Consider the following 135602-nt stretch of genomic DNA (forward strand, 5'->3'; position numbering starts at 1 on the left):
TGATACACTTTCATCCTCTCTCATACCCATAAGAGAATTCATCACAAGCAGTCTTTGTGGACTGACTTAACTTTATTGTAGCTGATTCTGCATGAAATGGGTGTAACTCTCTCCAAAGGTATAATGTCATTCACATATTGTTCCAGCTGAAGATTCAGCCACTGGGAGGAGGAAGATGTTACAGTAAATGTGCAGACAATTGCCTAGCTAAGTAAGGGGTCAGCTTTCAAGATACACAGTAATGTTCATAATGAACACAATCTTTTTTTTTTAATTTTAACCACAATTGTCTTCAGACAAGCTGAAAAGGGTCATTGTGAGCATTATATCTAAACTAATCAGAGCAATTTTTTCCCATTGCCTTCTTTGTATCAAACTTTTTTGCTCAATCAGTTTGCTTAATCTTTAAACATATCTCTGTCTCATAAAACCTCTACTTGGAGTGAGAATTAGAAGAGGTGATGTAACTCAATCTAGGTCTACTGAAAAAAAAAAGCTATGTAATTTGAACAAAATGGGTTTAAAAACAAACATTTTCAGCCAGGGGCGGTGGCTCACGCCTGTAATCCCAGCACTTTGGGAGGCCGAGGCGGGTGGATCATGAGGTCAGGAGTTCGAGACCAGCCTGACCAACATGGTGAAACCCCGTACCTACTAAAAATACAAAAATTAGCCAGGTGTGGTGTCACGAGCCTGTAATCCCAGATACTCAGGAGGCTGAGGCAGGAGAATCGCTTGAACCCAGGAGGCGGAGGTTGTAGTGAGCCGAGATCATGCCACTGCACTCCAGCCTGGGCAAGAGGGTGAGACTCTGTCTCAAAAAAAAAAAAAAAAAAAAAATTCCTGAAATTCTAGACACCAGAGACAACATTTTGGTTCTCTTCTCTTATAATATCTGAAAGAATGCTTTGACTCTCCAGTTCCCTGGGTTATATAGATGCCAAAATTAATTAAATTATTATTTATCATGTTATGGGGTTTTCAATTACTTTTGCTATGGAAGTAAAGTTACTAGATAGAAGTAATTTGCCATTCACAGTATCTAACCTGGGATTCAAGAATAACAATATTGTAATTGTAGTCAGCACAGTTCATGAAGTGTGTCCTCCAAAGTAGATGACATTCACAAGCTCACGCCCTCAGACGGAGAAGCCCTGTGATCAAGGCTAAGGCTCCCATCTCCTTCCCTGATGGAACCCATGTTTTTCCTCAACCTGAGAAGAATAGCAGAACACAAGTGGGTAAGTTCGTTATTGAATAGCCTTAAATGCGCTCCAATCATTTTAACAAAGGAAATCCTTCACAAATTTCAGAATGTTATTAACAAATTAGTACGTTGACTGAAATTTTCAAGCCACCACCAAAAAGACTAATTTGTAAAGTAAATTAAAATAAATAATTTAATTACTTTAAATTCTTGGGTTTTTTTAGAATGAAAATCATGTACTTTTGAAATTCTGCATCTCTCAACCAAAGTGCTTACAATTATCATTCTAGGTCATTTGGAAAGATTTTTAAACCCACTATTTTACTTCCAGGTTCACTCTCCAAAGCTACTGCATTGTCTCTATTTCACTTTTTCATTGCACATAAGACTGTCATTGTCTATCTACGAATGAATAATTGCCAAAAACCAGTTTTGTTTGTTTTTTCTGTCTTCTGAGGGGTTTTTAAAATTTATTTATTTCTGTGTATCTCCCTAAGCTCATTAGTCACAATGGGTCAGTGTGATGGTTTCCCTCTGAAACTCGGTAAGTACTGCTGTGCCTGCCCTAAAAGCCTGCAAGCCCTGTCATGCTGGTGATGGATTCCAGTCCAGGACTGCTGTTAGCAACCGAGGACTCCCCTGCTCTCTTTCTTTGCTATTTCCCTTATCTTTCCAAGAACTTCCATAAACAAAACTTAGGGTGAAACCGAAATGATAGATTTGACATGAGTAGATAAAATTAACTTTCCCCAGTGTTGCACTCCTGTAGTGAATGCACATTTTGTTCATTTCCAGAGAGAAGGAGGATTTTTCATGTTGTTGATGCTTTCTTCCCTGGTTCCCCCTGCAAGGAAGGGAGCCTTAAAGCAGAGGAAGAACAGCCGTGTTCTCCACTGGCGTCTGAACTCCTCCACTTCACCCTGTCCCGGCAGTCTTAGCAATGCCCGCCCTTGACGAAATTGTGAGGTAGAGCAATTTTATCCACAGTGAGCCAGGCCCCCCATCACACCCCCACCCCAGTTTGGTGACAGTCCCTCATGTCCTTCCAGGAATCCAATGTTCTCTTCCCCTTTTCCCCTTTACCCTCATTTTACACTCTCTCTCTCTCAATTCCAAAATAACCTTGAAAATTTCTTCACTTATTCATGTATTTACACATTCAGCTGGGATTTACCGAAAGCCTACATTGGGCCAGGCACTGTTTTATTTGCAGGATACACGGCAGTTCACAGAGAAAAATCCCAGCCCTCACAAAGTTTACATCCTAGGGAATGGCAACAGATAAGAAATAAGTTAAAACACAGTCTTTTAGGTTACAATGTACCAAGAAGAAAAATAAAGAAGAGAAAAAGAGGATGGGGAGCTCTGGGCACGGGGGGCGGGGGGAGGGTAATTACAATTTTAAAATCATTGGTCAGGGAATGTCCTTACTGAGAAGGTGACATTTGAGGGGAGAAAAGTGAAGAGTGACGGAAAAGACCTTGTACATTTCTGGAGCAGAAACTTCCAGGGAAAAGGAACCGCAAGTGCAAGGCTCCGAGGTGGGGCATGCCTGGTGAACCTGTGGCACTAGACTAAGATGTAAATAACTGACAGTGGATCAACATTCTGCCCTCCCAGTAATATGCACTCCAAGGAAGCCTTCTGCTGAAGGAATGCCGACATTAATCAGTGAATGGGAGAGGCCTTCTTTTGGGGCCTCCAGGCCTTGCTGGGGTTTCCCAGGCAGTTGCCTGTTTCATAATTGCCTCAATCCAGCATTATTATATTCTGATCACATTTTTAAACTACTGTGACTTAGTTCAAAAAAGATTGCATGAGATGTGTTCAACACCCTACTGATTCCCAAGAATAGACCATTTTGTTTCCTCTACTGCACCAAATGCTATTTTGCAACTGTCATTGTCTTTCCCTAATTCTCCTCTGCCTCATGAACAATGTTAACAATTTCCTTAAAACAGCTTGGCTCAGAGACTTTGCATCCAAAGCAGTCAGTCCGTGTATACTGACTCACAAGGAGGAACATGTGGGGAAAGCTCAGTGAGACACTGTGACTCACGGCACTGGGACTCTCACTCTTTCGGGATGTTGACGTCTGAGGCTGTGATCTCAGGGCTGCCTATTTTTGCTCCCCCAGAATGAGGGGACTGTTCATTAAGGACGTGCTGGCTTCTCTGTGCTAGACAACAGGGCTTGGAGTCTGCTGGGCTTTATTATCCTGTGAGTTCTAACTGGGAAAGTCAACATAACTTTTCCCACTCTCTTATTAGAGGCCTCCTCCACCCCCACGTTGGCCAACGCTCCTCTCTCACCACCTAAGGCGGAAGCGTCTCTTGGTCCATCTAACTGGAGAGTCCATAAGAAATTCAAGATCCTGACTCCAAATGTTGGTGCTGTCATCCATGCCTTGACTTCCATGGAATAGGACCATGGGTCTTTCTCCAGGATTGAGGGGAAGGACGATCCTCTCCCATTTCTCCATGGCCAATGTAACAAACTGTCTATTCTCAGCTGGGCCCTGAGCTCCTCCAGCTTCATTCACCCTGTCTGTCTTCCTCCTGACCACACTCAATTCCAGGAGTATCCTGGATACTTACACCTCTTTTTTTTTCTTTTCTTTTGATAAAGCTTTTTTTATGGAATGGAAAGTTACAGTTTCTAACCTAAACCTTTTCCTCTGAAACTTAAACATGTTTCTGCTTAAAGAAGCAATAGGAATATATTCCTTACAGAAACGATTTTTAGGACTTTTACATTCTTTTTCTGATACTGTCACTTTATTCTTTTTTTTGAGACGGAGTTTCACTCTTGTTGCCCAGGCTGGCGTGCACTGGCACCACCTCGGCTCACTGCAACCTTCACCTCCCAGGTTCAAGCGATTCTCCTGCCTCAGCCTCCCAAGTAGCTGGGATTACAGACATGCTCTGTCACGCTCAGCTGATTTTTTGTATTTAGTAGAGATGGGGTTTCACCACGTTGGTTGGGCTGGTCTTGAACTCCTGACCTCGGGTGATTCACCACCTAGGCCTCCCAAAGTGCTGGGATTACAGGCTTGAGCCACTGCACCTGAGCACTTTATTCTTTAGTAGGTTAAATATTCCCAGCACCTTCAGCCTTTTGTTATAGATCTTGTTTATCATCTTTGTATGTGTGATATTGTCCTCAGTGCCTAGTTCAGTTCTCTTTATAGATGTTTTACATAGATATTTCCATAAGATGTCATCAATCTGGACCTAGAAAAACATCAAAATAATAGTTGATCTTTCCTGGATACTTACACCTCTTAACTGTCATCTGGGTCACTCTACAACCCTGACTTACACCTACCAGCTGCCATCTTTATTCTGCTCTGTGCTGCAGTGTTGTTAGGGAAAACATACGTACACAAACTGACATGTGCGTGTATGTGTGCAAATGCATGTACACATACATACCACAGACCAACATTTTCTTACCAGAACCTCTGCTAATTCACCCACAGTGGATATTCCAAACACTTTTCCTTATAATACTCCTTTTTCACTTAGAATTAATCCCTTCCAGTTGTGTGGGCTTATTTCAACAAGTCTTAATTGATCATCTGATATGTGCTGGATGCTGAGGGTTGGGCTCACTGTGAATATCATATGGCCTCTGCTCCCAAAGAAGGAACAACTTTGAGAAAAAGAAATGGGTGGAACAGTAGACATGGATGAAATAACCATAAACTATAATGTGATTGCTGCTATGCAGGTTGTGTGAGTCATCTGGGATAGAGCCACAGAGTACTGAAGGAGAGGTAAGTAACTGGATATGGAGAGGATGGAAAAAGGAATAGAGGATGCCACTCAGGTCCTAAAGTGAGTGGCCAAGTTCGCAAGGCTGCCATTGACTGAGTGGGGCATATGAGAAAGCAGCAAGCTTGCACTGGAGAGAAAGTAAAGAGAGGAGATATTAATCTGTTCTCATGCTGCTAATAAAGACAAACCTGAGACTGGGTAATTTATAAAGGAAAGAGGTTTAGTAGACTCACAGTTCTACATGGCTGGGGAGGCCTCACAATCATGGCAAAAGAGAAGCAAAGGCATGTCTTACATGGAGGGAGACAAGACAGAATGACAGCCAAGCAAAAGAGGAAACCCATTATAAAACCATCAGATCTCGTGAGACTTATTCACTACCATGAGAACAGTATGGGGGACACTGCCCCCATGATTCAATTATCTGCCACCAGGTCCCTCCCACAAAACGTGGGAATTATGGGAGCTAAAATTCAAGATGAGATTTAGGTGGGGGACACAGCCAAACCATATCAGGGGGAAAGCTTTTTTGTCAATATGCTGAGTTTGATATCCCTACAAAATTATTATGGAAGTGTGAGGTTCCCATGAAATATCCAAATAGTGAGGTCCCATGATTTGAGCTTGAGAAAGAAAGCTAAGTTTACACAATGAAAGTGACCACAGAATCATACCTGCTACTAAGTAAGAAGAAAAGAAGCAAAGTTTGGAACTCAGAAGACACACACATTTTACAAGTAGCAGAGGGCAAGAAAGGGATTGAGAAAGAACAGCCAGTGAGATGGGAACAAAATAAGGTGACTATTTCTGCTGCCCAAATCTATTTCCAATGCAGTTGTCCTTTCTCATTTCAAATGACTTGCTAGGCTTTTCTAATTGGATTTTGTTCTAATGTCTCAAATTCAACATGTTTTTACCAAAAGAAAAGTTTTTACTTCTGATTCCCTGTTTGTGTCAACATGATGAAAAGAAAGCTTTTTTCACAGCTAAAGCGAAAGCCCCTGACTCTTCATCAACAGTGTCTATGCTTTGAGTCACTCTGCCCTGGCAGGTTCGACACCTGGTTCACAATTACTCATCCTTTAAGAATCACTTCAGCAAACTTCCTCCAAGAAGCCTTTTCTAATCCCATAGTCCAAAGTGTGAGGTGGGAAACCTTCATTGTTCATATACTGCATGTGTAGTTCTACCACAGCGGTTATATTATTTTATTTTATAAGTAATTATAGTTATATTATTTTATAAGCACCTATTCTTGTTTCTTTCGATACAGGAAAACATTTAATTTTGCATTTCTAGTAAAATGCAAATTAAATGTTTGTTGAACAGGGACAAGGTAAATATTGAATAAACTAGTAGAACTAAACCAAAAAACAGATTCCTCCTCGTATTTCCCCTCTCAGATTACCTGGGAGTATTTCACATTTTGTCCTGTGTCCATATGCCCTTTGCTAATCAACGTTCTATGAGTAATCCTCCTGACCATGATAACCTTTTTTTATAACAGCTACACAACTCTATGATTTGTTTATAAAGCATTTTAAAAGGATAGCAACCAGATTTAGCTCTCACCTCTGAAACATTAATTCTAATACATATACTCATGAGATTTTCACTGGAATTAAGTGGTCAGCCACTTATCAGACCTTTAGCAAAGAACTGTCCATTTTTAAAATAATATTTAATGCTAGGATGTGTTGGCAGTAAGGAGCAGTGTTAGTAGAAAAGAGATATATTAATTTTCATTGATCTTTCTGAAACCCTTTAAAGTATTTTTGGTTTTAGATCATATTAAAGGGGTGATTTTAATGAGCTAATCACTTGAAGATTATTCTTATCTGTGTATGTGTGTGAAGCAAAGTATTCTGGAAAACATAAATTCAGGTAGATATTTTGAATATATCTAGATGTTAAAGGTAATTATTATTCACACAAAATATGTTTTGAACTAATCCATTCTAAATGTCTTAAGAAAAGTACATTTACCATAATGTTCAACTAACTTGGGGGAGGAAAACATGAAAGTTAAAATTTTCACATCCTGTTAAGACTTCAATTTATTTTAAACAAATCCTTAGTCCTTTGTTGGTAATGGCTATATTTATTTTTGTGCACAGAGATGTATGAAACAGATTTACTCTAACCGCAGCATAAAGAAGTTAGGAGCCAGAGAGTTAGCTGTGAAACATCTGATTCTCAAGAAGTTCCTTCACCTCTCTGAGTCATAAGTTTTAGAATTTTTAAAGTAGAACTAATTCAGGAGTGACATTCTATGGCACTGGATGACATATTGGCACCTTCTCTCAAAGTCCTGGGGAAAATGTCTTACAGAAGGAATACTACCTTGAAACTAACTTTGATAGCCTTCAGGGGAGGTTGAATAATACAACAGAAATAAAGTTTGCATCGGCTATTTCTCATTCTGGAAGCTATGATTATCTTCATTGCTGAATAGAAACCAAAGACTTAATAATGAGGCATAAATACTTCTCCATAGGACTCAATTGCAAGGGCACAAATTTAAGGCAGGACTGACACATAGTTTCCTACAATGATTTCTGCAAGTGATTTGGTAAAGCCTCACTTCTTAAATCAGGAGTGCTCCCAGCATGATGGCAAACGAGAAGTATCCCCAAGGTGTGCTAATACCCACATCTAGCTCAAGAGAAAGGAGTGGAAATTAAGACATATTTCCTCCAGATTCAATGATGTAAAAAAGTTTACTGAGAGTATCCCATAGTACAGAGCACAGTTTGGGGCACTTCTGAGCACAGTAATGAGCTAAGTCCTCAACTAATTCAGCCACCGTCACTTAAGTAACTGCATGAGAAAATCCACTCAGCAGCTAAGCCCCAAACATATGGAGAATGTGCTTCTCTCAGCTCAAATAGGCAGTGGTCCTTGGGGAACTGAGAAGAAAGAGTGTAATGAGGAGGTGGTGACTGTACTGGATCTTGAAGATTGGCACTTGGGAGAAAAGGGTGAGAGATGCTACCAGAGGGAGAGGGGGCATTTTGGACCACAGAAGGAACTCTACTATTTGAGCCAAATTTAATGCCAAACCTCTCTTTCTAGTCTCCAAATAACCCTTTATGCTTATATAGGTGTGGAAAAAAAGTTAGATATTACATTTGAACTCAATTGAACATGGACACAAACAACGGTCACCAAGTCCCAGAACAGGTTGTGTGAGCCCCTTGAGGAATTCATCCAGCACTGTTTCGAAGAAATCTCTATTTCAATCTATACCTATACGTTAGTTATTGAAAAACAACAGACAATCGCAAAAACAAGTTGACCTTTTGTGTTATCTGAGCCCAGTCTCGAAGGGCCCTTGTGACTGGGCCTCATGCCGAACAACTGGTTACAAAAAGAGCTAGGGTCCCAGACTGCAACGAAGCTTCAAGAGACATCTTCTTGTCTGTGTACAGATGAGTGGCCGACTCTGGAGCCCAGGCTGTTGCTTCTCAGTCTGGTGATGAATCCTCCATAGTCTGAGGAGTGTGTATATGTGTGTATATGTGTGTGTGTGTGTGTGTATATATATATACACACACACACACACATATACACACATATACATATATATTTATCTTTTCCCTTCTCCCCTTCCCATTGCAATTTTCTTATTATATCATTGACTTATTGTATCATTTGTTTATTATATCTGCATTGCCATTTACGTGGGATAAAGGTTGTTTACTCCTAAAAGTACTGTGCGTGGCTTCTCCCCTCACAGGTCTCCCACACAGAACATTTTTGGCATCACGAACAGGATCTGAAAGCGAAAGCATGCCATTTTCCACCACAAGGACCGGGCTGGGAGGTCCCCATATTCCAGGATGGAAACTCCCCAACTTCTCCTCCTTGGCCATTGAGTGGTCCAATGGAACTGGCCTTTGTGAAAATTGGGAATCTAAATTAGTGCATTTTGAACCATTGGCTGTGCATGAGGTGCTGCAGGGAATCCCAGTTGGTAAAGTGGAAACTGAGGGAATTTACTGGCATGGATGGTGCTTGCTTACTGCTTATAAGTTAATGTGTCAAGACAGGAACAATAAAAATGTAAGCTGGAAAAGGAAAATGCTAATTTGATTTCCAAACTGGCCCTGGCCCAATGCCAGGCCTATGTCTTGATGGATCAGGCTCAAATCTATCAGCCTATTGCTGAAAAGGCAGCTATTCAAGTGGCCCAGTCAGGGTAAAACTGAAGAACTAGTCAGCTAGGGATCAGAACAGGTAAAAACTCAGCTCCTGTCTCAAGAATGGGAAATTAACCCCAGTAAAATTCAAGGACCTACACAAATTGTAAAATTTCTTGGCATCCTATGGAATGCAGGGAAATAGTCCATTTTACCAAAGGCTAAGCTAAAATACTAAAATGTGCAATCCCTACCACTAAAAAGGAGGCTCAGAAATTTATTGCCTTGTTTGGATTCTGGAGACATCATATTCCCCACTTGGGTGACATTTTACAACCTCTTCAGGCAGTCACTAGAAAAGGCTATGACTTTCACTGGGGAGAGGAAGAGAGCATGGCTTCTGAACAAGTTAAACAAGTGGTGCAACTGGTCCTGGATTTATGGCCCATACAAGATGGACCAGTAGAACTGCAAGTAACTGTCCTAGATCAACATGCTAATTGGAGCCTCAGCCAGGAACAAGATAGGAAGAGGGTACCTTTGGGGTTTTGGACCTGGAAACTGCCAGAGGATGGCAAAGTTTATACACCTTTCTAGAAGCAATTGTTAGCTTGCTATTGGGCTTTGCTGGAAATGGAGCACCTCTGCTTCAACCATGATATCTTTATGAGGCTTGAAATTCCTATTATGACTTGGGTCATGAGTTCCCCCAAAGCTCACCGGATAGGGCACACCCAAGAAAGTAGCATCATCAAATGGAAATGGTACATATAAGACCAGGCTAAGCCAAAACCAAAGGGGGTTTTGTATATCACTTTTACATGAGGATATACAAAACTTGCCAGCTCAGGAAACCACAAAGCAAGTCCTACAGATAGGGAAGGAAACCTCCCCCGCCCAATGGGGCAAATCCTTTAAAGAACTAAGCCCAGAGGATCAGAAACATGCTTGGTTTACTGATGGATCTACCAAATACATTGATGGGACCCGATGCTAGAAGGCCATGGCTCATAACCCTGTTAAAAAGCATAAGCATTTCTGATGAAGGAAGGGGTGGGAGCAGCCAGCTGGCTGAACTAGTAGTGGTCCTCTGAGCTATTCAGGAGGAGGCCAGAGGGATTTGCCACTTGAATACCAACTCTTGGTCAGTAGCAAATGTTCTTACCACCTGGATGCCCCAATGGCAACAAAACAAATGGTTAATTGGGAATAAAGAGGTTTGGGGTAAACAATACTGGGAAGATATCTGAATCCTGGCACACACTACCATTATCACTGTTTTCCATGTTGATGCTCATGCGTCTGTTTGCTCTTGACAGACTATTTCATCAGCAGGCAGATCAACAGGCCAAAATTTCCACCATAACTGCAAACTTGAATGTGGATGAACGGATTACAACATGTTCAAGACTTGCAATGAGAGGCTTTATAATGTATGGTGGTATAATTGATAGTGCTTACCGGGGAGAGTTAAAGGTCATTTTATACAATACCACTCCAGATTCTTTTGCTATAAAACCTCAGATGCAGGTTGCTCAATTGTTAGTGGAACCTTGTCAGCAATTAACCCCTGAGGAAATCTGCCCCAACAGAGGCTACATACAGAACTGGGGGATTCAGATCCTGGAGCCAAAATATGGGTACAGCGTGCATCAGGTCCCACCCTTAAGACTGGTGACCTTGTAGCTATAGGAGCAGAAAATGAAGCACACTACAATTTCCTAAAGATGAAAAACAATATCATGTTCCCCTCTGTTTTTGTTATCACATGGAATAACCTATCTACTAATGGTCAGCACCTGTGTCTTTGTGTCTGACGCCAAGATTAAATTCATCAACTGGGCAGCCACCGCTGCAGAGGAAGCCAACCGCAGTCAATGTTGGCTATGTGGGAATGAGCTACCTTGGAGAATCCTCCCTGCTAACATTTCTGAATGACTATGTCGCTACCAATGGGACCACAACAACAACACTTGCAATCCAACCTGGACTTTCTTTGACCAAACCAAGCCTTGGTACTCTGGGGTTTCTCCTGCCAGACAATTGTCAACACATGCTCCAAATCAACAACATTACCCCCAATGAAACACAATCTCTTTCCTACTTTTATAACACATTAGTACACTATGATTACAGTAACTCCATTGCTGTCCCCTGCAGGGCCCTCTGGGTATGCGGATCCTATGGGTGGCGATACCTGCCCCCATATTGGATGGGGAGATGCACTTGGGGGTGGCCATTAATTCCATTCACCATCCGGGATAATATTCCCCTCCCCAGTAATCTAGATGCTTACAAACATCCCTGGTTAGAATGCACCCGACTCCGTAGGGGTGGTATCCTATCACAGCATTCTCCCCTGCGGCCGATACAATCCTGCTTCAGCAACAAATTAAAATATTAAGCTCACTTCTAAGAAAAGCTCTTAATGATAGTAGCACTGGATGTATGTTGTTATCAGATGAATTTGCTCAGCTACGTACTGTTGTGTTGCAAATGGAAAGGCATTAAATATGCTTACTGCAGCCCAAGGAGGGGTTCGCACCTTACTGCATACTGGATGTTATGTGTATATCCCTGACAATTCTCACAATATTACTTTCCTTGCAAAGCCATGATGGGTGTGTTATTAATTTTGCTTTTAATTCTCCTGTGCTTACCCTGTATCTGTAATCTCTATCAACTATGCCTTCCCCATGTATCTGTAGGGGTATTTTCCTGCGATTGAGTATCAGATTGAAGCCGAATGTGGAGGAAAACTTAAATATTAAATTTGAACTCAATTGAACATGGACACAAACAATGGTCACCAAGTCCCGGAACAGGTGGTGTGAGCCCCTTGAGGAATTCATCGAGCGCTGTTTCAAATAAATCCCTATTTAAATTCCTATTTGTTAGTTATTGAAACACAACAGACAATCGCAAACACAAGTTGACCTTTTTGTGTTCCTTGAGTCCAGTCGGGAAGGGCCCTTGTGACTGGGTCTCATGTCAAACAACTTGTTACAGTAAGAGCTAGGGTCCCAGACCATGCGGAAACTTATGAGAATCCTCTGTAGTCTGGTGAGTGTAGTGTCCGACTCTGGAGCCCAGGCTGTTGCTTCCCGGTCTGGTGGTGAATCCTCCACAGTCTGGTGAGTGTACATATAAATATATCTTTTCCTTCTCCCCTTCCCATTGCAATTTGCTTATTATATCATTTGCTTATTATATCCGCGTTGCCATTTAATTGGGATAAAGGTTGTTTACCCTTAAAAGTATGGTGTGTGTGTCTTTTCTTCTTCCCTTGCGCCTTTCTCGCACAGAACAATAGGCTCGTCCATTACTTCCAGTCGTTACATTTCTTGGAAGTTTAGTAATCCGGTGCTGATTCTAGTGTTTGGATGCCCATACTAAGTTTCTGCTTTTCAAGATGTCAATTTAACACCTCACCTCGCAATCACGTTGTTCTAATTTTAACAATTATTTATTGAACCCTTAAGTTCTAGACACTGCAGAATGCTTTACCTAAGATTTTCCAATTTCGTTCTCAAAACTTCCCCGTGCGTTGGTCGCTATTAACTCCATTTGACAGATCTGGAAACTGGGGCCCAGAGAGGCTAGTCTAGGCCACTCAGCTAGTCACTCTTGGAGCGGGGCCTCTGATCTAGCTAGTGGTGTAATAGAAATTGTAAATCATTTCAAAGAATATATATATTTCCCGTAACACCCTAGAGTTTTCTCCTAGCCCAAGAATTGTCCTTTTTGACCTCTGGTGATTGTTTCTCCTTGAGCCAGATAAGCTGCAAACCTGTTGGAAGCAGTGAAGGGCCATAGGGAAGAGCAGCCTTTGCGGAGACAGCCACCTGAAATTCTGCTCCACAACCTCCGCTCCAGGAGAGCGGGCCGAACGCACCGCGGTCGCAGCTTTCCTGAGGACACGGGTCCCCATGTCACTAGCGACACCTGCGCTCCGGGCCCAAAGCACAATCACAAAGTGCGGGACCTTTGGGCGGTGCTGGGCGGCCTGGCCCCGCAGCCACTGGGCCGGTTGGTCCCGCAGGACTCTGCTCCGTGGAGCTTTTGTCCTTGGGCCGGGGCCCTGCGACCCGCGCTACCCAGGTCGAGCCCCGCCAGGAGGCTCCCTCCTCCCGCCATTCTCCAGAGAGTAGGGGGTCGGGAAGGAGAGAACGGCGGGGCGGGGCCTGCCAACCCAAGGACGTCACGGTCCCAGGTGCGAGTGCGAGCGGGCGGGAGTCCACCCCGCGCCTCCCTCCTCTGCTGAACTCCCCACCTCTGTAAAAGCGGCCCGGGCCGGCCCCCGGCTCCATTTTCTCGCGGCGGACACACCTGGAGCCGCGCCTTTGGGTTGGGCTGGGCTGGGCCGCGCAACCGCCACGGGAAGACAGCCCTCGGGGCGGGGAGGGAGAGGGTGGCCGGGCCGGGGGGAGGCCGGGGCCAGGGAGGAGCCGAGTGCGCGCTCGGGGCAGGCGGCGGCGCGGAGCGGTGCGGCGGCGGGAGGCGGAGGCGAGGGTGCGATGGCGCGGAGCCCGGGACGCGCGTACGCCCTGCTGCTTCTCCTGGTAAGTGCCGCAAGCGGGACAGGGGAGCCACTGCCGGGGAGGGCGTCGGTAGGCGAGGTCTAGAGCTCGCGACCAGACTTGCCCGCCGCCCTTGTGCGCGTTACCTGCCCGGCGCTCCTTCCTGCTGCCCGAGGGGGGAAAAGGGCCGGGCAGGCTGCGGCGAGATCCGACCTGGGGCTTCGAAAAATCCTCTTGGCTGGAGCCAGGAGAGTAAGTTGCGACCTATCGAAGTTGTGTTTTCCTTCCCGCGTCACCCAGGCCCCAGCGCCCTTTTCTGTGGTGTGTGGGTGTAGTGAGCCCTGGGGCGGGGAACACCATTGCTGGGGGTCGGAGGCTTTATTGAGAGTCTCTGGGACGAGAAACGTGGGGGCAATAGGGAACAACCTCGCGCTTCTTCCACGTTCCTTAAATTTCCCTAGGATTCCCCAGCTCCTCTAGCCGCCGACACAAGCCAGTGAACTGGGGAAACCAGGAACATACTTGTATTCTTAGAGTGCAAAAAGTTGGCTAAAAATTTTTTTTAAAGGTGTAATTTACAAAGCTTAATTTTAAGTGGGTCACCCACATATAGTTTTAACTTAAAGTTTATGAAGTTGGTGTTTCAAAAGTTTTCCAATATTAAAGATAATAAATATATGTAATAGTTTGAAGGCTTATTCATTTAAAAGGTTACAGAAAATGGAAGTGTAGCGCCCCCTCCCCCACGCCCCACCCCTCACTCCCCGGAAACGACGTTCAGTCCCTGGATTTAGAGTTCTTTTGCTCAAATTGGATTTTAAACTGTTGGTTTTCTGTTTGTTTAAGGGGTTGCACGTATGTATCTCGCTTATAGGGGTTTACTAAAGGGGTTTTAATAAAGTGACAGTTATGCTGCAAATATAGGTGTGAGTTCACCTTCCAGAGTTCACAAATATGTGTTTACAGAGATTAGATGCAAAATCATACTCAGTTTTCTTATGTAATAATTAAAAATGCAAATACATTCACTATATTCAAAGTTCTAACTTCCAAAACATGAGAGCCCTTATATCCTCGAGTTTTGGTGGGATGTGGAAGAAAATCGTGTGTGTGTGTGTGTGTGTGTGTGTCTCAAAACGGAAAAAGGCGTGACTGAATCCAGTCTAGAGATTTCCATGAACTCTCAGGTGGAAGAGCATGATAATTAGGGCGTCCAGGCCTAGCACACAGTTCATTTTCATGCTCTATTTATCCATTTCATTTTCCCCGTGTCCTTGAGGTAACTTTCAATGAAAGTTCATTTTGTTGACAAAACTTTTCTAAGACGTGATCTGGGACGTCGTTTTTAGCCTCTGGGATGGCAAAACAACTAATCCTGTCGCCTTGATGTTTCCTTGTTTAAGGAGAATTCCAAGCTAATGTAACACCTAGCTTACTTTGAGAGTTACATATTCTTTCCATATGTGAAAATAAATGACCTTTAATCTTCAAATAATATAGCAATCAGGCCAATTTGTACACTCACAGAGTAGCCGGTAAGCAAATTAGGCATATCTTTCATTTTAGCAATTTGATACTTTTACCTTATTGGGCAGTGATAAACATCTCCTTTAGAAAGCGACTATAGCCAATGGAACAGGAGCAAAATTCTTGGACTGTTCTATGTATTTTCTATAAAACTTTCTGCAGTATAAATTTGAATATGTTTATTTTTGTCCAGAGAGTAGTGGGCAATGCAGCATTTTACCCCCAGTGTGTTTGCAGTTGCAGTTTTTTGGTAAAAAAAAAAAAAAAAAAAATGGAAAGCAACTCATCTGACAGAAGTAGTTGCCAAGGAAACAGGTCCTTTATTGGAAGGAATATAAATTGTAGTCTGTTAGATCAGAGTTCAGTTGCAGATAACGGAATTTACTCTAGCTATTTAAAGCAAGAATAGGTTTATTTCGGGGCACTAAACTGACTACCTAAGTGTAGGAAGGATTGAGAAGACTGCCATTTGAGCTGTCAGTAATGACTTCAAAGACACACAGCAGAGCCACACCGCTTAGGGAGCTGCTGCCTCTCCTGTGACCAGGAACTGCACTGCCACTCCCACAGTCTGAAAAACTGCTGTGATCAGGGTGCTACTTTTGCTACCAGCTGCAGACCCATGCATGCCACATCTGCTAGGATGCATAACAACATGGATGCTTGTACCTTGCCTCTTGGTGTTCACGAATCTAGTAGCTGGACACTAGAGCCATAATAAGATGACTACAAAGAACCCAGCTCCATACGTCCATATCTGCTTGCCAGGAGGCACAGAGCTCTGTTTCACTTCCTTCTTTCAAATCTCATGTAAATACTGATTGAACCCAAACCCCATTCAGAACGAAGCCTGCAGTGGAGTCTGTGACACATGGTCTTTCGCTTTCCTCAGCAGTACAGGGAGACACACCAGAAGGTAGCTGTGTCACCCACATAGCTATCACACATTTAGGCCAGCTGTATCAAAATGGAAAAAAGAAATAATTTTCTGAATAAAATCAGAGAATATTTCCTCTTCAAGGGTTCTTTGCAATCCATCAACTCCCAAATGGTTCACAGATAGAATTCAAAGAGTTCCTAGAGATGGCAAGGAATTAATTACATATATATTTTAACTAACTTTGGACTGAAATTTAGTATTTCTTTAAATTATGGGTGTGGGGAAGACACTGCACAGTAGTGTGAGCAGTAGCTGTGACTATCACAATAGAATTCACAAATACCTTTACATCTTATGGTGATCGCAAAATACCATTTATTCTGAACATCACTAATAGACTTTCTACTAGATCTTTTACTTAATATGTTAATAAAATACATGATATTGCTGCATCACAAATTGGTATTTTAAAAATGCTGATAACTATTTCAATATAATTGGGTTCATTGATAATCCCCTGTATTTTATTTTATACATTTGAAATCATTAATCTGAGAAGGGGTTCATAGGCCTCGCCAGATTGCCAAGGAGGGCTCGTGGGTGAGAGATTTCCTGATGGTTGCTTCAATTTTGGGTTTGACTAATGAAGCTTGTGCTTTAAAATCAAACTACATTTTAAGGATTCAATGACAGCAGATCACACTGTGAGCAGATATATTTAGTAGGGTATTAGTTTGCTAGGACTGCTGTAACGAAGTGCTAAAAACTGAGTGGCTTAAAACAACAAAAATGTATGATCTCACAGTTCCAGAGGCTAGAAATCCAAAATCAAGATATGGGCAGGGCCATGCTCCTTCTGAAACCAGTTTCCCTCCTTTCCTCTTCCAAGTGCGTACTGGTTTGTTGGCTATCTTTGTCATTCCTTCTCTTGTAGGTGCATTCATTACTCCAATCCTCCATCTGCACATGGCAGTCTCTCTTTTGTCTCTTTATATCATCTTCCCTCTGTGCATGTCTGTGTCCTTGTCCAAATTTCCCCATTTTATAAGAACATCGGTTGTACTGGATTATGCCCCAAAATAATGACCTCAGCTTGGTTAAATCTGCAGAGACCCTATTTCCAAATAAGGTCACATTCTGAGGTACTGGTGGTTAGCACTTCAATATATTATCTTTTAGGGGTCATAATTTGATCCGTAACAAGTGGATTCAACTATCTATAAATTATCAATAATATCAGAGTTATGCTTAGTGTTCTAATATACAACTGAATAACACATATTAAAGAATACATTAAAGTATAAATTAGATGGTGAATATTGAAGCCATAAGAATAATCAATTATCATATCCAAGGATTTTAGAAACATGGATTTCTTACTGGTTTTTGTTTCTAAAAGTTAGTAGGTAATGGGAAAATGGCAGCTCTTAACAGAAATTTTCTTTAATTATAACTTAAGGCAAGTACTTTACAAAGAGACACGAGCATTCATTGGCCTACGTACTCTCTGATTATTAGAAATCCCCGATAAGCTAAATTAAAGTTTCCAAGGCTAATATTCTGTGGTGTGTGAGTGTAGTGAGCCCTGGGGCGGGCTCACTACAATATAAATATGTATTTATAGAAACTTCCCAATTGATCTAATTGTCAGACGAGTGTAAGCGTGAGAATTACTGGTCTATATTTTGCAAAAAAATCTATATTTATGACGTAGAAAAATTTACATGGGAAAAATTACACATTGAATAGGGATAAGTGTTTTTGAAAACTGCCAAATTATATTTAAAATTAGAAACTTTAGGCTGGGCACAGTGGCTCATGCCTGTAATCCCAGCACTTTGGGAGGCCAAGGTGGGCGGATCACCTGAGGTCAGGAGTTTGAGACCAGCCTGGCCAGCATGGTGAAACCCCGTCTCGACTAAAAATACAAAAAATTAGCTGGGTGTGGTGGCACATGCCTGTAGTCCCAGCTACTCAGGAGGCTGAGGCAGGAGAATCGCTTGAACCTGGAAGGCGGAGGTTGCAGTGAGCCGAGATTGTGCCACTGCACTCCAGCCTGGGTGACAGAGGGAGACTCTGTCAAAAAAAAGAAGGAAGGAAGGAGGGAAGAAAGGAAGGGAGGGAGGGAGGAGGGAAGAAAGGAAGGAAGGAATTTTAACTGAAAGCATAAAGGACTTTTAGATCTATTTGAGCAATTTTTAATCACAGCTTTTTTCCCTTGTCTTTCACTCTGACACAGATTTCAATAGCTTTGACAACAATTTATAAACATATAGTCTACATATGATGAGAAACTATCTTCTCAGTTTTGTTTTTTATTAAGTTTTTATCATATGCAAAGCTTGGTGATTAGAGTGAAGAAGCTGGAACAACAGAATTCCTACCATGGTCTATAGTGAGATGAGAAATGTCCATAAGAAAAGAAACCAGACACATGACCCCTATTTAGTGAATCCCTGCTTGATGCTAGGCAATGTGCTAAACACTGGAGAACTATAAAAAAGCCAGACATGTTCTGCCCTCATGGTGCTTACAGTCTAATGAATGGTGTAAAAAGTAAATGGCTAACTTCCAAATGGGTAACGATAAGAAGAGTAATAATAGAGAAACATAGTACCATGGAGCCTATAGAAGGAGCAACTATCTCAGCACTGGGTATCCCAGCTGGTATCTGAGAATAATTATAAATTAGTGAGATGATATGAAGAGAAATAGATTCTAGGTAGAGAGAAGAGCATCTAAAAGGCCTGAAAATGACAGTTCATGGTTCTGCAGAGGAACCTAAACGTTCATTGTTGCTTGAACATAGAAAGTGAGGCAGAAGAATGTATAGGAAGATAGGCCTTCAAGCCAACAGAAGCCCAGAAAAGCTACTTGCCAAGGAAGTGTTTTCAGGGAGGTATTCACATCACTAAGTAAATGAAAAGATGGACTTTGGTTGAGATGGTCAGGAAAGAGTCAAGAAAGAAGAGATAGTATTTGAGTGATTAAGTATAATTTTGCCCAGTTAAAAAGAGAGGCAAGAGGCATTGAGGACTTGGTAAGCTGAGATCAAAGCCAGGCAGAAAAGCCCAGAGACCATGGGGTACCTCGGAGGGAGAAGCAGCCTGACTGCCACAGGGAGATTGGTTTGGGAGCCAAAGGGGTGGGAAGGCATTTTGGTTGTCACAGTGCCTGAGGATGCCCCTGGTATTTAGTTCCCAAGGTCCAGGGATGCTAAGACTCTACATTCTGCAGAACCTTCAAGAATTGGGCACATGTGAAGAATTTTTCTATCCAAAATGCTTATAGCACCCACATTGAGAAACAGTGATAGGCAAAGTAAGAGGTTCTAAGTAGGGATTTATTTTACTTGTCTGGACCCTCTTTTTGAAAGGCAAATATCTCTTGGGTTGATTACGCCTTGATACATTCATCCACTCAACAAATATTGAGCACCTACTCTGTGCCAAGCACTGTTCCAGGTCTCACCTCGAAATCACACCTGACTGTGGATTATTTTCATCAGTCAAGGAGTTTCCATCTGGCTGACTGGGGAATGTTTTGGATGGAGATGAGAGGAGATGAGACCGTTCAGATTTCCCTTGGTCTAAAACACCTCCATCCCACCACTCTTTCAAGCCCCCTACAATGCAAACAAAAACATTAAACAATGTTTGATACCCACTGCCTCAATTTAATGATCCAGTCTCCTTAGACCCCAAAAGTGCTAATTGAGAAACTGGGCAAGGGTCCTAGCTCAGTCATCATCTTCTTTTAACACCATTAATCATATCATTTCTTGTTTCAGATATCACCTTCCTTTGCTTTCTCAGTATTCTGGGGTTCCTTTCACTTACAGGAACCTGCAGTGCTTCTCACCCCTTTTTATCTGGCCTAGCACGATGGGGCGGACGGCGGAGTGGGGGACACAGTACATATATTACTAGGAGACATCAAGTAGGGGTGGGAGACAATGGCAGTGGCCAAGAGGGTGCTGCCCTTAGGACAGTGTGCTTGTGGATGTTGAGAATGTCCCTAGTGGCCAGGCAATCCATGCTCGTCATTGAGCCGCACTGCCCTGCTCTCTGTTATGTAGCATCTCTCTGCCCTACTCAGATACTTTCCCCAGGACCTAAGCTTAACATGTCTACAGTCTGTCCTCTGGAAATTGCATCTTTCTAGCCACTCAGACTGAAAACGTTGGCACCCTCTGACTCCTTCCCTATTATCCCCACACAGGGCATTGCCAAGGATTTTTGTCCCCATAAAGACTCCTACTTCTACCTGTCTATCTCATTGCCATTCCCCTGATACTGTTCCTCATTCCATCTCCCTGACTTAGTACTTGAATCTCTGAACTGTCTCCTGCCTTTTATCTTGCACAGTACTGCCAAAAAATCTTCAGAATCACTAGCGACATAGTATCCCTAATCAGAAGCTGGCAACGACTCTCCACTCCTTATAAGATCAGTGAAGAGCCTCAGCTCGATGCTTTGTCCTTATTTTCTACTTGCCACCATTGTATAGTTCTAGGTGCCAAACTGCACTACTTCTTATTTTTTGTCCAAATATCTCCATGTTCTGGCACATGCAGTCCCTCATCCGTGCGTTTTCCTTCCTCCTGTATGCACAGAAACAGATTATCTTCCATTTCCAAGGCCAAGCCCATTGCTATCTCCTTGCTAAACCTCTCCTGATTTCCCCACAAGGAAGTAATCTTGCCTTTTCTGAGTTCCCCAGAACTATTTTTATAGCCATCAGTTATACAATTAAGGTTTCCTACCTCATAGTAGTTTGATCCTCCTATTAAACTGTAAGCTTCTTCAGAGCAAGATCTTTGTATCTTTTATCTATAAACTAGCTAAATGCCTTGGGCACGGACGTATTCTTTAAAAATGTGAGTTAAAGTATCTTTCTATGTTTAGAAAAGCTGGAATAATCATATGGATTTCATGTGTTTAAGAGAATTATTTAATGCCCAGGTAGGTTAAGTAGTAATTTTTTTTTCTTTTTTTTTTTTTTTTCTTTGAGATGGAGCCTCTCTCTTTCACCAGGCTGGAGTGCAGTGGTGCAGTCTCGGCTCACTGCAGCTTCCACCTCCCAGGTTCAAGCGATTCTCCTGCCTCAGCCTCCCGAGTAGCTGGGACTACAGGTGCACACGACCACGCCCATCTAATTTTTGTATTTTTAGTAGAGACAGTTTCACCATGTTGGCCAGAATGGTCTTGGTCTCTTGACCTGGCCCGCCTCAGCCTCCCAAAGTGCTGGGATTACAGGCGTGAGCCACCGCACCTGGCCGAGTAGTAAATTTTTGTTTAAATTTTATGCATTTAGCAGTCACAAATTGGGCGTCTACTATATGACCAACAGTCTTCTAAGGACATGTGAACTGCCCCCTGCAATCCTGGAGCTTACAGTGGAGAAAGGAGTGTAAGGACAAGAACTTGACATTTTTTGAATATCCGCTGTGTGCCAGTCACTGGATTTAATGAAAGTTAATAGTGGGTGAAACTGAATCAAACCCAGGTTCACCTGGCACCAAATGCCTGTCTGTCAACCCAGAGGCATCATCGTGAATTCCCCTTACAGCAGTTTGCTACAGTGAGTCATCAATAAGGTCCGAACTTCTGGAACTAGATAATTAATTTCACTGCAAATTAGAATCATTCTAGAAAGGAAAAAAACAAGAAATGTAAATTAAGATTTACCTCATTTCAGAGATATAATCCTGAAAAACTGTACATATAACTTTCTAAAGCCCTTGATTTTCACTCTTTTCAATTTTGCTGATCCACTTATTTGAGACCAATGAAATGCCTGCTTCCCACTTTGGACCTTGGAGTTGCCTGTCGGTTAATTTCTGGTAGTTCCTGCAGTTTGCCTTACTGACAGGCCAGTGCCATCTAATGGTAAAAAAGGACAGTCTGAAGCTCTTGGTTTTCTTAAACTGCCCAGTGAAAAGAAATCATTTTCTTCATTTTACTTTTCAGTGTAGTGTTCAGGAATATATTGCAGCAAAAGAGTGGAGACAACCTATAATTTTTGTTTATCATATTTTGTGAAGTCTGTTATACAGCTTTATTTATATTTTGCCTAATTCCAAAAGCATTTGTGGCCATTACAGAAAACACCTACCAATAAAACAGTAAAATATTTTTTTACATGTCTAGTCATTTAATAAATGCTATTTTGAATTGAAATTGTATTTTAGTTAGTTTGCTTGTTTGAGCAACCCAACAACGACTTCAATGAAAAGAAAAAGTATTGTTTTGCTTTTTTGTTTTTTCTTTTTTTTTTTAATTATACTTTAAGTTCTGGGGTACATGTGCAGAACGTGCAGGTTTGTTACATAGGTTTACACATGCCATGGTGGTTTGCTGCACCCATCAACTCGTCATCTACATTAGGTATTTCTCCTAGTACTATCCCTCCCCTACCCCCACAGCCTCAACAGGCCCCATTGTGTGACGTTCCCCTCCCTGTGTCCATGTGTTCTCGTTGTTCAACTCCCACTTATAAGTGAGAACATGCGGTGTTTGGTTTTCTGTTCTTGTGTTAGTTTGCTGAGAATGATGGTTTCCAGCTTCATCCACATCCCTGCAAAGGACATGAGCTCATCCTTTTTTATGACTGCATAGTATTCCATGGTGTATTTGTGCCACATTTTCTTTATCCAGTCTATCATTGATGGGCATATGGGTTGGTTCCAAGTTTTTGCTATTGTGAATAGTGCCTCAGTAAACATATGTGTGCATGTGTCTTTATAGTAGAATGATTTATAATCTTATGGGTATATACCCAGTAATGGGATTGCTGAGTCAAATGGTATTTCTGGTTCTAGATCCCTGATGAATCGCCACACTGTCTTCCACAATGGTTGAACTAATTTACAGTCCCACCAACAGTGTAAAAGCATTCCTATTTCTCCACATCCTCTCCAGCATCTGTTGTTTCCTGGCTTTTTAATGATCGCCATTCTAACTGGTGTGAGATGGTATCTCATTGTGGTTTTGATTTGCATTCCCCTAATGACCAGCGATGATGAGCTTTTTTTCATGTTTGTTGGCTGCATAAATGTCTTCTTTTGAGAAGTGTCTGTTCATATCCTTCACCCACTTTTTGATAGGGCTGAGTGTTTTTTTCTTGTAAATTTGTTTAAGTTCCTTGTAGATTCTGGATATTAGCCCTTTGTCAGATGGATAGATTGCAAAAATTTTCTCCCATTCTGTAGGTTGCCTGTTCACTCTGATGATGGTTTCTTTTGCTGTGCAGAAGCTCTTTAGTTTAATTAGATCCCATTTGTCAATTTTGGCTTTTGTTGCCATTCCTTTAGGTGTTTTAGTCATGAAGTCTTTGCCAATGCCTATGTCCTGAATGGTATTGCCTAGGTTTTCTTCTAGGGTTTTTATGGTTTTAGGTCTTACATTTAAGTCTTTAATCCATCATGAGTTAATTTTTGTATAAAGTGTAAGGAAGGGGTCCAGTTTCAGTTTTCTGCATGTGGCTAGCCAGTTTTCCCAACACTATAAAATGGTATTTTTTAAGTGACAAATGCTTAGGACCAGTAAAAGTTAAACTAGAAGAAGAGGTATAAACCAGGGGAAAACACTACCTAAAGTAATTCAGTTGCAGTTGATGAATACTTGTAAAATGAAAAATCTTTTTGTAATGGGGAGAATTCACAGTTACTGAACTGCCTGATTTATTTTATTTTATTTTATTTTATTTATTCTTGAGATAGAGTCTCATTCCGTCACCCAGGCTGGAGTGCAGTGGCGCCATCTCGGCTCACTGCAACCTCCGCCTCCTGGGTTCAAGTGATTCTTGTGCCTCAGCCTCCCTAGTAGCTGGGATTACAGGCATGCACCACCACACCTGGCTAATTTTTGTATTTTTAGTACAGATGGAGTTGCACCATGTTGGCCAGGTTAGTCTTGAACTCCTGACCACAGGTGATCCGCCCACCTCTGCCCCCCAAAGTGCTGGGATTACAGGTGTGAGCTTACAGGCGTGAGCCACTGAGCCCGGCCTGAACTGCCTGATTTAGAACACATCTTTTCACACATCTCTCTGTAACTAGGGGCTCATTATCCAGTTTATGAATTATCCAGGCTCTCCTCTTCTTCCCTTTCCTATGCTACCATGTGATTTTACACAGTGGTTTCCAAAAGTGTGGTCCCACTTTTGGGGCCAAGCAGCATCAGCATCCCCAGGAAACTTGTTAGATACAAATTCTTGGACCCCATCCAGACCTACTGAGTCAGACACTCTAAGGCGGGACTCAGTAATCTGTGTTTTATCAAGGTGATTCTAATGCTACTCAAGCTTGAAAACCACTGTTAACATCCCATAGAAAATAAAAATAACTGGAGTAGAAAAGAAGATTAAATATTAAAAAGCCCTATGTCAAGGGAAAAAATAGGAACTGTCCATGAATATACAAAACTTTACTTGAAATAAGAATTCACAGCATGAGTGAACAAGTCAAGTGTAGCAAAGCATTGCTAAATGCATATTTTAAAATTCTATGAGTTAATAAAAAGCTTTCAAAGAAACTGTCTTCCTCTTTGTAACTAACTTCAATATGACTCACCTAAAATCATATTTGTTACATTCAGATTAGCCCAAACATCCAAAGAACAGGTGAAAGATTTTGGTAAGTCATGTACTTTATTACTGTCAGACTTAAAATATTTATTATTATCTAAAGTTCAAATTCAGAGTTCAAAAATTAAAAGTTCAAAATATTGCTCTTGTTTTTTTTAAATTAGCAACTGTGAAAAATATAATTACGTATTTAAATCAGCTGTTGAGTGAGACTGCTATAGGAGTATATAAATGTCTAGATCATCTGTAAGTTGGACTTTTAAGTTGGAATTTTCTAAATAAGTTGTGCTGGTTAGCCTTAAAATAAATGTTATAAAAACTGCCTTTTCTTCCTCCTGTCCCCAAAATAAGATTAAGAAGAAAAAAGTGCAGTAGGTGAATTCTAACATAAATCTGACCCACGTCAGATTTATCAGAGCAGATCACCAAACTCACTGGTCCACCCTGACTGCACTGGGTCGCTTGAACTCTTCTGAACGTGTACATTTCTATGACTGTAGACTGCAGAGCCTTCTTTGTGTCTACGGACGCTACTACAGACCAGACCACCAGCTCTGCCAATACAAATAGAAAAATCAGGATGTGTGACTAGAGGAAATAAACAAGTGGCATCCACTCCCTTTATTTTATCTCATTTTATTTCTTTTAGATTATTTCAGCCAAAGTTGAAAGCTCTTTAAGAATGGATTGGGGATAAACCAGGGATCCTCTGGGCAGTTTTTGATTTGACCTCCTATACAATAAAAGGGAGAAACAAAAGAATTATAAAACATTCTGCTGGTTGGAAGGTTGAGTAACACAAGGAAAGAAAATAACACAGATGTTAGATGATGGGCCTGAGGTGGGCATGAATTTAAAGAACCACTGGCAAGTGCCACGTCCTCTGTGTTTGAGTTCTAAAGATAGTCCGTTGAGCACACTGCTTACCTTCTAGTAATTTCTCACTGAATGGACATTAGAAGCCATTATAGTGACTGAAAGTTGAAATAATGTTTTAAACTAATTTGTATTTCTCTACATCCATTTTTAATAAGGTATCTCTTAGTCTGATGTATTAAAGTTTAAGGGATCACCTCACCATAAAACCACTGAACACTTCAAGATTCTCTACTTTAAAGGAAAGACTTCTGACAGAGAACCTGTCAGCCAGGAGGAGCTGTCATCCAGTGACTCATGAGTCCTCCTGAATTCTTGTTTAAACTCATCAAGGTGACTTCAGAACAGAAAGTCTTTTCTAAAAGTGCTGACCTTGAAAACAAAGAGTACATTGATTGATGGTGTTTGGTATTCCCTCATGCCTCTGCAGGAAAAAAAAAAAAAGAAATCTTTTGCCAGATACCAGGAAGTCCAGTTTTTATAAGATGTGCAGGATCCAATGGTAGAAAATTTTTTACATGTTTTTCAAAGCAGCAAAACTAGTTAATAAAATAATTTTTTTAGAGTTTAGCAAATTAGAAAAGCTTTTGCAGAATTTTTTGGTTCATCTGAAAACACTGCTTTGGATACAGGAACTAGCAGCTTACTTTTCCTCGTCAGTCTTAAAGGCATGTTGCAGGTGACATTTTTCTGTCACCAAGTTCCTGGTGAGAAAAAAAGTCACAGATTTAGTGTTTGGAGGAAACCTTATTGGCCATTTTGTCCAGCCACCCTTCCCATGCTTGAAACCTCTTCACAGCATCCCCACAGGAGGTGACTCAAACTTACAGAGTGGACAGGTTTTTTAAAAAGTGCCAGGGAGTGGGAATGGAGGACTAAGGCAGAGAGTTTCTGCTTGTTCCATTCATGTTACTTGCAGTATACTACCCACTAGAGATATACAGAATCTCCACAGTCCTCTGCAGCTTGTATTACTGTCCTGACCCTAGTTATTACAGTAGCTTCCAATCAGAGAAACGCAGCCATGGTTTCTTAACCTCGGCACTTGGCCAGTTGCAGCCAGATAACACTTAGTTGTAAGGGCTATCATGTGCATTGTAGGATGTTTGACAGCATCTCTGGTTTCTACCCACTAGATGCCACTGGCATTTATCTCCCCTACCTCGAGCCCTACCCTGGTTTGACAACCAGAAATGTCTCCAGACATTACCAAATATCCCCAGTGGCAGGAGGAGCGGGGCAGGGCAAAACTGCCCCTAGTGGAGAACGACTGGTCTAAATTAAGAATGTGTTCTGTGAGATACAGGATCTTAAGGAACCAGATCCAAATTATTTAGAAAGCAGTGGCTGAGATCTTAACTGCTCAGTCAAATAAACAAACAGTTCCACAATTGACAAAATGTTAGTGCAGTTCTTTTTTCTTTTTTTGTACAATGAATGAAGCAAATATTTCAGTCCATCACACCTTACTAAAAGCATGCTACTGCAATACGTGCTATAAAAATGCAGATAGCAGAACCCTCTTACCTAGATTCCAAGACAACCTTGACTTTAAGATGCACATCAATTCTTCTCATGTCTTAGTGTAACATACATCCAGAAAAGTGCACATATCACGAGTGCACTGCATCTTCACAAACTGAAAACACCATGTCACCAGTAACCAGGTGAAGAAACAGATTGCCAGCATCCCAGAAGGCCCCTTGTGCTCCCTTCAGTCCCTACGATCCCCCTGATAGCCGCTGTCCCAATTCACAGCAGATTAGCCTTGCCTGTGTTACACTGGCTCCCTAGATGCTCAGCAATTTAATACCAGCCTTTTGAGAGAAGAAAAGAAACATTACATTAAAGATGTACAAAACCTCTAATATGCATCCCAGTTCCTTAACTAAAACCGACTGATGACTCCCAAATTTTTATCTCCGGGCATAACTTCTTTTCTGAGCTACCAACTCCTATATCCAAAAGGCCATTCAAACAGAACACATAAAAACGGCTCTTACCTCCCATTTCACCTCTCCCTCAACACCACCCCTGTCTCCTGCCCCACCTTCAGCTTACCCCATCCCTCTCCCCATTCTGTCTCATCTCTGGAAATGGTGCCTTCACTCACCCAGGTGTTCTGGGTCAAAATTCTAAGGGTCATCTATATTTGCCCTCATTCATTCCATTCACAGGTCTCTGTTGCCTCTGCCTTCAAAATAAACACTGGAGATATCTACTTTCTTTCATCTTTACTGCAACTCCCAGGGTTTAAGCTAGTGTTATGTATTGCACGTGCTTCTGCAATGATGCAATGACTACAGTCTGGTCTCTATACATTTTTTCTTGCCACTTTATGGCCTGTTCTCCATACAGTAGCACCAGCGAGCTTTTTCAAACATAAACTGGTTGGATCATTTCCAAACATAAAAGCTTCCAGTGGCTTCCTCTCACACTCAGGATAAAACCCAAAGTCCTCTCCCTGACTGGGTACTGGCCTATCCCTGTGACATCATCGTCACTGATTCACCACCGCATGGCCTGGGCGTTCCTTTTGCAGGGCTCTGCCTGACTGGCTTCCTCATACCATTCACGTCTCTGTGCAGATGCAGCCCCTTCTGAGAGTTTTCCCACACTTCCAAATCACTCTCTACTATCCTGACCCTGCTTTAATTTTTTTTATTGCTCTTATCAAAACCTGGTCTGTCTTTGTCTGTCTCCCCAGGATGTAAGCATCCAACAGGGTAAGAATATTGTGTTATTTAACATATCCTACAAGCTCAGGAAATTGAGGTATGAATTAATTCAAACTTGCAGAAATTTTAAGATAAGGACCATGCAAAACTTAGAATTGAGGAAATGTCTCATAAATTCTATTTATTGAATGCCAGTCACTGCAATAGTTACATTTCATATATTTCTTTAATTTGCACATCAGCCCTGCAAAATGGATGTATCCTAGTTAGGTGGCTTTCAGATGCAAGTAACAAAACCCAACTAAAACTAGGTTAAAGAAAAGAATGTTGAATATCAATCATAAGAAAAGGTTTAGAGAGAGAGTTGGTCCAGATTTGAATGATTCTGTAACTTAAAGCCTTTATGGTTTCAATTTGGCTTCTCTAGCATTTCATTAGCTTTCCCCTCATGGTCACAGCATGGCTGTAGCTATTCCAAATGTCACCTCCTCACTCAACAGTCTCCAGAGGCACTTAAATAGGGAGGTTATGCATGCGCTTCTCTTCTAATCAGTGAGGAGAATCTTTTGTAGGGTCTCCTGATACCTCATTGACCAAAATTCTCTTACACATTTATGCCTAAACCAGCCAATATCAAAGTAAATGGGCATACATACCATGCTTTGTCATGCCAGTCAATCAGCTCCATGAGCTAGGCAGGGTCTACCTGAGAGTACAAAGTAGAGTCTTATGAACACTGAAGATGAGAGAAAATGCCAATAAGCTAGACAATTGAAAATGTCTGCCACAGTATGTATTACTCTCCTGTTACAGATAAGGAAATTCAGACTAAAGCATCTTGTCTGGCAGGATCTCCTCCCCGCTTCCCTCTGCCCTGAGGATGGGTTAGACTTAATGACTCACTCTCAAAGAATGGAATAGGGACTGGGAAAAATAGTAACTTTACAACGGAGAAACTGCAATCAGTACCTTAGCCGGTTGTGTCATGTGGCTATTGCACACCAGCTAGTATGGTGTGACAAAAAGGGCACTTCAGCTCTGTGATGTTCTTTCCAAAAATGCATAATACTGATCTAATCGTGAGAAAAACAACAGATAAACCCAAATTGGAGGACACTGTGCAGGATACTCAGCCAGTATTCCTCAAAACCGTCAAGGTCATGAGAAACAAAGACTGGGAAAGTGTCAAAGACCAGAGGATATAAAGGAGAAGTGATCACCAAATGCAATGTGGAATCGTAGATTGGATCCTGGAACAGCAAAAGAACATTAGTGGGGGAAATGGTAAAATCAGAATAAAGTATGGAATTTAGTTAACAGTGCATTAACTAAATGCACCAATGTTAATCTCTTAATTTTGACAAATGTACAGCAGCTATTTAAGATGTTAACATATGAGGAAATTGGAGAAAGGAACTGCTGGTACTATCTTTGCAACATTTCTGTAAATCTAAAACTATTCCTAAGTAAAAACATATTTTAAAAGAAATGTGTGCTAGGTAATTGTTGAAACTGGATGTTAGCTATATGGGTGTGCATGTTACTATTCACTCTGCTTTTATACATGTTTGCAATTTAAAGTGATTTTAATGTTAAAAATACATACATTAATGAAATATATTTTATGAGTTTCTGCCTTCGAGATACTAGCAGTCAAGAGTAACAAAAATTCTTGTGCTGACTACTGAAACAATAATGGATAAGGCAGACTTCATTGACTGTTGTTTGTACCTAAACAAACAAATGATATTTCATGTCACATTCTACACTCTTGCTCCTCAAAATTTGGTCTGAGAACCCACAACATTGCTATCATCTGAAACCTTGTTAGAAATGCAAAGTGTAAGGCTGACCTCTAGACCTACTGAATTGGAATCTTCCTTTTAACAAGGTCCCCAGTGAACAAAATACACATTAAAGTTTAAGAAGCACTGTTGGTAACCATGTGATTTTCTGCATTTCTGAGCAAATCACATCTAGAAAGTAAATTCCAATAAAAATCAGTGAAGATGCTCATATGATGAATTTACCTTTGACTAGAGGACTGTAAATTACTTCCGTTTTCTTATATCCTAGTAAAACACATGACACTTGGTCAGAATAATAATATTTACTTAAAATAACATGTAAATTATACCCTCTTGCTAGGGCCGGTAAGATTGTAGGGAAGAATAAAAGTAGCAAATATTCAGTGCAGCCAACTACTTAATATGGCCTGTACCAAAGAGAAGAGTCTGATGGTTAGAAGGATGGGCAAGAAATATATTAAATTTGTTTGTTTGTTTGTTTGTTTGTTTGTTTGTTTGTTTGAGACGGAGTCTCACTCTGTCGCCCAGACTAGAGTGCAGTGGCGCGATCTCGGCCGACTGCAAACTCTGCCTCCCGGGTTCACGCCATTCTCCTGCCTCAGCCTCTCGAGTAGCTGGGACTACAGGCACCCACCACCACGGCCAGCTAATATTTTTTTGTATTTTTAGTAGAGACAGGGTTTTACCGTGTTAGCCAGGATGGTCTCGATCATCAGACCTCATGATCCGCCTGCCTCGGCCTCCCTAAGTGCTGGGATTACAGGTGTGAGCCACTGTACCCGGCCTAAATATACTAAATTTTAAGGCTGTTCCCTGATGATGTGGACACTGGGACCTCTCTGATCCAGGCACTGATCTTTCTCTTCAAAAATTCCCACCCAAGGAACATGCAGAGAGAAGTGATCTATCTCAGCATTGCTTTCCCTTGCTTTTCATACCATGCCACCTTTGAAAATACGTAAATTTGGGGAGCACCACTTTGGTTAGAGACATCTCTGGCCATTGCTAGCTGGGCAAGTTAATAGTAGACAGAATGAAGAAGAGATCATAGATCTGATCATAAAATAGAGAATTAGCCATGATTGTTCATCTGCCCCAGAGAAGCCCACACTAGAAGCTGAACATCTGCTCTCCTTGAGTTTCTCTTTGGAATGGAGAGCCAAGAACATGAACTGACAATGGAAAGGAAAGAAAGAGGCTGAAAGATTCACTTGTGGAATGGACCCTACAGGAAGCTTTCAAATGAATGCAAAGGATGTGAAAGAGACTTTGAAATTTTAGGGAATGCCTTGTTTCCCATGATGTACCAACTAGGGCTTCGTGGATCCATGTGACCATGCAGATGGGAAAAGGCAAACAACTGAGACAAGCTACACCAAAGACAGTCCAGTGAATTAATGCATAAATGGAAGGTGGAGTAGTGGGAGCAATACATATAGACAATAATTTCAATTTGGAATTATAAGTAAGAGAGGGATATAGAGCAATAGATTGTTAACAGAAACAAGAGAGGGATCTGGTTGTTTTTTTTTTTAAGATAAGGAAAACCTAAATATATTTGGTTTGCCAATCAGAAGGAAATAAATGTGTTGATTAGCCAATGGAGAAGGAAGATAAAAGGTTAGTGGAAGGATTAAGGTTCTTGAAGATAAATGTGGGAGAACAAATAGAGTTGCAAATAAAGCACACAAACGATGGTTTGCCTTGGAAAGGAGTCAGGACACCTCTTCCCTGGGGAAAGAAGGGAAGGAGAGGATGACTGAAGATAGTCTCAGTCAAATAATACATGGGGTCATCTCATAAGAGTGATAGGTACAGAGGTGTGACTAGAGTCATCTCCTAAAGTTTGGAATGCCTATTTTAGAAATGCAGTAAGGGTAAGGCAATGACAAGGTGACGATATAATTTATAGTGTGAGCACACTTTTGAGGATGAAAGGGTTGCTAACAGATGGAATGCCTCACAGCAGGTGTCAACCTAGACTCTTCTGAGCAAATGCAGACATATGGTCACACTAGAAAGGAACCGCCACCCCATGGAAAGAGCAGCTATTTGAGAGCATGAATGTGTAAGGGATCTATTCAGCCACTGTGGCCTCCTCTAGCGATATTGCCAGTACATGGTCAGAACTAAAGAGAATAATAGGTTTCTAGAGTTGAGAGGAAAAGTGAGGCAGGAATAGCAGTCATGAAAATGAAGCCTCCCTGGTGGTCACTGACAACATCTTCAGAGTGGCAGGCAGCAGTCTGCTAGCTGCTCCGGTAGAACTGTGTGCAGTGGTGGAAATGTTTTCTGTCTGCCCTGTCCAAATGGGTAGCCCTTAGCACATGTGGCTGTTGAGCAACTGGATTATTCATTTCAAATAATTGCGGTTAAAATCCAAATAGCCACAAGTACCTACCATATTAGAAAGTGCTGGTTCAGATTGAGCCAAGAGAAGAAGGAAGCCAGCAGGGAGATTAATGAACTATAAGGAAATCCTGCCATTTGCAGCAAAACAACATGGCTGGAAGTGGAGGTCATTATGTTAACTGAATAAGCCAGGCACAGAAATACAAATATAACATCTTCTCACTCATATGTGGGAGCTAAAAGTTTTGATCTCATGGGCATCGAGAATAGAATGATAGAATCCAGAAACTGGGAAAGGTAGTGGGGAGGTGGGGGAAGAAAAGAATTGATTAATGGGTACAAATATATGGTTTGTTAGAAGAAATAAGACCACTAGTTAGAAATAAGAACACTAGTTCGATAGATCAGCAGGGTGACTATAGTTTACAATAACCTATTATACATGTCAAAGCAGCTAGAAGAGAATTATTTGAATGTTTCTAGCATAATGAAAAGACAAGTATTTAAGGTAATTGACATCCCAAGTACACTAATTATCTTTACAAATTATATGAATGTATTAAATTATCACATGTATTCCAAAACTATGCACATCTTTAATGCATCAATTTTTAAAATTATTATTTTACAGTGCAAAATATTCAGAAAGCAAGATGGGAGTTTTTTGGGCAAATTTAAGAGTAAGCATAACTGTATTTAGAACAGTACTAGGTCATGATGAAGTCCCAAGTGTGACAGTGCCTATGAAGAACCAAAGAAAAGAGTTGGTGGGACTGAGGATACTGAGGAACTGAGAAGTCAGAACATGGGCTGTCCGTGTGTGTGGTGTGTGTTTTTTTGTGTGTGTATAATGCACACACATCCATAGGGATGGTGGGAGTTAGCTGGGTGTGGGGTGCATTACATGCTGGTGGCCTCGAGGAAAAGTAAGCAGGTCCTGGAGAACACAAGATAAAAACCATAGGATGCGGAGTAAAGGATGAGAGAATGTCTAAGATTTCACAAGGCAGATAATTTTGTTTGTTTTTTAAGATACTGTTTTCTGGAGGAGTCAGTATGGATCCAGGAGAATATAGATTTCTCCTCTGGCACTTCCTATTAGGGAAGGCAATGGGAAAAATTAGTTTCCTCTTGACAAAGGATAGTAGTAGTGGTTAAACTTTTTTTATGTCTATAATATTCAATGTGGTAGGTTATTCATGAACAATGTTTTCACACTGAATTGAGCAGTAAATTGGCTAAATATCAAATAATTTTATTTTACAGATCTGCTTTAACATTGGAAGTGGACTTCACTTACAGGTGAGGAAACAAAGGGATTATTTCTGCCTTCTGACTCAGGAGGGTTAATTCCATGGCAAACAGGTTGACTGGGCTTTACTAGATTAAAGACACATGTTGTATTAGACCCAGCCATTCCCATTCAAACAAGTGCAGAGGAGCTTATCCAGGGGTATTCAGTGCAGCAGTTTTTGACAATGTAAATATCCACCAATAGGTGAATGTTAAAACCATTTATGGTACATGAAAGAATGTCCATGACGAGGTGCTGAATGAAAATCAGGGGGCAAAATAAGATATATAGTGTAAGTCCATTTTTATAGCAAAAAGACCTTTATGCATCTGTGTATATATGTGCAACTGTATAGTTATGAAAAATCATAAAAGATATTAATCAAGCTGTTAATGAATACTTTGTAAAGTATAAATGAAAAAGTAATTTCAATTTTTTGTCATAGAAAATTTTGTTCAAGTAAAAAAAAAAAAATCAATGACCTAGTGATAACCAGTGTAAATATTTTGAAGTAAAATACCTATTACATAGAGCAACAAAATGAGTAAAATGATAAACCAAACCTAGTATAAGGATTATTTCTGATCTTAAGATCCCAGGTCAGCTGTATTGAAATTTCCCTTGGATAAAATATATATTCACCTGTAAAACCCAACTGGAAATTTATAGAATGGTTTTCTGCCTAAGGTTCTGAAAATGAAATGGGAAATTTAATTCTTTACCCAATCCTGAAAACAATAAATTCATTAACTGGCAGTTTCCCTGGTTTTAGTCAAATTTATATCAATAGATTACTAAGATTTAGCCTTAAAAAACATTTAGTAATTTATTTTTAAACCACAAACCACCACAGAAAAATGAAACTTCATTTTCAGTTAATAAGAAAAAATGTTTTTGACATGATCTGTTATTTTTTACTTTGCCAATTTGTAAGGCTACTAAATGATTCTTTAAACTTTTCAAACTCTCACTCTGGGAAATCATTTCTTATGGTTAAAAACAAAATGCTACTGGCTGGGCACAGTGGCTCACACTTGTAATCCCAGCACTTTGGGAGACTGAGGCGGGCGGATCGCTTGAGGCTTGAGTCTAGGAGTTCAAGGCCCCCTTAGGCAACATGGTGAAACCCCATAGCTACTAAAAATACAAAAATTAGCCAGATGTGGTGGTGCATGCCTGTAATCCCAGCTTCTTAGGAGGCTGAGGCAGGAAGATGGCTTGATCCGGGGAAGTCAAGGCTACAGTGAGCCAAGATCATGCCACTGCACTCCAGCCTGGGTGACAAAGCAAGACCCTGTCTCAAAAGAAAAAATAAACCAGAAAAAACCCTACACTTTACTAGCTTGGAGACAATCTCTTGAGGCCCTATGCAGTTTGCTGGAATATATATATTCCCTTTTAGACAATGAAGCCTCATAGGAAATACAAAGCATACCTTAAAATTTGCACTATTTAAAAGTTTATTATGTTATAGGACAGCATACTAATGTTCTATATTTATGACACATAATAAATTTTGGCAATATTCTATTGTTATAGGTCTTAAGCACAAGAAATGAAAATAAGCTGCTTCCTAAACATCCTCATTTAGTGCGGCAAAAGCGTGCCTGGATCACCGCCCCTGTGGCTCTTCGGGAGGGAGAGGATCTGTCCAAAAAGAATCCAATTGCCAAGGTACCTCCTAAAGAGGAACATGAAATATACGCATATGACTAAAATGTGGTGTGAGAGGACTTTTATGTCTACTTTAAGATTTAAGGAAAATGTATGATGTGCTTACAGAATTTTTAAATATTCAAGATATATCTGAAAATTAGCAGAGCTTACTTTTTAGCATAAAGTATCAACTTTAAGATTCTCTTTCCCATTCCGGAAGATGCAGCATCATTGGCAAAAATATAGATAACTTTGAGTTTTGATTTAACTAAGAGTAAAGGGATTTGGCACTGGTAACACAAAATGTTCAGTGCTCAAAAGAGGATGTCATAAAATGTCATTTTCAAGATGAACTGGTGTCTATTACTAGGTAGGGGGACCATCTTCATCTGCCTGAGACAGTCGTGGTTTATGCCTGCTGTCCTGGCTTAATAATTAATATCTGTGTTTTCACTCTCAAGGGGTCCAATTTTTTTGATAAATTATGTGATAGTGTTGCTACTCTATATTTCAAAGTTGGCATGCACAAACATAAACCCTTCATTTTTTCCCCCCAAAGCTTTTCTTCATAAGTTCTACCCATTTTGGTAATTGATGCTATAATTCTCTCCAGTTTTTCAAGCCAAAAATGTACCACACACTATCAGTTCTATTCCAAAAATATATTCCAAATCTGCTGCTTCTCTTCAACTCCACTGCCATTCCCCTAGTCCAAGTCATGTCATCTCTGGCATGTATTACCAAAGAACTTCAGAAGGAAATTGTCCATAAAAATATTTACCTGTAAATTATAGAGAATCACTTCTTAGGCTTTTGGCTAAGATCAAATCTAGTAAATTACAGAGAGTTCAACCTGAAACATTCCTGTTATTTTTATGTTAGATACATTCTGATCTTGCAGAAGAAAGAGGACTCAAAATTACTTACAAATACACTGGAAAAGGGATTACAGAGCCACCTTTTGGTATATTTGTCTTTAATAAAGACACTGGAGAACTGAATGTTACCAGCATTCTTGATCGAGAAGAAACACCATTTTTTCTGGTAAGAAGAATAATTTTAGATTTATTAGTTTGTAGTTTTTCTGTCATAATAAGTGTCATTTGTTTTATTTTTTCATAGTATGGTAATTTAGTTTTCTTAGCTTAAATCTAATCTTATTTATGTCATAATTTCAGCTAACAGGTTACGCTTTGGATGCAAGAGGAAACAATGTAGAGAAACCCTTAGAGCTACGCATTAAGGTTCTTGATATCAACGACAACGAACCAGTGTTCACACAGGATGTCTTTGTTGGGTCTGTTGAAGAGTTGAGTGCAGCACGTAAGAGTCTTTTTTTTTTTTTTAATAAATAAATACCTAAGATTACTTTATCCCCACTGTAAATAAACACTAAATTTCATATCTTAATGAAAGTTGAGTATTACCTACAGAACAAATGATAAGAAAGCAGTTCATAACTGCTTTCCTTATAGGTTTAAAGGACTTTACATGCCATTGCTTTTACCCTCAGAACAGATAGGGTAGATTAATGTGATGGATAAGGTCTCTGTAGCAACTACTCAACTCTGCTATCTGCAGGAAAGCACCATAGACAATATGTAAACAAATGAGCCTAGCTGTGGTCCAATAAAACTTTATTTACAAAAACAGGTGGCTGGTTAGCTTTGGCCCTACAGCTTTGGCTATAGTTTGCTGACCTGTAAGTTGTATTATTTTTACTGTAAGGTTTATTCACAACATTGTTCAACACAGTGCTCTTCATGAGGACCCGAAGGAGAGATTTCTTTTTGACCATGATATAAGGAATAGTTACGCTTCTCCTGATTTGTTTGTATCTTAATAGATATCAGGATCATGTACCTGCTCATGTTACTTTCTTTGTATTGGCTACTAATACTATTATAAACAAATCTGTCCCCTTATACAGCAATTTTTCAGGACTCTACCCTCAGCCTTGCCTTCATCTTGTTTTTACTATTGTTATATCCCATTCACGCTTATGTCCTCATCCAGTTAAATGTTATATTGTGGTCAACTGTATGTGATTTTGATAAGCACCTGAAATCTTTTTTGGAACAAGCTAAAATTATAAATAAAATAACAGGTAAATATGCTTAAAGTTAAATTTCATCTTAGACATCTTTATTTCTAATGCCAGATACTCTTGTGATGAAAATCAATGCAACAGATGCAGATGAGCCCAATACCCTGAATTCGAAAATTTCCTATAGAATCGTATCTCTGGAGCCTGCTTATCCTCCAGTGTTCTACCTAAATAAAGATACAGGAGAGATTTATACAACCAGTGTTACCTTGGACAGAGAGGTAAGTTAATATGTTATGTTGCTCATCTTTAAACTCTCTATCCTTTCCAGTTTCTCCTCTCTTTTTCTTTTCTAATTTTCTTATTTTGTTCTCTATTCCTTATCATAGGATAACTCTTGGAATTACTCTCTTTTAGGGCTGTGCTGTCCAATATGGGCCATGTGACTATTGAGCACTTAAAATGTGACTGGCCCAAATTGTAATGTGCTGTATGCACGTTGAATGTGTAATATATGCACCAGATTTGAAAAACTTAATATGAAAAATGCAAAATATGACCTTAATGTTTTTTGTGATCATTGCATGTTAAAATAATATTTTAGATATCATAGATTAAATAAAATATACTTGTTTAAAATTGTTATCATGTGTTTCTTTTTAAAATGTGGCTACTAGAAGATTTAAAATTACATAAAAACAGCACCATTCTAGGGCCTCTCCTATCAGGGTTCTGTTTACTAGAGGTTCCTAAAACATTTCTCAGTTTGCAGTTCTCTAATGAAACATTAGGAGGCTCCTCCACGGCTAGTACGTAGGAGGCAGTGAGGAAAGGGATGAAAATAGGAATCCTAGTTAGAGAATAAAAGTATCTGTAAAGGAGAGAATTACTCTAAATCCCAAATTGAAGGAAAATTTGAGTAGGTTTACTAGGAAGGCATTTCTCTCGAACATTTCACTTTATTATTTCTAACTGAAAGGGAAATTTTTAAATAAAAAGGGGAGATAGAAGATTTTTTAAATGCTGTATACATAAAAGGTTTTAACAGCGTACAAGAGTAAAATGTGGTTGATCATAAAGTACACTCTTTGTCATCAGATATAAATCATCATCCAAGTGCACTACGTTCAGTATTTCTTAGAGAAATGATTGGCCGGGCGCGGTGGCTCATGCCTGTAATGCCAGCACTTTGGGAGGCTGAGGTGGGCAGATCACAAGGTCAGGAGATCGAGACCATCCTGGCTAACACAGTGAAACCCCATCTCTACTAAATATACAAAAAATCAGCTGGGCTTGGTGGCGGGCACCTGTAGTCCCAGCTACTCGGGAGGCTGAGGCAGGAGAATGGTGTGAACCCAAGGGGCAGAGCTTGCAGGGAGCTGAGATCGCGCCACTGCACTCCAGCCTGGGCAACAGAGCAAGACTCCATATCCAAAAAAAAGAAAAGAAAAATGATTTAATTCTGCCCAAATTGGAACGATTGTGCCTAACAGGCTTAAGGGAATGTTTATAAAATTAAAGAGTATGATTACACCTAAAATTCTACTCTATACCTTTTCACATAAAACTAGAATGGAAAAGTGTTACTTTGCATTAGTAGTGTGATTTTAAACAAGCTGCTATTTCTAAAGGACGGAAAGTTTAGCCAATAATAATGGCTGTTAACTTACTGGGCATTTACCTTCTGCCAGGTACTGTTCTAAGCCTTTTTATGGATTAACCTATTTAATCCACATGGAAACCCTGTGAGGCAGATTCACTTATTATCCTCATCTTACACATAAAGAACCCGAAGGTCAAAGCGAATAAGTGCATGTCCAACACAGTCAGTAAGTGACGATGCCAGAATTGGAACCCAGGCAGATGGCTCCAGGGTCCTGGTGTCCTGCTGTGCACTGAGTGGTTCTGCCCTATGCAGGACCCCAAGCACTGGCACTACCTGCCCTCCTAAATTCCAGCCACGCTGAACAGAACCATAGTAAGGGGACCTCATGGAAGAGAAGAAGTGACATCTGAGAAGCCGTTCTCTAGGACACATACTGTAAGAATCAAATCTCTGGGGAATTCTGGACAAAGTTCACCCAGTTTTGCCTTCACTAACCAAGTTTATTTAGTACCAGCTTTTCCTCACTGAGAATGAAGTGCAGGACAGAAAGAACCAATTCCTACAGTTCCACCTCACTTTCAGTAGAGAATAAGCTACATTTTCAGTAGTGGCTCCTTTGTGCAGACTATCTCCTGATAATATCACCAATGACTTATTGAAGAATTTGACTATCTACAACTCCCGAGGCTTTTCTGTTCTTCTGCAAAAGCTCTGACTGCAAGTAAATAGTATCTTCACACAAATAATAGCAGATCATAAAACAGATTTGTAAATAAAATATACTGTGGTACGTGATAAACTGGACTAAAACCAGAAAGCCAGATGTAAGAGTGACTCTTTTCACCCAGCTGGACATTTTTCATTGCTCTGCAGGAACACAGCAGCTACACTTTGACAGTAGAAGCAAGAGATGGCAATGGAGAAGTTACAGACAAACCTGTAAAACAAGCTCAAGTTCAGATCCGTATTTTGGATGTCAATGACAATATACCTGTAGTAGAAAATAAAGTGGTAACTATTATTCTTCTAATAACTGTACCTATTTATTTATATTTTAGTCCTAATTAAAAATATATCACTTATATTTGTATTTCATTGAAATAAAAATCATGTGTTCATGTTTTGCAGCTTGAAGGGATGGTTGAAGAAAATCAAGTCAATGTAGAAGTTACGCGCATAAAAGTGTTCGATGCAGATGAAATAGGTTCTGATAATTGGCTGGCAAATTTTACGTTTGCATCAGGAAATGAAGGAGGTTATTTCCACATAGAAACAGATGCTCAAACTAATGAAGGAATTGTGACCCTTATTAAGGTAAGTACTAAGTATTCAAAACTGGCATGGGCCAAGTTGGTGCTGGAAAGGAATCTAATATATTTTGAGCCCTGAACACTTAAAAGTGCTTTACATATTCAATTAACTAGCACTACAGTTGTTTGAGAAAGGAGCCATCCCTATTTGCCCAAGTTCTGTGGTTAGGAAGTGGTCACACTATGGTTCAAATTCATATCAGGGGACTCTAATCCTAGCCAGACAGCATGGTACCACCATCATTACTGCTTAGCTCATTTCCAGGCTTTCTTGCAGCTCATACCTGGCGATCACATTCTCACATCACAATCTCTTGCCTCTACTGAGTATCCCCTCAATTACTACCTCTGATTTTATCTACTTAAGAGTAAAGCCAGCCCCACACTTTGAGAAGCCAAGGCAGGCAGATAGCTTGAGCTCAGGAGTTCGAGACCAGCCTGGACAACATGGCAAATCCCCGCTTCTACGAAAAAAAATACAAAAATTAGCTGGGCATGGCAGCACATGCCTGTAGTCCCAGCTACTAAAGAGGCTTAGGTGAGAGGATAGCTTGAACCCAAGAGGCGGAGGCTGCAGTGAGCCGTGGTCACACTGCTGCACTCCAGCCTGGGCAACAGAGTGAGACCCTGACTCAAAAAAAAAAAAAACCCGAAACAAAACCAGTAAACCCAGGCCTCACTAATAACATCTAAAAATAAAAGCTGTGATAACTTGATAGTTAAGTGTGCCTAAGAATCACCTCATAAAAAACTGCATGCCAAAAATGTAGGTTCCTGGTCTCATCAACAAAAAGTTTCATTGGGCAGGTTTCAGGAACTTGTCTTTTTAGCAAAAATCCACTTGTGATTCTAATATTAGTATGAGGCTCACATTTGGAAATACAGTATACTAAGTTCTTGTGCTTAATTGAGTCAATGAAGGGAAAATTGAACTAAATAGGGATATTAAGCATTTATGTCGAATTACAGGATGGGCCGGGTGTGGTGGCTCAGGCCTGTAATCCCATCCCAGCACTTTGGGAGGCCGAGGAGGGCGGATCACGAGGTCAGGAGTTCGAGACCAGCCTGGCCAACATGGTGAAACCCCATCTCTACTACTAAAAATACAAAAATTAGCCGAGCGTGGTGGTGCATGCCTGTAATTCCAGCTTCTCAGGAGGCTGAGGCAGGAGAATCACTTGAACCTGGGAGGCGGAGGTTGCAGTGAGCCAAGATCGCGCCATTGCCCTCAAGCCTGGGCAATAGAGTGAGATTCCGTCTCAAGAAATATAGGTAAGGAATAATATCAGTGTATTTTAAGTAGCTTATATTAGAATTGCCTTACCAGATTTTAAAATAAAATGCAAAGCTACAGTTCCAAAATACTATTTCATTAAATTACACATAGGCAAAAATTGATTCCAGAAGTTTCGAAATTCTTATGAAAACTTAATATATAACAGGCTGGGTAAAACTCTGACAGTGGAAAGAGGAATAATGGTGATATAAATGTATAACAGAATAGGGAAGAATTAACTTGAGGTTTCATGATAATTGAGCACCACTTATTGACAGCTACTATATGCATTTAAGCTACCTTTTTAAAAGCAGAGTAAAATTGAGTAGCATTACCTCATGTTTAAAGAGAAGAACTCATGATTATTGAAGAAATGGATCATGTCATTCGAGACAAAATCAGTTTATCTGCTTGTGTAGAAATATAATTTTTAAGCCATCAATTTATAGGTATGACCATGCCAGATACCTGAGATAGAAAAGCCAATTATACACACAAGGAGAAACAGTCAGATATTGATGAATGACAGAGGTGCTAGCATAGAATTGTCATGTGCCACATACGAACGTTTCAGTCAGTGACAGACTACATATATGACGATGGCCCCGTTAAATTATCACGGAGCTGAGAAATACAGAGTAAGGATGTAAAGAAAAAAAAATATTTTTGTGTAGCTGCACAGTGTGTTTGTGTCTTAAGCTAAGGCTCATTACAAAAGAGTCAAAAAGTTAAGAAAATATTTAAAAGTTTACAGAGAAGTTATGGTAAGCTAAGCCTAATTTATTATTGGAGAAAGAAAGTTTCATTTTTTTTTTAATTTAGTGTCGCCTAGGTACAGTATTTACAAAGTCTGCAGTAGTGTATGGTAATGTCTTAGGCCTTCATATCCATTCACTCACTCACTCAGAGTAACTTTCAGTCTTGCAAGCACCACTTATGGTGAGTGCTCTCTATACAGCTGTACCATTTTTCAAATCTTTACTATCATATTTTTACTATACCTTTTCTATGTTTAAGCATGTTTAAGTACACAAATACTTACTATTATATTATAATTGCCTACAATATTCAGTACAGTAACATGCTTTACAGGTTTGTAGCATAGAAGCAATAGGCTATACCATATAGTGTAGGTGTATAGTAGGCTTTACCATCTAGGTATGTGTGAGTTCACTCTGTGATGTTTGCACCTCAACAAAATTGCCTAAACTGCATTTCTCATTTCTCAAATCATTAAGCAATGCATGACTGTATTTTTAGTGTACTATGATAGCACAAAAAAGGGATATAGTTATTTCTATCAAGAGGGATGTGGATAAAAAAAACAATAAAATGAGTATTACAATGAAAGCAACCGAGTGAGATAATTACAAAGTCATTGTCTCAATTATGTAATGAATTGCTTCCAAATTAAAAGGGCAGCAATCAGATTCCATCGAAAGGAATTTAGACAAAAAAGATATACAAGTAGCAAATACCCACATGAAAAGGTGCCAACATCATTAGTCATTAGGGAAAATCAAATTAAAACTATAAGAGATACCACTTTATCTTCTAGAATGGCAGAAATGAATATCTTAGTCCGTTTGGGCTGCTACAACAAAATGCCATCATCTGGGTAGCTTATTAACAACAGAAATTTATTTCTCACAGTTCTGGAGGCTGGAAAGCCCAAGATCAAAGCAGATGCAGTATCTGGGCAGGTCCCGCTTTCTGGCTTATACACAGTGCCTTCTTGTTGTATCATCACATAGTGGAACATCCAACAAGCTCCACTAGGCGTCTTTTAAAAGAGCGTTGATCCCGGGATCTCCTAAAAGCCCCACTCTTAATATCATCACTTTGAGAGTCAGGATTTCAGCACATGAGTTTTAAGGCAACACAAACATTCAGACAATAGCAATCAAAAAGATTGACAGCACCAATTATTGGCAAAAATATAGAGAAACTGGATTGCTGGTGGAATTGTAACATGATACAGGCAGTTTGACAGTTTCTTTTAAAAGTTACACAAGAGTAGTTATATGACCCAATGATTTGATTCTTAGGTTTCCACCCAAGAAAAATAAAAACAGGTCTATACAAAGACATGTATGCAAATGTTCATAGCAGCATTATTCATAATAATAAAAAAAATTAATAGCAGTCCAAATGTCCATCAGCTGGTGAGTAGATAAACAGAATGTGGTGTATTCATATAATGGAATACTAATGAGCAATAAAAAGGAATGAAGTACTGATACAAGCTACAACACGGATGAACCTCAAAAACATTATGCTATGGGCTGGGCGCGGTGGCTCCCGCCTGTAATCCCAGCACTTTGGGAGGCCAAGGTTGGGGGATCACCTGAGCTCAGGAGTTTGAGACCAGCCTGGGCAACATGGTGAAACCCTGTCTCTACTAAAACAAAAAATTAGCCAGGTTTGGTAGTGCATGCCTATAATTCCAGCTGCTTGGGAGGCTGAAACAGGAGAACTGCCTGAACCCAGGAGGCAGAGGTTGCTATGAGCCAGCATCACGTCACTTCATCCCAGCCTAAGAGACAGAGCAAGACTCCATCTCAAAAAAAAAAAAAAAAAAATTTGCTGATTATGCTATGTATAAGGAGCCAGACACAAAATACTACATATTACATGATTCCATTTACTTGAAATTTCTAGAAAAGGTGAAACAATGGGGATAGAAAGCAGACTGGGATTGCTTGGAGTGGGGAGTCTGAGTGGGGACTGACTACAAACACATGTAAAGAAACTTTTGGGGGTGATGGAGTGTTCTAAAACTGGACCATAGTGATGACTGCAAATCCAGAACTCATCATGCTGTACACTTAAAATGGGCAAATTTTATTGTATATAAGTTATACCTGAATGAAGCTGTCCAAAAAGGATAAAGGAGATGAACAAATATTTTTAAATATGGAAATAGAGATAGTAAATAGTCACATGAGAAAAATTCACAGCTTTGTTAACAAATTTACAAATAAACTTACAATCTTTAATGTTATTTAAAAAATAGCAAAAATGGAAATGATAAAATAAGTTTACAGAGTTGTAAAAAATAGAGGTCTATTCCCTCACACAGTGCTCTTGATACTGAAAATTTTCCATTTGCTTTGGAGCATTATGGCTATTTATGACTAACACTGTGAAACACTTATGGCCCCAATACCTAGCTTTTATTTATTTATTTATTTTTTCATGGTCTTGGCCTTTGGATACTAATGACATCTGGTTGGAAGATTTTATTTCTCATCCGGCATATATCATGCCATCAAACAAGCATGTCAAGTGCAAGAGTGACTTAAATAAACTAACAAGCTTTCACAAAGATATTACAATCACAAAGGATGTATTTTCTCTAGTCTTTTTCTCCTGTGTCCTTGTCTCAACATCATAGTGATCCATATTTTTAAAGGGTGCAGAAGTTGTGATCCATCCAGAGCCCAATAGAGAGGAAAACTGACTGACTTATTTTGGTGAAAATAAGTAGTGGTAGCTCCAAAGGAAGGAAATTCACAATGAATTCTCCAAAAAACAAGTGAAAAGCTTTGCTGTAATTCATGTAAACATGCCTAATATATTTAATTTTATACTGAAGAAACAAGCAAAAATGTTTAGTGCATCTAAATGGTCAGAGATACTGGAAATAAAAAGCAACAGGACCTAAGTAAACTTTAGGTAGTTCTTTTAGTAATAGGATATAGGTCAACAGAGGAAAAATAATGTGTATAAAAATACTGAGAGCAGTATTAATTATATTTAGAAATTGTGATAGCCCAAATGCCTAATTATAGAATGACTGTCTATATCTAAGTAGTGGAATACTATGGAAATGTTTATAAAAAGAAACATTGAAAAGTTGGAACATAAAATATGTATACAGTAATGAACTGATTATTTCAAATGGAAATTGTGCTATTACAAAGAACTATTTGAAGAAAGCTTAATCTTTTATGGAATTAACAGCAAACCAGATATTAATAGGTATTATACTAAAAAAGAGGAGAGTGGGGTTCTTTGTTTAAACAGATTTGAAAATCTCTAGGTTTCTTCTTTACTCCAGGAATTCAAGTATTTTAATATGCTAATGTGTAACATATAGCTATATTAGAGGGACAGAGCTCACAGAGCTACCACTACTTATTTTCACTAAAATAAACCCATAGAACACATTTTAAGGAATACTGATTTATACTGAATGCCCACTAATTTTTTACATTAGAAAAAAAATCACTTCAGATTGTTAAATATATATACACATATCTATAGATATGTGTGTGTGTATGTTTTGAGAACTTTATTGCCCAGGCTGAAGTGCAGTGGCATGATCATGGCTCACTGCAGCCTCAACCCTCTGGGCTCAAGCAATCCTCCCACCTCAGCCTCCTGAGTAGCTAGGACCACAAGCACGAGCTATCATGCCCAGCTAATTTTTGTATTTTTTTGTACAGATGGGAACTCCCTATGTTGCCCAGGCTGGTCTCAAACTTCTGGGCTCAAGTGATCTACCTGCCTTGGCTTCCCAAAGTGCTGGGATTACAGGCATGAGCCACCATGCCTGAACAAAATATGTATATATATATATTTACAGTAATTTCAACATTTAGGAAAATAAATTGGTAATACTTCCTAAACATCCTTAACATTTATGACTATCCAGATTGACGGAATTTTTATTTGCTTGGTGTCAGTATAAGAGTTGGACTATTCAGTGCTGCTATATTTCCTGTGCATTAAATTATTGTATCTAACATTAAAACCACACGTGTATATGTATATGTATGTATGTCTTCTGTTTTCTCTTTGAAAAGAATTCCCTTTGGTTTTCCCTTTCAGGAAGTAGATTATGAAGAAATGAAGAATCTTGACTTCAGTGTTATTGTCGCTAATAAAGCAGCTTTTCACAAGTCAATTAGGAGTAAATACAAGCCTACACCCATTCCCATCAAGGTCAAAGTGAAAAATGTGAAAGAAGGCATTCATTTTAAAAGCAGCGTCATCTCAATTTATGTTAGCGAGAGCATGGATAGATCAAGCAAAGGCCAAATAATTGGAAATTTTCAAGCTTTTGATGAGGACACTGGACTACCAGCCCATGCAAGGTAAGAGAGAGTGACACGTGTATTTCTTTATTTTAAATTATTTTCAGTGCCTATTTTCAAAAATCATAATCAAATCTGAACACTTCATTCCTTCAAATCCAGCATTATAGTTCCCCAAAGGTCTACAAGTTAAATTTTCCAAAGATGTGTCTATAACTGAGAGATGAGGGGGAATTTTCACCAGAATCCACCTTCTTCAACCACCTGTGTGTGAGGAGGAAGCTGGTTTACTCACCACTGAAACAGTTCTGGCTAGAGATGGCTAAAAAGCAACAAAGGAAAAGTTCAGGAAAAAACTTTTTAAAACCTGTCTTATTTCCTGAAAGATTATTACTGGAGGGTGAGAACATAGCAGATAACATCCACAAGATTTACTTTATACAAGTTACATAATGTATTTTAATATGGGGAAACCAGCTTTACTTAACGCATAAATCTTGGGAATGAATCTTCATTTAAACCTATTTGTTTCAGAGATTAATGAGCCTTCTACACTGTTTATGTTTGTCTTGATCATGGTGACCTTTACTCAGAGTACATTTATTGAGAACCTACAAGATGCTCACTGTGTTGGAAGAGACTAGTTTGTGTCCACTCTGTAGTGGCACCTTATTGTGTGATGCTTTCAAATTTTCAAAGTAAATTTACATCTTAGATCTCCGTGCCATGCCACGGAAAGACCATTCTCTACAGAGCTGTTATTTATGGAGCTCTAGTTACTGTTACTGCAGTTGAATTTAAAGAATCCCCACCTGCTGTCCCAGACACAACTTTAGTGACTTCCTGCTCAGTGCCAGAGCTGCCTGGTTGCTTGAGTGTCCTTATACACCTGTGTCCCTGTCTTAGTCCATTTGAGCTGCTGTAACAAAAATACATTAGACCAAGTAATTTATAAACAGCAGATTTGTTACTCACAGTTCTGAAGGCTGGGAAGTCCATCAAGGCACCAGCCAACAGATTTGGTATCTGGTGAGTCTCGCTGTCTGCTTCCAAAATGGCACCATCTTGCTGCATCCTCACGTGGCCAAAGGAGCAAGGGAACTCACTGGAGTCTCTTTTTTAAGAGCACTAATTCCATTCATGAGGGTGGTGCCCTCATGACTTAATCACTTACCAAAGGCCCCACCTCTTAATATGATCATACTGCATATTAGACTCCAACATAAGAATTTACGAGGGTTACAAACATTAAAATCATAGCAGTCCCTGTGTACCAGTGCTTCCTAAAACATTGTATTTAAGTGCATCGCCAAGTGTAGCAAGAATGAAAATGTGGAAGAAGCTCCTCAACAACCTTTTTCCTTTTAGTGAATCGCCTTTTCATGGAATTCCTTAAATAACGTTTTTTCCAAAGTAATGTTAACAAACAGCTTCCACATATTTTCTGTAGTGCCTTGGTGACATTCTTTGGCCCGCTGTGCTCCTCTTGAGTTATGTGGTCTAGTTGGTCTAGTTTTAATTTTCTCAGCTCTATACCTCATAAGACAGTATACCCAACTGAATTTACAAAATTGAGGATGAATTTTCTATGTGATCATTTTTCACTGCTGTCTATGGAGAAACTTATATGTTCAAACTAGTTATATACCAATAATATGTGGCCACTTATTGAAGCTTCTGTTTCCCACCAAAGTATTGACTTTTGGCTGCTGTTTTTTTTTTTTTGTTTGTTTGTTTGTTTGTTTGTTTGTTTAGGGCCATGAATACATCAAAAGATTGTGTGTTCTGCCTGGAAGAATAATGAACCCTGCCTTTTTTATTTCTTAGTGTTTTATTGTATTCTTTAGAATGCAGTTACAGAATTTTAGAAAGAAAAGGTCTTAAAGACCAGCTCAAACCTATTATTTTACAGATAAGGAATGGAGACACAGCCAAGTTAAATTATTTTCCAAATGTTTACCTAACTAATTAGTGGTTGTTATTTTGAAACACTGATAAGGGGCTGGGTGTGGTGGGTTCATGCCTGGCATCTCAGCACTCAAGAATCCGAGGCAGGAGGATCACTTGAGGCCAGGAGTTCAAGACCAACCTGGGCAACACAGCAAGACCTTGTCTCTACAAAAAAAAAATTTTTTTTCAATTAGCCAGGCATGGTGGCACATGTTTGTAGTCCCCACTACTGGGGAGGCTTAGACAGGGGGATTGCTTAAGCCTAGGAGTTCAAGGTTCCAGCGAGTCGCCATCACACCACTGCATTCCAGACTGTTTGTCATAATTTACTGTTTTATTGATTATTCATGTGTATCAGCTGTTTACAGATATTTGATATAACATGTAAGCAGCTATGCTACTTGAATGATGTCTAGCTTTTACAACAGAGAACAGAAGATTTCTTAAATGAGATTAAACAAGCACATTGTGAAATGTAATCCCTATTTCTAAGACTCTGCCTTTATTATCAGTATGAATGTTGGTAAACCATACACAGCAACTTATGTCTAAGCTTTAAAATTTCAGACATGAAATTCAAAACTAATTGTGAAAATCAAAATGTATTATTATTTACTGGTAGCAATATTAAGAGGCAGAAAAATTTAGTTCAAGTGTATAATTGGAAATAGCACTATAAATAAATATTGCTATAAATTAGCCTCTCATTCCTGTGTGCTCGAAGCCACTTAATAGAAAATAAATTAACAATTTGATTGAGCAAACCAAGATACTCATATGTTTGGTTGGTACTGGTATTTTTATGTTAAACTCATTGGTATTCATTAACTAATTACATACATTTCTTTTTTTTTTTTTTTTTGAGACTAAGTCTTGCTCTGTCACTCAGGCTGGAGTGCAGTGGCACGATCTCGGCTTACTGCAACCTCTGCCTCCCGGGTTCAAGCAGTTCTGCTTCAGCCTCCCAAATAGCTGGAATTACAGGTGCCCACCACCACACCCAGATAATTTTTGTATTTTTAGTAGAGATGGGGTTTTACCCTGTTGGTCAGGCTGGTCTTGAACTCCTGACCTCAGGTGATCCATCCGACTTGGCTTCCCAAAGTGCTAGGATGATAGGTGTGAGCCACCACGCTCAGCCAGTTACATACGTTTCTGAAAACATAATATGGACATTTGCCTTGCTCTCCCAGCATTGGCTCCTTCCACACTAATTCTCCTTGCTTTGAGGGAAGAAACCCAGAAACGATTTTATCGGCATTGTTTCCACTTTTAACCAGTTCTACCTGAAAGAAAATTATTACCCCAATAATCAACAGTATCAGAAAATTTGTAGATGCTTCCGTTTAAAATGATCATTGATTTTTTTTTTGAGACAGAGTTTTGCTCTGTCACTCAGGCTAGAGTGCAGTGGTGCGATCTCGGCTCACTGCAACCTTCACCTCCTGGGTTCAAGCAGTTCTCCTGCCACAGCCTCCTGAGGAGCTGGGATTACAGGCACGTGCCACCGTGCCCGGCATTTTTTGTGTTTTTAGTAGAGACGGGGTTTCACCATGTTGACCAGGCTGGTCTCAAACTCCTGACCTTAAGTGATCCACCCGCCTCAGCCTCCCAATGTGCTGGGATTACAGGCATGAGCCACCGCACCTGGCCCCTGTGATCATTGATTTTTACAGTTGATGTTTGTAAATGTTGCTAACGCCCCCAATAAACAACAGAACATAAGACTGCTCTTCTCCACCAGTGCTTATTGTATAACTAAGTTATTCCCCAAAAGTTTAACCCAACTTTAAGGGACACTAAATCAAATGCCATAGGACAGACTGCAGAGCAACTTAAAAACTTGAGTTAGTGGTTAGTGGGCTCAAGAGAATCACCCTTAATTTTATGTCTTGGGTATGTTGCGGGAATAAGGAAGGTCCAATTTAAGTGTGACATGCAGTAAAGAGAGGGGCTTTTAGGATGGTTTTACAAAATTAAAAACATTCAAAACAAATGCCTGTAATAAGAACATATTTAAAGAGAAGAAAAGTAAGCTTGAAAGAGCTGTAGATGTTAGAGATTTCCAATTCATGCAGAATTCAAAATTAATTTTATGTTTGTTTTATGACAGATATGTAAAATTAGAAGATAGAGATAATTGGATCTCTGTGGATTCTGTCACATCTGAAATTAAACTTGCAGAACTTCCTGATTTTGAATCTAGATATGTTCAAAATGGCACATACACTGTAAAGATTGTGGCCATATCAGAAGGTAAGTTATTAAATAGATCTTTTTCTTGATTATATGTATTTAGATTTTTATTTTCCAACATCAGAAACCATTGATTTGATTGTGTATAAAAACCTAATCTCGGCCGGGAGCAGTGGCTCACGCCTGTAATCCCAGCACTTTGGGAGGCCAAGGCAGGTGGATCACAAGGTCAAGAGATCGAGACCATTCTGGCCAACATGGTGAAACCCCGTCTCTACTAAAAATACAAAAATTAGCTGGGCATGGTGGCATGCATCTGTAGTCCCAGCTACTCAAGAGGCTGAGGCAGGAGAATTGCTTGAACCCAGGAGGTAGAGGAGCGGAGATCGCGCCAGACAAAGGGAGACTCCAACTCAAAAAAAAAAACAAAAACAAAAACCTAATCTCACCCCAGCACAGTTGCTTGTGTCTGTAATCCCAGCTACTCAGGCAACTGAGATGGTTGGAACACTTGAGCCCAGGAGTTTGAGACCAGCCTGGACAAAAAAGCAAGACACCATCTTCAAAAAAAATTTGAGGGGTAGATAAAATTAAAAAATAGATGTCTAAAAAAATTTTTTAGTAAGATGAAATAAGCACCTAATTTCTCCAGTAGATAAATCTCACATTTCTACTCGGTAAGTGGATTAAAAGATATTACTTGGTCCAAATTTGAAACATATCTAGGATAGAAAATGTCCTAAGTGGTTAGTACCTTCTCCACTCCAGATTGGCAAGGGAATTCAAACTATGTCTGTTGTCAGCAATAGGAACAGAATGTACATACTTTTTCTCTCTTATTTTTAAGATTATCCTAGAAAAACCATCACTGGCACAGTCCTTATCAATGTTGAAGACATCAATGACAACTGTCCCACACTGATAGAGCCTGTGCAGACAATCTGTCACGATGCACAGTATGTGAATGTTACTGCAGAGGACCTGGATGGACACCCAAACAGTGGCCCTTTCAGTTTCTCCGTCATTGACAAACCACCTGGCATGGCAGAAAAATGGAAAATAGCACGCCAAGAAAGTAAGCAAAATCACTGGACTACATAGAAATCTAAATATTAAGCATGATATCTAAAATATTTGTAAGTTGTATTTCTTCTCATAAATTATATTTCCAATATAGTTTTTTAAAGGAGTTTATGAAATGAGGTCCTGAACCTACTGACATATAGTATCTTTTATATGCTTATGGAGAGAAGAAAAATAATCTAAAATGTCTTGAAGGTAGCTGGGTATTCCCTAAATAGCCCTTGAAGTAGTTTTGTCTGGTAAGGTGAGGAGTACCAAGCCTTTGTCAGCACCACAATCGTAGTAGTTTGCCTTCTAAAAATCTTGTAATAACAGTAATTCCATTTAAAACAACATTTATTGAGCACTTGCTATGTGCTAGGCATTCTGCTAGCCCATCCTATGTATTACCATATTTAATCCTTCCTTCAACATTATTCCCTGATTAAAGCTGAGGATACCTTGGTTTAACTGGAGGTAAGTAAAGCTCAAACCTAGAACATGATAGAAACAACATAACAGGGGAGTTATCTGATTCCCCCCTTCTCCATGTCAGTGGACATGTCCATATGTCCACATCCAGGACATCTAGACACATGGACCATATGATGTGTTGATGTGAGTTTTCAGATGTCCTTCAGGGTGGTTCTGAATGCAGAAAAGTCTATCCAGAAAACTATTTTGTTTTAAACAACTAGGTTTCATTTCAGTAAAATTTCAAAGACAATAGTCAGGTTTTTTTTTTAATTTACAGCTTTATTGTGTTAAGTCTAGCAAATGTTTGAAATCATTTTAAGAGGGTTTGAATAATGTTTAGTCCAATTAACAAATTAAACACCATCAATATTTCAAACTGTATTTACAGATTTAATATATTTAGTTTCCTTATATATTTCAGTGATCTGAATTAACAAAACCTCCCAGCCAGGCGCGGTGGCTCACGCCTGTAATCCCAGCACTGTGGGAGGCCAAGGCGGGCAGATCATGAGGTCAGGAGATCGAGACCATCCTGGCTAACACGGTGAAACCCCGTCTCTACTAAAAATACAAAAAATTAGCCGGGCGTGGTGGCAGGCGCCTGTAGTCCCAGCTACTCGGGAGGCTGAGGCAGGAGAATGGCATGAACCCGGGAGGCAGAGCTTGCAGTGAGCCGAGATTGTGCCACTGCACTCCAGCCTGGGCAACAGAGCGAGACTCTGTCTCAAAAAAAAAACTCCCTATGATCCTTATACTCTAAAATTCTAATAAATTTAACTTACAAATACATTGAGTTGTATATTAGAGAATATTATCAATAACAAGTTGAAGCCGGGCATGGTAGCTCACGCCTTAATCCTAGCACTTTGGGAGGCTGAGGCGGGTGGATCACTTGAGGTCAGGAGTTTGAGACCAGCCTGGCCAGCATGGTGAAACTCCATCTCTACTATAAATACAAAAATTAGCTGGGCATGGTAGTGGGCACCTGTAATCCCAGCTACTCAGAAGGCTGAGGCAGGTGAACCTGGGAGGCAGAGGTTGCAGTGAGCCAAGATGGCAGCACAGCACTCCAGCCTGGGCAACAGAATGAGACTCCATTTCAAAAAATAAGAAGAAGAAGAAGAAGTGTAAGAATGCTAATGTTCCTTGATCTTAGAAGGTGCATGCTGAAGAATGTCGTGCTATCTGTAACTTACCTTGAAATAGTTAAGAAACTTTAAAAAAAAGAAAAAGTGGGTATATAGAGGGCAAGAAAGCATTGTTGCAAAAGGTAAACAGTTAGTGAAGGGTTTGTTAATATTCACTAAAATATTCTTTCAACTTTTCTTTAGGTTTGAATTTTTTTTTCCATTTTGAATGTATATAGTGTTGAGAACAAAAAAAGAAGGGACTAGAGAAAACAAGATCAGCCCATTGTTGAAAATGATTAACGCTGAGGATGGGTACCATGGGGGTTATGCTCTTCTCTCTATTACTATGTTTGAAAAATTGCCTTAATGAAGTTTTTTTTAAAGAAATGGTAAAATAAAGGTCATTCAGTAGAAATGTTAACTCACCACTTGTTTGTCACTGTATTCCCAGCGTATAGAACAGTTCCTAGCTTTCCTAGACCCACACACATTGGTTACAGCTAATCATCATGAAAGTAAGGTGTCCAGGTCTGAACCTTTGCTATTTAAACTGCATATTCAGGGCCTATAGACAAATTTTAATGAGCACACTTCAATAAGTGAAGGAAGAACAAAGTACCTAATTGGAGTTAAATACAATCAGCAATGAAAGAACATTTGTGGAATTTAATGTTGCCTCATCCTTGGTAATCATTTGTTTTTATTTCCTTCTGCCTCCCAACCTTGTAGGTACCAGTGTGCTGCTGCAACAAAGTGAGAAAAAGCTTGGGAGAAGTGAAATTCAGTTCCTGATTTCAGACAATCAGGGTTTTAGTTGTCCTGAAAAGCAGATCCTTACACTCACAGTTTGTGAGTGTCTGCATGGCAGCGGCTGCAGGGAAGCACAGCACGACTCCTATGTGGGCCTGGGACCCGCAGCAATTGCGCTCATGATTTTGGCCTTTCTGCTCCTGCTATGTAAGTCTTTAAAAGCCACTCTGTTGTGCTTTTGGGAATCTGAGTGTACTCCTGGAGATGTGTTACTATGGTAGCCATTGATTTCTTCACAGTCATTCTTTAACCGCACTAGAGCACTTTGAGGGTGAATAGGGAAACAACTGATGATTGGCAAATCACCAAAGCATAATATAAGACTCTTCAGAATTTTGTTTTATAAATGTATATCCTTTTCTGATTTCAGTAACTTAGGAACTACTGGCATAAACTTCGCTGGTATTCCCATTTCGATGAGCTCTGTGAGGGCAGCATGCTGTCTGTTCTCTTCACTGCTGTATTCCCAGTGTGTGGAACAGAGCCTTGCATGTAGTAAGTGCTCAAAAAAGATGTGTTGCATGACTTTGGGTTATGGGCACAAGGTTTTTTACAAACCCAGCTTATTCCAATCAATCCTGCTTTGTACATTCAACTTATCAGAGCTCCGCCTCCCTGATATTCCCCGCTTGGCTTGTTTCTTCATCAGCACCAAAAGTAGGCAGACCCTCTGAGCACTTCCTGTCCTTCCTGACCGTAAGATGTTCTCAACCAGTCCTGCCTGCCCTACCCACACTCCAAAGACCTCGGGTTTCCTTTTATAAAAGAACAAGGGACTGCATCCTGAGGTCACATGAAATATCACTCTACTTGACCACTGAATATGGACAGAGGGCCGCCTCCAAGGCAGCCTAGGCTAGTGCAGTGACAGAGGAGAGGTCTGTTAGACAAGGGGTCCCCAACCCCCAGGCTACAGACCAGCACCTGTCCGTGGCCTGTTAGGAACCAGGCCGCACAGCAGGAGGTGAGTGGTGGAAGAGTGAGTGAAGCTTCATCTGTATTTACAGCCACTCCCCATCGCTCGTGTTACCACCTGAGCTCTACCTCCTGTTAGATAAGTGCTGGCATTCGATTCTTATAGGAGCTCAAACTCTATCGTGAACTACTCATGCCAAGAGATCCAGGTTGCGTGCTCCTTATGAGAATCTAATGCCTGATGACCTGTCACTGTCTCCCATCACCCCCAGATGGGACCATCTAGTTGCAGAAAAATAAGCTCAGGGCTCCCACTGATTCTACATTATGGTGAGTTGTATAATTATTTCATTATATATTGCAATGTAATAATAATAGAAATAAAGTACACAATAAATGTAATGCACTTGAGTTATCCCAAAACCAACCCCCCTACCCCTAACTTCCCTGTGGAAAAACTGTCTTCCATGAAACCAGTCCCTGGTGTCAAAAAGGTTGGGGACTGCTGTATTAGAGCCATTGATAGATGTGCAATTGAATGCACAGCACTCAACAGTCTGCAGTGTACTTTTATACCATCATCTCCATGCTGTGGCTACATATACAGATACATAACGGTAAATGACTTGTCTCAGCTTACCAAGTTTGTAGGTAGGTACTGGAGCTGGGACTGTATCTTTTGCTCAGGGATTCCTTGCACTGCTTTCTCATCTCAGATTCCGTGGAGCCTAATGTGGTACTTGGCACATAATAGACACTTGATGAATGTTTGTTAAAATTGTTGAATTGCCACTGGCTGATTTCAGTCTTATTAATCATAGTAGCTGTAGTTAATGTGCTGTTGACTGTTTGTTTGACATAAAAACGAATCTAGGCAGTAGCCAGTTCATCATTGGAAGCTGCCAAATGGGAGTGGCAGATGGGCATGCAGGTGTGTTTAATTCTTTACTGCATTGATCAAGGGGTCAGCCTTGGTCTTTGCTTCCTCCTAGGGGTAAAATAAAATCTAAGAAGAGGGCTCTGAAATTGTTATATGTTTCACTTTATTATTTCTAATTACTGTTTTCAATAATACATATATTTTTGCAACAGTGATTTTTTTTTTAATTGGACCATAGTTTTAAAAAAATTAATCTTTAAGCTGGTTTTGATGATTTGGATACTATCTGAACCTAGTCTTGGTATTCCACTCAGCATCCACAGACAGCCTCTTTTTGATGAACAAGGCCTTGAATCTGTAAGACTCCCTCATCCTGCCTTCGGGTTTTGGAGTAATTCACCCAAAACAAGCTTGGTAAGGTTGGATCAGGGTGAAGAAAAGAAAAATAGAGCTGTAAATAAGTGAAGACAAGTCCAGGAAGGGACATGCAAATTCCAAAATTGTGCAATATAAATTAGGAATATATCAAGGTTAACCTTATCTGTGTTCAATTTTGTGTCTGTACAGTGGTACCACTTTTACTGCTGATGTGCCATTGCGGAAAGGGCGCCAAAGGCTTTACCCCCATACCTGGCACCATAGAGATGCTGCATCCTTGGAATAATGAAGGAGCACCACCTGAAGACAAGGTCAGTGGATCAGATGTCAATATGACTTGTCTTCTTCTTGGGTTTTAAAGGGGCCTAGGGAAGTGTTTCTTACATGTTTGGTTGAGTGAGTAAAGTGATCACTATGGATTTCACTCATGTGCCTTTGTTAAGCAAAGAGTTCAAATGACAGCATATTTTGTGTTTGTTGCCGGGGTAGAATTGAGATAGTTTTACTCTGTTTTGACACTTCCCATGTTGTAGAGAATGTAGAGCAAGGTTCAGGAAGAGCAAGAGTGTGTAGGAATCTTAGTCTTTTGTCCCAACATTAAATGGGCAGTTTTCATAACCAGGAACTGCTTCATTTCCATTTCCCTCAATACATAGGGTTTGCAGAGGTAAGCCCACAACCCCCATGACACTTGTAAAATGTTGCAAAACCCCATTTCCCAACTACATCATAGCCATATCCCTTTGTCTCTCTGTTGCATCTTCACCCTGGACCTCTCACCACCATCTGTTATGAGCACCATTTCTAATAGGATAGGATTTAGCATCAGGTGGCAGGGAACTCAGAATAACAGTGGCTTAATCCTAAAATGGTCATTCCAAGATCAACATGATGATTCATCCGCAGCATGGTCCCCAGTTCCCTCTTCCTTGTTTTTCTTCCATGGTTGAGTTCCATTCCCACACTGTCCTCATGTCCTAGTTCTAGCTACCTAGCTGCCGTCCCCACATTCTAACCAGCAGATGGGAGAAAAGTGAAGAACCCTCTTTAAGCACACTTCCCGGAACTTGTGTACACCATTTCTGCTTCATTCACATTGACCACAGTTTAGTCAGGTGGCTATACCTAGCGGCATCAGAGGCTTAGAAATATAGTCTTTATTTTGGGTGGCCATGGATCCAGGTCAAAACAAAGTTAAGAATTCTGTAGCTATAGAAGAAGGTATCAAACTGTAGAGGGAGGTTGAAATGCCATTGGTCGCATAGAATAAAGGAGCTGTGACTGTTTGGGCTTTGTTTTCTCTTTGGGTTCTATCCACCTATAAAACAAGAAGAGAGAAGAAAGAAGATCTTCATAAGACTTACATAAGTTATTCAACTCAAAATACTTTTTCTAACTGGCCTCAGTGGAAATAGCTTATACCTTCCTATGCCCACTTGACTCAGATCCTTCTACCAAGGATGAAGGATTCCCTCCATCCTCCTGACTCAGTTCTCAGCTGTGTTTGCTCTCACAGGTGGTGCCATCATTTCTGCCAGTGGATCAAGGGGACAGTCTAGTAGGAAGAAATGGAGTAGGAGGTATGGCCAAGGAAGCCACGATGAAAGGAAGTAGCTCTGCTTCCATTGTCAAAGGGCAACATGAGATGTCTGAGATGGATGGAAGGTGGGAAGAACACAGAAGCCTGCTTTCTGGTAGAGCTACCCAGTTTACAGGGGCCACAGGCGCTATCATGACCACTGAAACCACGAAGACCGCAAGGGCCACAGGAGCTTCCAGAGACATGGCCGGAGCTCAGGCAGCTGCTGTTGCACTGAACGAAGAATTCTTAAGAAATTATTTCACTGATGTAAGGATGAGTGAGTTTTATGTATTGGTGGTGGGGGGTGGGGGGAACATTTGTATGTGAGTGTGATATTATTAGGGTAATCATTGCCTTGGATCCAAATGAGACTTTGGGTTTTTTTTTTTTTTCTTTTTTCAGGGAATACTTATAGGCAATAAGGAAAGAGAAATGGGACCCACAGAATCAGTCGGTGTTAGCTAAATTATGCTATAGTAGCAAGTCACCCCATGATCTTAGTTCTCACACAGGCATATTTCTCACTTACAGTTATGTTTTTGCCAGTCAGCTCAGCTCTGCTTTCCTTCATGATGTCTTCATATCAAGATGCACACTGAGAGAGCAGATTGTACCTGGGAAGCTGCCGTCCTTGTGACCCAAAGAAAAGAACAAGGCAGAACCAGGCAATGGCTCTCAAAGCCTCCACCTTTTTACACCACATTTCATTGACCAAAGCAAGTCATATGACCAAGACAGATGTCAGTGGGTCGGAAAGTTGCATCCCTCTGCAGGAGCAGGCTTGGTAGGGATGAGCTCCATAGGAGAGGCAGAGGATATATAACCTAAAAAACACAATCTATTAAGTCCATTTAAATTTTACCTTCTGTATGAGAGTACTTGGCTTTGCTATTATGAGGGTCCACCAAAAAATGATGAGAAAAGTTCCAGGAAGATGATCAGATGCAATAAGGAAGCTCATGCTAGAATTGAGGAATTAGAAGCAGAACTGAAAATAAAAGTATAATGTAGAGGTCAGGCACAATGGCTCATGCCTGTGATCCCAGCACTCTGGGAGATCAAGGCAGGCAGATCGCTTGAGCCCAGAAGTTCAAGACCAGCTTGGGCAATATGTTAAAACCCTATCTCTCCAAAAATACAAAAAATTAGCCGGGCATGCTGGCACACACCTGTAGTCCCAGCTACTCAGAAGGCTGAGGTAGGGGGATCACTTGAGCCTGGAAAGCCAAGGATGCAGTGAGCTGTGATCATACCACTGCACTCCAGCCTGGGCAACAGAGTGAAACTCTGTCTAAAAAAAAAAAAAAAAAAAAGTATAACATAGAGATAAAGTATACTTCAGAACAAGAAATATTACCAGGAATAATGAGGGATAGTTCATAATGAAAAATGAGTCAGTTCATCAGGAGGCCTGAAACTCCTAAATATGTCAGAACCTAATAACAGAAATTTTTAAAACTTAAAGCAAAAACAACTGAAAGAGAAACAGACAAATTCATAATGATAGTTGGAGAGTTCAACCTGATCTATCAGTAAATGAAAGAACAAGTGACAGAATCAGTAAGCATATAGAAAACTTAGTACTGTGAACCAAATGGATCTAGTTGATACTGACAGAACACTCTATGCAACAGAAGCAGAATACACATGCTTTTTCATATAGACTGTATTCTAGAACATTAAATAAATGTAAATAACTTTTAAAGAACTGCAGTCATACAATGTACTTTGACGAAAAAAAAATTAAAACCAGAGATCAGTAACAAAGAGATATATAAAATATACTCAAATATTTATAAATACACATGACTGCAAATTAAATTATACTTCATGAAAATTTGTGGGGTACTACTAAAGTGATGCTTGAAGGGAAATTGTAGCAAAAATGGTTATATTAGAAGATGGTTCTCAAATCAGTGACCTAAGCTTCCACCCTCAGAAGTTAGAAGAGCAAATTAAACCCAAAACAAGCAGAAATAAGATAATGATGAATTTTAGAGCAGAAATCAATGAAATATTTAGCAAAAAGTAATAAGAAAAAAAATTGAAGCCACAAGCTTATTATTTAAAGAGGTCAATAAAATTGATAAACATTTTACCAGACTAATTAGGATATTAAGAGATTAAGCACAAACTATGGATGTTAGAAATAAAATAAAGAACTTTACTACAGATCTTACAGACATAGTAAGAATAATTTTTTAAAAGGTAGGACTGGGTGGTTTTCTGGAGAACAAGGCCCTGTGCTCCCATGAGAATGGACAGAGTTGGAATATAAGGCATCTGAAGGGCCCTAGAGAGGAGTAAGGGGAGGGGCTTCCATTGAGGAAAGCAAGTTACTTCTGTCCCCCTCTTCTAAATTTGCAAATTATTAGCGTGCTTTCCCACTTTCTGCTCTTTTTTAACCTCCCATCTTTCATACCATCCTTCACCCACCTTCAAGTATTAGCTTAACAGGGATGTGGGTGGTGTCAAGCAAAACCATTTCTTGGCCTTTCCTGTCTCACTGCTAAGCTCAATTCTAGCGTCCTGTTTGTTTTCTTTTGGTAAGTTTTCCCTCTCTCCACTCTAATCCTGCTCCAGTCATTCTTGGTTATGTATGTATGTACTAACTTTTGATTTGGAAGTAATTTCAAAGTTATCAGAAAATTTGCAAGAATAGAAATTTTGAACCCAATAAACATTTTGCCACATTTGCTATTTGCTTTTCCATTTTCTCTGTCTCTCTCTCACTGACACACATTCACACACATTCTCTTACATTACTATAGTACAGTTAACAAATGTAGAACTTTAATATTGACACAGTCCATATTTCAGTTTAGCCAACTATCACACTATCTTTTACAGCAATTTTGTTTTTCTCAGGATCCTGCATTCCATTTAGTTGTCCTGACACTTTAGTCTCCCTTAATCTGAAACAGTCCCCTCTGCCTTTCTATTTTTTCCCTGATATTAATTTTTTTTAAGAATACAGTCCAGTTGTGTCGTAGGATCTCTCAATTTGTGTTTCCCTGATGGTTCCTTGTAATTAAATTCACATTACTGCATTTTGAACAGGAATATAGAGTCTTGTTTTAAAATGAATTTATATTGCTAATTATTTGTCTGTTTTGTGTTTGTTTTGCTTTGTTTTCATTTTAGAAAGCGGCCTCTTACACTGAGGAAGATGAAAATCACACAGCCAAAGATTGCCTTCTGGTTTATTCTCAGGAAGAAACTGAATCGCTGAATGCTTCTATTGGTTGTTGCAGTTTTATTGAAGGAGAGCTAGATGACCGCTTCTTAGATGATTTGGGACTTAAATTCAAGACACTAGCTGAAGTTTGCCTGGGTCAAAAAATAGATATAAATATGGAAATTGAGCAGAGACAAAAACCTGCCACAGAAACAAGTATGAACACAGCTTCACATTCACTCTATGAGCAAACTATGGTTAATTCAGAGAATACCTACTCCTCTGGCAGTAGCTTCCCAGTTCCAAAATCTTTGCAAGAAGCCAATGCAGAGAAAGTAACTCAGGAAATAGTCACTGAAAGATCTGTGTCTTCTAGGCAGGCGCAAAAGGTAGCTACACCTCTTCCTGACCCAATGGCTTCTAGAAATGTGATAGCAACAGAAACTTCCTATGTCACAGGGTCCACTATGCCACCAACCACTGTGATCCTGGGTCCTAGCCAGCCACAGAGCCTTATTGTGACAGAGAGGGTGTATGCTCCAGCTTCTACCTTGGTAGATCAGCCTTATGCTAATGAAGGTACAGTTGTGGTCACTGAAAGAGTAATACAGCCTCATGGGGGTGGATCGAATCCTCTGGAAGGCACTCAGCATCTTCAAGATGCACCTTACGTCATGGTGAGGGAAAGAGAGAGCTTCCTTGCCCCCAGCTCAGGTGTGCAGCCTCTGGCCATGCCTAATATAGCAGTAGGACAGAATGTGACAGTGACAGAAAGAGTTCTAGCACCTGCTTCCACTCTGCAATCCAGTTACCAGATTCCCACTGAAAATTCTATGAAGGCTAGGAACACCACGGTGTCTGGAGCTGGAGTCCCTGGCCCTCTGCCAGATTTTGGTTTAGAGGAATCTGGTCATTCTAATTCTACCATAACCACATCTTCCACCAGAGTCACCAAGCATAGCACTGTACAGCATTCTTACTCCTAAACAGCAGTCAGCCACAAACTGACCCAGAGTTTAATTAGCAGTGACTAATTTCATGTTTCCAATGTACCTGATTTTTCATGAGCCTTACAGACACACAGAGACACATACACATTGATCTTAAAATTTTTCTCAGTCACTGATATGCAAAGGACCACACTGTCTCTGCTTCCAGGAGTGTATTTTAGAAATGTTCCACAATTTACTGAGGACATAGAGATGATGATGCTGCTTAGGTGCCTTTTAGCAAGCTATGCAAACAATCCTGATAAAACAAGATACATACAGAGTCAATCTGGCTTCTGAGAATTTACCAAGTGAACAGAGTATCTAGTTCATCAGCCGTCCAGTAAAGCAACCCAGGAAACTGATTGGGTCTCTTTGCCTACCATATTAACATTAAACATTGATGTTCTGTATTCTGTACTTTACTGCATCTAGCATATTTTCAACAACTCATTGATCCAAAGATGATACATGCACAGTCTGAGCACCAGTTATGGTGCTCATAACTTCTTTAAGACTTGAACCCTTTTAATCTGTGTGTGATTCATTAAATTGGACCATTGATGATAAGAATACACATTGTATGTTTCTGTGCACATGACTTGTGTGTGTGTGTGCACATACATACTGTATAGTCTTAAAAATAGCATTATACTGGCCAGGGGTGGTGGCTAACGCCTGTAATCCCAGCACTTTGGGAGGCCGAGGCGGGTGGATCAACTGAGGTCAGGAGTTTGAGATCAGCCAGGCCAACCTGGTGAAACCCCGTCTCTACTAAAAATACAAAAATTAGCTGGGCGTGATGGTGGGTGCCTGTAATCCCAGCTACTTGGGAGGCTGAGGCAGGAGAATCACTTGAACCCGGGAGGCAGAGGTTGCAGTGAGCCGAGATCGCACCATTGCACTCCAGTCTGGGCAACAGAGTGAGATTCCGTCTAAAAAAAAAAAAGAAAAGAAAAAAAAAATAGCATTATACCTCTTCCTCGTCTCAACCGCCATGAAAATTCTGAACACTCCAAATTCAGTTGAATAATCCAAAACAAAATTTATAAGTATAAAATAATTTTACTTCTTATAGTAATAGTATACTTAAAAAAGCCATATTATCTTCTAAACAGCCACAATTCAGTGCAGCTACATTAACCAACTATGTTCTCTAGTTGTGAGAACAACTAGGCCTATTTCACTGCTGTGTAGCCTCAGTGCCTAACAAGGGTGCCAAATAAATATTCGTAGAATTACACTGAATTGTAAAAACCATTCGTTTTTGTTTACGATTGCCAAAAATCTCAAAAGGCCCTGTATTTCTGTAATTCTTTGAAATTATTATTTTATTTTGATTTCTCAGTTATTGACTGGCTGGGTGTGACTTAGTACATAAGTACTCAATATTATAAAAACCTCAAATAATTGACTTGATTTTACACAACATCCTTCCCTTTTCTACAAGTTAATTTTTTTACAAATCATTTGGATTATCTCCTAAATAGGTTATATTTTATTGCTTCTAGAAACAATGTTTCAAAATATATGTGCATTATCAGTAATAATTTGTATAAATATTTCCCACAACAATTTTCATAATTTTCAAAGACTAATTTCTTGACTGAAGATATTTTGCTAGGGAAGTGAAACTTTAAAATTTTGTAGACTTTAAAAAATATTGTTGAATGGTGTCATGCAAAGGATTTATATAGTGTGCTCCCACTAACTGTGTACAGATCAGGACACATATTTTTAGACATCTAAGTCTGTAGCTTAAATGGAGGTTACTCTTCCATCATCTAGAATTGTTTACTTAGTAATTGTTGTTTCTTTTATTATTATAGACTTACTATCAGTTTTATTTTGCCAAGTATGCAACAGGAATATCACTAGTATATGAAAATGTAAATATCACCTATGTACTCAAACAAAAGTTGGTCTTAAGCTTCCACCTTGAGCAGCCTTGGAAACCTAACCTGCCTCTTATAGCATAATCACATTTTCTAAATGATTTTCTTTGTTCCTGAAAAAGTGATTTGTATTAGTTTTACATTTGTTTTTTGGAAGATTATATTTGTATATGTATCATCATAAAATATTTAAATAAAAAGTATCTTTAGAGTGACCCTTTCCCCATAGATTTTTATTTCTCTATATATTTTACAAGGAATATAACTCAGTTTGTTAGGGAGAGTGCCTTAAAGGCAGGTGTTTCTTGGACTTTGTTATTTAATTAGATCTACTTGCAATAAAAAAAGTTATCGGTTATCTAAAATTCAAATTTATCTGGGTACTTGGCATTTTCATTGTCCAACTCTGGCAACCTTGTTCCTAAGGAAGTGAAGGTTGCTCTCTGCCCAGAGTAACGCTGGAGAAATCTGTTGGGTTTGGCAGAAGAAGGCTAGTATATCTAACCCAAAGAGATGAAATCATTCTACCAATGTTTGAGAGGCTGTTTTAATTGCTTGTTATAGTTTAGAAGGGAAAAGATCAGAGTTGCTGCTATAAGAGAAGAAAAACAAATTTTCTTCTAGGTCCCTAGCTGGGGCTCTGTAACAAAACACAGATTAACAAGAGAAAAACAAACATTAGTCTGTTAACATGTGTATCTCATGCATGCTTTGGAGTAACTGGAATGAGCAGCTCAAAGGGGTGGTTAGAACTTGGGTGTAAAATGTTAAGAGCTTTAAACAAATTAAGTCTAACAGTTTACTTAAGCAAAGAAAGGTTCACAAAATTGGGCTGCCCTGGAACTAGAAAAGGTTCAGAGAACTCTATTCTACAATAATGAGCAGGCCGTATTCATAGACAGAAAATGGAAGTGAGGTAGGGAAGCTGCTTGATTGGTTACAGCTGAGCCTTTGCCTTATTTGGAGGTGGGCTGATCAGTTGGCAGCCAGTGACTGGCTGAAACTCAGCTGCTGTGATTGATTGACGCTCAGCTATGTATTACAAAAATATACTCCTAAATTAGGCTTTCAGTTCATTTATGTACCAAGCTAGGCTGCAGTTCGTCATGTGGGGACTTAAGGTATGGAGGCAGCCTCAGGCCCAATTTAATTTAATAATATACCAACTTGGGCTAAAACATAGGAAAGGGGATTAGGGGCTTCTGGGCAGGGGAAACAAGTTATGGGAAGGTGACCAGGAGAAGTCTGGTAAGCTTAAGATTTGTCATGCAGATTTAAATTAATCTCTTTGTCACTTATAGTCATCCTGTGTTTCCGGTACAGAGGGAGACAGCCTTACAAATGGACATTTCCCTTATAAATGTAAATCCCTTTACAAAAGGTAAACTTACGTTCTGTCTTCAGAGTTTCTCCTGCGTCTGCTATTTCTCAAAATAATCAGCTCAAAATAATCCTTATACTAAAAACGTATTTTGGGGGCTGTAGCATATTCTAGTCGACACTGCCGGTAAACTGGAATGTCTCATGAATGAAGATTTCACGACAATGGCACATCAGAACATCCTAAAGCATGAAGACTGGTTTATTCCTGCGTGACTTCAGTTCCCACTCCAAGTGGCACATGGAGCTAATTCTGGTTGATCTCTGCAGACCATATTCCAATCACCACCACATCAAAATGTCTACAGTAGGACGTTGCTAACCAAACATCACCTAAAAATGAGACATTTCAGATCATTAAATCTGACTTTCTTAAAGGACCAAAATTTATTAGTTTCATTATGTTTTATTTTAATCCTCTATATCATTCCCAATTACTTTGTCTACTGTTTCCATTAATTACTAAGAGGTTGAAGTCTCCCAAGTGTGGCTTTGCTTATTTCCCCCTTTAATTCTTTCTATTTTTGTTTCCTGTGTTTTGAAACTTTTTGCCTGTGTTACTGGGTACAAGTACATTTAGGATTACTGTGTTCCTGAAGAACTGATCTTTTTATCATAATGAAATGCCTCTCTTCATCTCTATTTATAACTGCTAATTACCTTTAGCCTAAAGCTGCCTCCTTACATTCTTTTCCTTTTTTTTTTTTTTTTTTTTTTTTTTGAGACGGAGTTTCACGTGAATGAAATGGCGCAAACTCGGCTCACCACAACCTCCGCCTCCCAGGTTCAAATGATTCTCCTGCCTCACCCTCCCAAGTAGCTGGGGTTACAGGCATGCGCCACCACGCCCAGCTAATTTTGAATTTTTAATAGAGACGAGGTTTCTCCATATTGGTCAGGCTGGTCTCAAACTCCCGACCTCGGGTGATCCGCCTGCCTCGGCCTCCCAAAGTGCTGGGATTACAGGCGTGAATTACCACACCTGGCCCTTGTTACATATTTTAAGTTTGGCCTGAAGGTTTCTCCATACTTAGTGAACTATAACCTAACTGGATGTGTAAACAGACTGTAACCTACTCTTGTCTGAGGCAATCACAGCCGCAATACTTCAACCACTCACAGGCAGCCAACTGTTCAAACTGCATTCAAATAAGGCAAACCCTGAGCTGTAACCAGTCCTGCTATTCTGTACCTCACTTCCTTTTTCTATCCATAAATCCTCTCTGACCACGTGGCAGCGCCAGCGTGGCTCTGAATCTACTCTGGTTTAGGTGCTGCCCAATTTGCAAATTATTCTTTGCTCAATTAAAGTTTGTAAAATTTGTTTATATATTTATTTTATTATTTTGGAGATGGAGTCTCACTCTGTCACCCAGGCTGGAGCGCAGTGGCAGAATCTCCGCTCACTGCAACCTCCGCCTCCCAGGGTCAAGTGATTCTCCTCTCAGCCTCCTGAGTAGCTGGGCTGGGATTACAGGTGTACGCCACCACACCAGGCTAATTTTTGCTTTTTTTTTTTTTTTTTTTTTTTTAGTAGAGATGGGGTTTCCCCATGTTGCCCAGGCTGGTCTCGAACTCCTGGCCTCAAGTGATCCACCAGCCTCAGCCTCCCAAACTGCTGGGATTACAGGCATGAGCCACCACACCCAGCCAACTTTGTAAAATTTAATTTGCCTGAAGTTTTTCTTCTAACACATTCTTTGTCTTGAGATCTACTTTGCCTAACATTAATACAGCCATACCAGCCTTCTTATGGTTAGTGCTTCCGTGGTATATCTTTTTGATCCTTTTGCTTGACACCTGTCTGTGCCTTTATAGTACATTTATTGTAAACAATATACAGGTAGGTCTTGGCTTTTCCCATTTTGACAATTTCTGACTTTTATCAGAAGGTTTTACAACAATTATTTATATGGATAAGTTTAAGCTTCCATCTTTGTATTTGTTTTATCTTTGTCCACCTGGGTTTTCTGTTGGTTTTTTGGTTTTCTCCACTCTTGTTTCCTGACTTCTTTTGTGTACTGCATGCTTTAGGATTCCACTGTAGCACCTCTATTGACCTTTCACCTACACCCGCTTGTGTTTACTTTTTAATTGGTTGCTCTTACTGAGGAAATATAACTAACAACAAAATTTCCTCTCAACCTAAAAAACCTTTCCACAAAGTAAAGGAGAAAGAAAACAGTGTTATCATTGAATAAGCATTAAACCCTGAAGGTGAGGCACATCACAGGTAGCTCCTAAAGAAACTGCGGGCCGGGCACAGGGGCTCACGCCTGTAATCCCAGCACTTTGGGAAGCCGAGGCGGGCAGATCACAAGGTCAGGAGATCAAGACCATCCTGGCTAACATGGTGAAACCCCGTCTCTACTAAAAATACAAAAAATTAGCCGGGCATGGTGGCGGGCACCTGTAGTCCCAGCTACTCGGGAGAATTGCTTGAACCTGGGAGGCAGAGCTTGCAGTGAGCCGAGAGCACACCACTGCACTCCAGCCTGGGCAACAGTGCGAGACTCTGTCTAAAAAAAAAGAGAGAGAGAGAAAAGAAACCACAGGTTGGGCACAGTGGCTCATGCTTTTAATCCCAACAGTTTGGGAGGCCAAGGCGGGCGGATCACCTGAAATCAGGAGTTCGAGACCAGTCTGACCAGAGAAACCCCATCTCTACTAAAAATAAAAAACTTAGCTGGGCAGATGGCAGGTGCCTGTAATCCCAACTACTCAGGAGGCCGAGGCAGGAGAATCGCTTGAACCGGGAGGTGGAGTTTGCGGTGAACTGAGATCGCGCCATTGCACTCCAGCCTGGAAATAAGAGTGAAACTCCATCTCACAAAAGAAAAAAAAAAAAGAAATTGCAAAGACAAAAAGTTCTTGCTTTTTGTGCAGCCATTTAGAACATACCTGTTCACAAGATAAACTATAGCTTGTCCTCAAGTCAGAGGATTTGACAGCACCGTTTGTCGTACAAAGCTTATCTTAAACTCACCTAGTAATTGAGGTGGCTATTGTGTTTGCTAATTGCCTTTATTCAAAGAAATAATAAAACTTCTTAGATCTCTCTGATAGGTAGCTAGTTATAATTTGGAGCGAGCACCCATGGAGATGGGAAGATAGGGAGGCTAGCTTCCTTGATGTTAACATTTCAAAGAGATAGCCCCAGGTCCTTCAGAAGGACATCCCTGGTTATAAAGTTGGCAAAGGAGATAGAGAAAGAATTAACAACTGCAAGTTTTTTAAACTAAATACTCTAAGAAAAGAGAGATGAGAGATGGCAAGGGAAAGTTTTCCTTGTTTGCACTAGGGAAAATTCAGTTTTTTCCCATTTAGATTTGTACTTATATTCTAGGGCTATGCTCTACGTGGCAAGCGGCTACCAGTTGGACAGCAAAAATCTAGAACATTTCTATCATTGTGTAAAGATTTGGGGGGAACTTCAGAGTGAAACCACCTTTGCAAAAATTATAACAATGAGAAAATTACAACATGAAAGAGATCTGATCTAACCAACCCCTATCTTGCCTTTAACCTCCAAACTGCCTTTGGTCTTTCCTGGGCTTAGGCTAAGCTAACTTTGGGAGAAATTTAGGTTATAGTTTAAATGAGAAGAACCTTTCCCTAAAACTAAACCACCTTTATAAAACTAATGAAAGCCCACCAGGTTAGGAGGATGAAAGGGGCTTCTAGTCTGCTAAGGTGTAGGAGTAAACAATTACCATCCATTATTCGGGAAGTGACAAAATTTGCAACTTCCCCAATTACTCTGGCAGATAACATTATTATAATAGAAAATAAGACTGGCCTTTTGGGATGTCGTTTGCTACTTTTGCATTTTTGACGACTGGATACCCACGACTCTTGGCTCAACTGCTCCTGTGGCCCCCATCCTGTAGCAGACTTGGTGCACTAGGACCGTTTTCCACACCCCTATGATTGCATCCCCAACCAATCAGCAGCATCCATTCCCCTATCCCCCTGCTGGCCAAACTATCCTTGAAAAACCCTCACCTCCGAATTTTCAGGGAGATTGATTTGATAACAATCTCCCACGTGGTATGGCCAGCCCATTTCAATTAAACTCTTTCTTTATTGTAATGTCATGGTCTCAGTGAATTGGTTTTGTCTGTGCAGTGGCAGGAAGAACCCATTGGGTGATTACAATGGTTCTGGAAATTACAATATGCATCTTTAATTTATCACAGTCAACCTTCAAATATTCTACTGTTTCACAAATGATATATGTGAACCTTGAGCTTGCACTTTGTGGATCTTGCTATGCCATTCAATCTCTGACTTTCTTTCTACCCTCATGCTAATCAAGAAGCTTTCAGCATTGTCTCTGTCCCTCACACCTTCCATCATACCCCTGCCCCACTTGCTATAATGCGTTATTGGCATGATATGAAACATACAGTATCAAGTCCATCAGTGGATGGGAATGGACTCACATTGCTCCACAGATTACAAAAACCCACCTATCCAGATTGAAAAACCATGTGATGAGGAATGTGTGTCTCTGTTAAAAATCCAGATACGCCCTGGGCCAGGTATTTTCCATTTGCCTCTTCATACTCACTCTCTGCTCTTCTTCACCCTGCTCTGAGACCCAGGAGCTTACCTTTTATGGATGTTTCAACGGGCACTGCTTGCTGCCTCTGGCTTTTAGATGGGCTTGGCCAGTGATGGCCTTGGCTAGAGATTGGTGAGAAAGAGAAAAATGAGATCAGGGCATCTCTCCCTCTACCTCCCTCTGTCACACATCTCTCTATAAAGCAACTCCCTCTCTGAGTTCCTGGACCCACGCTCTCTCTTTGTTCCTTTAGGCCTATTAGTAGTGGTTGCTTCCTTCTCAATTATTACCAGACTTGAAACGGTCCCCCAGTGTTGACGAGGATTGCATGCTGAGTTCTGAACAGAAATATATTTGTAATTAAACATTAATCAGGCTGCACTTTGGCCCACTTCGTTGTTGCTAAAAGTCAGGTAGCACCAGGTACTGACCATTTGCATTTCCATTGTTACTATAGATAGGATCTCTGAAGTTAGGGTCATAAAGCTGTTGAAGAATTGATTTGCATCCCGCATTGTTCCCCTGCGTACTGTCAGTGGGTATTGAGATAAATGAAGGCAGGAATGGGCCTTTTTGATGTTTGTCACCTCATACTTACTCCAGTATCAACCAACAAAAGAAATAGTTGGTCACTGAATGAACAGAGGGCCAGTCATAAGAAGAATGGTGAACTGTGGTGGGAGGAATTTACCTGTCTCAGAGGGTAAGCGTTTTTGGTACATTTAAGCAGGACAATTGCAAAAATCCAAACAAAATTTTCAGACTGGTTTTCTAAACCTGCACATGATTCATTTAACTGACAACATTTAATCTGCTGCATCCCAAGCCCAAGTTAGCTCTCATTGTTAAGTCTGAATTGATGGATTCTCAATGGGTTTGAGGGATTCTGAGGAAAACTGCAGAGGTTTCAGTGCAGGACACGATCTATTTGCAATGGTTCAAAATCTCTTTCAGTTCCTATATTCTGGTTACTTGGATTGTTGGAGATTTTACTCACTGTATTAAAGATCTGTTTTATTCTTCTTTCTTTTTACCCGAGGCTATACATTAAGACGTACCCTATATGTTCCTCTGCCCCTCGTCTACTGCTTTCAGCTTCTTCTAGCAGGAAGTTTGGTTTTGCAACCCCTCTTGAGTTGGACCCTTCTAAAGTAATCTTGAGTTTCTCATTCCAGCCTCTGCAAGGACCACATCTATTGTTTCCCTAGTTTACATGGGTTCTTTTTCAAAGAAAAACACTGGATTGGGATACTTCAATGAAAGAAGTTGGAAAACGCACAAAATACAAGCATCTTAAATGCTTCTAGATATACCCCAACTAGATGTACCAGGTTGAATTGGCTTAGCAGTAAACTATATGTATGCTCACCTAGTAATAATCCATGTGTTTCTACACTTAGAGATCCTCTGGACTACAGAAATAAGATGGAACAGAAGCACTGTGGCATAACTATGAGTGTTATATGCTTTATGGCCACAAGATGGCACTATGCACGCAGTAAAAGAGGCAAAGTCAATCTATCAAAGCTAGGAAGAAAAAAAAAATCAAGCAATTTAATAAGTTTGTGAGCAACACAAACTTGCAAAGGCCAATCCCTTCCTTCACTAATTGTGACCCTCTCAGATAAAGTGTGATACGCTTCAGAGTTGCCTGAGAAACGAGACCTGGATTATGGAAGTCTAATAAAACCTGTACCACTCTTTGATGGTGAAATACAAAATGTCTTTCTGAAGGTCAGTCATGAGCCTTTGGTTCTATCAAAAATGCTGCTCTTTGGAGGAAATGACGCTGGCCAATGGATTTACGAATAACACACTCAGCCTGCTGTGGGCTATCTTAAAGAATAGATGTTGACTTTTTCTGAAATATTAGATTCAACTAAGCATATGTTGAATTCTCACTATGTGCAGAGCCCTATTTAGTGGCTTTAAAATTACTCAAAGATGAGTAAGACCCAGCCCTTGCCCTCCAGAGGCTCACAATATAGTGGAGGAAGTAGTTACAAACAGCTTATTCTGAAAACCAAGACACTGTAAAAAACAACATATCAAAGACAGAAAGAAAATGCCAAGGCTGATTGGAGAGATTAATTCTTCTTTTGATTAATTTCTCTTTGTCATTCCCAATTCCTCCAAGTTGAAGGGGAAAGGGAATGTCTAGGAGCTCTTCTTAGACAGGTGGGCTTTCGATGAAAATTGGAAGTTAATATAGTTAGGATACGGTCCCCTCCAAATCTTAGTTGAAATGTGACCTCCAATGATGGAAGTGGAGTCTGGTGGGAGGTATTGGATGATGGGAACCGATCCCGCAGGAACGGATTCGTGCCATCCCCTTGGTGATGAGCCAGTTCTCGCTCAGGTCGTTCACGCGAGATCTGGTTGTTTTTTAAAAGTGTAGCCCCTCTCTCCCCTCTCTCTTGATCCTGGTCTCACCATGTGATACACCCACTTCGCCTTCCGCCAATAATTGGAAGCTTCCTGAGGCCCTCACCAGAAGCAGATGCCAGCACCACACCTCTGGTTCACCTGCAGAACCGTGAGCCAATTAAACCTCTTTTCTTTATAAACTACCAGCCTCAGGCCAGGTGTAGTGGCTCACACCTGCAATGCCAGCACTTTGGGAGGCTGAGGCAGTCAGATCACCTGAGGTCAGGAGTTCAAGACCAGCCTGACCAACATGGCGAAACCCGTCTCTACTAAAAATACAAAAATTAGCCGGGCGTGGTGGCGGGCGTCTGTAATCCCAGCTACTCTGGAGGCTGAGGCAGGAGAATCGCTTGAACCTGGGAGGCAGCGGTTGCAGTGAGCCAACCACGCCACTGCACTCCAGCCTGGGCGACAGAGTGAGACTCCGTCTCAATAAATAAATAAATAAATAACCAGCCTCAGGTATTTCTTTATAGTAATGCAAAAATGAACTAATCCAGAGAGTAAGTAAACAGGAGGAAGGACCACCTAGATCAGAAGCTTACCTCACACAGGTGAGGGTGGCTAGCGGGTAAGGGATTAGAGGCGGTGAGCACAGCAGAAGGTGTGGGTGAAGAGGCAGGTACAGGCCACCCTGTGGAGGACTTGGAACAGCAGCTAAGGCTGTGGGACCAGACTCTATGCAGTAAAGAGCCACAGACAATTGTGAGCAAGACACCTTATAACCAGGTTTTAGAATGAATCCTCAGCTGGAAGGAGGAGATTCTGCAGGAAGAGGGTGGGGGAAAGTTGAAGTTAACTCCAACCAAAGTCAACCTTAAATATTAACCTTTTTTTCTTCTGACTTTCATTGACTTTTCCGTGCATTTTCAGTGCCCTTTTCCTTGCTGTAAAGTAAATTTTAAATATTATGTCAATAGGTCACAGAGGCAACAGACAGGCAAGGTATGGTTATGAGAAAAACATTTCCCTAAACAAAATTAGAAGACAGCATTTGATGAAAGATTTTTTTCCTAACTTGTGAGTTTGTTTACATAAAAACACTTACAAAATTAGTCAATCAAAATAACACGGAGTCATTTACTTAAAGAATTCCTTACGTTTAAAAATAAAGTACTTGAATATGGAATCAACCTAAGTGTCCATCAACTTAAGTGTCCAATTTAATCCATCAACTGGATTAAAAAACTGTGGTACATATATACCGCGGGATAATACTCAGCCATAAAAAAGAATGAAATCATGTCTTCTGCAGCAACATGGATGGAATTGGAGGCCATTAACCTAAGTGAAATAACTCAAAAACAGAAAGTCATTCGAGACCAGCCTTACCAACATGGAGAAGCCCCATCTCTACTAAAAATATAAAATTAGCCGGTGCATGCCTGTAATCCCAGCTACTCGGGAGGCTGAGGCAGGAGAATCGCTTGAACCTGGGAGGCGGAGGTTGCGGTGAGCCGAGATCTCACCATTGCACTCCAGCCTGGGCAACAAGAGTGAAACTCTGTCTCAAAAAAAAAAAAAAAACCGTATGTTCTCACTTATAAGTGGAAGCTAAACAGTGGGTACACGTGGGCATACAGAGTGGAATAATAGACACTGGGGACTCCAAAAGGTGAGAAGGTAGGAGAAAGTAAGGATTGAAAAATTACCTCTTGGGTACAATGTTCACTATTCCGGTGATGGGTACACTAAAAAGCCTAGATGTAACTGTTATGCAATCCAAGCATGTAAAAAATCTGCAGCCAGGCTCGGTGGTTCATGCCTGTAATCCCATCACTTTGGGAGGCCAAGGCAGCAGGATTGCTTGAGCCCAGGAGTTCTAGACCAGCCTGGGCAACATAGTGAGACCTCGTCTTTACAAAAATTTTAAGAAATTAGGTGGCCATTGTGGTGTACACCTGCGGTCTCAGCTGCTTGGGCGGCTGACATGGGAAGATCACTAGAGCCCCGGAATTCAAGGCTGCAGTGTGCCATGACTGTGCCACTGTACTCCAGCCTAGATGACAAAGACTATGCTTTAAAAAAATGAAAATTTAAAAATCCTGCACTTGTACACCTGAAATATATAAAAATAGAAACAGAAACTTAAATAATAATAAAATGCATTTCTTTTACACATAAAACAAATAAAAGTAAAGTACTTGAAGTTAGACGATTCCAGAAAATTGTTGACTTGTTTGTTCCCCTAACAATTTGGTACTTTGGTCTCCTTTATGAAACTGTGAAAGCTCCGAGCCAAAAGCTTTGTCTTTCTTCATTCTTGCATCTTTAGTACATATCATAATGCTTTATATATGACACGTGCATGACTATTTGTTGTTAATTGAATGGTATATCATATTTCAATAGACATTTTCCCCAACATTCTATTGGAAAACTTTTCACACACATAGCAAACTGAAAGAATTTTCAGTGAACACTTGAATTTCTACCACCAAGATTTCACTATTAATATTTTACTGTTCTTAGTTTATTACATATCTATCCATGTCTGTATCCATTGATCAATCCATCTTATTTCTCTTGGTGAATTTCAAATTAAATTATAGCCATAAGTATACTTAAATACATCCATACGCTGAACACATCAGAGTTGAATTACAGTTCAAGATTTATTTACATTTTTTTTCTTCTGAGGCAAAATCACATAGCATGAAATGCACCAATTTTAAGTGTACATTTGCTAAGTTTTGAAGAATGCATACACCCGTGTAACCAAACCCCTTTCAAGATGTGAAAATGACCATGACCCCAGAAAATACCAATACCTCTTCCTGCTCAGGCCTCATCTCTATCTTTGAGAGGAATGACTTTTTTATTTAAATTTTTTTTAGTTTTGCCTCTCCTAGAACTTTATATAAATGGAGTCATATAGTGTGGACTCTGGAATAGACTTCTATCACTCAGCATAATTTTTTGAGATTCATCTAGGTTGTGTGTACCAGTAACACATTTCTTTTTGTAGAAAAGAAACTATTTTGCAATGGAATGCAGTAGCGTTCTATTGTATAATTATGTCAAAATTGCTTTTCCATTCTCATATTGATGGACACCCAGACTGTCTCCAGTTTTGTGTTATCAAAAATGAAGCTACTATAAACATTCATGTTCAAGCCTTTGTGGCCATATGTTTTCATTTCTCTGGGGCAAATACCTAAATTGCTGGGTCATGGGCTAAATGTATGTGTAGACATTTTTTAGAAGCTTTTTTTTTTTTTTTTACTTTACAAAAATGCCAGGCTATACTTACGATGCTTTTTCTCTCCTAGTTTGCCAATTTATTATTTATTTATTTATTTATTTTCTTGAGACAAGGTCTCACTCTGTTGCCCAGGCTGGAGTGCAGTGGCACAATCATAGCTCACTGCAGCCTCTATCTCCCAGACTCAAGTGATCCTTCTGCCTCCGCCTCCAGAGTAGATGGGACCACAGGCACGCACCACATCAAGCTATTTTTTTTTTATATTTTTTGTAGAGATGGGGATTTGCTATGTGGCCAAGGCTGGTTTTGAACTCCTGGGCTCAAGTGATCCTCCCACCTCGGCCTCCCAAAGTGCTGGCACTGCCCCTGGACTAGCTTGCCAATTTAAAAGAAATCCCTGAGTAAGAGCACCCAAGGTCCGCTGAATGCCCTTCACCTCACTCGGAATTCTAGAGCATCCGAGGATCTTTCCATTCCATATGATACACACCCTACCACACACTCAACCAACAGCTGACTGGATGAGAGAGGTACTGAACCTAAAAGTGGCCATCTGCAGGTTGTCTAGAAGCCCAAGAGATAGACTGTTCAAAGATCTGGCCACAATGGGATGACAAAGAATAATCAGTCCAGTTAACTCCCTTCTTATTAATTAGAAATGGAGACACTGGAAAGAGACATTTAGTTAAAAGTGGACACAGAAGGAAAAAGACACACAAGCAAAGCATTCTTCAGATTTCTTTGAGAGCAGCTAAATTGATGGTTAAAGAGACATGCGGAAATTCATGCTTTTCTAAGGAATGAGCTCTTTAGGAGTTTCTCTTGCAAACAAAGAGAAATAAAATTCCCACATAATCTGGAGCACTCTAAGGAAGGGTAGAAAAATCCATGTTCTTGCTAGTACAGGACTTAGAGTCTTAAAAATTAGAGAAATTCGTTTAAGATTTATAGTCTTAAAAATTAGAAAAATCCACCCACCTGATCCACATTGAGAAGCTGGAATGAAATAAAACTAAAGATAATGATTAAAAGGAATATTCCCTCAATATTTCCACTCCCTGCATCCCCGACCCGTCTGCGTCTCCCTCTACTCTCATACATACTCCAGTAATATTTGGCCAAAAGTAGAAGCCAGGGGGTTAGAAAAAGAAATAGGATAAACCAAGACAAACTATCAAGGAAGTAAAAGGAACATAGAGGCAAGCAAAATCCTCATGTCTCTTTCCCCCTCCTCCTGACATAGCCCTGATAACTAGGGATGAAGAGCATCTGCTACCGGGTGCATCCTCTGAACATTCCAATGACCCGACCCATGGAAAGAGAACCAAATTCTTCAGCCCAGCTTCTAGGATCTTACCTCAAGAGAGTCTTAAAATTATGAAAAGATATGTATATAAGGATGTTTGTTACTATGTTGTTTATCATGTTAAAAATTGTAAACAGTAGGTTATTGGTAGAGTTCCTTCAAAATGAGCTGTGGGCCGGGTGTGGTGGCTCACCCCTGTAATCCCAGCACTTTGGGAGGCCAAGATGGGAGGATCACCTGAGGTCAGGAGTTCGAGATTAGCCTAGCCAACACGGTGAAACCCCATCTCTACTAAAAATACAAAAAGTTAGCCATGTGTGGTGGCGGATGCCTGTAATCCCAGCTACTGAGGTGGCTGAGGCAGAAGAATTGCTTGAACTCGGGAGGCGGAGCTTGCAGTGAGCCGAGATCATGCCACTCCTCTCCAGCCTAGGTAACAGAGCGAGACTCCATCTCAAAAAAAAAAAAAAAAAGAGAAAAAAATCAGCTCTGTGCAGTGCTACATGTGGATTAATGAAGCATTGAAAGTTACAATCCTTTTGGTAATTGCAAGGGAACCTGGAATAGATCTACCCACCATGCTATCTGACCTTTCTAAACTTGTGTGTCAGTTGCAAGGTTTATTGGTCCACTTTTTAGATGAGCAAGCCAAGGTGAGGTTCATGCAACTGTGGCACACCTATACACAGGTAAAGCTTTCGGACACAGTGGCCTCTGTTACTCAAGGGTTCTTACCCCAGTCAAAGGGTGTTCTACTGCAAGTAGTTCTTAAGAGAGAAAATTCAATGTGCATTTCCCTTTGGAATAATAATACTCTGAATCACAGAGAGAACCTGGCACACGACAAGGGTGATGGTGATCACACCACTAGTAAAGAATCCAGTATGCACTGGGTACCTTCTCTGGACAGGCCCTATGCTGAGCATTTCTCACACTATTGTTTGATTTGATCCTCACAACAGTCCTAGTGATCAGTACTATCTACTATTTTTCCCCCATTTGATGGGTGAGTTGGAGAAGCTATACAATATATAAAGCTGGTGGTTTGTCTCTTGGCTTTTGCATCATCAGACAGTTCACCCCAGCTAAAGAAATGATGACGGGAACAAGAAAAAAGCCAAGGTTAAGGGCACTTCAGAACTTCAGAAAAACATTTGTTGCCTCTTCCAATTTTTGGATTTGTTGGGACAGAGAAAGGCTGTTTAAAAACAATTCAAGAGCCAAAGACATACGAGTGTTTGTTTGTTTGTTTGTTTTTCTTTAAATGCCCTAAGCTATTTTTCATCTCTAAAAAAAAGCACAGGGTAGAAATTTCCATTCACCTGTGGCTGGCTAATCTTTAGCGATCACTTAGCAACTGGGTAACAAATGGAGGTTGGCAAAGCCCAGCTGATTAGCATTCTTTTTTAGTCAAAAGATCAGAGTTATCACAAGGCACAGCCAACAGCTCTGAGGCTTACAGGCGATGGAAAGGTCAGACAAAGTCGCTGTTCGTTTTGTGTCTTTTTTTTTTTCCTTCAGAGCAAAACAAGTTTTCTTTGTTTATTTGGTTTAAAAAACTCATAAGATCTTTGCAAAAGAACAGATCCTGGACTGTGGGAAGGGTCCCCAGCTTGCTCAGTAGAGCTTCTCAGTTTTTCTATCTCTACAGAAATCTACATCAGCCCATGATAATGAAGATCGGCTATGAAATGCTTTGAAGTCTCTACAAAAAAATTAATTGTACAATAGATTTTCACCAGTGGAGCAAATAACAGCAATAATTTGCAATAAGTGAGGAAAACACATTTACAATCACAAAGAGAATTAAAAGAAGCTTGAGAGACCAACTAGTCCAATCCTCCCATTAGGACATACCTCCCGACCAGTGAAAGGAGGAAGGGGGCCACTATGTATCATTCTTGGTTATCCACTCCCAGGGTTCACAGCATCTGTATCAGGAAGTTCTTTCTTAAGTTTCACTGGAGTCCCTCTTGCTACTATTTCCAGCTAATCTCTTCTTGTAACTCTTCATAAAAGAGGCATCAATCTTTCTTAAGAGCTATCTTAGTCTTGCTTGATGTGCGTAATGAATTCATGAAGACCTTTCTCTTCTCCAGGTTCAATTTTTAAATCCACTGGGGCTGGCAGCAGGACTGGACTTTCTAAGTCCTGAACATAGAAAGATTTATAACACAGCCCTTTGCTGCAAGGAGCTTAGGTTTTCATGGGGTAAAGTAGATGTTTAAAGAAATGATGGCAGCAGAGTGTTATTGTGTAAAGTTCTGACATTCTTTGTTTTTGAAACTTTGCATTTTGATATCTGTCCGTTCAAGATTACCCTATTTTTCCATTTCAAAATTTTAGCTATATTTTTGTTACAAAATTTAATTCTTCATTCCACTGATGGGGTTGGGGTGAGGGGTGGGGTGCAGGAATAATAGAATGGGCCTGCCATCTAGTGGCAAAATGAGACAAAAAGAACACCAAACTGTACCAGCATCCTTGTATCTATAAGGAGGAGAACAAGGAATATATTTCCTGGATTCAAGGTATCAAAAATTGTAAGATGCACCATTGGTTTAGTAAGGGAACAAAAAGACCAAAAATGGAAACAAATACAACAAATATATACATCATCTGGATTTTAGAAATGCTAGGAGAAGTGAGGGGCATCTTAAGGAAATATGCTCATTTTTCACTACTTTCTCTCTAACAGTTGGCAGCTGATGATGAGTAGTGAGTGCAGCCAACGATGGGGATTACCATGCACCCAGTCCCTGCTATATGCTGAATATTTCACAATTGTCCACAAAAGGGATATCATTTCAGCCATTTAACACCTGGAGAATGGGAGGCTCAAGAAAGGATCCACTCTTGACCTTAGAGCCAGCATTTAAATTCAGGAGGCTGGCTTACAGAGTTCACAATTGTTCTACTCTCCTAAGCTCCCTTCTGCTTTCTCTGCAAACCCTAGTGCTTCCCCGCTGCTTTCCTTGAACTCTCTCCTAGACACACAGACAAGGTCTGATGACTCCAATTATTGGACTTCCCCGCATACTCCAGTTCACTCCCCTCTCCTGGATCAGATCCATGAGGCTGTTAGCTCCTGAAACTGTTCCACCTCAGAAACCTCTATCTCAAGCCCCAGGGTATGGCTCTATTCCCATCACCTCTTCTCTTCCACTTTCTAGTGATTTCTAGAAAACCTTTCCTCCCTGCTTACAGATGCCCCCTAACTTGCAGACACCCTCTAAGTGGTCCTGAGATAGCAACCTGATTCCTTCACAGCCTTGGCATGAAATTTAGGAAGGCAGGAGTGTCCCAGAGGGCAACATGGAGATGCAGAGAGAACAGGTGGCTCAGGGGAGGCCTAGGGTCAGGAATTGAGTCCAGAGAGGGTGGCCCCCTCATCAATAGAGGCAAAACATCAGGGGCCTTGAAATTCAGCAGCAAGTCTCAGCATATTGGTCCAAAGGACAAGTGCAATTAGACACATCTCAAGAAAGAATGGTGCGGAACATTCGGGGACAGCCTCTCTATTCCACGGCAGAGACCAGCATGCTGGGAGAGGCCCGTCCCACCAGGAGCATGGGTAGGTCTCTCCCTGCACCCAGAGGCATTTTAGGAAAACAGGAGGGAGATGCAAGACAGCTTAAGTTAACCCAGAAATGACTACTTTAAACCATAAGAAACAGAATATTCTTGCTTTGGCAAGTTTAAATAGTATCCCACCCCAGCCTCCAGCATTGGTAGAAATGGGGCTCTAAACAGCAGTTACAGAAGACAAATGAAGGCCAAATCTATGCAGATTTGAATAACAGCATGTATCTATCAGCATGTATTCAAGAAAGTAGAGTCACTGTGGATATCACGGAAGAAGAAACAGGATAGGGATTAGACCTGACACAATTGTGGGAGAAGCTGGGAAGGCAGAGATCTGGAAGGGGAAGTGAGAGTATCAGAGAAAACTCACTGTCCAGTCCTCCTGAAGCCCTGGCCAAGTGTATTGATCAGAGCTTGCTAGAGATCAGGGAAGGAAGGCCAAGTGCTGTTGGGCTGCTGAAACAGGATGACAGTAGGGGAGCTGGGATGTGTGGGTAGGGAGTGTTGGCCACTGCAGGTCTACGGCCAAGTGGCTGGTGGTGGGCCAACAATCAGAAAGAAGACCTGGACATGGAGAGGAACAGAGCAAAGACGGGCTGGGACCCACAGGGCATTGCCCATCTGATAGTCACGATATCAGCCTGCAAAGGGATCCAGAGAAAAACGACCACTATTTCTCTTCTGCCTCTCAAACCTCATGCAAGTGTCTCTTTTGGCTAACTCTATTTAGGATCCATAGAGGGAAGGGATTCTGAAAAACACAGTTCCTAACATAGCCAGAGGTGACTGTGGAACAATTCAGCACACTGAGTACATTTCAATCCTGCTCCAGGATTTATAGCTTTAAAGTTATTACACATATGAACACGTGGCAGCGCCAAATAGCACTGGTTGAATTCAGAGAAAGCCATGGAAAAGGTGACTCTGGAAGTGGACCCGATATATTTTCTGTCTAAAATTTTTTTCATGCACTGAACATTCATCACATAGTAGCTGACATGTAACAGATTCTCCAATGAGCAATATAATTCATTACCTACACATGCTGTGCTGATACCAACATTTTCCCCAAACCTTCCTTCTTCCTTAGTAGAGAGTTCTCAACCAGGATCTGCCACCTCCAGTTATTCACAAACAGTGGTGGAAGAGAAAATTCCAAGCTTCCTGTGTGCCTCGCATTCAGGGTTTCAAGAATAGTTCTGGTGAATCAATAACTGTTCTTTCAACAAGGATGGAGAGCAATTGAAAAGGTTGGCTGTGACATGAAATTGCAGTGTGGCTGCAATTTCCTTGTATTTTCTAAACAAGACCTTAAAGGCTCCAGAACATTGAAATGCTGTGGCTGTCATTCACTCTTACAATAGCCATTTCCTTGGACCGTCTTCCTTTCTGGATGATAAAAGCCCAAAATGCCAGGCACTGGCTGTCCTACCATCACACATAGCCAGGACCTGCCTTGTGTCCCAATCCTGGCTCCCAGCATCAGAGGGAAAGTTGTGAAAAGGTGCTGCTTTCTCCCAGATAAAAAGAAACATCCTTTTCCCTCCTCAGGCTTCTGCAGAAGACAGCTCTGGTGGCCGTGTTGAGAGCTGTGAGAGAAGTCAGGAGAATCACAGAGAAGCAAAACCCAGACCTGTGACACTGCTGACATTGTGAGACAACCTGCAACCACCCACTGCTTGATTCCTCTCATGCCAGATGATCAAGCCACTCTTGGGCCTGATACATTTTTAACATTTCCAGTTTTGCAAGGGATTCACTGCTTTTTCGCAGCCCACTGGACTTAACTAGAGTGCCCAAGCAAGCCCACTTAGGGCCACAGAAAAACCCACGTGCTCTGTATGCAATCTCCACGCTTTCCTCAGGCTGCCTCTCATGTTTCCTGCCAGACTCTGCCATCTCCTGGCTTTGCTACTTTCTGTTGCCAGAGATTTGCTCTGAACCTTGGCTTCTGCTGACTCAATCATCAGGCTTTGGATGTATTAACACAACTTTGCCCTTTGTTCTCCTTCAGAATAAGAAGTCCATTTCCTGCCCCATGCATCCTTTCACCCCAGGTAACCTCATGCCCCAGCCTTGACACTGCCAAGCTGGGTCTACCTCATGCCCACCAAACCTGTCCCAACCCACTCCTCCTATGGGCATAAAATAGATGAATGGAGACCACGTGGAACTAGTCCATAGGACTGTGTATAACAAAGCTTCATGGGAATTTTTCTAGGGTCACAATATATTTTCAGTTGAACGCACGGTGATTCACGCCTGCAATCTCAGCACTTTGGGAGGCCAAGGCAGAAGGACCACTTGAGGCCAGGAGTTCGAGACCAGCCAGGGCAATATAGTGAGACCCTGTCTCAAAAATTAATAAAATCAAATTAAAAATAATATTTTCTCCTATGTAATTCCTTAGAGTTGAATGCGTAGACACCAAAAAGGGGAAAGTTTGAAAAATCAGCTATAGTACCAAGAAGAAATCAATGCCCAGAGAAGGAATAATACCAAATTCATTAGAGTCCCAGACTCTTCCTCTGTGTTAACTCTAGTCATGTATTTGTTTATGTGGAGGTCTTCTACAGTAAGTATTGGGGCAATACTGATACCTGTTAAAGGATATTATGCCTTTGATAAACGATTTTTTTTCTTCCACTACATGCTAAATGCTGTCATTATCAATATAGAGAATGTAGTTAAACTTCCACAGTGGGCACAGGTGAAAATTTCACTGCCATCAATTTCAAACCTAAACCCTGATCTCAGTCAGTATTTATAATTTTATGAGTTATAATTAGGACATCCAATTTGTCTTGAGTTTGCACATCATTATGCTTCACAATGAAAAGTAAGCAGGTTCTTGGTGCCTGAACTTTGTTAATCATTCTTCCTGGTTGGGGACCTTAATCTTGGTTCAACTCTGACATTAAATTAAATACACTTGCACACAAATTATTCTAACTGCCTTATTTAGCCAGAGAAGAACAGGGCCTGGCCGTGAAGCATTTCCCCATTACCTGCACCTGAGCTAGTCCCTGATCTAGCACTGTCAGCTCCACAGGCAGGCCTGGCAAGGTTTACCGTTCTGACCCCTGCCCTGGGAATCCAGGTCTCTGAGTGCTGCTTCTTCTGGCCTACCCTATGCCCCCACAACCTTCACACCCACCCGCTACTCCAAATCTGATTGGGTCCCTCTACGTAGGTGTTTCCAAGTGGTAAACTGCACCTAGTGCTATCGTTTGGATATCTGTCCCCTCCAAACTTCATGTGGGAATTTGATCCTCAGTGTTGCAGGTGGGGCCTAGTGGGAGGTGTTCGGGTGATGGGGGCAGATCCCTCATGAATTGATGAATGCCCTCCTTTGAGGATGAGTGAATTCTCACCCTTAGTTCCCACGAGAACTGGTTGTTAAAAAGAGCCTGGCACCAGCCCTTTCTCTCCTGCTTCCTCTCTGGCCATGGGATCTCTGCACACACCAGCTCCCCTTCACCTTCTGCCATAAGTGGAAGCAGCCTGAGGCCCTCACCAGAACCAGATGCTGGCACCGTGCTTCTTATGCAGCCTACAGAACTATGAGCCAAATAAACCTCTTTTCTATATAAATTACCCGGTTTCAGGTAATCCTTTATGGCAACACAAAATGGAGTAGGACACCTAGACAGACATCCAGGTTTATAAATGTAGACACATATATACGTGCATTTTCACACATAGCTTGTTAGAATGTGTGTGTCACTGGGGCTCTTTTATCTATACACTTGGAAAAAGGCATCTGCTTCATTTTATTTTTGCCTTTGCTCACCTCGGCTCCTTTATTTCTGATACTAGCAACTCAAGAAAGGGGCATTTAAATTCAATCAACCAAGAAAATCAATCCCAATTGACCTCGGGACCATATTTTTATTTTCATTTAAAGTTAACTAAAATTATTGAAAAGAAAAGAATGAAAAATAATAAGAAACGAAAAACCTAATAGCTTGGAACAACATGTATTTGCTAATTTTGTTTACTAATACCTCCATCCAGGGGAGTTATTTCTAGCAAGATTCTTTTTTATTTTTATTTTTATTTTTTTGAGCAGAATCTCACTCAGTCATCCAAGCTAGAGTGCAGTGGTGCCATCTCAGCTCACTGCAACCTCTGCCTCCCAGGTTCCAGTGATTCTCCTGCCTCAGCCTCCTGGGTAGCTGGGATTACAGGCACATACCACCATGCCCGGTTAATTTTTTGTATTTTTAGTAGAAACGGGGTTTCACCACGTTGGCCAGGCTGGTCTCGAACTCCTGACCTCAAACAATCTGCCCACCTCTGTCTCCCAAAGTATTGGGATTACAGGCGTGAGCCACCATGCCTGGCCTGCAAGATCCTTTTTTATTGAGGCAATTAAAAGTTAGAAGAGAAGAAATGGCTGTGTAAAAATAGGAGCAGATAGAAAATGAGAATGGCCGGGTGCAGTGGTTCATGCCCACAATCCCAACACTTTGGGAAGCCAAGGCGGGTGGATCACCTGAGGTCAGGAGTTCAAGACCAGCCTGCCCAACATGGCAAAACCCTGACTCTACTAAAAATACAAAAAATTAGCTGGGTGTGGTGGTGGGCACCTGTAATCTCAGCTACTCAGGAGGCTGAGGCAGGAGAATCGCTTGAACCCGGGAGGCAGAGGTTGCAGTGAGCCAAGATCACGCCTAGGAGTGCAAAAAAAAAAGAAGAAAAGAAAAGAAAATGATAATCTTACCATCTCAGCCCTCAAGTAAAAGAAAAGGGCAGGGCTAAGTCGGCAGAATGATCAGGAAACTGATTCCACAGCCCTATTGCCTAAATAGGGAGGGACAAACAAGATTCAGGCATTTCCCTCTTGGTCTACATGTGGATTAGGTCCCCCACCAGTAAAAACTCCTCCCTAATAGTTCTCACAGTTGTTCACCTAAACCTGAGCAGTGCTCTGGGGTGCATTAGCTGGTGAGAAGCTCTCCTTGCTTGAGCCAGTTTTAGGAGAAGGAACAGTGGGATTGAAAGTCACTAGGGAGCTAGCCTATGGCCAAGTGCTATGAATGGCCTGCCATGTTCCAGAAACCCCCATGTGAGATCTTTCTCTGGGTTAAAGCTCCATGGTTGCTAATTGCTGTGAGAGTGATAGAGTCCCCTAAGTCTAATCAAGCCTGGAAGCTGAAGGACATTGTGTGGACTTGGGCCCTGAGAGGTTCCCGAACTCCAGAATTCTGCAAGTTATATGACTTTCATTTAAATTTTCTTTTTAATTGAGAAGGAGTCTCGCTCAGCCACCCAGGGTGGGGTGCAGTGGCTTGATCACAGCTCACTGCAGACTCACACTCCTGAGCTCAAGCAATCCTCCTGCCTCAGCCTCCTAAGTAGCTGGGACTATGGGATATGCCACTATGCCCAGCTAATTATTTTTTGGTAGAGATGAGGTCTCACTACACTGCCCAGGCTGGTCTTGAACTCCTAGCCTTAAGCGATCCTCCTGCCTTGGCCTCCCAAAGTGCTGGGATTACAAGCATAAGCCACCATGCCTGCAGTTATATGACAATGATTGTTTCTCTTTAAACGAGGAAGCATTAGCTCAGAGAAATGAGAAATCTCTGTATGTAGTAGATGATGCAAACCATGCTAAAATAAACACATATAATTGGAGAAGCTAAGATCATTCTTAAAGCTAGGTCAGTCATTCTAGCTGCCAATCAAAACCTGCACACAAAAACCTGGACATAAGTATTTATAGTAGCTTTATTTATTTATAATTTGGCATAGTTGATGCCAAAACTTGGAAGCAATCAAGTTGCCCTTCAATAGGTGAGTGGATAAACAAATTGTAGTGCATCCACACAACAAAATACGATTCAACGATAAAAAGAAATGAGGTATCAGGCCATGAAAAGACATGAAGAAATTTTAAATGCGTATTACTAAGTGAAAGAAGCCAATCTGAAAAGGCTACATACTATATGATTCCAACTATCTGACATTCTGGAAAATGCAAAACCATGGAGACAGTCAAAAGACCAGTGGTTGCCAGGGGTTGCAGGGGAGGTAGGGAAAGAGAGGGGGATAAATAGGTGGAATACAAGGGGATTTTAGGGCAGTGAAACTATTCCATATGATACGGTGATGGCGGATATGTGTTATCATACAATTGTCAAAACCTCATTCAACACAAAGTGGATCCTAATGTAAACTATGGACTTCAGTTGAGAATAATGCATCAATATTGGCTATCAATTACAACAAATGCACCGCACTGATGCAAGATGTTTATCATTGGGGAAGCTGTCAGGTGGAAGATTTGAGGAGATACAAGGATAAAGGGGGTAAATAGTATATAGGAGACAAAGAACAAGAATTGGCTGAAAGAAGGCAACATATTAGAAAGAGGTTTTATAAGAAGCCATTCAAGTGAAGAAATATAAGGATAGACTGAGAGCCGATTCTTTGTTAAACCCGTGCTTTCCAGGCCTTGTTCTTCCCAATCTTTACCAATCTTCAGCAATGCAGAGGAGGAACCAGAAACTCTGGGAGACCTGAGATTCATCTACACACCCAGAAGGTGGTAAAAGCAGGGTTTGGACAGGTCTGTCTGCCTCACAGCTCCTGATCCTTCCTCCACCCCACCCTCCCTTTGTCTACTTAGAGGAGACCCCAGCTTGTCTTCTACTTGGGACAGGGGTAGCCATGGAAATACTAGGAACAACTTAACAGTTATTCCCAGCAGCTGCCTAAGGAGATTTTCTCTGCAAGAACAGAGGATAATGAATTCTCCTAAAGAATGAGAGAAATCCCAGAGGTAAACAGAGATGCAAACACCCAAAAAGGTCACAGTCACAGCGATAGCCCAGCAAGACAGCATCGAACGACGAGTCTGCTCTGTCTTTAGAGAAGAGGGGTGTTTTCTGAGAGCCTCTCACTGCAGATTCCCTGCTGATCTGGCAGCTCCAGCCTAGCGCTCAGAGGAAACCACAATGAGACCAATTTTCCACGGTCCTAAGAAGAGACACATCCCCTTCTGTGTATACATTTCTCTTGTATTCACTGTTTTCACTCAGCCCCCTGCAGCCTGCATGAGATTTGAAATTGCAACCCTTATACCTTCAAGTCCAGATTATCCTTCTTAAAGGGAATCAACCATTGTTGAAATCCCCAGATAATCCCCCAACCTCATTTGTACCATTTTTTGTACTGCTTTCCCAGAAAGTTCAAGCCCTAGACTGAAGGAACACATGAAGTAAAATTGATGGCTTTGAATGGCAAATCCCAGCCAAGAATCCAACCGAACATGGTGTACCAGGGCCCCATGCATGCTTCCTGTTCCCCACTAGCTACCGGCTCCCAGGCCCATTCCTGCTCAGACTGCCGTGGGCCTGTGCAGACAGCCCTAGAGGAGGCGAGGAGGTTCCTTCCAGACTGGACGAGGTCTGGGTAAGGGCAGCAGGCACAGTGCAGACTCCCCCCGCGAGCTCAGGTCAGGGCACAGTCTGGCTGCCGTCGAGGTTTGGATCTTAATCTCCGATTTGGCTCTAAAAGCTGCTCAGGCGGCACCCAGTGCAATAACTGTGGGGCAAAATCAAGAAGTATCTAGCAGGAGAGGGTTTCCAGAACAACTGTGCCAGGGGTCCTAAAAACTGAGCATTGAGCCTATGGACACTAGCCCCTGGATGGTCTAGAAGGCCCAGGATCCTACTTTAACCTGTTCTCCCAGCCAAGCAGGAGCAAACCACATCTGACTTAATATACTCTTGTGGAAGATCTACCTGCTCTATGCCTCCTCACAGTCTCTGCTAGAGCCACTAGCATGGTACAAGTGAAAACAAGCTTGCAGGATGGACACGTGGGAGATAAAGGGGAAAGGGAGGAAAGAGAGGGAAGGAGGGAAAGTGGGGGAGTGAAAACAGTCTCTAGGTGGGCAAAGGGTAATGAAAATTTCAGTGTCAGAACTCCCTTCTCCTCCCTGCTTCATTTCTGTATCTTTGAATCTTATCATTTGCTCTAGACCCCAGTGAAATCTCCTCCACAAAGTCTTCTTTAATGCCACAACTGAATACTGAGAGCTCCCCATTCCCAAGTGTGTTGGGCAATTTCAGTCGGAACCACCAACACAGCCCTTTATGACATGCCTCTGGTTTCGAGTATATAACCTTTGTTCCTGACACTCTCCAAACAGGAGGCTTCACTTGCTCAAGGACAGTTATGCTAGACACTTTCCTTGTAGCCAAGATCTAGGACTGCACTTCACCCTTCAAGATGGGCATTCGCTCACTGATTGAACTCCCTCCCCAAGTCCCAGCATGCTCTCATCTATGTAGGCACTGGCAGGAGAACCCTCGAGAGCTTTTCTTCAGGACCAAGGGAAGGTAGTGCTCTTGTTCCCTATCTCTGGGCCTCCAGAGTATGAGGGCACAAAGGTACAGCAGAGGGCCTGCCAATCCTTGGCCTAGGCATTTCAGGTGGTCTGGAGCTGATATTCATCCAGAAATGGGTTACTATTTTTCAAACATACATACACACATTTGATTTATAAAATACAAGCCAGGCATGAGGACTTATGCCTGTAATCCCAGCACTTTGGGAGACCAAGGCAGGAGGATTGCTTGTGTTCAGGAGATTGAGACCAGCCTGGGCAACATGAAGAGGCATTGTCTTTTCTTTGCTTTTTTTTTTTTTTTTTTTTTTGAGACGGGGTCTCACTCTGTCACCCAGGCTGGGGTGCAGTGGCGCGATCTCGGCTCACTACAGCCTTCACCTCCTGGGTTCAAGTGATTCTCCTGCCTCTGACTCCTGAGTAGCTGGGATTACAGGCACCCATCATCATGCCTGGCTAATTTTTGTATTTTTGTAGATACAGGGTTTCACCATGTTGGCTAAGCTGGTCTTGAACTCCTGACCACAGGTGTTCCACCCACCTCAGCCTCCCAAAGTGCTGGGATTACAGGCGTGAGCCACCATGCCTGGCCAAGAGGCATTGTCTTTACAAAAAAAAATTGTTTAAAAATTAGCCAGGTGTGGCAGTGCATGCTTGTGGTACCAGCTAATTGGGAGGCTGAGGTGGGAAGTTTGCTTGAGCCCAGGAGGTCGAGGCTGCAGTGAGCTGTGTTCACATGACACCACTCCAGCCTAGGTGACGAAGCGAGACCCTGTCTCAAATAATAATTTAAAAGAATAAAATACAAAGTCATTTCAAGCCATTACTGACTTTTTATTAACATTTTGTTATAAATTTATTTTTAAATAGGTAGATATTAGAAGTTCAGGTCCCAGGATTTTTTGACATTTGAAAGAACTTCAATGTCATATTAGAACATTTTGGAACTACTGATCCATACATGAATGCTGTTCCTCTCCTCATTCACAGTCAGGTGGCATGCTGCTAGCTGCAGTCCAGAATCCAGGTTCCCCATTTATGAACACACAGTCATTGAGTCTGCCAAAAATCAGCTTCTGAATTTGCAGAAGTTCAAGGCTTAGGGAAAAGTTTAAAGGCAACTGATGCAACAGTCACGCTTGACCAATTTGCTGGGAGCTGAAATCATACACAATCTATAAATATGACTTAAACAGTTCTATTTCAGTTTATAATAAACAATAAGGCTCAGCTCCAATCCTTCCCTCTCCCCAGTGAGGACTTTTTTTTTTTTTTTTTTTTTTTTGAGACGGAGTCTCGCTGTCTCCCAGGCTGGAGTGCAGTGGCGCGATCTCGGCTCACTGCAAGCTCCGCCTCCCGGGTTCACGCCATTCTCCTGCCTCAGCCTCGCCAGTAGCTAATTTTTTGTATTACGCCCGGCTAATTTTTTGTATTTTTAGTGGAGACGGGGTTCCACCATGTTAGCCGGGATGGACTCGATCTCCTGATCTCGTGATCTGCCCGCCCGCCTCAGCCTCCCAAAGTACTGGGATTACAGGCGTGAGCCACCGCGCCCAGCCCCCAGTGAGGATTATTCAGAGCCCTACCCTTGCATAGTTAGGAAAGGTGGGGACCAAGTTTCATATTTCATGGTATTAACAGACACAACAAAACTCTCTTTCCTTGACCCAATTCACTGCCTTTATTTTCACAAACTACTTGGTGCAATAGCCATTTAGCATAGCGTGTCCCACTAAAACAAATGGCGGCATCATTTAAATGCCATACTAACTTGTTATATTTCTACATGCTTATAAACCATGAGGCAACTATCAAGTTAATAAATATCCAAATTCTGATGGATTTACATATTATATTGTTGACACTGTATTTGCATTCAGAGCAAAAATGAAATGGGTCTTAAAATGAGTCGTGATAAAGTGATTGCTATCAAAAGGCTGGAAGATGGATCCAGACAGCCGTGGGCTTGCAACTTTCTCTGTTGAACAACAAACATAGCCAAAGATTAAAGTGCTCAAATAAAAATTAGGGCAGGTCTGCCAACCCCATTTCCACCTCTACCTGATGAGACCAGTATTCATGAATTACTATGGCCCATAAACTGTGTTGTGCTTCTTATCCACTATTGAATTCAATCCTCCCTAACAGGCAGATGCTATTCTTGTCACTATTTAACAGATAAGGACACTAAGCCTCGGTTGTGTAAGAAAACACAAGTAAACAATCTAGTACAAAGCAAACTCACGCAAAGTCAGACTCAGACCAAGATTTTCTGAAAATCCAAAGCCCATACTATTCCTCTTACACTACTTTGCCTCTCAAGTGAAATATTATTTCTTTGCCTAGCAGCCTTCACTTACAGCCAGGGTGGGTGTGGACAGATCTGTATATGGCTCTAGTATAAGAAAGTGGGGAGATGTTTAGAAGGCTCAAAAAATTGTTGACACCAAAAATTCAAACTATCCCCTGTCCACAGAAGTCCCAGCTGAGTTTTTAAATCAATATTCCCTCAGCTGACCATGATAAGACAGAGATTTCAAAAATCAAATATGCACAGACATGTTCCACTTACTCACTCATGTAAACTTCTTAAAAACTCGGCAATGAATTACCATATGGAGCTCCAAGTACAAATGATGTGTCTATCGCCTTTGAGGTCTCCAGGCAGAGGTGAGCAGTGAAGGAAGGACTCTAGGGGATGGGCATAATACATGGTGGGCAGCTTACCCATCTCAGGAACTGGCTTCAGCCCCATGGCACCACAGGGATGGAGGTAAGAGATTGCAAATGCAGTGGGCTGACTGCAACTGTGCTATTAGGAAAACTGCTAACCCCAATCAGCAGCAATCACACTTGATCTTCAGGATGACTTTGGAGCAGTTCTCAGAACTAAGCAGTGGAGAGAAGGCCAAATGAGGTTATACATGACTCAGATAAAGCTATGGATAAATTAATTTTGTTTTCTTGTGCAAACATTTATCCCAACTGAAGAATTATAGTGTTGGCATGAATATACATTAAAAGAACAGAAGCTGAATTGTGTTCCAAAGGAATTGTATTGACTACACAAGCAGCTAATGACATGGTTTACTTCTCTGGAAGAATCAGCACTCATTTTCAGAGTGACCTTATAGTTTAAATTCTTTGAATTGAGAGCACAATGAACAAGCTCCTCTACTGAATTTATAAGTGACTATGACACGGCAACACCAAGTCACTATCTGGGTAACTCATCTGCCTGTGGAAACCTGTGTTGATCATTGCTTTTGCACCAGCCTTCCTAAGCTAGTGCTGTCTGCAAACAGATCTTTCTGTGCAGATTAAAGAGAGCCTGGTTCAGTAGAACCCACATGTCACAGATCATTTGCTTTGCCTCTCTCGACACAGAACTTTAGCATCTGATTAACGGAGGCCAGGTGTCCAACATCTGGCCAGATGGATTTGTTTCTGAGCAAAGTCAGAGGAAACCAGAGGTAGACATGCACCTGGTCCCCAGTCAGCTTAACCCTTTTAATGTGCCTAGCCATCCCTGAAGTTTTGCCCTGTTAACGAAATAGGAATTTGCCATTGCTATCTTTACAGGTGTTCACAAAGCCATAGAATAAAATGACTATAATTTGAGATCAACTGACTCAAAAACTTTATCTCCTAGAGGAAAGGAAACTAAAGTCCACAGAAGTTAAGTGACTAGGCCAAAGTTACCCAGCTAGGAGATAGCAAAGCTTTTAAAGACACCAGACTCTAGATTCCATGGCCCAACCTCACTCCTGGTTATTAGTTGCATCTAAGACAATGGCTTTCAAACTTTAGCATCAGAATCATCTGGAGGGCTTGTTAAAACACAGATTGCCAGGTCCCACCCCCAGAGTTTCAAATTCAGTGTTTCTGGACTGGGGCCCTAGAATTTACATTTCTAACAAGTTCCCTGGGGAATGGTGATACTCTCGGTGTAGGGCCCATATGTGGAGATCCACTGAGGTAGCATGTGTGATTAGATAGGAGGAAAAGTTGCTCATCTGACCCCAGGGACACAAAAGATTTATCTAAAAACTCAGAATAAAGAAGTTTGTTCCAGTTTCCAAATCTGTTCTAGGCTATGTAAGTTAAGGGGAATTTGCCTTCTAGAATGCACATTTTAGAGGCTTTTAAATGTCTGGGGGAAAGGCTTCTGTTCATCCTGATAAACCATCCTAAGGAAGCTTTACATTTGAGTCTGAAATTAAAGATGAAGAAATAATCCTCAGACAAATATAGAAGCCCAGGGAAAAGGATGGGTGGCAATGGAAGGTGGGCACAGGCATGTGGGCGGTGATGTGGCTTGGCTGTGTCCCCACCCAAATCTCATCTTGAAATTTAGCTCCCCTAATTCCCACATGTTGTAGGAGGGACCCAGTAGGAAATAAGTAAATCATGAGGTTGGTTTCCCCCATACTGTTCTCGCGGTAGTGAATAAGTCTCATGAGATCTGGTTTTATAAGAGGTTTCCCCTTTCCCTTGGCTCTCATTCTCTCTTGCCTGCTGCCATGTTAGATGTGCCTTTTGCCTTCTGCTGTGATTGTGAGGCCTCCCCAGCCATATGGAACTGGGAGTCCATTAAACCTCTTTTACTTTACAAATTACCCAGTCTCAGGTATGTCTTTATCAGCCCGGTGAAAATGAACAAATGCAGGTGGGAAAAGAAGGACACGATCAGTGGATGGAACAAGTAGCACTGGGGCTCAGAAGCAGTCTGGCTCAGTTGGGCACACGCAATCAAGAACATGGGAAAATGGCAGCTGGATTGTTGAGCTGGAATCAGGAATGCCAGAAATAGGATAGAGGGCAATGCAAGTGTTGGTTCACTAAGAGAGAAAGCAAGACCCAGCTGCGACTGCAGCTGACTCCATTCATTTATTGAATCATTCAGCAAGCATTTACTGGGCATCTCCTGCATGCTAGGCCCTGCACTAGGACTGGGGATGCAAAAAGTAAGAAGGCATTGCCCAAGAAAGAGAAATTGTGAACACAAACAACTCTGATGGGATGGCTAAATGTTCAACAGAGGTACAAAGCACTGCATAGCAGAGTTAACTTCTGCCTGGAGAAACCTCTACTTGAAGTTTCTCTTGCTTTTATCACTGGCCACAGGTTGGTTTACCCCAGCGCTCTATCCTTGGACTTCTTGTTGTTAAAGGCTTTTGGGTCCAGGGCTGGTATTTATGCCTGTAATCCCAGTGCTTTGGGAGGCCAAGGCGGGAGGATCACTTGAGGCCAGGAGTTCAAGACCAATCTGGGGAACATAGTGAGACCCTTATCTCTACAAAAGTGAGTAAATAAATTAGCTGGGTGTTGTGGCACGAGCCTCACTTGAGCTCAGGAGTTTGAGTGCAGTGAGCTATAGTCATGCCACCACACTCCATCCTCGGCAACAGAGCAAGACCCTGTCCCTAAAATAAAATAAAATAATATAAAATAAAAATTTAGTCCAGTGGTGAACTCCAAATGCTATACTTGAACTCACATGCTGAATCTCCATCTCCAACCTGATTTCCTCCAGGCTCCATCTCCTAGGCTGTCACTTCCAGCTGTCCTCTAGGCATGGATGCCTACATGTCAAACTTTTTATCTCAACATGTCCAAAAGCAGATTCATTTTCTTTCATATTTTTAATCATATAAGCTAATGGCTTTACTATCTAAACATCCTTCCAGACATTTTTGGCTCTTCTCACTCACTTTCCATTTCTGATGTCACCAGAATCTCTTATTCCTAATCCCATAACTATCTCTCATCTGGCCTTTTCTCTCTGTAACCACTGCCTTCAGCAACACTCCACTATGCTGGCTCCTTCAGACAATTAGAAGTGTGAGGGAGAATGGATGAGAAAGGGGTAAAGGCCCTGGGCTGGCCTGTCACAGGCTCTGCCCAGAATTCAACTGGTTTTTGAATGGTCAAAGCAAAAAACCAACTCATGACCATCTCTGAATGTCAGACTAAGGACATTTGACTTTATTTGGCTGGCCATGAGGAGCGCGGAAAAGCTTTTGTAGAGAGATGTGATGTAATCAGAGGTATGCATTAAGAAGATTAATTTGGCAGTAGCTTATAGAAAAGATTATATGGAAAATAGATTAGCAGTAAGGAGATCAGCTAGGACATAATTGCAAAAGACCATATGATTAACAGGGAAGGTTTGAATTCAGTTGGCAGTTGTGGAAACAGAAAGTAAGAGATGAGGGAAATATTTTGGAAATAGAGTTGGTATTACTTTTTGAAGTCTGATGTTAAGGGAGGCAGAATTCAAGCATTAACTCTTGAGCTTCTATCCTTGACTAGCCAGGATAATAGGGATTTCACTTAGGGAAAGAATTATGGGGCAAGGGGAGAAGGGAATGAAGAAATGCAGTGTTCAGATTTAGGCATGTTGAGCTTGAGGCACTATTGCGATGCTAAGAGAGTTGAGGGATTCTGATTGTGAGGCTGGGACAGAAAGACCAGAGCCTCATGGCCCTACTTAGAGGTGAAGAGCAGCTCTGCATGAAACTGATCAAGGTATAAGCCTGACCAAAATGCTTTTGTAATTGGTGATGATAAGAATACCAACACCCTTGAAGTAGAAAAAAGCCCTGTAAGAAGAAGGGGTGGGGAAACTAGACTGCCATCACTGCTGTTCATGATGAGAAAGCAGAAGTGGCACAGTAGATTAATCATTAGCAGTGATAGAAGTAAGAGAGGCAGAATCCTAGTCAAAGGCTGTAGAAAGATTGGGAAGGATGTGTTGCCTTGTGGTGACGTGAATTAGTTTTCAGGCACAGGGACCCAGAAAAGATAGGGAGAAAGAAGGAGAAAGAACAATAGAGAGTAGATAATAGATAATCTTAGAAAAAGACAAATAAATTAAGATCAATGTCAAAATAGGAACAATAGCCTGGAAGAATGAAAGATGGGGGTAACCCAGAAGAAACAATGAACTTTCTTCTGAATGGGAGACGAAAGCAAAAGAAGGGTCAAGGAATGGTTCACAAAATAAATGAAGGATGAATGTTTAACGCAAGTCTTTAAAAATATGTAGAAAATGCAAAAAGGAGTAAATACAGTATGCACACGAACGTAAGAATTACCAAGCTATAATAAGGGTTATACATGAATTAAACGAATGTTTTGAGGGCATGATCAAGACCACGTTGTTGTTCTTCCCTTAAGCAAGCTTAGCACATTTCCTCCTCCCGTGGATGTTCTTCAGTCAGAGGGTGGGGAAGATTAAGGACAGAAGGCATCTAGGGCACCAGGTGAGAGAAACGACTGAGCACGGGACACAGGCTGGTAGGGAAGATAAGTGAATCCCAAATAGGAGTGCTGAGGGCTCCAGGATCTCTTGATCAGATGAGGGAACTGGTACCACTGAAGAAAGCTCAAGAGAAGTACACTTGCTAGGAGAACCCAGATCCCAACTAAGACGAAGTACAGAGAGCACTTAGGGCACTGATTGAGGGTACTGGCGAATTTAGCCACGGTGGGATTGAAGTTGTCTGGTACTCAGTGGAAGGATTGGGCGGAGGAGTCTAAGTGAGCACAAGAGAGCAGAAAGCCTGAGAAGTCAGGGAAGAGGGAGGAGTTTGCACCTGTGAGGATAAAGGCGATGGAGCCTGAGTTGTAGGTCAACCCCTTTTGTTCACTCAGGTCTCAGGATCCAGCCAACTGGAAAAATCAGTCATACTTCTCCATCTCAGAGGGATGAAGCAGATCAACCTAAACATTCCTCTATTGTTCCATTCTCGTGGTCCATTTGTCTAAGACTGTCTCTTCCAGGACACCAAAGGCCTTGTTTGAGGAAAGCATGTGTTTGTTGCAAGGACATCGAATTAAAGTTAAACTTGCTTGTCTCCTAAGCCTCTGCCTTTAAATTGTGAATGACTTCCTTTGTCATAAATGAAATCTTCAGTTTACTTGGATGTTACTTTGATTCACTATCTTAGGTCTCTGTCAGGGACCTAAGAGTGTCCTCTCTAATCCTCTTGGGTCCTAAACTAGAGAATCATTCTGACTTTCACCTTCCTCAACACCCTGTCCCTCTGCTATTAGTCCTTGCTCAACACTGTCTGTTGCATCCAACCCTTCCTTCTATAACCAGTGGTACTACCCCCACCCAGATTACTATTATTGACATTACAGAAGAGGTGCTTGCTGAGGTCAGTGTCTCCAGGTGGAGGCCAGCTAACTCTCTCTCCAGGGCTACCTGGATGAATTTACCAATTCATTCAGGCTGGCCAATGCCCAAAGTCCACTGGGGAGGCTCAGAATCACAGTTTCATTAGAAATCTCAGAAACGGACTCACTAACCAAGGTCACAAATGCTAAAGCATAAGTAAGAATCTCAATGTAGTAATATTCCATAACAAAACCTGCAGCCACACAGGCCAGAATGACTAATATATTCTCTCTCTGGCATAACTGTGTAGGAAGTCTTTGCAGCTGTGTTTCCTGCTCCAGCAAAAGTCCTGCCCATAAGACTATAAATCTTCAGTCCAAAAAGCCAACACACTACAACTTCCTTTTTTATTTCCTTCCACTGCTAACAAATTCCAGGGATGACTGCCATTTTCTTTACATGTGCTCGTAGATTCCATTCGATTACAGCCAAGCCTTGATGGCCTGGGGGAGGTTATTCTGTCTCTGTGTCCAGGTTCTTCACCTTATTGTGCATAAAATTAAATACAGAGATGACAAAGGAAACCAAATATGTTGAAACGCCATTATTAAAATATTTTTTAAATTGTCATATAGTAATATATGTGCATCTTTATTAGTTACAAAATCTAGCCCTAGGTGTCATAATTTTAAAGTAGGGATGAGCATAAAGAATATTTCAAAATGTATCCACCAACTATATGTGATAGGAGTATGTCTGTGATTTCTATTGGTGACAAAATCACAGTTACTGCTCATAACTACTCTGGCTTATTATCTACATTCATAATTTAAGAAAATGCTAAATTGCAATCAGAGGTTTGTATAAAGATGTAATTTTTTTCTCATCCAGTAATCACAGGTTTCCTGAATTCTGCTCACAGACATCAAGGATCTGTGGATCCCGGGTTAAGAGCCCCAGCTGAGTTGATGTGGCATGGCTCTGCTTTCCTCGCGACATGCTGATTTCTTAGTGTATCTCTCACATCACAGTTTCTAAGTTCTTGGGCAAGTCATTCCATTTCATAAATACTACCTATCATTATTAGGTATATTCTCCATCTTTGCAAGAACATTGTTTTTTACATTTGAAAATGTATGAGACAATCACCAAAAACTGGAAACTGAAATGTTTGCTAAGTGGTGAACTGATAAATTGTAGTATATCTACTCCATTGAATACTACTAGTAAATTAAAGAAAAAATTAATAAAAACATGCAACAACATAGAGGAATGTTAAAAGGAATTATGCCAACTTCAAGAAGCCACACTGACAATGCTATTTACTGCAGGACTCAATGGGTATGACATTGTGGAACAGGCAAAACTATAGCCACAGAAAACAAATCAGTGGTTGTCAGGGGCTGGGAGGAAGGAGGAAATTCACTACAAAATGGTGTGAGAAAACTTTTTGGATGGAAATATTACAACTCTTGATTCTGTTGTTAATTACATGACTTACATACATTTGTCAAAATTCATATAACTGTACACCTAAAAAAGAATTTTACCATATGTAAATTATAGTGCAATATATCTTTTAAAAGTATGATAAAATATATTCAGACCTTCACATAATAGAGGTCTTTTTAATAACATTTCACTGAGAAAATACAAGTGTGCATGTAGACTCAAGAATCTGCAATAACTCCAGAAGGGCAGGGGTGCAGGTAACCTTGACCCACAGGCTGGACCCTACTGATTACACAACTATATTAGTGTCCTAAATGGCCACTTAGCCTGTATATTTTTCTCCTCCAGGCTCTTCCAGGCTCAGTCTCTCCAGTTTCCATCCTGTTGTTCTGTCAGTAACCCAGAACTCTCAATAACCTCTTTTAATTTTTGTTCTGTCAATAACCCAGAACTCTCAATAACCCCTTTATATAGACTTGTTAGTGGAAAGGACTTTGAAGGTCATGAATTTCCAACTCTGACTCACTGCCGAGCCCCATCCCCAGTACTCCTGCCTGAGGTCAGCGAGCTTCTACCTGGGTACCCTAGTGGCAATGGGGTTCCCCACCTCATGAGGTAGAGTGCTCTACGGGTAATAGCCCTGAATTACTAGATAGGTTTATGTTCTTACTTACAGAGAAAACTCAAACTTCTCGGGAGAGCACTAAAGATCTTCCACAGTCTGACTCCAAATGGCGTCTCTGGCTCATCTCATTAGGTTCATCTAATCCACATGGTAGGCCCTGCTCTACTCCTTGTTCTCAGGCCATGCCTAGTGTTCTTCCACTTTTGCACCTGCACTCATTCTGGTTTCTATGTCTTGTAAAACAGATTGTCTTGTCCTGTAAACTCAGTGCTCAGAGACACTCCCTCATCCTTCCTTCTCTAAAGAGGCTCCAAGAGTCCGATAACATCTATGATAGCAATTACAAATATCATAGCCAAACACTCTTAACTAGGCCTCAGTGTGTTATGCTGAAATTCCCAAACCAGGTGTAATAAATGGTTTACAGGAATGGTCCCTTCTGCCCTTGGAGTTGCCAAATGAGGCCTGGGGAAGCTGGATTCCCTGGGCTCATTATCTCCAAATGGAGCAATCTCTTCCATTTATCCCAAAATGCTAATACACACACACACACACACACACACAAAATAAATATGTGTGTATATATAATATATATAATTTTATCTATATAAAAATTATTTTTATGCATGTGGAAAACTGAAGAAGCACAGCATTCAGATGTCTCTAGGGCCCAGACTCCATCAGATCCCAGGCTCTAGAACTGCTCCTACCCCTCCTGACCTGCTTGTTCCATTGTCTACATGACTATCCCACTGCCTCACTCCTGGTCTGACCCTCTCACCCTAGCCCATTAACATTGATGCTTCGTCAGATTCTACGCTTGGTTACTACTCCTAGGTTCTGGATTTTCCTCCATTCCTAGTTCCACAGCACTCATGCCATTAATTTCTTCTTCCATCCCCATCAACTTGAAGCTCTCAAATGCTTTCCGACTTGTATGGGAGAGGCATTCCACACACTGCTCCTTTTTCCTCTGTAGATTGTATTTCTCCTTGATGATCAAGCTTCAATCTCACCTCTTCACAGACAGCTTCCAAGATCCCAAAGTCACTTCCTCCCTCTGTGAATTACCATCCACCTCATCAACTGTTTCCTGTTGACTGGGCATATTTTTTCCTACTTCTTCAACTTTTATTTTAAGTTCAGGGGTACATGTGCAGGATGTGCAGGTTTGTTACATAGGTAAAAGTGTGCCATGGTGGTTTGCTACACAGATCATCCCATCACCTAAGTATTAAGCCCAGCGTCCATTAGCTATTCTTCCTGATGCTCTCCCTCCCCCACTTGCCCCTCCTCCAACAGGCCCCAGTGTGTGTTGTTCCCCCCATGTGTCCATGTGTTTTCATCATTCAGCTCCCACTTATAAGTGACAACATGTAGTAGTTGGTCTTCTGTTTCTGCGTTCGTTTGCTGAGGATAATGTCTTCCAACTCCATCCATGTCCCCGCAAAGAGCATGATCTCATTCCTTTTTATTTCTGCATAGCATTCCATGGTGTGTGTATGCCACATTTTCTTTATTCAATTTATCACTGATGGGCGTTTGGGTTGATTCCATGTCTCTGCTATTGTGAATAGTGCTGCAATGAATATATGCATGCATGTGTCTTTATAATAGAATGATTTATATTCCTTTGAGTATATACCCAGTCATGGGATTGCTGGGTCAAATGGTATTTCTGCCTCTAGATCTTTGAGGAGTTGCCACACTGTCTTCCACAATTGTTGAACTAATTTACACTCACACCAACAGTGTAAAAGTGTTCCTTTTTCTCTGCAACCTCATCAGCATCTGTTGTTTTTTGACTTTTTAATAGTAGCCATTCTGACAGGTGTGAGATGATATCTCAGTGTAGTTTTGATTTGTATTTCTCTAAGGACCAGTGATGTTGAGCATTTTTTCATATGTATATATTCTTAATAATTAAATTATAAGCAATTTGAAGGCACATGCCTCTCTTGATAGCTCCCATAGTGATGGCTAGCTAGCACATTGGCTCACATTAGGAAGATGCTTAATAGTTGCTTCTTTTAAATTAGTTGCTGAATTTAAAATATCTCTCTCAGTTCCAAGGTTGAAAGAAAATAGAAGTAGCCAAAATCTATATCCTGAACCATGCACAATGGATTATGGCCACAGAATCAGTACAGCTGATCTAAGGGATATGTAAGTACAGACACAGAGTCAACCAAATAAATCCTCTTTAATTCTGGCTGGCGCGATTGACACATACCCCAATGCAGTCTCTTGGTAAATGGGGTAAGTTATTAAATATCGCAAGGATGTGTTTGGAGAGGAAATGGTATATATCATATCAGGTATCCAGAAGGCCACACCCCACTTCCTCCTTCCTTCGCAGATCATGGCCAGAGAGGCCACCTAAGTGGCCTCCAACTTTGAGATTGTTTTGCTACACTAGCTGCATGAGAGCTCCGGTGGGGGCGGGGGGTGGATAAAAGAAGCCCAAAGGAAACCTGCCAAATAGATTCTTTTAAAAAATACCTTAAAAATTTAAACTTCCTCTTTTGTCTGCATATCCACCCCATAGGTAGGGGTGGATGAGCTTTGAGTAATTCTGGAAGCCAAAACTCTTAACTGTGTCTAATAACTGTTTATGGATAAAATCTTCTAACACGTGTGTGATCACTAAGACAGATACGAACCTGGACCAAGAAATGGGTGTCTTGCCTGAATCATCAGAGCTACTGATATACAGCAAAATCCCCCAGATAGTGACAGGTGTGTTCTCAAGCCATAGGTGAGACTGAAGTTGCCACTCTTGGTTATACAGTCCACAAACATGGGGCATGGCAGCACACAGGCTAAGAGTTGTGGAAGATTCTTATACAAGGGAGTTCTCAATGGTTGTTCCCAACCAGGTTGGCCCCCAAAGTTCAACCAAGAAATTCAAACTACAATTAACAAAAATAAAATACGGTCTAATTAACATATCCTAGATAATGTTTGTCTTTACTTGGATGGTTATTTACATGGACAAGGGAAGAAGGGAAGATAAGGGAAAAGGCTTTTTATGTGTTTATTCAACACTGGCGGAGGAGAGGCATGCCAGATAAGGCAGACACGGGCATTCCAAACACAAGAAAGGTATGTGCTGCAGAGAAGTCAGATAACTTTCCTAGGCTCTCCTGCAGTCCGGATGAAATACTCTCAAAAAATTAGCCTGGGCCCTTTGCTCCAATTTTTCGCTTACCTAGCAACCATCTAACTATTAATTAAATTGGTATTATGGTTTTAACATGAATCTTTTATGATTTGCTTACCATTAATCAAACCCCCGAGGCTTATTCACCTCAAGGGGAGCTGACAAAGTTGAATTATTCAACCTGCAAAGATTCAGGGCCCCCAAATAGCATCATTTCCACTCTCCCCTAACCCCCACCATGAGGCCCAGTCTCAGCACTCGGCCAGCCTATGCCCAACTCAGGGTAATCAGCTTAGACATATTAATATTAGTGGGCATTTCAGTATCAGCAGATCACTGTCTAGCAGCTGACAGGCACCCTCAGAAAATAAACCAAGAAGAAAGGGTTTATCTATAATATCAAAATTTTTCATAGATAAACCTGCCCATTATAAGGAAGAGGGCAGAAGAACCCTAAACTAAGAGCTAGGCAACTTGTTCATTAATCACAGCATATTCCATAGGAGGAGGAGAAATGTTGTCATCAAATTCATCTTTTTCACCTCAATTAAACATCTATGCTACAGCCCCACAGTCAGATTGAGAGGAAAAACAGTACGTAGCTAAGAAAAGACATAAACTTGTAACTGAAATGCTTCACTGGTGCTCCTTTTGTTTTAAGGCATTGGATCTTCATAGCTACTGATCATGCCCAAGCACACAGTATCTGCAGCAACCACTTAGGCCTCCAGGAATGTGGTGACCATTGACCCTAATTCATTCCCCTTCATGGATCCTATGTAACCATCCTCCAAAAAGAGCTTTCGCAAACTCAAATAAACACAGGAAAGGAAGACCTTCTTATCTTTGAGAGTATATGTTTAGCCCTATAACCCTCTCTTATCATAAATTGCTTCTTAGGCAAGGAACACTGGATTTTTCTTGTATTTGTCATTGCCATTGGTTCCATACAAGCATTCATTTAACAAATAATACATTCCATCTCCGTTTTTTGCTTTTTCCTTCATGCTTCAGCCTTGGTTTTCTCTCACCTAAAACACTGCAAGCTTCTTCTCCCAGAGCTCTCATGTTGACTCCAGACTACCTACATTTAATCTTTAATTCTCTACCAAAATTTTCTCTTATTTTTATATCTTTTTAATTTTAATTTTAATTTTTGTGGATACATAGTAGGTGTATATATTTATGGGGTACATGCAATGTTTTAATACAGGCATGCAATGTGAAATAAGGACATCATGGAGAATGGGGTATCCATCTCCTCAAGCATTTATCTTTTCAGTTGCAAACAATCCAATTACACTCTTTATTTTAAAATATACAATTATTAATTATAGTCACTCTGTTGTGCTATCAAATAGTAGATCTTATTCTTTCTATTTTTTGTACCCTCTCGTCTTTTTATATTAAAAAATAATCTTTATCTCTGTAAGCTTTATCAGTGATTTTCCAATGAAATTTAGGATCTTCTCTGTACCCTGAATTGCCTTACTTTCTCCCCACTTCCTTGTCTTATTCAAATGCAGATTTCATTAATGATTTCCAGATCAATGATAGTTCAGAAAGCAAGCAAGTCAAAGTGACCAAGGGCATGGCCTGAAAACTGTTCTAAGAGAGGAATTTACAGAACAACTATTAAATGATGTCAATAGGATTGTATTAGTCCGTTTTCATACGGCTATAAAGAACTGTCTGAGACTGGGTAATTTATAAAAGAAAGAGGTTTAATTGACTCACAGTTCAGCACAACTGGGGAGGCCTCAGGAAACTTACAATCATGGTAGAAGGTGAAGGGGAAGCAAAGCACCTTCCTCACAAGGCGTCAGGAAGAAGTGCCAAGCAAAGGGGGAAAAGCCCCTTGTAAAACTACCAGAACCTGTGAGAACTCAATCACTATCACAAGAACAGCATGAGGGAACCGCCCCTCATGATTCAATTACCTCCACCTGGTCTCTCCCTTGACACATGGGGATTATGGGTGTTACAATTCAAGATGAGATTTGGGTGGGGACACAAAGCCTAACCATATCAAGGATCAAGTGGTGGGTTGAAACTAACAGGATGAGATATATCAGATACAAACACAGGGTCCCATATTTGGGTTAAAATTCATAAATGATCAAAGCACAGGATGACAGATAATATAGGTCACTTTAGATTATTGTGGCCAACAGATCACAGTGGGTAGTGTTATGACGAAGGAAGGGTCACAGTTACTACAGTTACAGATGGATTCTGGGTACAACATTTGCACTAAAGTGCCTTTGCCAAGGGAGGCAACAGTCTCGACATCCTGTGGCCTGATCTACTTCAGGGACTGTGTCTTGTTCAGAGCATCACATTTGAAGAGAAACTTTGACCAAGGGGGTATGCCAGAAAAGGAAGTTCAGGATGCTGAGGATCTTAGGAACTATGTCTAAACAAGATTCATTCACAGAAGTGGGAATGTCTATTTGGCAAAAAGAAAATACTACTTACATGGCTGTTGGAAGACCAGCAATCACAAACTCAGTTTTTCAAAAGGCTGGGCAGAAACACAGATGAAAGAAACAGGCCATGTGTAAGAAAAGATAAAAGCTCAAGCATGATATGCCACTAGAGAATCACCTAGCCTCAGCGTTGGCAGGGAGGCCTGGGGAGTTGTGATGTCTGAGAGTGACGTTCTGATGATCACTGTCATGTGTAAATGTTGGCCTAAAGCTGCCAATATTTTTTATTTAAGAGAAGCAAGAAATGCAAATTTTTATGCAGCATGTCTCAATTTTTAATTTTGGCAACTATTACAAAATGTTTAAAGAGACTCTGTGCAGCCCAAATATAACATATCTATGGGCTGATGGCAGCCCAGGGTTGCCAGTTCACAGGGTCTACAAGAGATGATTCTTAGTTTCAACAGGGTACAGTGCTGAAACGCGTGCACAGTAGATTTTGCTTGGGTTATGAAAGAACTTCCAAATACTTATGATTCATAGCCAGAGAAAAGGCTCTCTATCCAGGTTCTGAGCAATAGGAAATCATCAAGAGGATATTGGATGACAATATATGAAAGATGTTATTTGAGAAAGGATTTTCTCCTGAGGCATAGATGTTGAACCAAATTCTATTAGTTATGCTTTTACAGCAAGATAGTGGTTTACAGCTTACAAAAGGCTTGTACATCCTCTCATATTAAAAGTTATTAGAACAGTCCTTTGAAGTAGAAAAGTAGGCATTTCTATTTTACAAACGAGTTGGCCGAGTATCTGAGATAGTAAATAACTCATAGAAGGTCATCCGGGAAACAGGGCAGCAGAACTGGGATCAAATGACTCTGGTCATCCAACTCCAAATGCAAAAGTCTTTCTGCTGCTGCTTCCTAGTTAAACTCTAAGGGTCTAAGACTCCATTCCTAGTTATGGTCTCAACTACATTTGCTCATTGCTGTGAGGGGTCAACCCACCTCCCGGAGTCCTCTCCTGCACATTCTCATGTTCCTGAAAGTCTTTTCTGTCCCTTCCACTACTCCCTGTAAGCTCCTGTGCTTCACAATTTCTTGTTGAATTTTTTCTAATCTGACTCTATCAGTTATGGGAATGTTCCCTCAATTCTTAGTGCTCCAAACCGGACTTGCTCTTGGCTTGTATTTGTCCAAAATATTTGTCTTCTCTATGTTTTCTACATGTTTGTCTTATAAGGACAAAAACCTGCCTTAGTTTATCCATGAACAAAGCCATGCATGCTAGTGCACACACACACACACAAACACACAGAGATTTTGTATGTCAGTAATGAATCATCAAATCCTCATAATTTCTGGACTTGTATTAATAAGTCAGCCAGGAGGAAAAGAATCTGTTGTCAATCATGGCTTCTGGTTCTCACAGTCATCTCTACTTTCTTCCAGCAAGTTTGGTTCCCTCAAAAACCAGCTGTCAGCCTTGTTCCTGCATGCCCAATGCAGGAGAGTCAGTAAAGAAGATTTGGTTCTCTGTATTTCAGGGGCATCAATGCCAGGTTGAAATATGCCATTCCGGCCCAGCTCAGTGGCTCACATGTGTAATCCCAGCACTTTGGAAGGCCAAAGCGGGTGGATCGCTTGAGCTCAGGAGTTCGAGACCAGCCTGGGCAAGAGGCTGAGGTGGGAGGATGACCTGAGCCCGGGAGGTCAAGGCTGCAGTGAGCTGTGATCGTGCCACTGCACTCGAGCCAGGGCGTTGGAGTGAGACCCTGTCAAAAAAAAAAAAGGAAGGAAAAAAGGAAGGAAAGAAGGGAGGGAGGGAAGATGCCATTCTTAGATTGAAGTGGACTTTATCTGGGCAGAACACCCACACACATAGACACATGCACACACACATTGTGGAGAAATTGCTGACTAAGCAAAGCTTCCAAATGACTTAGTTTGGCTAAAATGTAGGCTTTTAAAAATGTGAGCACTGCCAAGGGTTTTTCCTTGTTGACCCATGGATCCATCAAGTGCAAACATTTTCTAATGCACTATATTTAAGCCTGTGCAGCTAAATGTCATTCAACATGAAATACATAATTACAACTTGCATCTGTCTAAAATCTTGCATCTAAAATGAAAGACAAAAAATGTATAAAAATGGAAAACATGCATAGAAATATGTGAGGGAGGAAAAAATTACCCCCAAGAATGTTAGTGCACGCAGTCACACAGGGAGAAGACTATTTTTGTTTTGTTTTGATTGTTTTCTTTTGTTTTGGTTGTTTTGTTTTGGTGACCTAACTGGTCAAATGACCTATTAAGAATATTTCATAGAACGAATGTTCCGATGCTCTAATCTCTCTAGACAAGGTTCATATTTGTATGGGTTACTTATTCTCTCTTTGTTGACTAAGTCAATAATCAGAATCAGCAGGTTTGCAGTCAGATTGGCAGGGATAAGCAGCCTAGCTCAGGAGAAGTGAGTATAAAAGCCCCAGGCTGGGAGCAGCCATCACAGAAGTCCACTCATTCTTGGCAGGATGGCTTCTCATCATCTGCTTCTCCTCTGCCTTGCTGGACTGGTATTTGTGTCTGAGGCTGGCCCTACGGTGAGTGTTTCTGTGACATCCCATTCCTACATTTAAGATTCACGCTAAATGAAGTAGAAGCGACTCCTTCCAGCTTTGCCAACCAGCTTTTGTTACTAGGGCAAGGGTACCCAGCATCTATTTTTAATATAATTAATTCAAACTTCAAAAAGAATGAAGTTCCACTGAGCTTACTGAGCTGGGACTTGAACTCTGAGCATTCTACCTCATTGCTTTGGTGCATTAGGTTTGTAATATCTGGTACCTCTGTTTCCTCAGATAGATGATAGAAATAAAGATATGATATTAAGGAAGCTGTTAATACTGAATTTTCAGAAAAGTATCCCTCCATAAAATGTATTTGGGGGGCAAACTGCAGGAGATTATATTCTGGCCCTATGGTTATTCAAAACGTATTTATTGATTAATCTTTAAAAGGCTTAGTGAACAATATTCTAGTCAGATATCTAATTCTTAAATCCTCTAGAAGAATTAACTAATACTATAAAATGGGTCTGGATGCAGTTCTGACATTATTTTATAACAACTGGTAAGAGGGAGTGACTATAGCAACAACTAAAATGATCTCAGGAAAACCTGTTTGGCCCTATGTATGGTACATTACATCTTTTCAGTAATTCCACTCAAATGGAGACTTTTAACAAAGCAACTGTTCTCAGGGGTCTATTTTCTCCCTTAAAATTCATTATACACATCCCTGGTTGATAGCAGTGTGTCTGGAGGCAGAAACCATTCTTGCTTTGGAAACAATTATGTCTGTGTTATACTGAGTAGGGAAGCTCATTAACTGCCGACACTTACGTTCCTGATAATGGGATCAGTGTGTAATTCTTGTTTCGCTCCAGATTTCTAATACCATAAAGAATAAATCCTTTCACTCTGATCAATTTTGTTAACTTCTCACGTGTCTTCTCTACACCCAGGGCACCGGTGAATCCAAGTGTCCTCTGATGGTCAAAGTTCTAGATGCTGTCCGAGGCAGTCCTGCCATCAATGTGGCTGTGCATGTGTTCAAAAAGGCTGCTGATGAGACCTGGGAGCCATTTGCCTCTGGGTAAGTTGCCAAAGAACCCTCCCACAGGACTTGGTTTTATCTTCCCATTTGCCCCTCACTTGGTAGAGAGAGGCTCACATCATCTGCTAAAGAATTTACAAGTAGATTGAAAAACGTGGGCAGAGGTCAAGTATGCCCTCTGAAGGATGCCCTCTTTTTGTTTTGCTTAGCTAGGAAGTGACCAGGAATCTGAGCATCATTTAGGGGCAGACAGTAGAGAAAAGAAGGAATCAGACCTCCTCTCCTCTAGCTGTGGTTTGCAACCCTTTTGGGTCACAGACCACTTTATGTAGGTGATGAAAAGTAAACATTCTATGCCCAGAAAAAATGCACAGATACACACACATACAAAATCATATATGTGATTTTAGGAGTTTCACAGATTCCCTGGTGTCCCTGGGTAACACCAAAGCTAAATGTCCTTGTCTTAGAATTTTAGGAAAAGGTATAATGTGTATTAACCCATTAACAAAAGGAAAGGAATTCAGAAATATTATTAACCAGGCATCTGTCTGTAGTTAATATGGATCACCCAAAACCCAAGGCTTTTGCCTAATGAACACTTTGGGGCACCTACTGTGTGCAAGGCTGGGGGCTGTCAAGCTCAGTTAAAAAAAAAAAAAGATAGAAGAGATGGATCCATGAGGCAAAGTACAGCCCCAGACTAATCCCACGATCACCCAACTTCATGTGCAAGAGTGGCTTCTCACCTTCATTAGCCAGTTCACAATTTTCATGGAGTTTTTCTACCTGCACTAGCAAAAACTTCAAGGAAAATACATATTAATAAACCTAAGCAAAGTGACTGGAAGACAGAGCAATCAGAAGACCCTTTGCATCCAGCAGAAGAGGAACTGCTAAGTATTTACATCTCCTCAGAGAAGAATTTCTGTTGGGTTTTAATTGAACCCCAAGAACCACATGATTCTTCAACCATTATTGGGAAGATCATTTTCTTAGGTCTGGTTTTAACTGGCTTTTTATTTGGTAATTCATTTATGTTTATATAAAATGCCAAGCATAACATGAAAAGTGGTTACGGGACTATTCTAAAGGAGAGACAGAATGGACACCAAAAATATTCCGATGTTCTTGTGAATCTTTTTCCTTGCACCAGGGCAAAAAAAAAAAGAAGTGAAAAGAAGAAAGGAGGAGGGGCATAATCAGAGTCAGTAAAGACAACTGCCATTTTTATCTATCGTAGCTGTTGCAGTCTTATGGGAAGCAATTTCCAACATTCAACTATGGAGCTGGTACTTACATGGAAATAGAAGTTGCCTAGTGTTTGTTGCTGGCAAAGATTTATCAGAGAGGTTAAATACGTAAAAGGGAAAAGAGTCAGATACAGGTTCTTCTTCCTACTTTAGGTTTTCCACTGTGTGTGCAAATGATACTCCCTGGTGGTGTGCAGATGCCTCAAAGGTATCCTCACACCACAAGGGACAGGAGCGAGATCCTGCTGTCCTGGAGAAGTGCAGAGTTAGAACAGCTGTGGCCACTTCCATCCAATCATCAATCTTGAATCACAAGGACTCTTTCTTAAGTAAATATTATACCCGGCCGGGCACAGTGGCTCACGCCTGTAATCCCAGCACTTTGGGATGCCAAAGTGGGCATATCATCTGAGGTCAGGAGTTCAAGACCAGCCTGGCCAACATGGCAAAACTCTGTCTTTATGAAAAATACAAAAATTAGCCAGGCATGGTGGCAGGCGCCTCTAATCCCAGCTAATTGGGAGGCTGAGGCTGGAGAATCCCTTGAATCTAGGAGGCAGAGGTTGCAGTGAGCTGAGATCGTGCCATTGCACTCCAGCCTGGGTGACAAGAGTAAAACTCTGTCTCAAAAAAAAAAAAAAATTATACCTACATTCTCTTCTTATCAGAGAAAAAAATCTACAGTGAGCTTTTCAAAAAGTTTTTACAAACTTTTTGCCATTTAATTTCAGTTAGGAGTTTTCCCTACTTCTGACTTAGTTGAGGGGAAATGTTTATAACATGTTTATAACATGTTTATGTGTGTTAGTTGGTGGGGGGGGGGGTATTACTTTGGCATGCCATTTGTTTCCTCCATGCGTAACTTAACCCAGACTTTCACACCTTATAGGAAAACCAGTGAGTCTGGAGAGCTTCACGGGCTCACAACTGAGGAGGAATTTGTAGAAGGGATATACAAAGTGGAAATAGACACCAAATCTTACTGGAAGGCACTTGGCATCTCCCCATTCCATGAGCATGCAGAGGTGAGTATACAGACCTTCGAGGGTTGTTTTGGTTTTGATTTTTGCTTTTGGCATTCCAGGAAATGCACAGTTTTACTCAGTGTACCACAGAAATGTCCTAAGGAAGGTGATGAATGACCAAAGGTTCCCTTTCCTATTATACAATAAAAAATTCACAACACTCTGAGAAGCAAATTTCTTTTTGACTTTGATGAAAATCCACTTAGTAACATGACTTGAACTTACATGAAACTATTCATAGTCTATTCATTCCACTTTATATGAATATTGATGTATTTGCTGTTGAAATAATAGTTTATGAGGCAGCGCTCCAGACCCCACGTAGAGTGTATGTAACAAGAGATGCACCATTTTATTTCTCGAAAACCCGTAACATTCTTCATTCCAAAACACATCTGGCTTCTCGGAGGTTTGGACAAGTGATTCTTGGCAACACATACCTATAGAGACAATAAAATCAAAGTAATAATGGCAACACAATAGATAACATTTACCAAGCATACACCATGTGGCAGACACAATTATAAGTGTTTTCCATATTTAACCTACTTAATCCTCAGGAATAAGCCACTGAGGTCAGTCCTATTATTATCCCCATCTTATAGATGAAGAAAATGAGGCACCAGGAAGTCAAATAACTTGTCAAAGGTCACAAGGCTAGGAAATACACAAGTAGAAATGTTTACAATTAAGGCCCAGGCTGGGTTTGCCCTCAGTTCTGCTATGCCTCGCATTATGCCCCAGGAAACTTTTTCCCTTGTGAAAGCCAAGCTTAAAAAAAGAAAAGCCACATTTGTAATGTGCTCTGTTCCCCTGCCTATGGTGAGGATCTTCAAACAGTTATACATGGACCCAATCACCCTGCCTTCTCCTTAATTTCTTAAGTCATTTGAAACAGATGGCTGTCATGGAAATAGAATCCAGACATGTTGGTCAGAGTTAAAGATCAACTAATTCCATCAAAAATAGCTCGGCATAAAAGGCAACTATTCTCTGGCTTAGTCATGGATGAGACTTTCAATTGCTATAAAGTGGTTCCTTTATTAGACAATGTTACCAGGGAAACAACAGGGGTTTGTTTGATTTCTGGGGCCCACAAGTCAACAAGGGAGCCCCATCTACCAAGCAGCATGTCCCTGACTACCCCTCAGCCAGCAGCAAGACACGGACCCCAGTCAGGGCAGGAGCAGGGTTTCGGCGGCGCCCAGCACAAGACATTGCCCCTAGAGTCTCAGCCCCTACCCTCGAGTAATAGATCTGCCTACCTGAGACCGTTGTTTGCCCAAGAGCTGGGTCTCAGCCTGATGGGAACCATATAAAAAGGTTCACTGACATACTGCCCACATGTTGTTCTCTTTCATTAGATCTTAGCTTCCTTGTCTGCTCTTCATTCTTGCAGTATTCATTCAACAAACATTAAAAAAAAAAAGCATTCTATGTGTGGAACACTCTGCTAGATGCTGTGGATTTAGAAATGAAAATACATCCCGACCCTTGGAATGGAAGGGAAAGGACTGAAGTAAGACAGATTAAGCAGGACCGTCAGCCCAGCTTGAAGCCCAGATAAATACGGAGAACAAGAGAGAGCGAGTAGTGAGAGATGAGTCCCGATGCCTCACTTTGGTGACGGGTGCGTGGTGGGCTTCATGCAGCTTCCTCTGATAAATGCCTCCTTCAGAACTGGTCAACTCTACCTTGGCCAGTGACCCAGGTGGTCATACTAGATTTACCAAGGGAAAATGGAAACTTTTATTTAGGAGCTCTTAGGCCTCTTCACTTCATGGATTTTTTTTTTTCTTTTTTTTTGAGACGGAGTTTTGCTCTGTCACCCAGGCTGGAATGCAGTGGTGCAATCTCAGCTCACTGCAACCTCTGCCTCCCAGGTTCAAGCAATTCTCCTGCCTCAGCCTCCCGAGTAGCTGGGACTACAGGTGTGCGCCACCACACCAGGCTAATTTTTGTATTTTTTGTAAAGACAGGTTTTCACCACGTTGGCCAGGCTGGTCTGAACTCCAGACCTCAGGTGATTCACCTGTCTCAGCCTCCCAAAGTGCTGGGATTACAGGTGTGAGCCACCGTGCCCGGCTACTTCATGGATTTTTGATTACAGATTATGCCTCTTACAATTTTTAAGAAGAATCAAGTGGGCTGAAGGTCAATGTCACCATAAGACAAAAGACATTTTTATTAGTTGATTCTAGGGAATTGGCCTTAAGGGGACCCCTTTCTTCCTAAGGGATTCTTAGGTGATTCTCACTTCCTCTTGCCCCAGTATTATTTTTGTTTTTGGTATGGCTCACTCAGATCCTTTTTTCCTCCTATCCCTAAGTAATCCGGGTTTCTTTTTCCCATATTTGGAACAAAATGTATTTATGCAGAGTGTGTCCAAACCTCAACCCAAGGCCCGTATACAAAATAAATCAAATTAAACACATCTTTACTGTCTTCTACCTCTTTCCTGACCTCAATATATCCCAACTTGCCTCACTCTGAGAACCAAGGCTGTCCCAGCACCTGAGTCGCAGATATTCTACTGATTTGACAGAACTGTGTGACTATCTGGAACAGCATTTTGATCCACAATTTGCCCAGTTACAAAGCTTAAATGAGCTCTAGTGCATGCATATATATTTCAAAATTCCACCATGATCTTCCACACTCTGTATTGTAAATAGAGCCCTGTAATGCTTTTACTTCGTATTTCATACTTGTTATACATAAAAATATACTTTTCTTCTTCATGTTAGAAAATGCAAAGAATAGTAGGGTGGGGGAATCTCTGGGCTTGGAGACAGGAGACTTGCCTTCCTACTATGGTTCCATCAGTATGTAGACTGGGACAATACAATAATTCAAGTCTGGTTTGCTCATCTGTAAATTGGGAAGAATGTTTCCAGCTCCAGAATGCTAAATCTCTAAGTCTGTGGTTGGCAGCCACTATTGCAGCAGCTCTTCAATGACTCAATGCAGTTTTGCATTCTCCCTACCTTTTTTTTCTAAAACCAATAAAATAGATACAGCCTTTAGGTTTTCTGGGATTTCCCTTAGTCAAGCTAGGGTCATCCTGACTTTCGGCGTGAATTTGCAAAACAAGACCTGACTCTGTACTCCTGCTCTAAGGACTGTGCATGGTTCCAAAGGCTTAGCTTGCCAGCATATTTGAGCTTTTTCCTTCTGTTCAAACTGTTCCAAAATATAAAAGAATAAAATTAATTAAGTTGGCACTGGACTTCCGGTGGTCAGTCGTGTGTCATCTGTCATGTTTTTCGGGCTCTGGTGGAAATGGATCTGTCTGTCTTCTCTCATAGGTGGTATTCACAGCCAACGACTCCGGCCCCCGCCGCTACACCATTGCCGCCCTGCTGAGCCCCTACTCCTATTCCACCACGGCTGTCGTCACCATTCCCAAGGAATGAGGGACTTCTCCTCCAGTGGACCTGAAGGACGAGGGATGGGATTTCATGTAACCAAGAGTATTCCATTTTTACTAAAGCAGTGTTTTCACCTCATAAGCTATGTTAGAAGTCCAGGCAGAGACAATAAAACATTCCTGTGAAAGGCACTTTTCATTCCACTTTAACTTGATTTTTTAAATTCCCTTATTGTCCCTTCCAAAAAAAAGAGAATCAAAATTTTACAAAGAATCAAAGGAATTCTAGAAAGTATCTGGGCAGAACGCTAGGAGAGATCCAAATTTCCAATGTCTTGCAAGCAAAGCACATATTAAATATGATCTGCAGCCATTAAAAAGACACATTCTGTAAATGAGAGAGCCTTATTTTCCTGTAACCTTCAGCAAATAGCAAAAGACACATTCTAAGGGCCCACTTCTTTACTGTGGGCATTTCTTTTTTTTTCTTTTTTCCTTTTTTGAGACAAAGTCTCACTCTGTTGCCCAGGCTAGAATGCAATGGCGTAATCTCAGCTCACTGCAACCTCTGCTTCCTGGGTTCAAGTGATTCTCCTGCCTCAGCCTCCCAAGTAACTGGGATTACAGGCGCATGCCACCACGCCCAGCTCATTTTTGTATTTTTAGTAGAGATGGGATTTTGCCATGTTGGCTAGGCTGGTCTACGAACTCCTGACCTCAGGTGATCCACCTGCCTCAGCCTCCCAAAGTGCTGGGATTACAGGCATGAGCCACTACACCCAGCCCCTACTCTGGGCATTTCTTTGATTAAAGAGAAGGGGAGCTCCAACAAGATACACCTGCAGCAACTCAGGCCGTCTCATCAGTTCAGGCCAGATCCATGCTGCAACCAGCCAGGTCAGGGGAAAACCAAAGAACCCCACACACCCAATTTACTTAGGCTGATCCAAAATCCATGTATGGAGAACTCACATGCACCAGGCACTATTTTAGGTGATCTGAATATAAAGAATAGGACCCAGTACCTGCATTTATTTAAAGAACTCACAATCTTTTGAGAACATAACTGTTTCATCATGGTTTGGCAGGAGGCTATGGTACAAGGCACAGCAAGGGTAAGAAGGAGGAAGAAACCAACACCCTACAGAAATCAGGGAATGACTCTGAATAGGTGTCACTTAATCTGAGTGTTGGTAATTTGTCAGATAGACAAGGGAAAAGGTATTATAGGTAGAGAGAATACAGTTTGCAAGACCCAGCCAAGTGAAACAATTTGATAAGTTGAGAGAGCAGATGATGATTCAGAATGTTGAAGGGCAAAGGTATTGAGGCGGGATGGGTTATGCTGCTATCACAAATAACCCCAAATCTCGGGGGCTTAACAAAGTAAAAGTTTAGTCTCACTTGTGCCAGGTCCAATGCAGAACTCTTTGCTCCAGAGACTCTTTAGGGTGGCTTTCCTTCTAATGGTGACTGTTTGAGACAGTTTGATTTAGTCTTGTGGCTTCAAGGTCACACTGGTGACATTTAGCCAGCAGACTGAGGGAACATAGTATGGTATTAGACCCCTCTGTGCTGAAGTGTCACACATGAGTCCCACTGACAACTCACTGGCCAGAGCTAGTTACATGCCCCCATCTAGATGTGCTGAGAAATGTGGCCCCTGGCTGGGAGCCATTTCCCAGAGCAACTAACTCGATGCTCTGGAAGAGGAGCACTAATCTGAGTTGGCCAAAAACCATCTCTACCACAGTAGGGTTGGGACTGGTGGGGCATGAGGCTGGAGTGAAGGTTGGTTTTATCTGCCACCCATTACAGCTGTGAATTTGTCTTAAAAGCAACACGGGTCCATTGAAGGGAACCTTGACATCAGTCATGTGGCTGGGACAAGAATAGTTACCACTTGCCCATCATCTCCAACCAGGATTCTCCAGGAGGACCTGAGTTAGACACATGGCTTAGGCCTAAACCTACCTGAGTGGTCTTTCTATTTTCCTCCAAATTCAAATCTCAAATCTTGCTACCCTCTAACTGGCTATGTTGAGAGAGGAAAAAACTTGAAGAGAATACAGTGTAGCTTTGAACTTTTCCACATGCACTTTTCCCAAGATACATAGCAAAATCAATGTCTCCAATTCTATTAATGTTGTTAGCAAGTCCTTGTTCCATGCATATTGGTTAATCCATAGCAAATTGCCATTTTTATAGATTAAATGGTCAAATATTGGCAATTTCATAAGGTTCAGCCTATTACCTACCATGATTGTATTGGTCACTAAGCTGCCTATTTTTAGAATGCTACATATTCATTTGGCTGTTGTTAAATAGCTATGGATTTTTATAATCAAAACAGGTTGAAAATATGAATCAGTTTAAAACCACATACATGTGGCCAAGCACAGTGGCTCATGCTTGTAATCCCAGCATTTTGGGGGGCCGAGGCAGGCAGATCACTTTAGGTCAGGAGTTCAAGACCAGCCTAGCCAACATAGTGAAACCCCATCTCTACTAAAAACACAAAAATTAGCTGGGCATGGTGGCGGGCACCTGTAGACCCAGCTACTCAGAAGCCTGAGGCAGGAGAATCGCTTGAACCCTGGGGGGTGGAGGTTGCAGTGAGCTGAGATCACGCCACTGTACTCCAGCCTGGGCGACAGAGCAAGACTCTGTCTGAAAGAAAATAAACTATATACGTATTTTTAAAGGAACTGGTTCATGCAATTATGGGAGCTGGCAGGTTTAAAATCTACAGGGCAGGCCCACAGGCAGGAAACCCAGGGAAGGGTTGATGTTGCAGTCTCATCCGGAAGCAGAATTCCTTTTTCCTCATGGGTCAGGAGGAGGAGCCTGAGTCTATTCTTTTAAGGCCGTCAAGTGATTGGAAGGGGCTCACCCACATTATAAAGGGTCATCTACTTTGCTCAAAGTCTACGGGCTTAAATGTCAATCACGTCTAAAATATACTTTCACAGCAACATCTAGGCTGGTGTTTGACCAAAAATAGGCCTAACCAAGTTGACTATAAAATTAACCATCACAGTCCCCTTCCCCAAATTTGTTCATCATAGAACGAAATCTTTGGCCACATTCCTATTCTTGAGGTCACGGGGAAAACTGATATATCATGATGAAGATCCCTCCAGCTTTAGGGAATTAAGAGATGCCTGTGTTTCTGATTAGTGGGGAAGGCTGTGAATGGAATTAATTAACATACTCATTTATCTTTTGGGGTATCTTATGGGAATCAAGTGTAGGGCTGGCTGGAGCCCACCAAGGTTGATATGTTAGAAGCAGGATATTGGCAGGATTTTCTTATAAGCATTCATTGGCATTTCAAGGCTTTAGGTGAGCAGTTCCTCACCATTTAAATTAATTGAGAACTCAATAACTACTCTGGCAAAATTAAGTTTCTCTGCTTTTCAGGGCTTTCCAAAGCTCCCCAGATGGCTTTGGGCAAATTGCTTGATCTTATGTATCTATTTTCTTATCCCAAAACAAGCCTCCAAACCTAGCATTCAGTGGCTCTCTAACCTGAACCTAACATACCCCTCCAACTTTTTCCATCGTGAGTTTCCAGCTCTCTGCTTCTGAAAATCTAGTTCCCATCTCCCTCTCTGCTATGATCACACTAACTCCCACCAAGACATTTTAGCTGATGTGGTTTTCTACAACTTAGACAACTATTCCTCCACATGTCCCATCTTTTAAATACGATTCATAATCTCTTTAGTATACACAGAGTTCTAGTGAGTTGACATTAAATAAGTGGGCCCCCTGTATAAGATGGCAGATGTGGGTGGACACGCAGTCCACATGAGAGGTTCAAATGGCGAATACCATGAGACAATATGTTCAGTATTGCAAGGCAAAAAGAGAAGTTGAGCTAAATATTAAAAGTAATTTTTGACTTTCAGAATGGCAAAGATTTCAATGAATATAAACCTAGGACAAAATTTGGAAGAACCCCGCAGGAGGTTTTATTCATTTCCTGGGGCTGTGATAATAAAGTACCAAAAACAGAGTGGCTTAAAACAACAGGAATGTATTGTCTCACAGCTCTGGAGGATAGAAGTCTGAAATTAAGGTATTTTCTGGGCCATGCTTCCTCCAAAACTCGCAGGGGAGAATCCTTCCTTGCCTCTTCCTAGCTTCTGTTGGTGGCACTTGATCTTTGGAGTTCCTTGGCTTGCAGCCACATCACTCCATGATCTGCCTCTGTCATCACATGATGCTCTCCGTGTCTTTTTCCAAATTTTCCTCTTCTAAGGACCCCAGTCATGCTGGATTAGGGTCCACCCTAATTACCTGCTCTTAACTAAATACATCTGTAAAGACTATTTCCAAATAAGGTCACATTCACAGGTCATGATTTTTGCAAAGGCACCTTTAGGTCTTTGTTGTTCTGTGTTAGTATCTTCTGCTTATGTCCTTTCGTGGCCATTGTTATGGGTGAAACTATGTCCCCTGAAAAAGACATTGAATAAAAATCTGACATAGTTGGCTCCATCTTGCTTCTAACCTTCAAGCTGTACCTTAGTCATTCCTGGGCATAGGCCAAGCTAACTTTGAGATGAATTTATTTTCTTTTTTAACCTTAAAGCAAGAATAATAATAGCTTTTCCCAAACTAAACCACCTTTGTAAAACTAATAAAAGGGCACAAGTTTAGGATTTTGAGATGTGCCTAAATTATGCTAAGATACAGGCATAATTAAACACTAACCAGCCACTCACTATTCTGGAGGTCACAAGATTTATAACTTCCCCAATTACTCCTGTAAATAACATCACCATTATAAAACCTAAGATTGGCCTTTTAAAAGGTTTTTTCAGACTTTTACACTTCTGACAATCAACTGACTTGGACTTCACCTCAACCCACAACTGTGACTCAACTGGTCCTGTGGCCCCCACCCAGAGGCTGACTCAGTGCACAAGGACTGTTTTCCACACCCCTATGATTTCATCTCCAACCAATCAACATTCCCTACTCCCTAGCCCCCTGCCCACCAAACTATGCTTTTTTTTTTTTTTTTTTTCTGAGACAGGGTCTTGCTCTGTTGCCCAAGCTGGAGGGCAGTGGCACCATCACGGCTCACTGCAGCCTCAAACTTCTGAGATCCAACAATCCTCCTGCCTCAGTCTCCTGAGAAACTGGGACTTCAGTTGTACACCATCACACCTGGCTAATTTAAAAATGTTTTATAGAGACAGGGTCTTACTATGTTGCCTTGGCTGGTCTCCAACTCCTGGGTTCAAGCAGTCCTCTGCCTTGGCCTCCCAAAGTGCTGGGATTACAAGTGTGAGCCAGCACACCTGGCCCACACTTTCCTTTAAAAACCCCTAACCTCCAAGCCTCTGGGGAGACTGATTTGAGTAATAACTCTAGTTCTTCCACATGGCTGGCCTTGCATTAATTAAACTCTTGATTTACTGTAATACCATGGTCTCAGTGAATTGCTTTTGTATGCACAGCAGGAAAAATGCATCAGGCAATTACAGACCAAGGGAGCAAACAACCATTTCAGTCGAAGCAGCATGGGCAGAGGACAGTCAGCAACCAGACAACACATTCCCCTTTATGTCAAGATGCTCCATAGCATCCAAAAGGTGGATGGAATTCATGGAAAAACAAAGAAGGCTGAGCATTAAACTGGAAGTCAAATTGAGTTGGTTTCAACAGGTAAGATTAAGTAGGCTGATACCAAAAGGAACTATGGACAGGAAAGCTAAGTTTAATTCAGATATATGTATAGCATCGCTCTCTCTCTCTCTCTCTAATACACACACACACACATACTCACACACTATTTGTTCTGTTTCTCTGGAGAACCCTGACTTATACAGGTACTGTACTATCATACACCCTTTGAAGGTCCCTTTGTATGGTAATAGGGAAGACTTGTAGGTTCTGGAGCAGGGGAACAACATGATGGAAGTTGAGTTTAAGAAAATATTTAATCACTGATCATCAGAGAAATGCAAATCAAAACTACAATAAGATATCATCTCAGTCCAGTTAACATGGTTTACATTACAAAAAAACAGGCAATAACAAATGCTGGCAAGAATGTGGAGAAAAAGAAGGGAACTACCATTTGATCCAGCAATCCCACTACTGGGTATCTATCCACACAGAGGAAAAGAAGTCATTATATGAACAAGACACTTGCACATGCATGTTTATAGCAGCACAACTCGCAATTGCAAAAATATGGAACAGCCGAAATGCCCATCAGTCAATGAGTGGATATATATATATATATATACCACAATTTCTTTATCCACTCATTGATTAATAAAGCTACTTTTTATGGCTGTGTAGCATTCCATTATATATATGTATATATACTTTTTATGGCTGAGTAGTATGATATAAAAAGAACCAGATAATGGCATTTGCAGCAACCCGGATGGAATTGGAGACCATTATTCTCAGTGAAGTAACTCAGGAATGGAAAACCAAGCAGCGTATGTTCTCACTCATAAGTGGGAGCTAAGCAATGAGGATTCAAAGGCATAAGAATGATACAACGGACTTTGAGGACTTGGGGAGGGGGGATGGATGGGAGCGAGGTGAGAGATAAGACTACAAATTGTGTGCAGTGTATACTGCTCTAGTAATGGGTGCACTAAAATCTCAGAAATTATCCCTAAAGAACTTAATCATGTACCAAATACCACCTGTTCCCCCAAAACCTATGGAAATAAAAACTAAAAATAAATAATAAAGAATGTGGAGAAAATGGAAGCCTCGTACACTGTTAGCGGTAATGTAAATTATTACAACCACTGTAGAGGACAGTTTGGAGGTTCTTCAAAAAGCTAAAAATTCAGCTACCACATGATCCAGCAATCCCACTGTTGGGTACATCTCCAAAAGAAAGGAAATCAGTATATCAAAGAGATATCTGCACTCACTCCTATGTTTGTTGCAGCACTGTTGACAATATCTAAGATTTGGAAGCAACCTAAGTATCCATCAACAGATGAATAGATAAAGAAAATGTGGTACGTATACACAACAGATCACTATTCAGCCATAAGATCCAGTCATTTGGAACAAGGTAGATGGAACTGAAGATTATTATGTTAAATGAAATAAGCCAGGCACAGAAAGACAAACATTGCATGTTCTCACTTATTTGTGAGATCTAAAAATCAAAACAAGTGAACTCATGAACATAGAGAATAGAAGGATAGTTACCAGAGGCTGTGAAGGACAGTGGGGGGCTGGGGGGAGGCAGGGATGGTTAATGGGTACAAAACACAGAAAGAATAAATAAGACCCACTATTTGATAGTATAACAGGGTGACTATAGTCAATAATAACTTAACTGTATGTTTTAAAATAACCTAAAGAAGGTAATTGGATTATTTGTGACTCAGAGGATAAATGCTTGAGGGGATGAATTTAAAAAGGAAAACAAAGTTTGTAGGAATGAACATCATAGGACTGATTGGGAGAAGGTAGAGGAATCATACTGACATATTTGTAGCAATGAAGATTTGAGGTGATGTGACGTTGCATTAGGGAGGCAGACATGGAAATGCAAGAAAAGGAATGCATGTCAGATCTTAAAATGTATATGTGATGTGAAGAGGTTTGATTTGCATTCCTCAGGGAAAAATCATGAGGTAGATTAAAAAGCAACCAATGCCTTGCAGGGGGATGAATGATGAGGCTCTGATCCCATTTACCTGTCTGGACTTTCTACCTTGTGAATCAATCATTTGTATCCCAATATGAAAACATAAAGTCAGTCTTTGTAAAGAAGCTGTGTGTGCTGTGGGTATGGTTGACGGTAAATGTTTAACTGGCTCTTTGGAGAAAAAAAGCTAGCTCAAGTTTGTAATGTTTGCCAATTTTCATGGTAAAAACAATCTCACCATGGCAATTTCAAACTACCACCATGATGTCACTAAATGCACAGTTGGGAAGAGTTATGCAGTAGTCTGGTGTAGTATTTCTACCATGCAGATACAATAGATAGAAACAGCCTCAAGAGGACAGGTAAGGTAGTTAGGAAGTAATACGATTTGACTATTTGTTACCTTTGTTTGAATGTAAGTTAATGCTAACTTCAATAATCAGCTTACAAAATTTCTGAAAATTTAAAATAAGCCATTAGTTGCTGATTCCAGCACACTACTGCATATATCCTCTGTGTTACAACTCCTTTCTATAATGGTGTGAGTGGGTATGTGTGTGAATATTGAGGGGGAGAGTTTAAACAACAGTGTCATTTAAAAGAAGGGTATTCATTCTCATAAAATGTCCCTGCCCTTTTTAATAAGATGAAAAAGCTACATATGATGTCTATGTAAGGCACACTCAAATAAACATAATATTTGAATGGGACATTAATATGTGAGAGGCTATTTCACAATTACCTCTTCTAAAGGCTCTCCTTTGCCACATATTCTATCTTGAGGGAACCAGGAATCCCCATTGAAATCAGTGGATGCCCTGAGACTATGAACCTAGACTTTACAGGTAAAAATTATTGGTCTGGTCACATATAGAAGTTGATTAGTGATTTTTTCCCATTAACCTTCCTGATATTTCAAGATGCTAGATTGCTAAAGCCAGGAAAATCATTTCTGATATAAGAACAGATATTCAGCAGTTTTGGAGATGGAAGCAATGCCAGAGATGGGACTATTTCTTCTTATTGTTTTAGATGTAAACATTAAAAAAAAAAAAAACAGGATGCACACTTAGTCCCTACCTCTAAGTGTATTTGTCTCTCTCTCTAGTCATCTTCTCCTCTCCCTTCCCAGAGCCCAGGGCTGTGTTTTGGGAGCTGAGTTAGAAGCAGCTGCGGAGTGGTGCTGCCTAAGGACAAAAGAGAAATTATTGGAGACGATATAATAAATGAATGGAGTCATGTGAAATAGGGGAGGCATGGAAATGAGCACGTGTGGTCAGCACTGCTGGAGAACCCAGGTCAGAGAGCAGAGGGCAGCTTGATGGATGTGGATAGCTCATGCACCTTGCCCCTTGTATGTCAGGCCAGGCACTTTGTTAGTGAAAGCAACGTAGAGGAGTTGTTTCTCCCACATCAATCGCAGGTTTTTAAGCAGAGATGCATCATGTTTAGATTAGTATTCCAAATCAGTGTCTCTTATTTTTAAAAAAATCTATACAATGTGCTATGGTTTGATTGTATCCCCTCCAAAATTCAGGTGTTGCCAATGTGATGGTACTATTTGAATAACCCTTATTTAAAATACTGGGGACCAGAAGTGTTTCAGATTTCAGATTTTTTTCCAGTTTCTGAGTATTTGCATTATTGGTTGAACATCCCTAACCCGAAAATTTGAAGTCCAAAGTGCTCTGCTCAGCATTTCCTGTGAGCATTCTGTTGGAGCTCAAAATGTTTTGGCTTTTGGAGCATTTCAGCTTTCAGATTTTCAGACTGGGGATGCCTGTATTAAGAGGTGGAACTTTTAAGAGGTGATTAGGCCGTAAGGACTCTTCCCTCAGGAATGTGATTAAGGCCCTTGTGTAAGACAATTCACACAGGCTTCAGCTCTCTTGCCCTTCCCCCCTCCAAAATGTGAGGGCACAATGTCTCTCCCTTTTTGGAGGACACAACACCAAAGTACCATCTTGGAAGCAGACACTGGGCCCTTACCAGCTGGCACCTTGATCTTGGACTTCATAGTCCCCAGAACTATGATTTCTGTTCTTTATAAGTTACCTAGCCTAAAGTATTTTGTTATAGCAGCACAAAGAGCCTAAGACACCGTGTTTATTTAATTTTTCATTTTGAACTAGTTTTAGCCTTTCAAAGAAGTTAGAAAAAATAGTACATAGAGCTCTTTACCAAACTTCTCTTAATGTTAACCACTTACATGATCATAGTGCAATTATCAAAATCAGGAAAAGAACACTGATAGAAATACATTTTAGTTTTATCCAACCTGTAACAGCTTCTCAGTCTTTCTTTGCTGTAGTAGTTTTCTAGAGCTGCTGTAACAAGTAACAACAAACAGCGTGGCTTAAAACAACAAGAATTTATTGTCTCACAGTTCTAGAGGCCAGAAGTCCAAACTCAAAATGTTGGCAGAGCTGTGCTGTCTCTGAAATCTGCAGAGAATTCTTCCTTGCCTCTTCAAAGCTTCCTGGGCTTGCAGCTACATCACTCCAGTCTCTGCCTCTGTTGTCACAGGGCAGTCTCCCTGTGTGTCTTTGCCTTCGCATGGCTATCTTTTTATAAAGACACTAGCCATATTGGACTAGAGGCCACCCCAACCAGCATGATATCATCTTTTAAAATCAATATGTATTTATACATATGTATATGTATGCATCTAATTTTTAAAATGTAACAAGAAATTTACCATCTTAATTTTTCAGTGTACAGTTCAGTAGTGTTAAGTATATTTACATGCTAGCAAAACAGATTTCCAGGACTTTGTCATCTTGCAAATCTGAAACTCTATACCCATTAAACAACAACTCGCCTTTACCCCCTCCCCTCAGCCCCTGGTAACCTCCGTTTTCCTGTTTCCATAAATTTGACTACTTCAGTTGCACATAAGTGGAATCATGTAGTATCTGTTTTTTTGTGACATGTATGACTCTGTCTTGATGAATTACATCTGCAACAGCCCTACTTCCGAATAAGGTCACACACCGAGTTACTAGGGGTTAGAATGTGTTTATCTGTTTTGGGGGATCACAATTCAACTTACCACACTTGTCTTTCACGACTGACATTTTTGAAGAGTACTGATCAGTTATTTTGAGAATATCCCTCAATTTGGATTTGCCTGATGTTTTTCTTGTGATTGAAATGGGATTATGCATTTTTGGTAAGAATATTATAGAAATGATATTGCGTTCTTCTCAGTGCGTTACATCTAGGAGTTTATGTTGTCGATACATTATATTCTGTGGCCCATTTTTGATAAACAAAAAGTTTCACACAATCCACTGGTGGGGGTGGGTGAGGTAATCTCATGGTAGCATGAAAAAGGCTGAGAGGGGAAGAGCACTGGAACTTGGAAAACTACACATGATGTTGTTGCTGATGATAATAAAGGCTGGTGATGATGAAAAACAGGATTTAACTAGAAATGGAAAGGAGAGAATGGTGTCAATACGCTACACAGTCCACATCCCCCGGGAACACACCTATGCGGTTGAATCAGTTGGGTTTATTACTCCTTCCAGCAAGAGAAAACATATTCCATGGGAAACCATGGGCCATCTCACTAAGAGGGTGTTAGAAAAAACCTATTAGAGGACTTGGGCTTTGGTTGGGTGACTTTGGGGAGAGTCTAAGGAACTGGGGATAATTCTATGATGGGGTATCTCAAGCACTTCTACAGGAAGGGCAGACCAGAGCAGAGATAAAGGTATGATTTGCAAAGCAGCAGCAGTTACTCATTTTAGTGGGAGGATGACATTTGGTATTTTATGGGTTTCACAGTGATTTCTGTTTTTGTCTTATGCTGTCATGGTCTCAGAGCGACCTTGTTTGGTGTTGATGTCCTGTGAGATTACGTCCAAGGGATCAACACAGCTCAGCTAGGAGAGAGCCAGATTAGCTTGTAATAACATTGAGGCCACTTCTCAGATACCAGGATGTTTAAATATTTCCTTCTTTTCCTTGATGTCTATAGGGGTATTTAGAATAGAAAATCAGCAGATGAGTGATGATAGCTTTGTTGTGGGCTGTGAGAGAATTAGAGGAGTCTAGGAAGCCTCAGGCTTCCGTCCTGGCTAACCGTGTGAATGGATGAGAGAGTAACTGAGCTCAGGGATATGGGCAGAAGAACAGATTTGCAGTCACAGATAATGAGTCCAATTTTAGCCACACTGAGCCTGGGGTAATCAGGCCAGTTTCCAATCTCATAGCTTCAAAGCTGGCACTGTATGCACACACACAACCTGAAAACAAAAGCCACTAATATTGAGATATCTTCTGAAAACAAAAATCACAAAGCCTAATCACAAATCACAAATACCTCCTGAAACATTTTGATAGCACCTGTCAAACAAGAAAATTTAGAGTATTTATGCCTCCAACTGCATTTTGAGCTACAGCAGAGGCAGCACTTCCTAAGACTGTTTATTTCCCACCCAAACACTTAGTTTTACAGCCAATTCCTTCCTCTGACTTCACACTTCATAGAACACACCCCTCCCTGAGCCCCATTACATCTTCTTACTGCCTTTCAAAATGGAAATAAGCTTAGAATCAATTCCATTTTCCTGGCTCCCCATTCTCTCTGGGTTAGAACTGCCCCAGTTAATTTAAAGCCAAAGCAGATGGTAATTCATCTTTGGCAATCAATGCAAGTGCCGAAGGAGAGGCGGGTCACACGCAGGCTTTCTTAAATCAACACTTGTGTGGAGCTTCCCTCCAGGCTCAGCAGTCACCTACCTGCTGTTGCTGCCATTACTTTCACTCCCCAGGAGGGGGAGGGTGGTGGAACTCGGTATAAGGCCTGGTGTGGAAGCGCAGTAACAGGCTTCAGGAGAGAATGCTGAGACTGACCTCAGAGCCTGGGCTGCTGCCTGAAGGACTTGTGCTGAGCTCAATGAACACTACTCTTGGCTTCATTAGGAAAGTGTATTTGGAAAAGATATGGGAATATATTTCTAAGTCTCTGGAGGACAGTGCCTAGCATACAGTCCGTGCTCAATAAATATTTGAGCAGGATGGAGCAGCATTCTTGGAAGGAAGGAATGAGAGGTTTGACTCTAGGTAGGCAAATAGCTCTCATCTAAACCCTTCCTGAGCCCATGAGCTTTATGAGGGTGTTGTTTTTCCTCTTGCTCAGATGTGAGAAATGGCATCATGACCCACCAGTATATGAGAAACTGACCATTTTGTTGGGAAACACTAGAAAACTACCAGCTCTTGTGGGTAACCTTGTTCAAATATCGACTGGCAGTTTCTGCATCTGTGGATTGATTTCAACAACTTAGTTATTCGGAATATTTAAAAATAGAACCAGTCTATTTAAAGTGTCCTTCTGACTAGGGCCAGAATCAAAACAACAAGGGTTGCCTCTTTCAAAACAACAACCAAAACCTGCTAAGAAGGTGTTGATTGAGGGAGTTGAAAGACAGACACCCTCTGCTCTTCTAGGCCTCTTCACAGAGCAGCAGCGAGGGATGGAAGAACTGCCTGGATCCAGGCATTGCTAGGGTAGTTGGGGCCTGCACAGGGAATGGGGGTCCTACATGGGGATTTGGGACCCTCACAGAGAGTCAGCGCCTTGCCTGGGATTCGTCTGTAAAAAGGTAAACACAAAAAAAGGGAAATTCACAAATGCTCCATAATGGACGTTATAGCTACACCACCAGCATCCATCCCATTCATTCTTCTCCCACAGAGTAGGAATGAAAATGATCTCAGCCATAGCTCCATGAGGAGGGGAGTGGGAGTGAGGAACTCATTGGTCTAAATCAGTGAAGTCTCATCATCTTTGCCATGCACTTGGTTTAGGGATGGCAGGGATCTAAAATGGCCCAATCACAGGGAAACCCAGGGCTTCTCTTTTATGAATAGATAAAAACGTGGTAAGTCCCCGGGCAAAGGCAGCCCTGGCAGGTGCTGGCAGCCATCCTAGGACTGCGAGGGGAGCCATCCTCGGGAGAGGGGGCAGTTCCAGGAAGGGAGAAAGTCAGTCTTGATGACACTGCTGAGTGGCTGAAGCACTATTTCTGGAATGTTCACCACATTAACTAAAGAGTTTCCTTTTTAAAGTGAGTTTGATTCAGTTATTTCATTATTTATGACCAAGAATGTCTTAACTGATACAGCTATAAAAATATTCATCATCTTCTCTGTGGTAAGATAAAAGGAAGTACAAAGAAATCAGTAATGGATCTAAAATAGGCTTTCTCCTCACACATAATGTTAAATTGAAAGAGTCAATCCTATGATATATTGAGAATAAAATTGTCAGAATTTTTTCAAAGGTAATTATTTTATTATACTCTTCTTGAAAATAATTTAATGTTAAAGAAATTAAAATTATAGTAACCCATGGTTTTGCCAAAGTAGAATGTTTCTTTATTAATAGATTATAAAAAATGTTTAAAGTTGCAATCATAACTGTGAGATTATTTTTTATGCTTTAATGATTTTATCATAACCAATTTCCCATGTTTCTCGTACTCTTTACAATCATTTTCATTTTTTGAAAAAATTACCATCTTGTTTATATACTATAATTAGACCACCCCCGTAATGTGAAACATACTTAGTTTCAACTTAGTTTTTTGTATTTGTAATTAGTGCTGCAATTAACAGATTTACGAAGCATAAAGCTCTTTCCTTCTGTTGAATTTGAATTATTAAGTGAATGACCTAACATTTCTAGGAGTATATAACTCCTAGACTAAGCAAGGCCTTGGGTATCAAACTACTTGGGAAGAATTCTTGGCTCCATTCTCGCAAATAGTACTATCTTGTTATTGTCTTGTACAGATTACATAAGCTTTCTTTCCTTGTTTGTTTTTTCTTTTTCCATTTGTAAAATGGGAATAATCATAGCACCTACTCCAGAGAGTTACTTTGGAAACCAGTTGTCATAATACATGTCAAGGGACTTAAAACAATGTATGGTACATAATAAGCTCTCAAGAGCTCTATTACTGTTTGGAGTAATATTAGCATATGAACACATTAATATAATAAGTTCTATGGCATTACGGCCTTACCAGTGCTGCTTATTGATAATATTTTGTCATTTTAACAGACATAACATTATATCTCATAATTATCTTAACTTTCATTTAATTACTGAAGGTGGCCATTTCTCCATGTCTTTTATTTTTTGTGTGTATTGTCTATGTCCTTTAATAGACGATTTTATAAAGTATGTCTAATAGTCCAAAGGGACTGGGACTTGTTAATTTGTATAGGTATGTGTATTAGTTTCCTATTGTTACCGTAACAAGTTACCACAAATTCAGTAGCTTAAAGCAACACAAAATGATCATCTTACACCTCTGGAGGTGTAATTTTGGACTTCTGACCAGAAGTCTAAAATTAAAGTGTTGGCAGGGCTGTGTTCATTCTGGATGCTTTAGGGAGAATCAATATCCCTGCCTTTTCCAGCTTCTAGAGGCAACTTACATTCCTTGGTTTATGACCCCTTCTTATAGGAACCCTTGTAATTATATTGGGTCACCTAAAAAATCCAAGATTATCTCCCCAGTTCATGATCCTTAATTTAATCACATATACAAAATCCCTTTTATCATGTAAGGTAACGTATTCACAGGTTCTGAGAATTCGAATGTGGACAGCTCTGAGGGGCAATTATTCAGCCTACAATGGCATAGATGTATTGATTCATTCAACCTACATTAATTGAGCACCTACTCTGTTCCAGGTGCTGGAGCTATAAAGGTATATGGAGACACACAGCCTGTTGGCAAGGAACACTCTTAGCAATGGAAAGAAGGAATGGAAGGAAGGAAGGAAGGAAAAAAAGAGAGAAAGGGAAGGAAGGAAGGGAGGGAGGGAGGGAAGGGAGAGAAAAGAGTGAAGGGAGGAAGGGAGCGATGGGAGGGAAGGGAAGGAAGGGAGGAAGGGATTAAAGAAAGAAAAAGAAAGAGAAAGGTGGGGGAGGGAGGGAAAAAGGAAAGAAGGGAGAGAGGAAAGAGAAAGGAAGGAGGAAGAGTGGAAGAGAGAGAGGAAAGGAGGGAGGGAGGAGGAAAGCATTGCCATGGAAATACTTAAAATGCTATGGTAGCATAATAGAAAAATGTGTTCTAATTCCTGCGGGCCTGGAGGCTTCACAGAGGAGGGGACAATTGTGTTAGTTCTTAAAAACTAAGTAGGAGGCACCAGGCAAATAACTAGGAAAAAGCCATTCCTGGAGCGAAGAAACTGCAGAGGGACTAAGATTTGAAACAAAACGGCAATATTCAGAGAAAGGTGAGCCAATTCGGTTTAGTTAGAGGCTCGGGTATTTCCTAGCGAATGGCAGAAGACTGAAGGGCTATGCTAAGAAATTAAAGAGCTTGTGTGTCATGGGGAAGCTGGTGAAGGTTAAGAAGGGTAATGATCAGATCTGATCGATGCTTTCTCAAGTGCAGTCTTGTGGCTGGGGGAGACTGAATGAGTGGAGCCGAAAGGCTGTTACAATCGCCCAGTGAAGGGGTGGTAAATTTCCCTTATATTTCTTCTGGTTTTTACTAATATCTAATAAAAAGTAAGGGAAATAAACTAGATGACTTTAAAGTTCCCTCTTGATCTGTGATTTCATGATTTCTACTCAATTTGTTCCCCCAGTGAGATTAGTAATTAAAATACTTTAGCTTCTGGGCCTGGAGGGAAAAAATTACATTTACTCCCAGGAAATGACTTTTAAAAGAAGTTTTTAGATAAGTAGCTACTAAAAATCATTATTAAAAAATTACTCCATCATTTCCCCCAATGAGTCCTAATATGCATTTGGATAGCTTTTATTTCCTTATAAAAATATACTATAAAATTAATGCCATATTCTTTTCACTTAGAAGCAATGAAGCCCTTCAGGCTGCGGACAGAAAGGTCAATGCGTGTGTGTGTTTAAAACTTTAATGCCCCCCAGCCCTCTACATGGCTTCAAAGTGCTCCACTGTGTGGGTAAACAGAGTTTATTCAACCAGTCCTCAATGGATAAACATTCAGGTGCTTCCAATCTTTTGCTAAACAATGCGTCCATCAACTTGAACATTTGTTGTTTCATATCTATAGAGATGTTTCTTTAGGGTACGTGCCTGAAAGATTTCTGGGACAAAAGGTAAATGCTTTAGTAATTTTGTTGGATATTGCCAACTTTCCCTCCACAGAGGTGGTGACGATACCAGGCAATGTATGACCAGCAATGTGTGACAATACCAGACTCTCCACAGCCTCATCAACAGTGTTCATGAAACATTTGGATTTTTGCCAATCTGACAGGTCAGAATTGATACTTGCAAGTAATTCAAATCTGCATCTCTCTTACTGTAAGTGGAGTTGGTCATCTTTCATACAGGACCATTAACCTCTTTTTAAAATAAATTTTTAATTGAGATGATTGTGGATTCACATGCAGTTGTAAGAAATAATAGAGAGAGATCCTGGACACCCTTTACCTAGTCCCCCTCCTCATGGCAACATCTTGCCAAATTATAGTAAGATGTCACAACCACACTATCGACATTGATACAGTCAAGATACAGAATAGATCCTGACCTTTCTTTTTATGACATTTTTATGTGAGTTGAATAAGATGGGGAAATTCCATTTACTCTTCCCAGTAATGACAAAAAAAAAAAAAAAAAACCCTACACCCTGTACAAAACGCATAAGTAACCTACCAGAAGACTCTGAAAGGTGCAGTGAAGAAGCACACTGACTAGGAACATATGAACTGGAGGAACCCAGCTGTGAGCAACTTGAGTTTCTTCCGGCCTCCTTAACATCCCAGCCTGGGTGCCAGAGACATCTATCACTTAATAGAACAGCCACACCCCAGAAATGCCAATAAGGCAGATTTTTTAAAATCCCCCAAGAAAAATATGCTGTAAGTATAAGGACTTAAAACATGATCTAAGAACTTAAAAAAGAGCAGCCCCTTTTAAAAATATATACATATTTTAAGTTATAGAATACATGTGCAGAATGTGCAGGTTTGTTACATAGGTATACCTGTGCCATGGTGGTTTGCTGCACCTATCAACCTGTCATCTAGGTTTTAAGCCCCGCATGCATTAGGTATTTGTTCTAATGCTCTCCCTTCCTCTCATCCCCCAACCCCACCCCCCAACAGGCCCAAGTGTGTGTTGTTCCCCTCCCTGTGTCCACGTGTTCTCATTGTTCAACTTCCACTGCAGTGTTTAGTTTTCTGTTCCTCTGTTAGTTTGCTGAGAATGGTTTCCAGCTTCATCCTTGTCCCTGCAAAGGACATGAACTCACTCTGTTTTATGGCTGCGTAGTATTCCATGGTATATATGTGCCACATATTCTTTATCCAATCTATCATTGATGGGCACCTGGGTTGCTTCCAAGTCTTTGCTATTGTGAATAGTGAAGAGCATCCCTTTTATCCATACCTGTCTGCTCTCCAGAGGGGCACCAGCAAAGAAGCTATGCCCCTCCTCTGCCCCAACCAGCACTGCTGTGGACAATCTGTTTCCCATCCTCACTCACACCCTCTCTGCGGTAACCAGACGAGGCCCCTCCCTTACACAGCCTAAGGTAGAACTCTGGAAGCTTTCCTTCTTTTATGGGACTTGTCCAAGACTTTTGCCCAATTTTCCATCAGGTTTACAAGTAGGCTGTAAAATTTTAGAGGAAAAGGGGGTTGGCCCTTTTGAGAAGCCCGTGGCAAGCAGCTCCCTTTCTTGGTTATGGGCTGCTTGGAAAAAATTGTATCTAATTTACCCCCATTCCCCCAGCACTAAGCACAATGCTGAGACATAGTGTGTTAATAAATGACAAAAAATTATTGGTGTTAGAGAGAATAAAGACAAGGCTACCCGAGTTGCTAAACAGGCTAAAAGACTGCATAATTACCCTATGCAAAATGACATTCATACCAAGGGCAAGGGAAAAAGAGTATAATAAAAGGGGAATCTAGTGACCATAGTGACCCTGTTCTGCTGAAACAAAAACACTCAACAGGATTTAACGAAGAATTAATAACCATCATGATTGTTCCTGATTCTGACAAAGACGGTGGTGGAAGAGAAGGGAGAAGGAAAAGCAGGCAACAGAGGGGTGGAAAGCGGGGGAGAACTGTGTCAAGAACATCTAATAATCCTTGGAAATTAACTAGATACATTGCTAAAACTACCTCAGATGAAAATTACGCTCCAGAGATAAATTAACACTTTCTCTTTCATAAGCCAAATTAGGTGTTTTCACAGTCTGCTCTGATGTGCTTTCCATGTCATCTAAAATCACACAACCCTGTGAGGAAAGGGACCCTGATTCCTATTTGCTACATTTCTTCTTATGACTATTACTGACAAATTTCAATTGTACACTTTTGCCAGTTTTACTAATTGTTCACATACATGATCACATATAGGGTAATCACTGACTTCATTTTCTAGTTGAATTAAAGAATGCAGTATCATTCTTTAATCTTTCATCAAAATATTAGGGTCATATAACACTGTATATTTTGTGGGAAGGGCGACTTCACTTTTCACGTTTTTTTAAAAAAACAATAAAAATGATCTTGGCAATGAATTGCTATTTTTTCTCTTACATACTAACCGCTATTAACTGACTTAGAAGATACCTTTTAATTTAAAAAAAATATTGAGTATAAAAGAGCCGGGCTCTCTATTCAGATACATTCATAGGTGTGTCACACATTTTGACAATGGACCTTAATAGTCCTAATGAAGGCACTGATCCTACCTAACACAATCAAGTATGAGGTATATGTTTTCTGTTTTCTTTTTCTTTTTTTTTTTTTCTGAGACAGAGTCTCGCTCTGTCGCCCAGGCTGGAGTGCAGTGGCGCGATCTTGGCTCAATGCAAGCTCCACCTCCCAGGTTCCCGCCATTCTCCTGCCTCAGCCTCCCAAGTAGCTGGGACTACAGGCGCCTGCCACCACGCCCGGCTAATTTTTTGTATTTTTAGTAGAGACAGGGTTTCACCGTGTTACCTAGGACGGTCTCGATCTCCTGATGAGGTATATGTTTTAATAGAACAGTAATTTAGAATGCCGTTTAGTTCTTCCCTAATTAGATGGCAAAGTGTTCCCCTGACAGACTCACTCATTCATTGAGCACTATGCCAGATGCTAGAAGTACAAAAATAAATAAGACACTGCTACTCTCAGATAGTTAGCAGTCTTTGGGAGGAAAGAAAATTTGTTAATCAAACACATGCAACAGTATAAGCCATGCTTTTAATAGAGTTTAGGTACTGTGGGCAGAGGTGAAAGGAGTGAGTGGCAAACTGGTTGGCCAGAGAAGGCTTCCAGAGGAGCTTATTGAGTCAAAGAGATATGTAGGCCAAGGTCGGTGGCTTACACATGTAATCCTAGCACTTTGGGAGGCCGAGGCAGGCAATCACTTGAGCTGAGGAGTTTGAGACCAGCCTGGGCAACATAGTGAAACTCTTTCTCTACAAAAAAAAAAAAACACAAAAATTAGCTGGGTGCGGTGGCATGTGCCTGTAATCCCAGCTACTTAGGAGGCTGAAGCAGGAGAATCGCTTGAACCCAGGAGGAGGAGGTTGCAGTGAGCCAAGATGGTAGTACTGCACTCCAGCCTGGGCAAGAGAGCCAGATCCACCAGATTCTCTGGTGGATAAGATAGGAAAGATTGTGTACAAAGGCAACGGTTAAGAGGCCAATCGGAGCAGCTCATAGGTAGCTAAGGAATGGAAAGAAGGGAATAGGAGTGAGAGGTGAGATATCCGTCTTGGAGAGGCAAGGAGAATTCAGATCATGAAGAGCCTGGTATGAGAAGCAGAAACACTTGGACCTTATCTGTAAGCGGTGGGAAGCCCCAGAAAGATTTTCAGCAAGGTGGCATTTCAAAAGAGACAATTTTTGTGGCAACATGGAAAATGGAGTCAAAGAAGATATATCCTTGCAGTGAGAAAAGATGGAGTGAGGTAGGTGGATCACTTGAGTCCAGGAGATTGAGTCCAGCTTGGGCAATATGGTGAGACCCTATCTCAAAAAAAAGGGGGGGGGGAAGGTTTGGGCAGCTGTTGAAGAAACAAAAGACCCTGGCAGATTGACGACAGAATTAAAAGGTAATGTTGACTGTGGGGAGGAGAAAAAGGGAGGATGACTCAGATTCATGCCTTGACTTGCTAAGGGGATGGGAATACAGGAAAAGACTAGGTTTTGAAGAGGAATTTGATACATTTACCTAAGGACCTGGTAAATTAAAGTTTCTGTGAACACACAGGTGGGGATGACCAATAAATTGATAATGAGTCAGATGCTAATAATAATTCCAAGCTGGAGATAAGGGCTTGGGAATTTCCTGTATATATCTAGTGGGTCCATGGAGTTAAAGCTCTAGAAGTACAAGAGATTGCCTGCTGCGTTTGACTGATTAAAATTTAACAATATCAAAAATTGAGTTCCTTACCCTTACTACTGACATCTCAAATGCTTGAGAGCCACATGTGGCTAGTGACTACTACATCGGACAGCATGGACGTAAAACATCTTCATCATCACAAAACGTTCTACTGGACACTATTAGAAGTGAGTATTGATAGAAAGAGAGGGCGAGTGGAAGGCAGAGGACCTTCCAAGGAAACTGCAGATATGTGTGAAAAGCCAAACCCAAAAGCCAAGGTTGGAGAGAGAGAGAGCAGGGACTCCGGCACATCGGGGATATTTTACTTCCTCCGGTATGATACTGGGAGAAGCTGAGTTACTAAATGCCGTCCATGAACTACATATTGTAATGTGTGCTTTCCATGCCATCTAAAACCACACAACCCAGTGAGGAAAGGGACCCTGATTCATATCTACTACATTTCTTCTTATGACTATTACTGACAAATTTTTTTTTTTTTTTTTTTGAGATGGAGTCTCGCTCTGTCGCCCAGGCTGGAGTGCAGTGGCGCGATCTCCGCTCACTGCAAGCTCCGCCTCCCGGGTTCGCACCATTCTCCTGCCTCAGCCTCCCGAGTAGCTGGGACCACAGGCGCCCGCCACCACGCCCGGGTAATATTT

At 40.9% G+C, this 135602-nt stretch overlaps 2 protein-coding genes across 2 annotated transcripts; both read left to right on the top strand.

Moving 5' to 3' along the window:
- The first annotated feature begins 13553 nt into the window (after positions 1 to 13553).
- DSG2 (desmoglein 2) lies at positions 13554 to 64246 on the top strand. The gene is made up of 15 exons (XM_008955818.6): positions 13554 to 13690; positions 33625 to 33660; positions 35192 to 35326; positions 36191 to 36352; positions 36487 to 36631; positions 37470 to 37636; positions 39835 to 39972; positions 40090 to 40275; positions 46384 to 46649; positions 50653 to 50795; positions 51583 to 51810; positions 54134 to 54361; positions 56577 to 56698; positions 57904 to 58236; positions 61114 to 64246. Exons 1-15 carry the CDS (start codon positions 13646 to 13648, stop codon positions 62131 to 62133), a joined length of 3354 nt encoding a protein of 1117 aa, XP_008954066.3. The 5' UTR covers positions 13554 to 13645; the 3' UTR covers positions 62134 to 64246.
- A 42859-nt stretch (positions 64247 to 107105) lies between these two features.
- TTR (transthyretin) lies at positions 107106 to 114120 on the top strand. The gene is made up of 4 exons (XM_003830255.4): positions 107106 to 107265; positions 108189 to 108319; positions 110423 to 110558; positions 113867 to 114120. Exons 1-4 carry the CDS (start codon positions 107197 to 107199, stop codon positions 113972 to 113974), a joined length of 444 nt encoding a protein of 147 aa, XP_003830303.2. The 5' UTR covers positions 107106 to 107196; the 3' UTR covers positions 113975 to 114120.
- Positions 114121 to 135602: the final 21482 nt, after the last annotated feature.

The sequence above is a fragment of the Pan paniscus genome, chromosome 17 (assembly GCF_029289425.2).
Source record: "Pan paniscus chromosome 17, NHGRI_mPanPan1-v2.0_pri, whole genome shotgun sequence".
Classification (NCBI taxonomy): Eukaryota; Metazoa; Chordata; class Mammalia; order Primates; family Hominidae; genus Pan; species Pan paniscus.

Coding starts and splice junctions, on each gene's coding strand:
- DSG2 (XM_008955818.6), top strand. CDS start 13,646: ATGGCGCGGAGCCCGGGACGCGCGTACGCCCTGCTGCTTCTCCTG. Junction 33,661..35,191: donor GAAGTGGACTTCACTTACAG/GTGAGGAAACAA, acceptor CTATTGTTATAG/GTCTTAAGCACAAGAAATGA. Junction 39,973..40,089: donor CTGTAGTAGAAAATAAAGTG/GTAACTATTATT, acceptor CATGTTTTGCAG/CTTGAAGGGATGGTTGAAGA.
- TTR (XM_003830255.4), top strand. CDS start 107,197: ATGGCTTCTCATCATCTGCTTCTCCTCTGCCTTGCTGGACTGGTATTT. Junction 108,320..110,422: donor TGGGAGCCATTTGCCTCTGG/GTAAGTTGCCAA, acceptor CACACCTTATAG/GAAAACCAGTGAGTCTGGAG. Junction 110,559..113,866: donor CATTCCATGAGCATGCAGAG/GTGAGTATACAG, acceptor CTTCTCTCATAG/GTGGTATTCACAGCCAACGA.